Source organism: Bubalus kerabau, chromosome 1 (assembly GCF_029407905.1).
Source record: "Bubalus kerabau isolate K-KA32 ecotype Philippines breed swamp buffalo chromosome 1, PCC_UOA_SB_1v2, whole genome shotgun sequence".
Taxonomy (NCBI): Eukaryota; Metazoa; Chordata; class Mammalia; order Artiodactyla; family Bovidae; genus Bubalus; species Bubalus kerabau.
In genome coordinates this window covers 91,666,193-91,798,449 of record NC_073624.1, presented here as the reverse complement: position 1 = coordinate 91,798,449, position 132,257 = coordinate 91,666,193, and the positions used below count along the sequence as shown (strand labels likewise).

General features: G+C 51.2%; 7 protein-coding genes across 24 annotated transcripts; 6 read left to right on the top strand and 1 right to left on the bottom strand.

Annotated features, from left to right (window-relative positions):
• The first annotated feature begins 9,425 nt into the window (after positions 1–9,425).
• LMBR1L (limb development membrane protein 1 like) lies at positions 9,426–21,949 on the top strand. Of its 6 annotated transcripts, none has more exons than XM_055582682.1 (17): positions 9,426–9,746; positions 12,311–12,395; positions 13,404–13,434; positions 14,438–14,577; positions 14,765–14,868; positions 15,776–15,902; positions 16,390–16,458; positions 16,596–16,660; positions 17,006–17,078; positions 17,170–17,253; positions 17,351–17,427; positions 18,393–18,470; positions 18,630–18,703; positions 18,939–19,029; positions 19,157–19,223; positions 21,025–21,186; positions 21,350–21,949. In XM_055582682.1, exons 1-17 carry the CDS (start codon positions 9,675–9,677, stop codon positions 21,415–21,417), a joined length of 1,467 nt encoding a protein of 488 aa, XP_055438657.1. In that variant the 5' UTR covers positions 9,426–9,674; the 3' UTR covers positions 21,418–21,949. The 6 variants fall into 6 exon arrangements, with proteins under 6 accessions (XP_055438657.1, XP_055438650.1, XP_055438690.1 ...); XM_055582675.1 differs by having other exon boundaries at positions 9,427–9,746; positions 13,401–13,434; XM_055582715.1 differs by having other exon boundaries at positions 9,438–9,569; positions 13,401–13,434.
• Positions 21,950–24,021: 2,072 nt separating this feature from the next.
• DHH (desert hedgehog signaling molecule) lies at positions 24,022–32,011 on the top strand. Of its 2 annotated transcripts, XM_055582736.1 has the most exons (4): positions 24,022–24,616; positions 27,270–27,531; positions 27,797–28,376; positions 28,900–32,011. In XM_055582736.1, exons 1-4 carry the CDS (start codon positions 24,314–24,316, stop codon positions 28,955–28,957), a joined length of 1,203 nt encoding a protein of 400 aa, XP_055438711.1. In that variant the 5' UTR covers positions 24,022–24,313; the 3' UTR covers positions 28,958–32,011. The 2 variants fall into 2 exon arrangements, with proteins under 2 accessions (XP_055438711.1, XP_055438717.1); XM_055582742.1 differs by having other exon boundaries at positions 27,797–32,011.
• Positions 32,012–48,207: 16,196 nt separating this feature from the next.
• On the top strand, positions 48,208–51,461 carry RHEBL1 (RHEB like 1). The gene is made up of 8 exons (XM_055582760.1): positions 48,208–48,486; positions 49,096–49,167; positions 49,510–49,577; positions 49,854–49,936; positions 50,027–50,083; positions 50,284–50,331; positions 50,668–50,749; positions 50,926–51,461. The coding sequence occupies exons 1-8, from the start codon at positions 48,435–48,437 to the stop codon at positions 51,013–51,015; spliced, it is 552 nt and encodes a 183-aa protein (XP_055438735.1). The 5' UTR covers positions 48,208–48,434; the 3' UTR covers positions 51,016–51,461.
• A 4,098-nt stretch (positions 51,462–55,559) lies between these two features.
• Positions 55,560–94,700, top strand: KMT2D (lysine methyltransferase 2D). 11 transcript variants are annotated; one of them, XM_055582654.1, is made up of 56 exons: positions 55,560–55,694; positions 59,881–59,966; positions 60,216–60,342; positions 60,517–60,740; positions 60,856–60,965; positions 61,100–61,262; positions 61,832–61,997; positions 62,090–62,204; positions 62,355–62,512; positions 62,709–62,854; positions 62,993–64,534; positions 64,622–65,727; positions 66,499–66,612; positions 66,960–67,070; positions 67,611–67,715; positions 68,408–68,589; positions 68,741–68,905; positions 69,003–69,112; positions 69,206–69,253; positions 69,916–70,137; positions 70,645–70,764; positions 70,852–70,965; positions 71,180–71,310; positions 71,397–71,544; positions 71,728–71,793; positions 71,977–72,087; positions 72,247–72,384; positions 72,489–72,573; positions 72,807–73,048; positions 73,143–73,216; positions 73,428–73,478; positions 73,602–75,413; positions 75,501–75,680; positions 75,758–75,894; positions 76,114–77,972; positions 79,544–79,667; positions 79,799–79,883; positions 79,974–80,055; positions 80,147–80,379; positions 80,480–83,002; positions 83,192–83,329; positions 83,465–83,605; positions 83,730–83,897; positions 84,056–84,215; positions 84,848–84,923; positions 85,106–85,281; positions 85,395–85,525; positions 86,154–86,286; positions 86,365–86,492; positions 86,655–87,795; positions 88,772–88,908; positions 89,023–89,153; positions 90,846–91,131; positions 91,368–91,441; positions 91,569–91,677; positions 91,808–94,700. In XM_055582654.1, the coding sequence occupies exons 2-56, from the start codon at positions 59,918–59,920 to the stop codon at positions 91,898–91,900; spliced, it is 16,500 nt and encodes a 5,499-aa protein (XP_055438629.1). In that variant the 5' UTR covers positions 55,560–55,694; positions 59,881–59,917; the 3' UTR covers positions 91,901–94,700. The 11 variants fall into 11 exon arrangements, with proteins under 11 accessions (XP_055438629.1, XP_055438637.1, XP_055438623.1 ...); XM_055582662.1 differs by having other exon boundaries at positions 63,335–64,534; positions 80,480–83,329; XM_055582648.1 differs by having other exon boundaries at positions 66,499–66,609; positions 70,852–70,956; positions 79,989–80,055; positions 80,480–83,329.
• A 142-nt stretch (positions 94,701–94,842) lies between these two features.
• PRKAG1 (protein kinase AMP-activated non-catalytic subunit gamma 1) lies at positions 94,843–109,782 on the top strand. Of its 2 annotated transcripts, none has more exons than XM_055582747.1 (12): positions 94,843–94,957; positions 99,981–100,029; positions 106,783–106,892; positions 107,080–107,161; positions 107,256–107,314; positions 107,452–107,497; positions 107,600–107,654; positions 107,944–108,070; positions 108,180–108,345; positions 108,494–108,531; positions 108,800–108,946; positions 109,077–109,782. In XM_055582747.1, exons 1-12 carry the CDS (start codon positions 94,949–94,951, stop codon positions 109,179–109,181), a joined length of 993 nt encoding a protein of 330 aa, XP_055438722.1. In that variant the 5' UTR covers positions 94,843–94,948; the 3' UTR covers positions 109,182–109,782. The 2 variants fall into 2 exon arrangements, with proteins under 2 accessions (XP_055438722.1, XP_055438725.1); XM_055582750.1 differs by lacking the exon at positions 94,843–94,957 and adding an exon at positions 98,010–98,028.
• A 2,966-nt stretch (positions 109,783–112,748) lies between these two features.
• Positions 112,749–115,342, top strand: DDN (dendrin). Its single transcript, XM_055566330.1, has 2 exons — positions 112,749–112,957; positions 113,383–115,342. The coding sequence occupies exons 1-2, from the start codon at positions 112,749–112,751 to the stop codon at positions 115,187–115,189; spliced, it is 2,016 nt and encodes a 671-aa protein (XP_055422305.1). The 3' UTR covers positions 115,190–115,342.
• Positions 115,343–126,919: 11,577 nt separating this feature from the next.
• Positions 126,920–130,877, bottom strand: WNT1 (Wnt family member 1). Its single transcript, XM_055566329.1, has 4 exons — positions 130,774–130,877; positions 129,777–130,030; positions 128,856–129,121; positions 126,920–128,359 (listed from the first exon to the last, which is right to left on the bottom strand). The coding sequence occupies exons 1-4, from the start codon at positions 130,875–130,877 to the stop codon at positions 127,871–127,873; spliced, it is 1,113 nt and encodes a 370-aa protein (XP_055422304.1). The 3' UTR covers positions 126,920–127,870.
• Between the last annotated feature and the right edge of the window lie 1,380 nt (positions 130,878–132,257).

The window sequence follows — 132,257 nt, the reverse complement described above, 5'->3', positions numbered from 1 at the left end:
GCCATGGGTGTACATGTGTTCCCCATCCTGACCCTCCTTTCCACCTCCCTCCCCAGAATGCTTGATTTTAGCTGGAGGATTCACTTCCAAGGGGCTTCACTCACATGCCTGGCAAGCTAGTGCTGGTTGTTAACAGGTAGCCTTTGTTCTTCACCACAGGGACTTCTCCATAGGACTGCTTCAGTGTCCTAACAACATCCAGGACAAGGGTGTTGTCCAGGGTGATCCAGGACAAGGCAAGTCGAAAACTACAATAATTTGAAACATTCTCATTTCTACAATATCCTATTGGTTACACATGTCAGTCCTATTCCGTGTGGGAGGAAACTACACAATAGTAGGAGATGTGGGTTGTTGGGAGTTATATACAAAACCCAGAAGGATACTTGGAATATTTCATCTTTTAAAAGGGAGGAAACCTGTAGTTTAGAGAGGAGTTTTCCATTTTCTATAGTTCCAACTCGAATTTCATTGTCTTTGGTTGCCTTTTAAGCCATCCTTTGGTGGCTCAGATGGTAAAGAATCCTTCTGCAATGCAGGAGACCTGGGTTTGATCCCTGGGTTAGGAAGATTCCCTGAAGAAGGGCATGGCAACCCACTCCAGTATTGTTTCCTGGAGAATCCCCATGGACAAAGGAGCCTAGCAGGCTCGTAAGGTTGCAGAGTTGGACACAACTGAGCAATTAACACACTTGGTTGCCCTTATAAGCCACCTTCTATTTACATTCCTCCTAAACTACCCAATCCCCCTTATACGCTAGTTATTTGGTTGCTGCTCAAATTCAGTATTTCCTTCTGTCCTGTCTGTTCCCAATCATCATATAAATCAAGAAGATAACTAGTAGGTACTAGTAGTCAAAGTTTTTGGTACTGTGAGATACTAAGTGTGGGACATTGGAGTGGGAGGTGGGAAATGGCTATAGTGAAATGCTGAGGCAACCAGGAAATGCCATCAAGCATTCCTTTGTGTGTGAGGGGGTGGGGGTGAGGGGGTCGGTGGGGGGTGGAGGTTGGGGGCACGCTGTGGGTCTTATTATCTACATCTCTGTCCCAGCAGCAATCACAGTAATGTTTATGGCCCACACAGTGCTTTAATGGAAGTAAAAATAAATAATAATTCTTTATTTCCCTCTTAGGCCAGATTCTTTATTGGTTCTCTTTCATATAAACAGTAAATTCAGGTTTTGTAAAATGCATTCACTCTCTTTTCAGGCCAAGTCTCTTTTAGCACCTCTTGAGAAATTGTACCTCAGGGTAGAGAGGGCTTGGAAACTGACTGATTGAGATACTTCTTGTTCTGTTACTAGTCGGGGGCTCTGCATCTTCTGAGCCTATTTCCTTTTTGCAGCACAGAGTTGCAGCCTATCTTTCTCCAGGTGACTGTGGGGAGTTGAGTGTGGCAAACAGCGCACTCAAATCTGAAAGGACTTGTAAGTTTATAGTTGTATGTCCGAACTTGGGAAGTGAGGAACAGGCGAAGCAGCCCTCCTCAGGGCTTGACAGCCCTCCTCAGCAGGACACCAGAGCTACTGTCCAGGAAGACTGAGCCATTTATTTAGAAAAGAAATAGAAATAAATAAAGCACAAGAAGGGTTTACTTAGAGATGGTGAGGATGATAATACAGATAATCATGATTATTAACCTTAACCACACCTTCAATTTACACCAACTCACCTTTTTAAGAAAAAATTTTTTACACATCATTTTATTTTTAAAAATTATTTATTTTTGGCTGTGCTGGGTCTTAGTTGTGGCAAGCGGGGGCTACTCTTTGTTGTGGCATGTGGGCTTCTCATCGCAGCGGTTTCTCTTGTTGTGGAACACCAATTCCAGGGCACGTGGGCTCTAGAGCAAAGGTTCAGTTGAGGCACACAAAAGCAGCTGCCCCACTGTGCGAAATCTTCCCAGCCCAGGGATCGAACCCCCGTGTCCCCCCCATTGGCAGGTAACCATTGGACCACCAAGAAGCCCTATACCTATCCACCTTTAAAAGACTGTTAAACGTGAAGTGCCTTCACTACTTAGCATTCTTAACCTCATTGAGTTGAGGTTAAAATGGGAGGAGCCCACTTCTTTGTTTTTTACAGAGGACAGATTTAAGGGAAGTCATACCACAGCCCTGTGTCCTGCCTTGCAGGATCAGATGTCTTAAATATTGCCTGCCAAAGGGCCAGGAGAAATAGGAATCTTTTAGCCTTACGGAGGCCCAGGGCTATGATTTAGGGACATGCTCAGGTTAAGAGGTTTGAGAGAGGAAAGAGAGAGAGAGATGCCATTTCCCTCTCCCAATCCCATCAAATTCCTGGCAAATTCCTTAATGCCCTGCAGATGGCACCACTGACAAGGAGTTCTCTGCCCAGAAGAGTCAAGCTCAGATTTGTGAACTCTGCCCTCCCTGTCACCTTGAAGCTGAGCCTAAAAGATATACCACAAAGAGGAAGTGACTGACCTGGCATACCTGGCATTCATGGGCTTGTCATTTCTTGTTCTGTCCATTCCTGGAGACAGCTGAGCCTCCTTCTAGGCCACTGTGAATCAGTTAGCCACAGAAAACCCCACACTCCGAGTTCTTGACTTCATCTCCAGACTCGAGGGTACTTCCCAGTGTGGAATGAGTTCAAATATATGGCTTTGCGGTCAACCTGTAGTAACGGAGGAGGCATGCTGCCCGATCAATCTGAACTCAATACTGATACAAAGTTAATAACATGATGTGGGCATCATCATGTAGATACAGATATCATTGTGTTGCAAGGGCCATCTTCTTCCTCTCTGCCAAAATGAATACCCTACCCTATCCATCCATCCCTCAGCTGACCAGCTCATCTCCCAGCTGACAGCCTGCTGTATGTTACTGTGTCCAACAGTGATGGATTAGGCTCATCACCGCATTCCTACTTTTGGCCTTCAAACGCTCTTCTCTCAGCCTATAAGACCTTTTACAACCATAATTGATCCTACCACCTTTGCCCTGTTAACTCATTCTGTCTTCCTTTGATGATAAAAACCCAAGTGTCATCTATTCAAGGCCTTGAAGGCTAGGTCAGATGCAGTCAGATTCTCCATTAGATATTTTCATAGTCTGAGAATTAATCTTGAAGCAGAGATTCAGACTTTTAACTCTGAAAACTAGAGGTAACTGTCCCTCTACTGCTTTCCTCTTTTCCCCAGGCCCAAAGATCTAAAATGCTTCAGGAAGACACTCTAGGGTGGACAGTGACGTCAAATGGAGGTAGAAGGGAAAGCTGCTGTTCTGTTCTAAAGATTCTTCATAAATAAGATCTTTCAGCCTCTGTCTGGCCCAGCTCTGTCTCATGATACAGGCATGTAGGAACTTCTACTGGCTCATGTTGATCAAATGCATGCACATGTGCCATGAGTCAAGCTGTGACCCAGCTGCCATAACAGGCTGATGTCACCTTAGGCACTCCTTCTATACAACAGTGTGGAAAGCTAGGCAAGGGATCATTCCCACCAGCCTCTTCACTGATTGCCCTACTGTGCAAATTGCTACCCAGTTCTGGGCACCTCAAGAAGGATATGGACAGACCAGAGAGCTTCCTCCAAGGGGCAAGTAGAATGGGATGCGGTACTGGGTAAAGCAACTTGGAGAACTAAGGATGTTTAAATTACAAGAGAAACCCATGAAGTGCTACTGTCCAGAAATGTCAGGAACCCAGAGAGGACGGCAAAGAATGAAGAAAAACACTGCAGGGGTTTCTGGCAGTGTTCAGTGGCTAAGACTCCACAGGCCCAATGCCGGAGTCCCAGGTTCAATCCTTGGTCAGGGAACTAGATTCTACATGCCACAACTAAAGATCCCACATGCTGCAACTAAGTCCTGGCACAGCCAAATAAATATTTAAAAAAGCAAACAAAAACAACCACAAAATAAAAACATCACAGCTCACTTTGTAACAACAAAGTGAGGCCCATTGTTAGCTAGGACCAACAATGGACCATAGTGCCATCCATGTCATGAAGGACAAATAGGTAGAACTGAAGACTTCTAAGATTCTTCTCCATTCCCAGAGACTAGGATTTCACAAATTTTCCTGGTGTCTCAAGCCAATCTTTAATTATGACTATTCTCTCAAATATTTTTGGAGAGGGCAGAGATAGGTAGGGACAAAGGAACAGAATCTATCAAAACATGCTTTTTAAACCTTTTCCCTCACCCTTGCCAACAACAAAAAAAGTTTTCAGACCCAGAGAGGCCTTGCTTAATGGGAACCCCTGGTTTTCTGGCCTCCCTAGCACCCTAGACAAGAGGGCAATTCCAAAGTTGCTGATCTATTTCTAGGAACTGGTCCAAATTCCACCAGAGATAAGGAAGGAGGTTTATAGCCTGTCTTAATTCGGATTGGTCTAACAAAATACCACAGATCAGATAGTGTGATAGTGTAAACAATAAATATTTATTTCTCAAAGATTTGGAGACTGATAAATCCAAAACCAAGATGCTAGCAGATTCAGGGGCAAGAGAGAGCCTTCTTAACTGGTTTGCAGATGTCTGGCCATCTTCTTGCTGAGTCCTCTTGTGGAGAAGAGAAAAAACAACTATTCCCTTCCTCTTCTTAGAAAGATGATAAATCCTGGGACTTCCCTGGTGGTGCGGTAGTTAGGACTCCACACTACCAATGCAGGGGACATGGGTTCCAACCCTAGTGGGGGATCCTGCATAGGGCATGGAGCTACCAAAAAAAAAAAGATAATAATCCCATCAGGAGGGTTGTACTTCTTGACCTCATCTGAACCTAATTACCTCCCAAAGTTCCCACCTCCTAATACATCATGCTGAGGATGAGAGTTTTAACATGCATTTTAGGGGTACATATTCAGCCCATGGTAGTCAGAGTGAACAGGAATTTTTCTGTAAATACTGTGTTTTTTGTGGGGAAAATTAGGACTTGTAGATAAGCAATGAGAAAATGAAAATAACCTATAATCTGAATGAAAAGCTTTTGAGACTTTCATTTAAAGAAAAGAGCAACTTTTTCTCATGCCCCTCTCTGCCCTCTCTCTCCCCAGTCACCTCTGGGACTGGTGGCCCTGGGTGTTCTGTCTGCTCCTCTCAAAGTGCTATTCAGCAATAAGTCTTTATCATTTGGAAGCTCAAAGATAGCCCCACAAGAAGGAACAGAACAGTGAGCCCTTTATTTTATTTATCCATCTAAATACTTATTTCTGTATTTATTGTTAGTTATTTGGCTGTGTTGGGTCTTAGTTGTGGCGTTTGGGCTCTAGAGCAGGCAGCTTCTAGTTGTGACTTGAAGGCTAAGTTGCACTGTGGCATGTGGAATCTTAGTTCCCTGATCAGAGATTGAACCCATATCCCCTGCATTGGAAGGTGGATTCCTAATCACTGGATCACCAGGGAAGTCCCCAGTGAGCCCTTTAAATAAGCTGGAAGGTGCCAAGGTTCTTGAGGATACTAAAGTTCAAATTTTAGCAGTCTATTACCCTAAGTATCTAAGCAATATAGTAATGAAGGGAATGCAGAAGTAGGGGGAATGTATCTACTAAAAGACAACTGCAGAATATTGGGGGAAAAGGAGGCTTTGGAGTCAGAGAGGCCAAGTTATACCACTTACTATTGTAAGTCCTTGTACAAGTTACTTAATCTCTTTGAATTGATTCCTCATCTATAAATAAATAAATAAAGTCTATTTTGTAAGGTCCTTGTGACACCCAATTAACTAATCTTCGTAAAGTATCTGTTGATCTTTAGCATTTAGTGGAGGCTCAGTCTGGATTAGTTCCCTTCCCTGTGTTGCTCGAGGACACTGAAATTTACTCTCCACAGTCCAGGGGGCCCCTCCCCTACTAAGAATAGGTAACTAATCTCCTGGGCAGATCAGATCCACAAACATTGTCTAGTACTAGTAGCGTGTTTACTGTGAGAACTACACTGGGTTAAGAACTGGGGTTGAAATGAAAGGGGTGAATTAGAAGCCAAATACAGGTTTCCAACCCTCTAAGGAGAGAGGAAAGGAGAAAAGACACAAATGGAGGTAAAGTTAAACAATACAAAAGATTTAAATAACAGCTCAAGGTAATGAATGTTCCAAAACAGGGCATATATGTCTAATTGGTCACTGAACTAACTATGCAACTGGATGCTGCTTAGAGAAGGTGGAAATCCCTTCAAGAAAAGATGGAAGAAAAGATAGCTGGGTTGAGCCTTGGAAGATAGGATATGGACAAAGGGAGATTTGATAAGTTTAAGAAGAGAATGTGTAGCATCTTTTTGCATAGTGTTCTGAGTGATAAGTCAGTAAACAGAGATGCTTTTGCTAATTCTAAACATAGGCAATGGAAAGAAAGTTATTTTGCTTCCAACAAATTTGTAAACAAGGGCTCAAGGACCTGAAAGCAAATAAATTCGATTACTACTTTCTCAAAGGAAGTCTTCTAGATTATTTTTCTCAGTTCTAAGCTTAAACTATGCACTTTCCAGTTTATTGATATTTTGCCTTTTAAAAGTTTACTTCAGTTGTACATTCTGGATGATGATAAATCTCTAAGCAGAACCTATGTTAGCCAGTTGCTAAAGGAATCACATGTAACAGTTTGTGACTTGGGTGATGTCACTGCACTGTGTAAACTATAAAGGGCAGTGAACATTAGATTCATAAATTTTGAAGCAATCTTAAGGGTCTTCCAGTCTGGCAAGTGAGATCAAGTGTAACCCAGGATGACAATGCTAGAATCAGAACCCAGCTCTTCTGATAATCAGCAATGTCTGCCATCTTTCTCACGACATCTGCCAATATTTGAGTGCCTACATGAATTACACATGGGGATAAGAGTTTAAGAGTAACTGTATTCAAGACATATATGATTATTTCCCTTTAGGAACCTATATGGGGGAAACAAACAAATGCAAACAAATTAAATTATGGCAACTTGTGATAAATAAAGGGCTTCTCAGTGGTGCTAGTGGGTAAAGAACCCACCTCCCTATGCAGGAGACCTAAGAGACTCAGGTTTGATCCCTGGGTCGAGAAGATCCCCTGGAGGAGGGCATGGCAACCCACTCCAGTATTCTTGCCTGGAGAATCCCATGGACAGAGAAGCCTGGCAAGCTACAATCCATAGGGTAGGAAACAGACACAACTGAAGTGACTTAGCACGCATGTGATAAATAAAAGGACAAAATTAGATTGCTTTAGATAAGGTACTGGGGTAACATTTAAGTTCAAATCTGAAGGAGACCAGAGCCAAGCAAAAGTGAACTGGGAAGAAGGAGGGGAAGGGAGAACTCTTCCAGAGAGAAGAAACAGCAAGTATGGCTCTTTCCCGGGCAGGAAAGAGATGCGCAGGGTCCACCAGGAACTGAGGAAAGGTCAGGGTGAGGATGAGGCCAAGTTGAAGCAGCAGAGAAGTGCTTCCTTCCAGGTCACAAATTCAAATGCACAACTGGGCTGACAAGGCGCATCTGTTCAAATTTGCTGAAGATTCTGTAAGCCAAACAAAACACAGCATGTCTACTGCAGCCCAGAGGTTACCATTTCGTAACCCCTGAGGGCTTTTTTGTTTGTTCCTTTGTTGTTGTTGTTGTTGTTGTTTTGGCAGCCTCTAGCATCTTGTGGAATCTTAGTTCCTGGACTAGGGATTTAACCCAGGCCCTTGGTAGTGACTGATGTCATCACTGACTCAATGGACGTGAGTCTGAGTGAACTCCGGGAGTTGGTGATGGACAGAGACTGAACTGAACTTGGTAGTGAAAGTGCCATGTCCTAACGACTGGACCACCAGGAAATTCCCCGGGGCTTTGTATTCTTACTTTAAGGCAGGTGAATTTCTAAATGCAAGTAGACTGCTTTTGAGGGCTTTTGAGTAGGGGCAGATTTGTGTTTTAACAAGATCGTTAAAATACTTTGCTTGAGATAAGTGCCAGGGTCATTCAGCAGGCCCAACCCACTTCTCTGTGCTCTCTTCTCCTTCCATGCAACAAAGCCAAGGATCCAGCCAGCTGTATTTGCTTACTATCTCTGCCCACTCGCCCTATTGGATTCTGTTCACTCCAAGTTTGGTTACTATAAGGGAAATCAGCTCTTCAGGTCCATTCATTATCTTGCTACTATATATATACATACACATATGTATAGATATTATATATACACACAAACACTAATATATGTGTATTGTATGTATGTGCTCAGTTGTGTCTGACTCTTTGCGACCCGTGGACTGTAGCCCACCAGGCTCCTCTGTCCATGGGATTCTCCAGGCAAGAATACTGGAGAGTAGGTTGCCATTTCCTACTCCAAGGGACCTTCCCAACACAGGGATCAAACCTGTGTCTCTTGCCTCTTCTGCATTGGCAGGCAGATTCTTTACCACTGCACCACCTGGGAAGCCCTATGTGTGTATACACAAGTATATATTTCCAAGGTTCTACTGCAAATCACTGGGGAAACAGAAAAGAGATCAAAGTAACTTGCCCTGCAGAAATTTTAAGAGTAGAGAACTCAGTTGTACATTCTGGCCCCAACTCTTGCTCAGATAGTAACGGGACACGATCTAGGCCACTAGAATTGTGTTCTTATTCTTCAGCTGGGGGCTTTGCAAAACTCAGGCCTTCTTTTAAGTTTCCCTGTAATGCTCCCTCTATTTGAGAGGATCGGTTTGAGTCTATGAAGGTGGGACTTCCCAAACAGTACCCATTATCAAGGTCATAGGAAGGAAACTTGCATTCCTTAATTTTGTGACAACCTCTCACCGTTTTCTAAAATCTAAAATGCTAATCACGCCTTTCCCTGAAGGGTTGTTCAGGTAAAGATAAAATGAGATAAAATCTAGAAGGTGAGTGGCACATAGCAGGTGGTCAGTTAATGTTTGACTCAGCCCATGATCCCCTGTGGGCATTTCCTCACAAAGCTTAGGGTGGATACTTCTGTAGCTTTCTATTCCGTTTTCTTTGCTATTTGTTCCAGCACACATAGGGGCTCCCACAAAAGTGACTGAGTGAAAATTTCTTGGCGGCTGAGGGTTCCTCGCCCCAACAAAAACACTTTCAGAAAAAGCTACTATGAATCTTGGGTTACTGAGCAGAGCTACCTTTCAGAACCCCTATGGTACTCTCACATCCCACCTGGCTGGCCTGATTCAAATGGCTCATCTTGCCAAGGTCATACTGGTCGCTTATCAACTAAGGGAGGTGAAAAAGGCAGTTGCTTAGTTTCAGAAGGAGCACCGGTAGGCCCCAAAGATCCCGCCTCTTTCCACAGGGCAAGCCTATCAGCGTTCCTCTAGCGAAGAGCGGCAGCTCCCTCTCTAGAAGCCAATGAGTTCCGCTCCCTGGAATTATCCCGCCCATCCGTTGTGTCGTCACTCGGCCTCTAGTAAAATAGAACCAAGACTACGCTTCCCCTTAGCTTTCCTGTTGACGGGTGTTTGCGTTGAAACTATACTGAAAGCCTGACCTTAAAGGGGAGGGAGCAGAGGGGAATCGGGGCCCTTTAAAACGAGGCCAGCTGGTGCCTGCCCCTTTAAGGGCGGGGCGCTCAGACAACAGAATCTGAGCTCCAGATTACTCCGAGTTTCCGTCACAGGCTGCAAGGTAAGGCTCCTTCGCTGGGTCCGGGTGCTTGGCGGCGGCGGTTTCATCGCCGCTGGTCCTCCCCGGGCCCAGAGACACCCCAGCCCCAGTCATGCTGAGCAGAGTATGGAAGGAGCTGACTACGAAGTGCTATCCGTGCGAGAGCAGCTATTCCACGAGCGGGTCCGCGAGTGCATTGTGAGTCCGGGATCCGGGCTGGAAGGGTAGGACCAAGTTGGGGAGAAGCACGGGTGTCGCGGGAGAGGGAGACGTCCGGATCGGAGTGAGACCCCCTGGGCACAGCGCCGGCAGACCCTGTTTGGTCCAGGGGCGAGCGACCAAGAGCCCTGGTCCGACTAGTGCTCGGGCTGGCGAATCCCTAGATCGTCTCCAGCTGAGTAGCTGCGCGATAAACAAAGCCGATCGGTTTCCGTTCCTCCCCTCTATACGCCTCTCCCCGCCCCCCCCCCGCCCCGCCCTCCCTCCTGTCCGCCCCACCCCCCGCCCCCCGCGCGCCAGTGATCCGAGTGCGGGTCTTCCCGTGTCTGGGAATCTGGTGAGCCTGCCGATTTCAGTCAGATAGTCGGAGAGGGATGGGTTTAACTTGGGGAAGGCTTGTTTGCAACGACTTCTCAAACCCAAATGATGTTTGATGAAGGGGAGATGATCAGGGAACTTTGGTGGGTTTCTCACTTTGGAGGAAAGGACTCTTCCTGGGGTGGATTCTACCGTGTAGAAATGGAGAACAACTAAAGTGTCCCCTTCTTTTCCTCGCCCTTATTGGTGTTTTGTTAGAGACTCTGCAAGCCGAGTTTCCTAGCTTCGCAGCCATTCAGGGATTTCCTCTGAAGGGTCGCCCCCGGGGCGACGGAGGGCTTCTGGCTGCTTTCCTTACTTGCTCACTGCCACCTAGAGTAACAGCTGAAACTGTCACACAGCTAGGGACTCCTCACTTCTGGGCCAGGGGCACCCAGGGGAGCTTAGGGGATCGCATTTTTCTTGCACCTGCTCTAAACTCTCATATCTTTCCTTTCTCCTTTCCTTCCTCAGAGCTCCTCAGGGTAGCCCTCACTCCCAAATACTAAAGGGAAAGGGAAAGGTTTAGAAGAATAGAAGTTAGTGAGTGGAGGACCCGCTGTAGGGGTCGTCCTTCATTTTTCTCAGACTGGGCTCCAGTCTGCCCTGGGCAGCTTCAGATTGGAGGAGGGCTAAAGTGAGCCAAGGCATAACTAGGTCTGCCTTTATCTGTGAGGACTGAAAAGTAGGGAGTTTATCAGTCCATGCGTGGGAACTCCAGATCTGCTTTCAGAAAGCTTTCCTTGTACGTTTCTTAGTGGAGGGTTGCACATGGCAGGGTTGGGCATATCCTGGAGTCATACCCGGGCCTTGAGACAGTGGAGAGCCAGAGACCCACTTTCCTAAAGAACAGGGAGGGAAGAGATCTTGGAGAGAGAAGCAGCCTCCTGAATGTCGTCCCATCCTTTAGTCCCATTAGCTGAGGACGTCAGCGCTGGTCAAGGGCATCCTGAGGGCTTCTAGTACATCTCACACATGGCTCCAGTCCCCTGCTCTAGAGAATCACCTAGCCTCTGCTGGACCTGCATGGAACTCCAGCCTGACCTTTTGAGCCCTCCTGCCTTCCTGCTTATTACGCTCGCCCAGGGCAGAGCACTAGGCAGTAAAAATCTTGGAGCTGAAATCCAAGTGGCTCATTCTACTCTACTTCCCTATTGTTAAAAGCTACAATTTTGTCCTAGACCCATGTTTGTCCTGGGGTCTGTGTCTTCTCTCTTTGCTTAGATAGCTGTATGCAGATTCCCTGTAGGGTCAGCTTCTCTTGGGGACTGGAGCACCTATGAGACTGATCCTGCCTTCTTAGCCCACTTCAAACACAATAACATCTCAAGATTCTCTGACCCTGATTGTGAGCCAAGGTGACCAGTGGCTCCTCCCCTGAGCAATAGCAGCTTACTTGGGGTAGGGTGGGAATGTATGCATGTGTAGGATAACCTGGTCAAGTCCTGCCATAACTGTCCATTGGAGGACTAGTCATGAGGGGCATGGGACAGACCCTGAGAGACCTACCCTGGGAGCTGGAAATTACTTTAGGTAGGGACCATGGATTGATAGCTTTTAAAGGTTTTGATCCCAGCTCTAGAAGCTTTATAGATGTGGAACCCCAATTAAAGCCTACTATTATGGGCAGGGCATGAAAGAGACTCTGGTTTGGCCCAGAGCAGACCTGATCTTTTAGGGTCCCTGAATAAACAGAGTAGAAGTTCTGAGTTGGTCTAGGAACACAATTCCTTCTTCTTCTCTCCCGGAGCTTAGATCAAGGTGGGAGTGGAGGGAGAGGGAGTGGAGTGCCAGCACAATGAAGACATCCCTTTCTTCCCCTCAAATTTGCTTTTCCAATTATGTACTATGAAGAAATCCTCTCTGGTTCTGTGGCCTTTTTCAGATGTGTGGATATGTGCATCTCTAGGAGTCTTCTCTGCCCATGCACCAACCAGGGTTCAGCTGAAACTATTTTCTCCCGGGGAAAAAACCCTCATAGAGCTGGACATGGTGCTCTGTCCCCAAGTGCATGTGTCAGTCCCTGAGGCCTTGATTAGAAGGAAGTACTGGGGAGAAAGATGGAACCCCTGGATGTATGGAGTCTAGTTTGGGGAAATTGTCCCCATGGAATTAACAGAGAGGCCACTGGAGCTGTGAAATGTTTGGGGATTAGAGCTTTTCATCTTGCTCACTTTCTGCCGCAGATCTCAACACTGCTGTTTGCGACTCTCTACATCTTCTGCCACATCGCCCTGACCCGCTTCAAGAAGCCTGCTGAGTTTACCACAGGTACCTGTGACTTCCCTCCCTCCTGCCTGCCCTCTGCCAGTGTTCCTGTTGCTATGGCACCAGCCTCAGGGGAAGAGGGCTGTGTTGCTTGCTGGGAAAGTAGAGGTGTCTGTTCTTGAGCTTCTGCCTCCCTTCCTCCACAGGCAGGGACAAGGTGGTAGAGTGGAGAGTCTAGAAGGAGGGCCAGTCATGTAACTTTTATGACCTCAGTTTCATTCTCTACAAAATAAAATGAGCCTAACAATTTCTACCCAGTCCATTGTTATTGTGTGGACCAAATATGATGGCTAATGTGAAAACTCTCTGTGAACCTCAGCAGGGCAACTGCAGGGTGAATGTTGTCATGGGCACAAGCCCATCTCCTAGAGCTCCTACACCCAGGACCAGAGGCCTCCCTGACCACTGGGGTCCCACCCCAGTGGTGATGGTGACCTTTCTCTTTGCAGAGAATTCGTATTAAGGCTTTCAGTAGGCATTCTGTGATTGAGGGGGACGCACTTGTCCCAGTTCCTAACTCCAGATCGTCCGGTCCTGGCCGGAACCTTTCCTCTCCTCCAGATGGCTTCATGCACCCTCAGCCAAGGAGGCAGCTACTCCTCAGTGTGATTCCCCTGGGGACTTTCTCTGTGATTTCCAACCCCTCTCCCCATTTCCCTTCACTCTACCTTGCCACTGATGTAACCAAGCTCACAGACTGGTCATTTATTGTATTTTCAGCTTACAAAGAGGAACCTATGGTGGAGAAGATCTGGGGAAGGAGGGAAGTGGGGGAATTTCATGCTCTCACCCCCCGGGACCACTGATCTTTAAGCTGCCACCCCGGCAGAGTGGATTGTGGGGTTCATAGCGTGAGCTCTCCTGAGCCTCCTGTCCAGCTCTGCCTCAGTGAGCCCAGGCCCCTCTTCAGGGGACAGGGAGGGAGCAGGAGGGCGCTGTGTGACACAGATCATTCCCAGAGCTGCCCACTGATGACCTGCCTCTTCCCCATGCCTCTGTCTTTTGTAGTAGATGAAGAAGATGCCACGGTCAACAAGATTGCGTAAGTACTGCTGCCTCAACGCCGGCACTTGTAGCCTTTGGAAGCTGGGATCTAGTGAGGCCCTGGGAGCAGGGAGAGAGTGAAATGTCCGAAACAATTTCTGCTTCCGCCCCATTTCTGCTTTTTTCCGGCTTTACACCATCCTGGGGACTCTTGGAAAAGCTGCTCTTCCTGTCTGCCTGGTTTGGCTGGGAGCTTCAAGGAGCCTCTTGGCCAGGAACTGTCTGCTGGGGGCCTGAGTCACCAGAAGCAGCTCCAACTTGGCTCCACCTCCCAGCAGCCATTGGAGAAGGGGTGGGGTAGGGATGCAGACTGATGGAAATGCCAGGGGATAGGGAAGGTGGAACCCCCAAGGGTGGGGCTTGCTTGGTTCTGAGAGAATGGCCCTAACTGTAGGCTATTATTATCAACTAGCACCTATAGAGAAAAATATAGAGATGACTCCTGTGGTTCAACAGACAACAAATTAAAAGGCAACCCCCACTCTCATCCCTCATGGACCAACTAGATAAGTGTCCCTTCTTTTGAGCTGATGCAATCTAGGGCGCAGGTCTTGGCTGTGAAGCTGGGTTTCAACTCCCCTTGTCAATCCCTTTGCCTTAGTGCCCTTATGCATATGGGGTGACCCTACTCTCTCCAGGCTCAGAAATCCACATCCCTGAGGTGAGCAGAGAAGTCAGGCCCATTATCTTGGCATCATGCCTGGCACACCCTACAGACACTGCGGGAAGACCGCATTCCTGGGGACAGTCTGGGCAAGTGACATGGCTGGTGACCAGGTTCCCATGAATTCCTGAAATGTGCCCATCCCATGTGCCAAGGCTTCCCTGGAGGTGAAGGCTGGGGTACGAGGCAGCAGGTAGAGTGCCAGCTCTTTCCCTGGGTCTGTCATTGCTCCAGCTGGTTCTAGGAGTCACAGGTGCCCATGGGATGGATGGGGCTTCTTAGGCCCAGGGAAGTGAATGTCGGAGCTAAGCAGGGGCACTACCCCTTCTCTGCCCAGGCTCGAGCTGTGCACCTTCACCCTGGCAGTCGCCCTGGGCGCTGTCCTGCTCCTGCCCTTCTCTATCATCAGCAACGAAGTGCTGCTCTCACTGCCTCGGAACTACTACATCCAGTGGCTCAACGGCTCCCTCATCCACTGTGCGTTGATCCTGGTTGCAGCTGAGGGTGGGGACGGGGAGCAGATCGGGTCAGGCAGACACAGCCTGGGGCTAGTCAGTCATAGATCACCCTATCCCTTCCACTTTCCCTTGTCACATGGTCAGTCCTCAGTGGGTTGGGGCGTCCCCCTTAATGACCATCTCTGCTTTTCCTTTTTTTGCACTAGGCCTCTGGAACCTTGTTTTTCTCTTTTCCAACTTGTCCCTCATCTTCCTCATGCCCTTTGCATACTTCTTCACTGAGTCTGAGGGCTTTGCTGGCTCCAGAAAGGTGAGTCGGGGAATGTATCAATCAATCAATGCAGACCGGAAACAGTATTCCACTGAGATGGTTCAACTGAAGAGGTTTTAATGAAGAGACTATTTGCAGAGGAAGGAAATGGCAACCCACTCCAGTGTTCTTGCCTGGAGAATCCCAGGGACGGGGAAGCCTGGTGGGCTGCCGTCTATAGGGTTGCACAGAGTCGGACACGACTGAAGCGACTTAGCAGCAGCAGCAGTCAGCACTGAGGAGCTTGAGGCACTAGTGACAACAGGAAGTCATTACCATCCTCGACCTGAGGGAGCCAAAGGAAGAAATAATTTTTAGAACCCACTGGTAGTTGAAGCTGAAGAGGTGTGGCCACCCAAGAGAGGAGTTAGTGTCAGAGGTGCCAAAGGTGGGAGGAAACACAGAAAAAACACCCTGGCCTCTCTTTCTTCCTACCTTCCACTCTCCTGCCAGCCCTCTCCATTGGGCAAGATGAACAGAAAACCAGAGCTTGATTTTTTTTTTTTTAAGTGTCTTGTGGGAATTAGTTCCCAGTCCAGGAATTGAACCCATGCCCCTTGCAGTAGAAGCGCAGAGTCATAACATAACCACTGGACTGCCGGGAAAGTCCCAAGAGGGCAAAGAGCTTGTGTGATGCAGACCTCGGGGGTCAGCTTCCCAGGGCAAGACAAGGATGGAGAAGGGGTCTGGGAAGGGGGATTGCAAATGAAGAATATCCAGTAGAGGGAATGGCCCCAGATTGCGGGGTAGGAGGACAGAGTAACTAAGCAGAATAAGAAGGAAACACCCTCTGCTGCCTCCTGAATCCAGTCCTCTCTGGTTCCCAAGCCAGGCTGCCATCTCCCCTGTCTCCTTCCTTCCCCACACTGCCATCCCCACCCCCGAAACCTACTGCCTCCTCCCACAGGGCGTCCTGGCCCGGGTCTATGAGACGGTGGTGATGCTGATGCTCCTCACTCTGCTGGTCCTGGGCATGGTGTGGGTAGCCTCTGCCATTGTGGACAACAACAAGGCCAGCAGGGAGTCCCTCTATGGTGAGAAGACCAGCTTCCTCCCCACCCCTCAGCCGGCTCACGTTCCTCTGTCTAGAACCAATGTATCTCTCTAAGGCGGCAGAAGTTGGGACCTTCTCCCTTAGACTGAAGTTTCAAAACTGATGGGCTTCAGGCCACATCTAACCTGTGGAAGTGTTCCACTGGGCTCATGCAATGAGTTAAAAAACATATGAGTCTGTTGAAATTGGGAGATTTCACACTGATATCCAGGTTTCTGGTTGTGCTTAAGCAGGTTGAGGACCTGGCCACACTAGGCCCTGGTGACTTGGGCCAAACAGTGGCTGTGCCCTTTAGAGAGCGCTGAGGAGCTGCAGTTTGCTGTAGTCTCTGCCACTCCCTGTCTTGCCAGCCAGTCTTCCTCATCTTCATGACTTACCTTGCCCCTGCCTGGTCTCTGGGGCCTGTCAGCCCCGAGTAAGCAGGAGGAGAGAGCTGGGCTGACAGTCCTTTTTTTTTTCATCTTCAGACTTCTGGGAGTACTACCTCCCCTACCTCTACTCCTGCATCTCCTTCCTTGGGGTCCTGCTGCTCCTGGGTGAGTGTCCAGAGCCCAGGAGAGGGTGGGGAAGGTTCCGGGGCCAGAGCACCCCCGGTAGAGGGCGGAATGCAGGGGCGGACAGGGCAGGCGATGGAGAAAACGCTCTGGCGGATGACTGCCTCCTGTCTCCACAGTGTGTACCCCACTGGGCCTCGCCCGCATGTTCTCGGTCACTGGGAAGCTGCTGGTCAAGCCCCGGGTATGTAGTGCTTCTTGTCCTTGGACCCTGCCGGGGGAGCTTTCTGAAGAGCTGGAGCCCATCTATGAAGCCACTGTCCAGCTGTTCTGTGCACACCTTGCAGAGGACCACAGCCTTTGCTGGTTCCTGTATCCTTGACCCCCAACATCTGGAGCTGGTCACCAGACACACAAAGCAGAGCACAAGATAGTTGGGAGGGACTGGATAAGGTCACCAGTCACAGGGTGATGATGAGGGGAGGGGAAGGAAAAGGACAATGGATCCTTAAGGTGAGCAGGGAGCTCTTGGGCTCTTGTGATCGAGGAGCCTCTGACAGTCCATCCCTCCCTTTCCTGACGCCCACAGCTCCTGGAGGACCTGGAGGAGCAGCTGCACTGCTCAGCCTTTGAGGAAGCAGCTTTGACCCGCAGGATTTGTAGTGAGACACAGTCCTTCCCAGCTGGCATGATGGGCGTGGCTTGGGCAGGGGTGGCGGGACTAGGACACAGCACCATCATCTCTGCCCCCAGATCCCACCTCCTGCTGGCTGCCCTTGGACATGGAACTGCTGCACAGACAGGTCCTGGCTCTGCAGACACAGAGGGTCCTGCTGGGTATGTGGGTTGGTAGGCATTGGGATGCCTGGCTTTCCCCAAGGAGAGAAGCTCCTCCTTCCAGGCCCTTGCAAACTGCTTTCCCATTCCTGCACAGAGAAGCGGCGGAAGGCTTCAGCCTGGCAGCGGAACTTGGGCTACCCCCTGGCCATGCTGTGCTTGCTGATGCTGACGGTACGTACACCAGACTTGGTGGGTTGGGCAGTGGTAGCACCTTGAGTACTTTAGCCCTTCACAGGGAGGAGGAAGGAGGTGCAAGGACCTCCTTCAATAATAGTAGCTGCCTCTCAATGAGTACCTACTTTTGCGAAGCACATCAGTCCCCATTTTGTAGATGAAGAAACAAGTTTAAAAAGTTACCCAAAAAGAGGGAAAAAAAAGAATTTACCCAAGGTCACATAGGGCCTAAGCCATTATGCAGGTTTGCTCTGGGATGAAAATAAAGGTTAAAATCCAGTCCATCCCCTCAACTTGCTACATCATGGACTTGGAAATAAGTCTTATTGGTTTGAAGAAAGATGTATATTTTTCTCTTTTGCCTTTTGGAAACTTCCCTGGGAGCTTCCCAGGTGGCGCTAGTAGTAAAGAACCTGCCTGCCAATGCAGGAGACATAAGAGATGCAGGTTTGATCCTTGAGTTAGTAAGATCCCCAGAGGAGGGCATGACAATCCACTCCAGTATTTTTGCCTGGACAATCCCCGTGGACAGAGGAGCCTGGTGGGCTACAGTCCATAAGGTCACAAAGAGTCAGACACGACTAAAGTGACTTAGCACGCACACATGCACGGGACCTCCCTGGCAATCCAGTGGTTAAGACTCTGCACTTCCACTGAAGAGGGCATGGGTTCGATCCCTGGTCGGGGGAACTAATATCCCATGAGCTGTGTGGCACGTCCAAAAACACCCCAAACAAACAAACAAACAAAACTCTTTGGGCTTTTTGCATCTGTACCTGTAAGTCTGATATAAGGTACTCTCAAAGGTGCTCTGTTGCTAGCATTAACCTTTGGGAGGTCCCACACATCTAACTGAAAACCGAAAATGATGGACCAGAGAGTCTGCTCTTAACATTCTCAACTCATTGGATACATCTGTGGGCTCGGACAGGGGTGGGAGTCCATGACCTTGCCTCCCACAGGGCCTGTCTGTGCTCATTGTGGCCATCCACATCCTGGAGCTGCTCATTGACGAGGCTGCCATGCCCCGGGGCATGCAGGTACCGGGCTGCCCTCCTGCCCACCCACCACATCTTTTTGGGGAGGGCCTAAGCAAGGCTGGGTGAGGGGGCAGAAGGTGAGGCCAGAGGGGAGGCCGGGCGTTGGTGGTGGTGATGACTATGGGGAGTGCTGCACAGTGACACCTCTTTGTCCCTCAGGGTGCCTCTCTGGGCCAGGTCTCCTTCTCCAAGCTGGGCTCCTTTGGTGCCGTCATTCAGGTCGTCCTTATCTTGTATCCTTCTGGAAATCCACCATTGCTTTTCTTCTTCAAACCCATCTCCTCTGGGGCTCTGGGCAGAGCTACAGTGGGAGTGAGGGGGAAGCGGGCAAGACTTGGCCAGCCCGAGGTTCAGAAAGAAGAAAAACAGTTGATTCAAAAGGAGGGCTGGGGGAAGAGAGGGCCATCCCCTTTGAGACAAGGCATTGATCCTTGGGACTGGGCCAGTTCTTCCCTAACCCAGTGGCAGTTACCTGATGGTCTCCTCAGTCGTGGGCTTCTACAGCTCTCCACTTTTCCGGGGACTGCGGCCCAGATGGCATGACACGGCCATGACGCAGGTAGGCCATGATGCAGGTAGCTGGGAACCTGCCAGACGGGAGTGGAGGAAGCATCCTGGGGCTTACCTGGGCACTCACTGCTGGCAGCTTTGTGACCCTGACCTCCCCTTTCCTCACTCCCACCCAGATAATTGGGAACTGTGTCTGTCTCCTGGTTCTAAGCTCAGCACTTCCTGTCTTCTCTCGAACCCTGGGTAAGTAGCAAAAGGAGGTAAAGGAAGTGGCTTGTTTTGAGTAGCTACTGGTACTAGGCAGACCCCTTATATTCTTGCTCTCTCTGATTCCCACAACAAACCTATGAGGAGGTATTACTTCCATTATACAGATGGAATAACAGAGGCTCTATAAAGTGCTGTGCTGGGCTTCAGAGTAGTGTTGCTTCAAAGCTCATTATTTTTTTCCATTTGCTACATCCCATGGCCTCTCTTATTTACATCACTTTCCCCAAAATCTTTCTTTGGGGGATCATCTGATAAACATTTTTTTTTTTTCTTTTGTCTGCACCCATAGAGCATGTGGGATCTTAGTTCCCCAACCAGGGATTGAGCCAATGCCCCCTGCAGTGGAAGTATTGAGTCTTAACCACTGGACCACCAGGGAAGTCCCAACGTTCTGATTTTAGAGATGAGAAACAGGAGAGCTACTTGATTTACCCAGAGTTACACAGCTAGCTTGAGGCAAGGCCGAGTCAGGCCAGAACCTCTCTACCCTGAGCCCCCATCCAGTGCTTTTTCTGCACACTGGGCATCAAATGTTAAGCTCAATTCTCCTCCCATCTTTAGAGCTAGGATCTAGATGATGGTGGGGGAGAAGGGGAACCTATGCGACTCCCCTACTACTTCGGGGTAAACTAGTTACACTTTTGAGCATTACCTGGTAAAAGTGTTCACCCCAAGGTAGTCGGGGAGTTGCATAGGCTCCCCACCTCTCCCACCATTATCATCCATCTATTGTACATTATCAGTCGTGCTGGACTCTCTGCAACCCTATGGACTGTATCTTGCCAGGCTCCTCCGTCCATAGGATTCTCCAGGCAAGAATACTACAGTGTGTAGCCTTTTCCTTCTCCAGGGGATCTTCCTGACCCAGGAATCAAACACAGGTCTCCTACACTGCAGGCAGATTTCTTACTGTCTGAGCCACCAGGGAAGCCTTATTTAGTATTTAAATCAGTTCTATTTGGTTTTTAAGTTTATATTCTCTCTACTCTACCATTTCTACTTTATGCCTTGGGATTTAGGATACTTGGCCTGTGGGTCCAGCAGTTAGTTCCTTTTAGGTTGGAAGCTGGTAGGAATATTTTTTTAAGTAGGGGAGGGGCTCAAGAATTTTAATTTATGATAATTATATTATTATTGTTAGGGGCGCAATAAGTGTTGGAATAGCTCCTGGCACATATGGTTCCTCATGTGTGTTGTCTCATTTAATTCTCACAGTCCCATTATTTTGTCTACTTTTTTTTTTTTTTTAATTCCCTACTTTATAGTTGAAGAAACTGAGGCACAGACATTTAAGGAAGTTGCTTCAGATCACAGTTAGATGGGGTGGAGTTCAGATATGAACCAAAGCAGCCATAAGAGCCCAGTTTCTCAGCCTCCACACTGCTCTGTCTACTGAAAAAGAACACGTGGTGACCAGCTTGAGGTTTCTGGCCCAGGAACAAGTAGCAGGCCCAGGGAGCTCCTTGGGATACGTGGAGCCAGAGGGGATCCCCCCAACCCCAACACATGCAGACACATAGACACACACATACACACTCCAGGAGAGGATGCCAGACTCTGGAAGGGAAGTTGGAGCAAGCCTAGCAGCTGACACTTGCTTCAACTGCCCTGAACTGTCCCTGAGACAAGTTGGGACGTAGGAACAGCTCATGTATAGAAGCCAACCTATCCGTTGCAGTGTTGAGATGTGGCCACCAGGAGGCAGCAGAAAGCTCAGCTCTGAGCCAGGGAAGGGTTGGGGAGCCTACCTCCCATCCTGGCCTTTGTACTTCAGGGCTCACTCGCTTTGACCTGCTGGGTGACTTTGGACGCTTCAACTGGCTGGGCAACTTCTACATCGTGTTCCTCTACAATGCAGCCTTTGCGGGCCTCACCACTCTCTGTCTGGTGAAGACCTTCACGGCAGCTGTGCGGGCAGAGCTGATCCGGGCCTTTGGTGAGAGGGAGTCAGGGAGAGGTTGGTGGGGTGGTTGTAAGATGGAACTGTCTGGAACAGTGGTCATCCCAAGCAGGGGAGATGGCATACTCACCACTCATTCTGTGGCTTCTGAGGAGTGACCTAAACCCTGCTTCTGACTACCCCCCTGCCTCTTCCCCAGGGCTGGACAGACTACCGTTGCCTGTCTCTGGTTTCCCCCGGGTGTCTAAGAAGACCCAGCACCAGTGACCTCCAGCTGGGGGTGGGAGGGAGAAAACTGGACACTGCCATCTGCTGCCCAGGCCTGGAGAGGCGCCTAGGGGTGGGTGGCCCTCAGGACCTGGAATCTGAGAGGGTGGGTGGCAGAGGGGAGCTGAGCCTTCTGCACTGCTGCATAATCTGAGCCAGAGTTTGGGACCAGGCCCCCTTGCTTCTGCAGATTTAACTGTGGGCCCCAGCATGGGGTGGGGCTGAAGACTTGGTCTGGCTCCTGGTCTCAAATCTGTTTACACGTCAATCTGCCTCACTGCTGTTCAGGGCCATGCCCGTAGCCATGTTTACATGATTTGATGTGCAATAGGGTGGGGTGGGGGCAGGGGAGGGTCAGAGCCAGTGGCCAACTTGGGAGGCAGATTGTCTTCCCTTGCCTCTGGCCCAGCAGAGCCTAAGCACTGTGCTATCCTGGAGGGGCTGTGGACCGCTGGAGAGACGAGGGCATAGGGAGGAAGAGGCCACAACCATCAGCAATAAAGTTGATACCAGGGTTTTCTTTGGTTTTTTTTAAAGGTCCTGTCTCTGTGTCTGTTTGAACAGCTTTGCTCCCACCAGTCCTGAGTCTACAGAGGGAAATAGAGGGGTCCTTCCCACCATCCTTTCCCTCTCCTCTATCTGCATTCTGGGGACTTGGGTCTGGTGTTAGGCCATACAATCAGGCAGTGGGAAGCTCCTCCTCCCTTGGCCTTGCTAAAACCTGGCTGGTCACCTGACTTTTCCTTATACCCAAGCCTTATTTCTTGGGTGCCTTGGTTATTGGGGGTAAATGGGCATCAGCATAGGAAGAGGTAAAAGAAGGGGCTGCCTGACAAAGGTTTGTGATTCCTACCTCTGAGAAGAGCCTAACTCTATTTCCAGAGGCTATCGGTGACTTGAATATTCTGCAAGCCCTCTTGCTATATTGGGGGTAGGGACAATGTTTCTGCTCATGGTTATGCAGATTGTACATTGCACGGCTTCCAGGGCCACCATTCACCTCTTAGTCACTGTATGCATGGTTACTACAATTATTTTTTTGCAAATGGCAAGCCAATGACTTGAGGAAGGGCTGCTTTTTTCTAAGATACACAGGTTACTGTGAAGACTAGCCATGGAGCTGAGTGAGTATGGGATCCAAAAAAAGAATGTAGTTGCCACAGATATACAGATATAGTAGGCTGAACACCTACTATAGGCCAGGCACTCAGCTAAGTTTGTATTTAGGAATTGCTTTGTCTAGTAAGGGTGCGTGTTTATGTACATGCATGCTAAGTTGCTTCAGTCACTCTTTGCGACCGTATGGACTGTAGCCCACCTGGCTCCTCTATCCATGGGATTCTCCAGGCAAATATACTGGAGTGGGTGCCATTCCCTTCTCCAGGGGATCTTCTTGACCCAGGGATTGAACCCGCGTCTCTTAGGTCTCCTGCATTGGCAGGCAGGTTCTTTACCACTAGTGCCACCTGGGAAGCCCCCTGATAAGGGTGACATAATTTTAATACCATACTGCAATGAATGGTGGTTAATTTCTCATTCTCAGGGAAACAGAGGTCCAGTGTCAGTACATTAGGGAAGGCTTCTTAGAGAAAGACTTCTAAATGACAGTAGATTAATGGGTGAAGTGTTGCAACTTCAAAGCCTTTGACATGAGAGAGACCTGAGTGGCTAGAAGCAGAGCTCCAGAAGGTTTGGAGAAGGAAAAAGATAGAGATGCCGTGTGTGTGTGTGTGTGTGTGTGTGTGTGTGTGTTAGTCGCTCAGTCGTTTCTGACTCTTTGCAACCCCATGGACTATAGCCTGCCCAGCTCCTCTATCAGTGGAATTCTCCAGGCAAGAATACTAGAGTGGGTAGCCATTCCCTTCTCCAGGGAATCTTACCAACCCAGGAATTGAACCTGGGTCTCCTGCATTGCAGGCAGATTCTTTACCATCTGAGCCACTAGGGAAGCCCTAATAAGATGCTCTGATGGAAGGTAAAGGGAAGTGATCATCAGTCTGTTAGAGACTATGACTTTAAGTACCTGCTGAACAGGTCCTCCAGCAGTTTCCAATCCACAAACTGGGTATCCGGCAAGGATAAGAGAGGGGACAAAAGTTTGAAGTCCTGAACCAGACTATCACTATGAAGATCTGTTCGTGATTCTGAGGAAGCTCCTAGCAGAAGACTACAAAGCTACCAGGGAAAAGGGTTCTCTGGTACCCATCCCTTCCAGTCCTAGTTACTGCTAAGGAGGAGAGATGGAAGTGGGGGAGGACACAGAGAAAGGAGTTGTGTGCCCAAAGGGCTTTATTGGCCTTGGGCAGAAATTGGATCCCATACCTCCTAGACGGGACGCGATATCAGGGTAGGCTTGGGGAGAGCAAAGATCTAATTCAAGTATCAGGAGGATGGTTTGGTGCCACACATAAGCTTAGAGGTAGAAGGATGCTTATCCAGGCAGCCAAGGATTAAAGCTGCTAGAATTTCCGAGGCAGGTGCCTGCCTGGCTTCCGGGATGGAAATGAAGTGGACCAGTGGTGGCCGGCTAGAGCCCCCGCCCTGGTGGGAGGGGGCGGGACGGTCCTGGGAGAAGGGCGGGGGGCGGGGCCAGGGGCCACTTAAGGCGGAGCCGGCGTTCTGGCAGCGCCGGAGCCAGGCGGCAGAGCCAGCAGGGTTGGCACTTACCCACGACCCCCCCTTCCCTTCTATGATGGCCCGTCAGTAGCAGGTTCCAGACCCCCCAAGGGTATGTAGGCAGAGCTAGCAGCAGCCAGGTGCGCAGAGCCACAGAGCTCTAGGGCACTCTGGGGGCAGCTCTGCCTGCTGCGCTCTGTGGTGCCTGGGGAGATGCCCAAGTGACGGGCGAGCTGGTGAGAACAAGAACGTTCCCTTTTGGCCCGAGTCCGCTGCATCTATGGCGCTGCCGGCCAGTCTGGTGCCCCTGTGCTGCTTGGCACTTCTGGCGCTGCCGGCTCAGAGCTGCGGGCCGGGCCGGGGACCGGTCGGCCGGCGCCGCTACGTGCGCAAACAGCTCGTGCCGCTGCTCTACAAGCAATTTGTGCCCAGCGTGCCCGAGCGGACCCTGGGCGCCAGTGGGCCAGCTGAGGGGAGGGTGACAAGAGGTTCTGAGCGCTTCCGGGACCTGGTGCCTAACTACAACCCCGACATCATCTTCAAGGATGAGGAGAACAGTGGTGCAGACCGCCTGATGACCGAGGTAAGGAGGGCCTCTCCCCACCTGCTCGAGGGCACGTCAATTTCTCTGCTCTCCTCTGGCAGCTGAGGGGGAGGGGTGTTGAGCTGCGTTTAATCTATAGAGACCTTGATCTCAAGGACCTACCTCCACTTCTCACCCCCCCCCCCCAAAAAAAAAGAACACTTCTGCTGGCTGGATTTAGTGATCTAGAGGGATCCAGGGAGAGGCCGGGCTGGGGAGGGGGAGGAGGGACTAGTGAGAGTGAAGCTGGGAGAGACAGGGAGGGCGGGGAAAGGAGGATGGCGGCAGGCGAGACGGGAAATGGCTGAGGCGTGGACCGGGGGTCAGCTACCGAGCCAGGCAGGAAGGGCTGGGGTGAGCTGGGGGCCAGGAGCTGGCTAGGCAGCAGACAGAGCTCTACCCTTAGCCTGGCTCCTGACCTGGTAATGTTAAAGCTCAAGGGCCAAAGAGACCGAAGGGGCTGGGAAAGTGGTGACCAAGGGACAGATCATCAGGGACTCTACCTGAGGAGGGGCTGGGCAGGAATTGTCTTTGGTATGGGGGAGGCATCCCAGAACTGGGTAAAGCTATCTATCTAGAGTCTAAACCACTGTCCTGGAGCAAAAACCAATCTCCAATGGGAAGAATAGATGGACCCACCTGAGACCCAAAGGGTTCCTGTGTCCCTCAAACGCAGTTTAGCTCAAGGACTTTCCTTGGAATTAAAGGGTTAAAATGAATTCAACGACTATGTATTGAGCATCTGCTGCAGACCAGAACCTAACCAACAACCTAGGGTGTGAGGAGAGGACCACCTCTGGCCTGTGATCTCAACTGTCAGAGCTGGAAGGAAACTTGGAGGTCACATTCTTCCATCCTCCACCTCCCATTTTTACATCTCCGAGCTGGGCCCCAGGAGGAAAAGTGATTTAATCAAAGTCTTAAAACTAATTAGTGGCATGGCTGAGTCTAGAATTCAGGACTCCTGATTCTAAGTCCTATACACTTTCCATTACACCACCTAATTGTGTATGGAGTGGGAAGGTGGGGGGAGCGGGAGGGGGACGGATTTCCTCTGATTAACTGCCATAGTTTTCCAGGTTACTTTGTTAGGAAAACCTGTCCAGGGGAGAAAGAATTCCCTGAAGCCTTACCTACCCAGAGATTAGGAAGGGGAAACGCCTTCCCTCCTTGGTCATGGAGTATCCTGGCCCTTTCCTCTGGCTTCCACCTGCAGCAGAGGGGGCAGAACAAGGGACAGGACCAGGAGAATTTCTGACAGGCCCGGGAACCCCCTTCGTCCTGCTTATCTCCCACACCCTGGCTGCAAAAGGCCTTCATTGAGTTGGCTCTGCACTGGGCTGCTGCCCCCGCAGGTCAAGGCCTCAGGGCCTCCGTAGGGGACAAAACGACAAAAAGTTGGAAGGAGTTACCACTTTTCCTGTCTTCCCCCTCCCCTCCTCTCCAACCCTGCGGAGGTGTAGAAGACTCGGGAAAGAAGGGCAGGGGGGAAATGTCCCTCTGGCCAGTTAGGAAAAAACCAAGTCCGAGGAGAGACCGGAGCGGGGAGAAGAAAAGGAAGCGGTCCTCTGCGCCTCCTCCCGTGAGGTCCGTGCTGTGGTGCGCGCCAAGGTCTCCAGCTCCCAGACTGGAGCAGCCGAGATAACCGTGGTCTCCCTCCCCCGGTGCAGGCTTCCAGCCGCGGCTGCTTTTCCTCCTCTCCACTCCCACCCTGCAGGGGGCCCCCCAGATCCGCGCAAGGGCAGCTCGCGTTAGTCTCAGGTGCTACTCCCACGCCTTTCTGCGCGGCCTCCGGAACAAGAGACCGAGCGATGGGGGGTTCTCAAGGGCTGGCAGAGCCTGAGCTGGAACTGGGAGGGCTGGCCGCGCTGGGGGAGGGGACCCGGCGGGCCGGAGCTGGGATGGGGGGCGCGGCTTTCTGCCCTTTCCTCTCCCTGCGCCGGGGCGGCTGAAAAGCGCCTTTGTGGATGGAGCTGCTGAGTCCGCTTCTCCCGGCGCGTCCCCGGCCTCGGCCCGGGATTCTCGTTCGGTTAAGTCATCCCGGAGAATGGCCATTGTACTTCGCGCAGCCCCCGCCACCCCAGCCCTTTTTCCAGCAGCCTAGATCCCGCACGGCTCCGCCTGGGCACCTCTGTGGGGGGCACTCGCACCACGAAAGGGTTAATGCTAGGGGCTGAAAGGAGGAGGAGGAAGGAAGGAAGGAAGCGGTGCCCGGTGCCAGGGAAGGCAACGAAACAAAAGATGAATCAGGAGGAGGGAGGGGAGCCGGGGCTTGGGGCGGGGGCCAGGCTAAAACAGGGGCTCCTCTCGCGGAGCCAGGCTGCTCAGCCCTTCCTTGACCAAGCTCCCACCCGCTTTCTTGCCCTCTACCAGGTTGAGCTGAGGTTCCAGAACAAAGTTCCAGAACAACTAGGGATGAAGGGCAGAAAATAAAAGTAGGGGAAAGAAGTAGGTTTGGGTGCTCCCTTTCAACTTCAGGGTGACTCCGCAGGTCGCAAAGCCGCCCTGGAGGGCGTAGGTTAACGACGACACCCATTCAGATTCTCACTTCCCCAGGGCACTCAAAATCTAGGAGGGAGTTCGGGGTGGGTGGGGGGGGTGCCCCGGTGGTGGTGGTCGTGGTACTGAGCAGACTGACTTTATTCCCCGCCAGCGTTGTAAGGAGCGGGTGAACGCGCTGGCCATAGCCGTGATGAACATGTGGCCCGGAGTGCGCCTACGGGTGACCGAGGGCTGGGACGAGGACGGCCACCACGCGCAGGACTCACTTCATTACGAAGGACGTGCCTTGGATATCACCACATCCGACCGCGACCGCAACAAGTATGGGTTGCTGGCGCGCCTGGCCGTGGAAGCCGGCTTCGACTGGGTCTACTATGAGTCCCGCAACCACGTCCACGTGTCGGTCAAAGCCGGTACAGTAGGGGGTGGGTGGTGAGGTCCCTTCGGGAAACTGAGGGTGCACAACCCGGTTGCGACCCTAGGGGAGCCCAAAGAGGCGTTGGCGTTGTTAAACCAGCCTTCCATTTCTGCCCGGTTGGGACCCGATCGGGGGAACGTGCTTGTTGTTCCGGGACTGGTGAAGTCTGTCCTGAGCTTGACCCACGTCCTTCAGAATCTTTACTAACATTTTGGAATCGCTGGTCTTCAGTCCTCTCTCTCTCTGCTTGTTCCTTGCAGATAACTCTCTGGCGGTCAGGGCAGGCGGCTGCTTTCCGGGAAATGCCACCGTGCGCCTGCGGAGCGGCGAGCGGAAGGGGCTGCGGGAACTGCATCGCGGAGACTGGGTGCTGGCGGCAGACGCGGCCGGCCGGGTGGTGCCCACGCCCGTATTGCTCTTCCTGGACCGGGACTTGCAGCGCCGGGCCTCCTTCGTAGCTGTGGAGACCGAGCGGCCCCCGCGCAAGCTGTTGCTCACGCCCTGGCACTTGGTGTTCGCGGCTCGGGGGCCAGCGCCCGCGCCAGGCGACTTTGCACCGGTGTTCGCGCGCCGGTTGCGCGCGGGGGACTCGGTGCTGGCGCCGGGCGGGGACGCCCTTAGGCCGGCGCGCGTGGCCCGCGTGGCGCGGGAGGAAGCCGTGGGCGTTTTCGCACCGCTTACAGCGCACGGGACGCTGCTGGTCAACGATGTCCTGGCCTCATGCTACGCGGTTCTGGAAAGTCACCAGTGGGCGCACCGCGCCTTTGCTCCTTTGCGCCTGCTGCACGCCCTGGGGGCGCTGCTTCCGGGCGGGGCCGTTCAGCCGACTGGCATGCATTGGTACTCTCGGTTCCTCTATCGCTTGGCTGAGGAGCTGCTGGACTGAGCGTTCCAGGCATAGAAAACTCGTGGCACCCGCCTAAACGCGAGCGTGCGGGCTGAGATCCGGGGATATGCGCAGCAGACGATGCTGATGGCGGGGAGGGGTAGGGAGAAAATGGATGAGATGGTTTAGGGGCAACCTCTAATTAGGAGGTTGGGTCCTAGGTAGATAGAGTTGATGATGGATACTCCTTGACGAGGACTATTTCTCCTCTTATTCCCCAGTGCCTCAGCCCCACTCGATTATTTTATTTTATTTTCTATTTATAAATTGTAATATAATGATCTGCTTGCCCAGCCTGGCAAGATGAGGGGCTGAGGCATGGTCATAACATTTTCCTACAAGTGGGCTAATAAAAGAAAGGGTTCCAGGAGCTTATTGGGAAATATCTCTATTCAGATGGTGATTTGCCTCCAGATTGGGGGAGGGGTATGGAGAAAGGGGACCATACCTTACTTCCCATCCCCCCTTGTTTCCCAGCAGGTCGTCCTGCCTTGCTTCCTCCTCTCTGGAGGCCTCCCTGTCGACCAGCAACTGAGACCAGAAGAGTCTGCCCTTTTCTAGGCTGCTAGTTCTTTTTCCCACCAGAGAGGACTAGCATTCTGCCCACGTGTCTGCATACCCGACTGTTGAAGAGACCAGGGTTATCCAAAGAACAAGACAACTCAAACGCATTCTTTATCTGTTTATAGGGGCTCCAATGGAGGTTCAAGCCATTTTAGGTACTGATACTTAAAGAATTCTGGCTCCCATTTGTTAGCCTGCAGTCTCCCCTGCTCGAGAATCACCATAGCCTGCATTCTACTCTGGTGTGTGTGCAGTGGGGGGTGGGGGTGGGGTGTCTACATGGGACTCATTTTTTTTTCCCCTTGGGAGGAGACTGGACCAACTGACAACTCATGGCAATCCCTCAGCTCAGTTCAGTCGCTCAGTCATGTCCGACTCTTTGCAACCCCATGGACTGCAGCACACCAGCCTCCCTCTCCATCACCAACTCCCAGAGTTTATTCAAACTCATGTCCATTGAGTTGGTGACGCCATCCAACCGTCTCAGCCTCTGCCGTCCCCTTCTCCTCCCACCTTCAATCTTTCCCAGCACCAGGGTCTTTTCAAATGAGTCAGTTCTTTGCATCAAGTGGCCAAAGTATTAGAGTTTCAGTTTCAGCATCAGTCCTTCGAATGAATATTCAGGACTTATTTCCTTTAGGATGGACTGGTTGGATCTCCTTGCAGTCCAAGGGACTCTCAAGAGTCTTCTCCAACACCACAGTTCAAAAGCATCAATTCTTCGGTGGACAGCTTTCATTCCAACTCTTACATCCATACATGACTACTGGAAAAACCATAGCCAATTCCTAACTGGTAGTCTCCATACATTCTTGATCAAGAGAAAGAACCTGCACAGAGGGCTGGAACCTGTTCTTCCTGATGGGCTGAGCACAGAGAGCAACTTCAGCCCAGATGTATGGCAGCAGAGGGGACATAGGCTCTCCAAGCAAGGGAATGTAGGAATTAAAAACTGAGTCCCCTTTCTGATCAGCTGTCCTGGTTGTTGTTTCTACTGGCTTCCTCCCCCTTTCCCCTCTCCCCTCTCCCATTATTGCTAGCTCTGCTTCCCTGGAATCTAGGCAGGCAGGTGCCTCTGAGTTAGGAATGGAAGCTCCGAGGGAGTTGCAGTGCACTGGAAGGAGAGTGTCAGGGCCTGGAGGATGGTTAAGTGTTGGTACCACCAGGAGCCCACCCTTCCTGTGGCAGCTGTGCTCTTCCAGAGCAAGGTCCCTGCTATACACTGCCCTCTAGTGGCCTTCAGGATCGGTTCCCTTCTAGCCCCGAGGAAAGAGGAACTATATGCTGTACAGATGGTGGATGGATTTGTGCAAAAGAGCCTTCTCCCCGGAGGCAAGACGGAGTGGATGGGCCTGTTAAGCTGCCAGGCTGAGCCACAGGTGTCAGGGGCTGGTGAGGAGCCCACCTGCCTCTCATTTGGAAAGTGGCACTTTTGCATCCCTCTTTCTTGGTTTAGCTCTGTGGCTCCTGGAAGCTGGAGGTATATTGTAGCCTGTAGTAATCCAGACTTTGATGTGCATCCAAGTTAGCCTACTTATCTCCCTCACCCTGGGTCCCTTTGGGTTCAGTGTTTGGAGGTGAAAGCATATTTAGGGTTCCAGGTAGTGCTTGATAAAACCAACATTTGGAAACAGGCGAAATTTACCTTTGCTCAGTGGTAAAGAATCCACCTGCCAAGCAGGAGAAGCAAGTTCAACCCCTGGGTGGGGAAGATCTCTGGAGAAGGAAATAGCAACCCACTCCAGTATTCTGGCCTGGGAAATCCCATGACAGTGGAGCCTGGCAGGCTACAGCTCATGTTAGCGACTAAACGACAACTAAGTTTACCTTTATATCCTTCCACAGCCATTTCCCTCTGTCCTCACCAGGTGCCCATTACCACCACCCTTCCCCTTTCAGAGTGACTTCAGAAACACACTCCAAGCTGTGGACCTTTCCTACTTTCTAAACCTGCCCTTGTCTCATTCTGTCAGATCCTGATGCCCTCCTGTCATGTCACTCCAGGTGATGACTAAACTTACAAATTTCTATGTTGTTGATGGGCTCCTTGTTTTTACTACTCTTTTCACATGATGCATGTATTTTAAAGGCCTGCTGAAAATAAGGCCTTAAACCATAAAGCCATAATGGTGCTGATTCCTAGCACCTTAATGTGTTGGGCAGGAGATATTTGGGGACAAGAATTAATTGGTTTCCCTTAAACTACATCCTATAGACTACTTCCCAGGTCGAAGGCTCACCTCTCACCTCCCCCACTTGCACCCCCACTTTCATTCCTCATTATTCTTTTCCTCTGAGGCTCTCCTAGCTTCCTAAAATAAAATCCATTACCTCCCCTCAAGCAGCAAAGAACACCATCTCTATGAAGATGGCCAGGAGGCATATTCAACTGGGCCACAGGACATCTCTAAGTGCAACACCCCTTCTCATTAACAAAATAGGCAGTGAGGATTAGGGAAAGGGCATGACTTGGAAGTCAGGCAGAACTGGAGTTACTGATCCCTGCCTGACAAGATCGTTGACAATAGCAGTGTATGTGTCCAGTTGGAATGGAAACTACCAAGTGTTCTATGCTCTGCATCTATTTCTCGCTGCCTTTGCTGCTCTGCTGTCTGTAGACTGTCTGCTTCTCTCCATACCACTCTACCAGAATCAGCATTATCAGTGGTTCCCAGACTTTTGGGGGGTTGTGTTGCCCCTTTACTTGTTTGATTTCGTAACATTCCGTTCTTCAGAAAGTGCTATGTGACAGATGTGGGTTTGCTTTAGAACTGAAGTATAATTAAAAGTAATCTTGTTTTGAGAATTTACAGAGCATTTTGTTGATCATCCTGCCAAGACCTCTTGGCATTTTGGGAAACTGGAGTTGAGAAGCACTGTGTTGAGGTTCAGGTGAACTTTGGGGGCTTCCCAGGTGGCTCAGATGGTAAAGGTTTCCGTGACCTTTTTATTACCCAGAATTCAGATTTTTCTCCCCTTCCTTTCTTCATCAGGATTTGCTGAACATACACAGTGTAGCATCATATTAGACACGGAAGAAAATAAAAATTAAGAAATAGTTTCTCAAAAGTTTAAGATGGTTAACTACCTAAGCAACAGTGTTACTTTAGATGAGTTGAATGGGTGGTAAATGTCATATTTGTACCCAGAAGGCCTTGTGGAGAAAGTAGGGCCTGAATAGGATGTTGTAGCATGTGTAGGTGGAGGAGACTAGAAAGGCCATTCCAGATAGAAGTAACAACGTGAGCAAGGACTTGGAATCTGGAATTCAAATGCGCAGGCTGGTTAGAACAGGAGACTGGGGAGTGTAACTATAGCTAACGCTGCCTGAGAACGTACTACAGGCTAGGCCCTGTTTTAGCACTTTACCTGTGTCCTCATTTAGTCCTCACATAACCCAGTGAGATTGTATTACAGAAGAGGAAACTGGGGCAGGAATAACCATAAGACTGCCTTCATGGATGGGGCCACATCCTATGGGGTCTTAAGCTAGTGTTAACTCTTCCTCATTCCCTTCACTGAGTCACTAGTAAGTCTCACTTTCTGACAGTACTCTCTCATTTTCGTTGACTCTTCTTCCTGTCTGGAGGACTGGCTTCCTTACCTAGCCACTGCTTAAGGAAATATAGATGTAGGTGCAAGTTTCTGGCAGTAATCCATAGCAGGTGGGTACACCAACCCAGAAAGCAAGAGAAGACTCTCAGCTCTTTTTGAATTAGAGGAGAGGGAATATTGAGCTTTGTTATGGACTGAATGTATGTCACCCCCAAATTTATCTGTTGAAACTCTCCTGTCTGTGTGGCTATATTTGGAAATGGGGCCTCTAAGGAAGTAATTATGGTTAAATGAGGTCATTAGAGTGGGCCCTGACCTGACGGGATTAGTGTCGTTTCAAGAAGACACAGGAGAGTGCTTGGTTTCTCTCTCTTCACATGTTCAACTAAAGGCCGTAGTGAGAAGGCAGCCATCTACAGGCCACAAAGAGAGCTCTCACCAGAAATTGCATTGGCTGGAACCTTGATCTTGGATTTTTCTAGCTTCCAAAACTATGAGAAAATAAATGTTTGATGTCTAAGCCACCCAGTCTATGATATTTTGTTATGGGAGCTCTAGCAGAATAAAGCAAGCTTCTAGAAATGTTTGAAATAAGAAGAGGCCAGGAGTTCTCTGGTGGTTCAGTGGTTAAGAATCTACCTTGCAATGCAAGCAACATGGGTTTGATCCTTGGTCTGGGAAGATCCCGCCTGCCTCAGGGTAACTAAGCCTGTGCACTACAACTGCTGAGCCTGCACGCCCTAGAACTTGTGCTCTACAATGAGAAGCCACCACAAGGAGAAGTCTGCGCATTGCAACTAGAGAGCAGCCCTCGATCCCTTCAACTAGAGAAAGCCCACACACAGCAATGAAGATGCTATACAGCCAAAAAACATAAAAAGGACCCAGTGCTAAGATGGGGTCCTTAGTAAAAATAATGAACTCTGTTTGAAAAATTAGCATTTCTGACCTAGAGTCTTGAGATGTTTATCCCTGACTGCTTTTGTGGTTCCTGCTCTATTGGAGGAAGCTTTCTTCTCTGTCTGGGAGCCTGAAGCAGCTGTCTATGGGAAGCAGTCTATGGCTGGTTGGGGTATTTCCCTATGGGGGATTTTGTGGCCAGTTAGCACATTCAAGCCCACTTCTCTGTGTTATTGTCTCTATATGTGACCTGGTTGATGATGAACATCTCCCATGAGAAAGGGGTATCTCTAATCAGGGTTTGTTGAGTACCTGCTATGTGCCAAAATATGGTGTTGTGCCATGGGGATAGGACAGTAAAGTCAAGCACAGTTCTTACAAGTCCTCTGGGGAGATAGGCATAAGTGGTTAGAAGGTGGTTGAGTGTGGTGATGAGATGAGAAATGACGTTTAAGCTGAGACCTGAGAGATGGATAAGAGTTGTTCAAGCAAAGAGAACAGTATGTGCCAAGGATTGGAGTTGGGGAGTGATGATAAGATGAATCTGAGGAGCACTGACAGGTTCAGTACAGTGCAAGGGAGATGCGGTAACTTGAAGGATTTTCAATTCTGTCTGAAATTTGGAAAACAGTTGCAGGATTTGAAACAGGTGAAGAGGAAAATCAAATTTGCACTTAAAAAAAGAAACTGCTGGGACTTCTCTGGTGATCCAGTGGTTAAGAATCCACCTTCCAATGCAGGGGACATGGGACTGATCGCTGTTTGGGGAACTAAGATCCTACATGCCATGGGGCAAATAAGCCTGTCCGTTGCGACTACTGAACCTGAGTGCCACAACCATGACCCACTGCAGCCAAAAATAAATATTTGTTTAAAAAATAAATTCACAATTAGATGGGCTTTTGGGGTTATCTTTATCCCTAAGTACATTAGTCCTCATCAGAGCATGTGAGTGTCACTAATTCTGATCACAAGCAGGAAATGCATCCATTCCCATGGGGGACATGTTATGGAAACCCATGGTGGTGGGGGAAGTGTAGGGAAATTGAAGCAGGACAGGAGAGGAAAGGAGAATTGAAGGCAGTACCTCCAGTCCTTGCTTTGCTTCTCTCTGAAACCTAAACCCAAACTGTCTCTCAACTTCCCTCCTTGAGACCACATAACCTAAGAACACAGTTGTCTGATTTCAAACCACATGATGTCCAAACAAAAGTTCTCGGAACTGGGGCTTTCTGCTATTCTCTTTTGCTTTCCAGCGATTCTTTCTGCAGAGCCTTGACTTTGCTTGGAGCTGATGGCCTTAAGCTGATACAGAGCTGCCACCCTGAGAGCCGAGTCTGGGCTGAACATTGCAGCTGCCCAGGGAACAGCTGGTTAAGCCCTCAGCAGCTGCAGCAGCTGGGATTCCACCCAACATTTGAGCTGGGATTAATCCCATTTCCTCCACACACATCCTTTCCTTGTTCTAGTCCTGGCTAGTCTATAGGAGCTCGTAGAATCTCTGAGGCTAGAGAGCCTGAATCTCTCCCTGAGCTAAGCTGGGGCCCAAGTCACCCACCTTCCTCTTCTCTCAGAGGCAGCTGGTCAAGACACCTTAGCACCACCACAGGAAGGAGAACTGGTCTCTCTCTCTCTCTTATGGCCTGCTTGCCCTCATTCTATCCCTTGATAAACTGGCTAGGGTAGATTATTCTTTGAAATGTCTCATTTTCAACAACTGGTGGAATTGTCTAAAGATGAATGGGACTTCTTTGGGAGGGTAAGAAGGTGGATTTCCTTTATCTTTTGAAGACTCTATAGTCTGGAAGTCTTGAAGGCCTGGAAACTTGGTGGGAGTGTAGCAGGAAGGTCAAGCGTCCTACTGGTGGTTGTCGCTTTTGAACTGTGATTGCCTCTCACTTGACCGTGGTTCCCCAGTTAAGAACAATAGGGCTGTATATTCTATTTGGTGCTTAGTCACCAGTTGTGACCTTGAGGAAAATCACTTTGTAATGCTAGAGGCTACTATACTACAATGAGGTGCTTCCAAGGGGTTGGAAATAAGGAGGTGCTCTGAGATTTAAACAAGTCAGATTAACACACAAGAGACAAGGCAGTTCCTCTCAGGTCCAGAGACACCCTTCCTTCAACAAATATTTATTAAAGCTCCTGCAAATACTATTTCAAATCCTAAAAGATGATGCTGTGAAAGTGCTGCACTCAATATGCCAGCAAATTTGGAAAACTCAGCAGTGGCCACAGGACTGGAAAAGGTCAGTTTTCATTCCAAACCCAAAGAAAGGCAATGCCAAAGAATGCTCAAACTACCACACAATTGCACTCATCTCACACGCTAGTAAAGTAATGCTCAAAATTCTCCAAGCCAGGCTTCAACAGTACATAAATTGCAAACTTCCAGATGTTCAAGCTGGGTTTAGAAAAGGCAGAGGAACTAGAAATCAAATTGCCAACATCCACTGGATCATCTAAAAAGCAAGAAAGTTTCAGAAAAACATCTTTTTCTGTTGTATTGACTATGCCAAAGCTTTTGACTGTGTGGATCACAACAAACTGTGGAAAATTCTGAAAGATATGGGAAGACCAGACCACCAGACCTGTCTCTTGAGAAATCTGTATGCAGGTCAGGAAGCAACAGTTAGAACTGGACATGGAACAACCAACTGGTTTCAAATAAGGAAAGGAGTACATCAAGGCTGTAGATTGTCACCCTGCTTATTCAACTTATATGCAGAGTACATCATGAGAAACGCTGGGCTGGATGAAGCACAAGCTGGAATCAAGATTCCTGGGAGAAATATCAATAACCTCAGATATGCATATACCACCCTTATGGGAGAAAGTGAAGAAGAACTAAAGAGCCTCTTGATGAAAGTGAAAGAGGAGAGTGAAAAAGTTGGCTTAAAGCTCAACATTCAGAAAACGAAGATCATGGCATCCAGTCCCATCACTTCATGGTAAATAGGTGGGGAAACAGTGGAAACAATGACAGACTTTATTTTTTTGGGCTCCAAAATCACTGCAGATGGTGATTGCAGCCATGAAATTAAAAGACGCTTACTCCTTGAAAGGAAAATTATGACCAACCTGGAGAGCATATTAAAAAGCAGAGACATTACTTTGCCAACAAAAGTCCATCTAGTCAAAGGTATGGTTTTTCCAGTGGTCATGTATGGATGTGAGAGTTGGACTATAAAGAAAGCTGAGCGCCGAAGAATTGATGCTTTTGAACTGTGGTGTTGGAGAAGACTCTTAAGAGTCCCTTGGACTGCAAGGAGATCCAACTAGTTCATCCTAAAGAAAATCAGTCCTGAATATTCATTGGAAGGACTGATGCTAAAGCTGAAACTCCAATACTTTGGCCACCTGATGCGAAGAGCTGACTCATTTGAAAAGACCCTGATTCTGGGAAAGATTGAAGGTAGGAGGAGAAGGGGACAACAGAGGCTAAGATGGTTGGATGGTGTCACCAACTCAATGGAGATGAGTTCAAGTAAACTCTGGGAGTTGGTGATGGAGAGGGAGGCCTGGTGTGCTGCAGTCCATGGGGTTGCAAACATTCAGACGTGACTGAGCGACTGAACTGAACTTGCAAATACTCTTAGGCATCGTAGCAATACTATACTAAGGATTTTTGACATTTTTCTAGGAAATAAGCAATCATTTTATTTTTTAATATAAATTTATTTATTTTAATTGGAGGCTAATTACTTTACAATATTGTATTGGTTTTGCCATACATTGACATGAATCTGCTGGAAATAAGCAATTATTTTAATGGATTAAATTAATTAGGTTTTAGTTGAAAGGAGTGGCCTGATTAAATTTGGGTTTTGAAAAGGTCATTCTAGCTCCTAAGTGGAGAATGGATTAGAACGGAGTTAGTGGGCCCATGGAGGGGAGCAAGCAAAATGGATAATGAGATAATGAGTGATGGTATTGGTTGAGTTAAAGAGATGGCAGTAGAGATGGAAAGGACAGTTTCAGGAAACAGTTATATTTGTGGGATTGATAGGACTTGGTGGTTGATTGGATAAAGCAGGGAGTGAAGAGTAAGGCAGAAGGAGAAAAAGATTTCTCTCAACTTTCTCTGCTTTATGTTAATGTATCTGAAATGAAAGAAAGAAAAGTAAAACATCTGAATGCAGAGTTCCAAAAAACAGAAAGGAAAGATAAGAAAGACTTCCTAAGTGAAAAATGCAAAGAAATAGAGGAAAACAATAAAATGGGAAAGACTAGAGATCTCTTCAAGAAAATTAGAGATACCAAGGGAACACTTCATGCAAAGATGGGCACAATAAAGGACAGAAATGGTATGGACCTAACAGAAACAGAAGATATTAAGAAGAGGTGGCAAGAATACACAAAAGAACTATAAAAAAAATCTTTATGATTTGGATAACAATGATGGTGTGATCACTCACCTAGAGCCAGACATCCTGGAATGTAACGTCAAATGGGCCTTAAGAAGCATCACTACAAACAAAGCTAGGGGAGGTGATGGAATTTCAGCTGAGCTATTTCAAATGTTAAAAGATGATGCTTTTAAAGTGTGCACTCAATATGCCAGCAAATTTGGAAAACTCAGCAGCAGCCACAGGATTGGAAAAGATCAGTTTTCATTCCAATCCTAAAGAAGGGCAATGCCAAAGAATGTTCAAATTACTGCACAATTGCACTCATTTCACATGCTATCAAGGTCATGCTCAAAATCCTCCAAGCTAGGCTTCAATAGTACATGAATGGAGAACTTCCAGATGTTCAAGATGGATTTAGAAAAGGCAGAGGAACCAGAGATCAAATTGTGAACATCCGTTGGATCATCGAAAAAGCAAGAGAGTTCCAGAAAAATATCTACTTCTGCTTTATTGACTATGCTAAAACCTTCAACTGTGTGGGTCACAACAAACTGTGGAAAATTCTTCGAGAGATAGGAATACCAGACCCCCTTAACTTTTTCCTGAGAAACCTGTATGCAGGTCAAGAAGCAACAGTTAGAACTGAACATGGAACAACAGAGTGGTTCAAAATTGGGAAAGGAGTGTGTCAAGGCTGTATATTGTCACTCTGTTTATTTACCTTATATGCAGAGTACATCATGCAAAATGCCAGATGGATGAATCACAAACTGGAATCAAGATTACCAGGAGAAATATCAATAACCTCAGATATACAGATGACACCATCCTTATGGCAGAAAGCAGAAAGGAACTAAAGAACCTCTTGATGAATGTGAAAGAGGAGAGTGAAAAGCTGGCATCTGGTCCCATCACTTCACAAATAGATAGGGTAAATGTTAAAACTAAACATTAAAAAAAACTAAGGTCATGGCATCTGGTCCTATTACTTCATGGTAAGTAAATGGGGAAACAATGGAAATAGTGAGAGACTTTATTTCTTGGGCTCCAAAATCACTGCAGATGGTGATTGCAGCCATGAAATTAAAAGACCCTTGCTCCTTGAAAGAAAAGCTATGACAATCCTAGATGGTGCATTAAAAAGCAGAGATATTACTTTGGCAACAAAGGTCCATCTAGTCAAAGCTATGGTTTTTCCAGTAGTCATGTATGGATGTGAGAGCTGTACCATAAAGAAGGCTGAGTGCCGAAGAATTGATGCTTTTGAACTGTGATGTTGGAGAAGACTCTTGAGAGTCCTTGGACTGCAAGGAGATCAAACCAGTAAATCCTAAAGGAAATCAAGCTTTAATATTCATTAAAGACTGAATTCATTGGAATTCATTGGAAAGCTGAAGCTGAAGCTCCACTACTTTGGTCACCTGATTCAGAGTCGACTTATCGGAAAAGATCCTGATGCTAGGAAAGATAGAAGGCAGGAGCAGAAGAGAATGACAGATGACGAGATGGTTGGATGGCATCACCAACTCAATGGACATGAGTTTGAGTGAGCTCCAGGAGATGGTGGAGGACAGGGAATCCTGGCGTGCTGCAGACCATGGGGTTGTAAAGAGTTGGACACAACAGAGGGACTGAACAACAACAAAATGAAAGAAAGTGTCCTTGATCAACCAGTATCGATCTATTAATCCAAAATGGAATGTGGCAAATGGGCAACTCAGTCAATCAGTTTGTTACCATGTGCCTAGAATTATCTTTCATTTATGCATTAATTTATTATTTTGGGGGAGTTGTGCTGCGTCTTCATTGCTGCGCTCAGGATTTCTCTAGTTATGGCGCAGGTGGGGGCTGATGTCTAGTTGTGGTGCATGGGCTTCTCACTGCGGTGGCTTCTCTTGTTGAGAAGCATGGGCTCCAGAGCTTGTACGCTTCAGTAGTTGCGGTGCACAGGCCCAGTTGCCCTGTGGTGTGTGGACTCCTTCCAGACCAGGGATGGACCAAGGATTGAACCTGTGTCCCCTGAGTTGGCAGGCAGATTCTTAACCAATGGACCACCAGGGAAGTCCATGCCTAGAATTATCTTGAGGAGAGAGGTGCTGAATGTGGTCACTGGTGGGTCAGGGATGGTTCTTTGGGTCTCCATATGACCTGGTTGAAATACCTTCTTCTTTATCCTAATTTTCTGTTCATCGGGCAACAAACTGGTACCTCACTGGAAAAGGGAGTGCCCTAGATAGAGAAGCACAGACTTCCTTGGTAGTGGAAAGGGAAAGCATGGTGGGAACCCAGATCTGGTGTTCATGAATTAATTTGAGGCTTCCCTAGCGCATGACCATTTGGAGGTGTCCTGAGAAAGTCCAGTTCCCAAGCTGGCTAGACTGAGTGCTCCTCCCTGCATTGCCTTTCTCAGTGGTGTCCAGGGAGGGAGCCAGGCCATCTGCTTCTGTGAATACCTCTCTGGCCAAACTGCTCATTCATTTTCAAACTAATAATGATAGTTCTTTCGATGGCTTCAATTTAATGAGTACCAAATATTTTTCAATTGAGTGATAGGGATTATCTCATTTACTTCTCACAAGAGTTGTGCAAAAGCCAGTATTTGATGCCAGAAAGATTTTTTCAGGTCATAGGAGGGCTAAAGGTCTGGTTCCAAGGTTGTACAGCCAAAAACAATGCCTCAGATGACAGAACCAAGCCAGGGGCATTGTGGCAACTGCCATTAAACACTGGACAGTGCAGTGCGCGGGCTGATGCCCTGACTAGAGGCTGGAAGGCACCGCTGACACCGTGGCCACTACCTGGCAACTCAGGCTTTCTGTGGCAGCTGGAAAGAATGACAAATGTTTACTACCTGGTTATTCTGACCATTTCACAGAAGAGAAACTGAGGCTCAGAGGAGTCAAGTACCTGCCTGAGATCACAAAGTGAGTCAGTTAGGATCTGAAACCAGGTCTGGTTGACTGCAAAGTCCATATTCTTTCCATGATATTTCACTGGTATAATGCACTTTACTTCTCCAGGCTGCATTTTCTCAGTCTGTAGTTTGGAGTAGTTGTGCTCCATCAGTGGTTCTCAAAGTGTGGTCTCTAGACCAGCAACCTCAGAATTGCCTGGAAACTTGTTCAAAAGACACATTTTTGGTTCCTACCCAGACCTATTGAATCAAAAACTCTGGTGTAGGGTTCAACAATCTGTGCATTAACAAACTCTCTGAGTGACTCGAACATGTCCTCACTCTTCAGAATAACTGTACCAGATGATCGCCAAAGTCCTCCAGCTCTCATATGTTATAATTCAGTTATTTTGGAAGTTGCTGATTGTGGTCCTTGGATCAAGCAAGGTCCCTTTAGAGGAGCTAAGTAGTGCTAATTTTTCTGAAATGAGTTGGTGTTTATCAAACTCCATGATAGCAAAATTTAAGAAGAGGGATAAGGATGAGGAAAGTACAGATGTATGAACATGCAGGGGAGATACCTTCACGTGCATCCTGGTTATTTTTTCTGGTGAGTGCCTAGAGATACATGTCCTTAACTGGCTCATTAATATGTGAACAGCTGAAAGTTGTCTCAAAATCCAGAGGTCATAAATAAGTACATTAGGGACTTCCTTGGTGGTCCAGTGGTTAAGATTCCGCACTTCCACTGCAGGAGGCATGGGTTTTATCCCTGGTTGAAGTACAAAAATCCCAAATGCCGTGTGATGTGGCAAAAACAAAAAATCCACAAACAAACAAAACAACTATGTAAAAAATCAGTGCATTGATTCAATACTCTCCCCATTCCCCCACTAAGCAATTCCTGTTCTCCCCATGTCCTCCACATCTATAAATGGAATTTGGCCTCTTTTAATCAAGTCATCATCTTTTCAAGTTCTGTCTGGAGCACCCTTTGTATGAGTCCTCGGCATCCTCTCTGTTGCTGTTGTGGTCCAGGCCCTCATCTTTCTCCTCCTGGATATCAGCTTCCTAATTGTGCTGCTGCCTCCAGCCTCAGTCTCTCCTGGTACATCCTTCTCCACAGGGTCACCAGCGAGATCCTTACAAAGAACAGCTGTCTTCATGGTACTGTCCTCCCCACAACACTTCCACCTGGGAAATAGCAAAGGTCCCACTGCTCATTGCAGAGCTTCCCAAACCTCTTACTATTTTGATGACTATGTCTATAGTCCCATTCCACCCATATAATTATTTAGTATTTTACTGTCTTTTCTTTCTATCAGTTTCAGCCTCATCTAAGCAAGAATATTTGTGAAGTCATCGTTTTGGCATTAAGGCTCTTATTTTTCCTACCACACATTAAAAATTACATAACAAAAAAAATTTGTTATGTTATTTTTAAGTTTGTGTATTAACTAAGTCATCTTACATACTGCTAGTGGTATATTTTGAAAGCCCTTGGGATACTGAATAAAGATCAAATTTTTAAATCTGGCATTCAGAACCCTCCTTGATCTGATCCCAATCAAATCTCCAGCCTTAATTTCCACACATAGCCCACACACATAGAATGCTGCAAGTACAGGATCCACTCTGTATTTCCAAATACACTGTGCTTTTGCTCTTCTCTTAGCATTTTGCCTTAAAACTTTTTTTTTTTAATGGAATGAGAGTTCCTTGGACAGCAAGGAGAGCAAACTGGTTGATCTTAAAGGAAATCAACCCTGAATATTCATTGGAAGGACTGATGCTGAAGCTGAAGCCCCAATACTTTGGCCACCTGATGTGAAGAGCTGACTTATTGGAAAAGACCCTGATTCTAGAAAAGATAGAAGGCAGGAGGAGAAGGGGACGACAGAGGACGAGATGGTTGGATGGGATCACTGACTCAATGGACATGAGTTTGAGCAAACTCTGTGAGTTGGTGAAGGGCAGGGAAGCCTGGTGTGCTGCAGTCCATGGGGTCACAAAGAATTGGAGACGACTGAGGGACTGAACAACAGCAACATATTTGATTTACAATGTTGTGTTAGTTTCAGCATAGTGATTCACAGCAAAGTGATTCAATTATATATATTCCAGATTCTTTTCCATTTTAGGTTATTACAAGATATTGAGCGTAGTTCCATGTGCCATACAGTAGGTCCTTGTTGGTTATCCATTTTATTTATATTTTTAGGCCCAGTTGTGTGGCATGCAGGATGTTAGTTCCCCAGCCAGGGATGAAATCCGTACCCGCTATGTTGGGAGTATGGAGTCATAACCACTGGACCATCAGGGAAGTACCTCCATTTTAAAAAATAATAATTTGACCCGGTGCCTAAAAAAAAAAAAAAATAATAATAATTTGATTTATTTTTGACTGTGATGGATCTTCACTGCTGCATGGGGGCTTCTCTTCTTTGCTGTATGCAGGCTTCTCACTGCGGGGGCTTCTCATTGCAGAGCACAGACTCTAGGCGAGGAGCTTCAGTAGTTGCGGTACTCAGTACTTGTGGTTCCCGGGCTCTAGAGCACAGGCTCAATAGTTGTGGTACATGGGCTTAGATGCCCCATGGCATTTGGAATCTTTCTGGAAAGGGATCAAACCCATGTCTCCCTCACTGGCAGGTGGAATCTTTACCACTGAGCCAACAGGGAAGCCCCGTCCATTTTACATACATATATACATAGTATACATATGTTAATCCTAAACTCCTAATTTATCCCTCTCCATCCCAGCATTTTGCTTTTTTGCTCAGGGCATTCTTGAGCTTTAAGTTTCAGCTCATTTATCAGTTATCATGTGAAATCTCTTTGATCTTTCCAGACAGAATCAATCACCTTTTCATTCTTCCTTCCTCCCTTTTTTCTTTCCTTCCTCTTTTTCTTTTTTTTTCTTGAAGAAAAATTTCTTCTATGGTTCTAGCTAGTTTTACTGTAATGTGAAACCTGCTATAATTTTGTTTGATAATTTTTCCTACTATGACGTTCGGAAGTGTATCATTCAGAATCCTCGCAGGAAACAGATTGCATACTCGAATGGGGAATTGAGGAGCATAGAATGAAGGGAATGTTCATAAAAGTGTGGACAGGATAATGGAGTATCTACAAGTGTTTTGAAGTATTCAGAGTCTGTCTTCAGTGGGGAGTCACCAGAGGTGCTAACCCCTAGACCTGAAGGGCGAGGGAAGAAAGGGTCGCAAGAATCCAAGAGAGGTGTAACTGTACCTAGTTGAAGGAGAGGACCTTCCAACAGGGTCTGTGGCTTCTGTTAGCCCCATGAGTGAGTCCAGGAGAGCCAACAGAAGAACTGCCAATTCAATCCATGAAATCATCAGAAACAATACATTGGTGTTGTTTTAAACCACCAAGTTTTGATATAGTTTGTTATGCAACAATAGATAACTGATATATTAGCGGGGAGGTGAAGCCATAACTATTCCTCCACCAAAACTGTGAGAAACCAAGAAGATCTGTGAAATGGGACCCATCATTTCAATGCAAACCTTTATTAATAGTAAAAACATTTTTATTTTCTTCAAGATTTTTGTTTGATGTGGGCCATTTTTTAAAAGTCTTTATTGAATTTGTTACAATGTTTCTGTTTTATGTTTTGGTTTTTGGCCTCAAGGCATGTAGGATCTTAGCTCCCCAACCAGGGATCAAACCAGGACCTCCTGAAATGGAAGGCAAAGTCTTAACCAGTAGAGTGCAGGGAAGTCCCTTCATTTTTCATAGAGATACTTAAAACAGTTTTCTGGCAGCAATTCATCTTCATTTTATCTCAGCTGTTTGAAATAGAGCAATGTATGATGCTGTCTCTAGAAATTTTATGCTAAGCTTATTTATCAAACATTAGGGTAGTTTGCTTCCCTCATTTTATCCTTTATTGGTGATCTTTGCATATCTGTGATCTTTATGAAGTAACCATTTATGCCTTCCCTTTATGGTGATTGATATTTAACAAATATCTTGGTCTCAAGATACGCAGGTCTATTAGAATGGCTCACTAAACATTTGTTCCTATTCTCTTTTGCTTTCCTTTGCAAAGAGTGGAAAACAAAATGCTAAACAAAATTTCCTGGCTCTCTTGTAAGTAGAGATGACCATATGATACAGTTCTGTTCAAGATGTAGGAGAAAATTTTCCATGAGATCTTGTATCTGCATTAAAACAAAAAAAAACACCTCACAATAGAAAGTCCTTTGTTTTAGTCCTTTTGCCTTCTTCTTGACTGAAAACAAGAGAGTTCGAGGATGTTTTAATAAATAGACTATTTACAAAGGTGCGGGCAGGGTGTAGGAAAACAAAGGGGATAGAGCAGCACCCCAGGTGAGTATCAGAGAAGCTCTTAACTACTGCGGGCCTGAAGGGTGAGGGAGGCAATTACTGGAAATAGAACATGAGAGCTGCCTGTGTTGGGGTAAGAGGAGTGCTTTGAGAGGTGCTGTGACCTTCATGGTGGGAACAGACCATCTCTTCCTTCTGTTCTGTGAGTACTCCTCTTTGGCTGAACCCCCCTGGGATCCAAGGATCAAGGTCTACCTCTTAGACACAAATCTAGGTGGAAAAGTGTAGAAAGTTAACCTGGAAAGACAAGCAATAAAAAAGGCATCTATTACTTACCTTTATATACCTACTGTGCAAGATATGGTAAGAGTGCCTGATACAAAGGAAGAGATGAATAAAAGTTTATTGAATTGAATCCAGTTCTTTATTTTATTCTACAGTGTTTAAAACCTAATCTGGGATTACTGCCAACCTCATTCAGGCCCAATAATCCAACATAAAATTGCTGCTCTACAAGGAACTTCGTTTACCCAACAGTAAAGGTCCTTTCCTGAGACCAGATTAAAAAGTGGCTCTTTGAAATAACTTTTGAGGATATGGATATTTTTAAGCACGAGATGGTTCTTTAGTTTTATAAAGCCTGTCCTCTAATACAATCTAACTCCTACACACTCGCCTCATCAGGGTCTTCCAGAAGAAATAACTTTTGTATGCTACCTATATGACAAAGTCTCAGTTTCTACATCTGTAAGAGAACAGTAATAACAGCTACCCATTACTCAAGTTTTTCTGGTGGCTCAGTGGTAAAGAATCCACCTGCCAATGCAGGAAATGCAGGTTTGATCCCTGGGTCAGGAAGATCCCGTAGAAAAGGAAATGGCAACCCACTCCAGTATTTTTATCTGGGAAATCTCATGTACAGAAGAATCAGGCTGGCTGCAGTCCATGAGGTCTCAAAAAACTTGGACATGACTTAGTAACTAAACAACAGCAACAACTCAAGTCACGGACACAAATGTTACCTCCTCAGGCTTTCTAGGATATATAAAAAGAGAGTATGGGGCTTACCTGGTGGCTCAGTGGTAAAGAATCTGCCTGCCAAGGCAGGAGACTCAGGTTCTATCCCTTGTCTGGGTAGATCCTACATGTCACAGAGCAACTAAGCCTGTGAATCACAATTATTGAGCCTCGCTCTAGAGCCTGGGAACCACAACTACTGAGCCCACATGCCTAGAGCCTGTGCTCCAAAACAAGAGAAGCCACTGCGATGAGAAGCCCAAACAATGCAACTAGGGAGCAGCCCCTGCTCTCTGCAAAGAGAGATATGCCCAATCAGCAACAATGACCCAGCACAGCCAAAAAAATGAATAAATACATAAAATTATTTTAAAAAGAGAGGAATAACACCCCAATTACTTTCTAGCCCACTAATGTCTTATTTATTTTTTCTCATTGCAGTTATTACTTTTTAAATTGTAGCTTATTTACTGTTTGCTTGTAGATTGTTGGTCTTCTCCCAAAAGAATACTTGATCCTTGTAAGCAGAGACCTTGTCTGTATTGTTCACCGCTGTATTCTAAGCACCTGGAAGGGTGACTGGGACATGGTGGTTGTTTGATAAATATTTGTTGATGAATGCGTGAACAATGCCAATTAACAACCTCAGGCTGTGGTGAATATTAAATAAGATGACAGTGCAATGCTCCTGGCATAAAGTAAAAGTCTCTCTAAATCTAGGTGTTTTCTTTCCTCTTTTTCCTCCCTCACCTTCTGTATCCACACCTTCAGCAAGCAAGTGAACTTAACCTCAGCCTCAAAACATACCCCAAATTCTCTGAATGAAATTCATTCATCACTATCACTCTAGTCAAGCCACTCTCACTCCTTACCTGGTCTACAAATAACAGTCTCCTGGCTGATCTCCCTGTTTGTTCCACTTGCTCCTGTTTCTCTCAAACCCCAGTCCATTCTCCACAGTCAGAAAGATCTTTTAGAAACACAATTCAGATCATGTCATGCCCCAATTTACTTAATGACACCATCAACAGCCATCACCAGCAGCTTTCTAGGTATTTAGAATTAGCCCAAACTACTTTACAGGGGCTAGCACCTGCGATCCTCTTAGACTTCATCTACTTTAGGCTAACTGGCTTTCTCTCTCTTTTCTGGATTTTAACAAACTTATTTCCATTCTAGTGCTGGTGGATTCTTCTGTCTGAATCTTTACCTAGCTGGCTCCTTAGTGTCATTTGAACTTCAGCTTAAATGGGGCTTGTTTTGAAATGAAAAGTCACTAATTTGTGTCACTAATGACTAATCCAGTCATTTCTTATCACAGTTTCCCGCCCCCCCCCCCCCCTTTATTTTTATTTATTTGGCTGCGCAGGGTCTTAATTGCAGCATATGGGATCTTAGTATCCTGACCAGGGGTTGAATCCCCGCCCTCTGCATTGGGAACGAAGAGTACTCTGCATTAGACCACCCAGAAGTCCCTTGTAACACTGCTTTTTTGGTTGCACTTAATATTATCTAACATTTACTTGTTTATGTTTGTTTCTTCCCAACTGAATTTTAAGCTTGTGAACTCAGAGACCTTATCTATTGTGTTCATCACTCTATCTTCAAAGATAGAGTAATAACTAAAACATATCAGATCAGATCAGATCAGATATATGCTTAAATATTTGTTGAATAAATAAATGCTTTGATTGTGATAACGGTAACAGCTAAACCTCAGAGGACTTGGCCACAAATTCTAACAATTTTTCAAGGAATAAGAATCGCAGTTCCGAAGTTAGATCCTGGAAGACTACAGAAACCTGACAAAATATCTGGGGCTAAAGTTTGGAGGGGGATATATTACAACTTTGGCCTTTTTCCCCTACCCAAGGACTCCGGAGATCTTGCAAAAGGGAGACCTAGAGTCTTTTGACCATAAATTCTAGCCCAGCCACAACGCTTTTCCATCCACGATTCTTTGCAGCCACTATTACTCGATTGCAAACGCGCAAACACCTCTAGGACCCCGGGTTCCTTTCTGTTTCTTTATGAATGAACCGGGTCTAGTGTGCGCATGCGCAACTCCTTTTTCTCCCGCTCCACGTGAGGCCCGCCCTTCCCTCCTGCTAACGGCTCCGCCCCTATCCTTTCTAATGGACCAATGGCGAGCGGCCTGGGGGGCGGAGCCCTGAGCGGCGCGGCAGTGTAGTTCCCCGGTCGCCCGGCTCCCTCGCCTTAGTCTTGCTGTGTTGTGATCACGTGGCCAGCTCCGGGCGCGGCGCTTGTTTTGGTTTCCCTCTAGCTTGCCCCTGGCAGCTTCAGAGTGAGCGACTTTCCCGTGCCGCTTGCCACACCTGACTGCACTGCGACTTTCTCTTCTTGGGGCTCTCTCAGCTCCAAGTTCTACAAGCCCCTCGGGGCCGGCTCCTGCCATGCCGTTAGTTCGCTACAGGAAGGTGGTCATCCTCGGATACCGTTCTGTAGGTGAGTCTCCGTCTAGGGCAGAGCACCAATGCACCGCGGCTTTGTGGCCAGAGGAGGCGCACTGCCGCGGGAAGGCGACCCAGGGAGAAATGGTGGCATCCTTAGAACCAGCTTGTAGAGCGAGGACTGAAAGGTTGGAGTGGGAAAGGCTGGGGTGGTGGTAGTGTTCAAGGCGGCAGGAAGCTGGAGCATGGAAGAGTTAACATGGGCTTACTGCTTGAACACCACAGTGGTCCTCAGCGTTCGTTACTCTGGGGGGTGGAGGTGGGGGCAGGATTTGATGGCGGGGGCGCGGTCTGGGTGGGGCAAGTCTCAGGTGTCGGATGCAAGGCTGACTGAATCCTGGGGAATCCGGATCTTCCCAGGAGTTGGGTGGGGAAAGACAGCAGGAAAGGCTTCCTGCGTCGCTACTGTATGCATCCGGTGGCCAAGGTGCAGAGACCTGGGGCGAAAAGAGGGTGAAGGAGTCTAAGGGAAAGCATTGCATGGGGCATTCACAGGCTAGGATGCTAATTCGGGGTTTCCTTTAGTCCAGGGCCTCAGCCCGAAAGGACAGAGGAAATGAATGTGGATGGGTGATTTGGCTACAATTACCTCTGCTTCCCACAGGGAAGACATCTTTAGCACATCAATTTGTGGAGGGCGAGTTCCTGGAAGACTATGATCCTACTGTGGAGAATAGTGAGTAAATTTCTCCCCTTGGGGTGGGGTAGGGAGGGCTTGGGTGCCCCCCCCCCCCCCAAGGCCACACTTTGGGATTTTTCCGGGTGCCAAAGGGATGATTTAATTAGATATTAAATCTAATCTCTTCTCTATCAATCCTGTTCTGTGAGTGGAGCTCAAGTGTGCATTTTCCAAGATACTGAGTCCAGGATAGTGCATGTGTAGATAATAAGAAGCCTAACATTGTATCTTAAGTTTCCTGGAGAGCTCCTTGAACCTGGCCCATCTGTGTTAATATATAGGGGCACAGATTGCTCACCCTACAAGGCACCTCACAGTCAAGTTTTCTTTTCTTTTCAGCTTACAGCAAGATAGTGACTGTTGGCAAAGATGAGTTTCACCTACACCTGGTGGACACAGCAGGGCAGGTACCAGTTTGGGGTAGGGTGTCTAAATGTGGCAGTTCAGTCCTGGGAGATGAAGTCTGGTAGCCTCTGAGGCTCATCTGTAAAGTAGTATTAAAAGAAAAGCATTTTAGCAGTATTTCAGTGTGCAGTGCTGTTTGGAGCTACTCTATAAGTACTTGTTGGATAGAAGTGACTGGAGCAGGGAGTGCCACAGGGAGGGTCCCCAGGATGCAGCCCAGCAAACTTGGCCATCTGAGTCTTGTGAATCAAGGTATTGATGTTTCTATTTCTTGTCAGGATGAGTACAGCATTCTGCCCTATTCATTCATCATTGGGGTCCATGGTTATGTGCTTGTGTATTCTGTCACCTCTCTGCATAGGTAAGTGACCAAGGTTGAGAGTGGGGGACTTGGGAGGACCTGAGGGCTGTCCCAGAATAAAATTGTAAGATTCTTTTCTTGTGTTTAAAGCTTCCAAGTCATTGAGAGTCTGTACCAAAAGCTACATGAAGGCCACGGGAAAACCCGGTACGTGGCACAGGGGATAAAGACATAGTGTGGACACCAGGGAAGAGGGAAGGCAGAGGGGAGTATTGATCCAAATTAAGGAGGAAGCCGGGACATAGATCCTATCTGATTTGATGGGGAGTTGTCCAGCTATGATGTGAAGAAGGTTGGGGTCCATGGGGAACAGAGGGGATTCTGTTGTAACTGCTGTTTCCTCCCAGGCTGCCGGTGGTGCTGGTGGGAAACAAGGCCGATCTCTCTCCAGACAGGTATGGAAATCTCTGTAGCTTAAGGCAAAGGAAAGTGTGTAGGAATGAGTCAGGCTCTTGTCCTGGCTCTGCCACTGATTTGAACCAGTCGTTTTACCTCTTCGTTTCTAACTTGAAGGTTAAGACAAAATGATCCTTCTATCTCAAAAGCTGTAATTTCATATTTCAAGCCTCAGTCCTAGGCTCCTTTGTTTTCTTGTATTTTCTTCTTTCCCAAACCTTCTCCCAAACCTTGGAATGAGATGAGTCAGAGGAAGTCTAGTTTCTGTAAAGATTTTTCAGAGAACATGGGGCCTATTGCTATTCTTCATTTTCATGTCCTGAATTTGCTTCTAGGGAGGTCCAGGCTGTTGAGGGGAAGAAGCTGGCAGCCTCCTGGGGTGCAACATTTATGGAGTCATCTGCTCGAAATAATCAGGTACTGGGCCTGAAGAGTAGGAAGGTGGTGGGGGTAGCAGTGTTTTTCTTTTTATGCCACTGCTTGGTGGTGGGGATGGTGGGGGAGTGGGGCATTCACCTGAGAGTTGGGTGGTATTGGCAGTGAACTCAACCAATTTTTTTTTTTTTTTTGCCCTGAATCCTTATCCCTTGCAGCTGACTCAAGGCATCTTCACCAAAGTCATCCAGGAGATTGCCCGGGTAGAGAATTCATATGGACAAGAGCGCCGCTGCCATCTCATGTGAGCCCAGAGATGAGCTCTTGAGGAAGGCGCAGCTGCCTTGATTCTGCCCTGGTATTTTCCAAGCTCCAGTGGGGGCGTGTGGGGGCGCCCTCAGGACTTCACGGGTTTGTTTGGTTGCCAGCTGTGTCCCTGGCCCTCTAGGCACACAGTGAGGTACCCTCATGTTTGCACACTTACCCAGGCTCCCGTGGCCTGGTTGTCCATGTTTACAAAGAGGCAAGGATGTCTCATGGGCACTGTCCTCTAGCTCTGTTTTTGCTAAATATATGAACTGTGATAATCTATGGGGTTGGGATATGAGTCCTGGGCATTGTTTATTCAGGACCCAGTCTCCTCTGTAGGTTTTGGGTGTTGGCTGGGTGAGGGGAGCTGGGGACTCCTGAAGCGAAGCTGGCTCCCAGGAGTGACAATGTAAATATGCAAATAAACTGAGAAATCTTTTTGTAATTGACTTCTCTGTGTCTGGGGAGCACTCAGGGCCAGTATCTTCTTTTCCAAGAAGTGATGACTGTGGCCTTTGGTAGAGAATCAAGGTTTTTACTCCTCCAACCTTGTTCCTATTCCTTACCCCTCATTCATTCAGGACCATCACCCTAAGACTTACTACTTATTTTTCCCAACTTTCTTTTCTACCCTGTTCTCCCATACAGGTAACCAACTGACTGCCACTCCCTCCCATCCAAATTTGTAGGCTCTCACAACCCCCTTAACTACAGAAACACTGCCCTCTAGTGGCCAGCTGCCACATGCTGCCCTAGCTTCCCTCCTGGGGCCTTGGGATTTGTTGGATCTCAGAGAGGATACGTTTGGGTTGGAAGAAAGACCCTTGTTCCTAATGATGTAACAACTGTGAAGTAGTGTGAAGGCAGGGACTAAAGTGTTGCGAAGATTTTAACTTTTTAAGAGAATTGAATAAAGGAAGGAATAATGCCCCGATCAACCCTCACTCCCTGCCCCTCATCTCTCCAAGTGCCTTTCATTAAAATAGACGTTCTTTGCTTTTTTCATACCTTTCACACTTTTGAAGCTGTGTTACCTTTTCCAGGTGTCAAAGGCTATTGCTTCTGTTCTTATTGACCCACCACTTCAGTAGGAGGATGGGTTCAGCTAGGAAAGTTTGGTCCTAACTGCCTTTACCCCCACCCCTTCCCCAGCAGCCCTAGGTCCTAAGTGGCCTAATACCTCCTGCAACGACTTATAAGGGTGACCTGAATGGTATCCTTCACAGGAAAGGCATAGAGTTCTGCCAACTGGGAGAGCCTGAGGTACTCTGTCAATGCACTTAATTGGGAAAAATGAACAAAATCCGGGTGTGATTTTTAGCTATGACCTTGTTATGGCCTGGCTCCCAGCTAGTTGGGCTTATAATTGGGGGTGACGGTCTGTCATGCTTGTTTTTAAAAGTCCTGCTGGCAGCTTCTGCATCTCTGATATTGAATCTAAAAAGAAATAAGGGCTGCAGAAAAAAGCATATTCCGGGGAGGGGAGGGGGGTGGGAAAAAAAAAGAAAAAAAGAAAAAAGCATATTCCAAAGAGCAATCTCTTAGGGGCTCAGGAATCTCTTTAGGGTTCTCATCACTCTCCTTACACTAATATTAGGTTTTTTGCACATCAGACCTGGAATTCTCATTACAGGTATCTATACTATTGTTATGTCCATGAGGTTTGAAATGGGATAACAAATATCAGGTTTTTGAGAGGCATATCAAACAATCTCAAAGCCTGATAGTAGTAAAGAATAGTGGTTAACGGCTGGGTTAAAAAGAGTTCCTCTTCCACTTAACTGTGTGATGCTAGGAAGACACTTAAACTCTATGAACCTCTGAACCTCTCTTAGTTTCTCATTTACTATGTGTAGTTAAACCTTCCTCATAGGATTGAGGTAAGAATAAAACTAAGGTGATATATGAAATGCTTAGCATAGGTCCTCATACATAATAAACCCTTAAAAGATGGCTATTGTGTATTATTTGAGGTTTTTCTGGTGAGGGTCTGCCTCCCGGCCTCTGGGTGCAGAAAGTAGGGAGAGGCCTTCCATTTACAGGTGAGGAGTTACTGCTGGACTTCTTTTTGCTGAATTAGACCTGAATGGTCAGTGCAGAGCATATGTCAGTATTTGGCTAGCCAAGACATACCTAGTCCTGATCCCGCCTATGACTCTGGCCATTTAGGTCTTCTGCACTGTCCCATATAAAAGCTACAAGTCATATATTGCTATTTAGTTTTAAAATTTTATAAAATTAAAAGTTCCTCAGTTGCACCACTTACTTTTCAAAATACCCAATAGCTACATGTGACTAAGCCACATGAGTGTATAGGGCATTTTTATCATTGCAGAAAGTTCTATTGGACAGCACTGTAAACCCTTCCCACAAAACCAGCCCTGCACCTGGTTTGTCTGTGTCTTTCTCCACATATTAAAATAAAAATTTTAAAAATATTTATATACACATACACACATCCTAGGACAAACATGGCCATTGGCTTGCATTACGGCAAGGCTCAACTTCTCACTAGATGTGGTTTGTTGAACAATTTTATGTATTTTAGTGTCAATCTCTTCATCTGTAATATGGACATAATTCCACATTAATTCATAACGAGGGTGAGGAATAACTAAGAATATATTAAGTATCCAGCGCATTTGTTAATTTGTCTCCTCCTGTCTATCCCGTGGGTAGAGTTAATGCAGAGAAATCATTCCAACCCTTTCTCATCCAGACTAATTGGTGGCGGGGGGTAGGGGGAAGGGGGGCGGGGGGGGGGGACGAGGGGGTGTCCCTGCAAGCTGTTTTGGGATCTTGCGTAGAATAACAGTACTCTAGCCAGGTAGCAAAGCTACAAGTTACATGCCCTCTGTTTACTGAAAAGGCGGGGGTGGGGGGGGGGGGGCTGGGGAGCACAGGCCCTGAAGATTCGGAAAGAAGGGCTGGGGCTGGGAGCACCAGGGAAAGGAGGGGGAAACTCTGCATTTCTGTTTTGACAGGGGAGGTGATTGTGGAGGCACTAACAGTCCTCTTTCCTCTCGAGGAGGGGTGAGAGCCAGCAGGAACGACTAGGGACTCGTTCCGCTTTCCTTTAGGCCCCCGAACGTGGCAGGAACCCACCCTTTGCAGCGCCAGGCGCCGTGCCTCACTTTCTCCATTTGCGGACTCCAGTTCCCAGGATGCAGAGCAGCGGCCAATCTCCAGGCTCTTCTTCCATCCCCCTCCCGGGAAAGATTGCTCTTGGCCAAGGCAAGGGGCAGCTAAGAGTTTCAGGGACCGATAACTCCAGCGAAACGGAATTAGAAAGTGCCCAGAGTCCTAGTTTTACTAGCCCGGTGGTAAAGGAGGCAGTTCCAGGTCTGGGGCGAAGAGGAGGGGGTCTTCATTCCCACGTGTCTGCACAGCCGCCGGCCCGGCGCAGTCGGGGTTAACCTATGGCGGAGGGATCCCGCTGCGTGTGCGTAGAACTGCAGAGTCACAGCCTTTCCTCCGAGAGGACCGAATCCCTCCGCCGCTCCGCTCCAACACAAAATAGGGCCGCGTCTTCTCCTTTCTCCCCTTCTGGAGTGGGGTTCCCCGGGCAAAAGGGCCACCCGGATCTCGCGCCGGAGGCTTCCTGAATCTTCACGACCGCTGCCGAGATCTCGGGCCAGGAAATAGCCCCTTCGCAGGAACCACCCTACCGGCCGAACAGGAGGCGGAGGGGGGGGGAGGCGGAGCGGCGCCGCGCTGCACTACTTTCCTCTCCGGTTGCAAATGGCTGCCTCGTTCCCCACTTTCCGCTCAGTTTCCTGACCCCCCGGCGCCGGGAGCCGGGGTTGGGCCATGCACCTCTAGGCCCCCCGCGATCACAGCCAGCCGGGGGTCGAGGGGGTGCCGCCGATCTGAGCCGGCCAGGCCGGGGGCGGGGCAGCTCCCGAGGCCAGAGGGGAAGGGAGGCGAGCGCAGGGCCTGGAGCGGCCGGAGGGGAGCGGGCAGAGGGCTCGCACCGCCCGCCCCTTCCTCTTCCTCGCCCACCTACCCTCCTCCCTTCCCCAGGGGGGAGCAGAAGGTGGGGGGCTCGAAGCCGCCGAGGGAGAGTGCTCGGGGTCGAGGAGCCCAGCACTGGGTGTGTGTCAGGTTCAGCCCCGCGGCCCCGCCGGCTCCGTGTCGCCGTAGCTCGCGCGGCCCCGGGGCGCCGGCCCGAGGGGGAGAGGGGCTCGGCGCTCCTGCGAGGGTCTCACGTTCCATCCGGGCCCGGCGCGGCGGCGCGGCATTCCTTCCGGGCTGCTGGGGAGGCGCCTCGACGTTCCATCTGGAGAGCCTCGACGTTCCGCCCGAGCCCGGCGCGGGCGACCGGGGCGCTGGCCCGGCCCTAGGACTGAGAGGCCGCCCGGCGACGCGGATGCGGAGCCTGCTCGCCCAAGATCAAAGCCACCGGTGCTCTCTTTGTGTCCGCTCGGGATTCGCCGCCCTGGGGCTGTCCATGGAAACCTAAACTGCTGGAACCCGAGGCAGAGAACCCTTCTTCGGCTTCTTGCTTTTTTTGAGGGGGGGGAGGGTGGTCACTCCGACCTGGATTTACCGTTCTTGGCCCCCTTAAGCCCCCCCGTGCGGGGGGCGGCTGTGATCGCTCTGGCGGTTGGAGGTCGGGGAGCGGCCCGGGCTCTGGCCATGTTCTCGGATGAGGATTTCTGGATCGCCCTGTGAAGAGGTGAGTGAAGTCCGCCCGGCCAGGGCCCAGAAAGGGTTGGACTGGGGGCATAGCCAGATGGACTATCTTGGCCCGAGCTGGCCTGTAGGTTGGAGAAGGGGGTGCCAGAGCTGAGGAGGGTTCCTTTGGCAGGGTCTGTCAAGGGAACCTGAGCCAGTCGCCAGAGGAGAACCGAGGCCTGGTGTCCTGGGGTGTGCCTCTTTAAAGACTGGGGGGTTCAGGGAACCACGGGAGTTTGGGAACCTGGCCAGAAAGTCTCTCTGCCTGTTTATTTTTGTGTTGGGGGGAGCTCTACTAAACTAGGACCCAAGCCCTGATGCCAGCACCAATCCCAGTCAGCTGCTTCTCCTTCAGGGTTCCTTGTGGGCCTTGGGAATAGAACAACTTGGGAGCGGGGGTAGGGTGCCACTGCCAGGTCAGACTTAGTGCCAGGTTGGACTTTAAGGTTGTTCTTGCTCATCCGGGCACCGAGAGCAGTCTCTGGGAGACTTAAGGAATCCTGATTCCTGCACTAGGCCTTATTTCACTGTGCATGGGGCAGAGTGTGTGGAAACTGACTATTGTGATGAAGGAGGTGGCAGGGGCAAGAAGGAGGCGGGGCTGGGGGCAGCTCTGGCCTTGCTGGTCAACTTTAAACTACCCCTGCCTGGCAAAGTGACCCCAACGAGGCCTAGTGCTGTCTTAGCCTGCTTTGCCTTCCCTCCTCTTGGGATGGACATAATCTCTAGGGGATTATAGAGGAGGCCGTTGAGATTTGCTCCCTGTGAATGTGGGCTGCAAAAAATGGCTTTTGTCTCCCGCTTTCTCCGGGCCTGGTCGCCCATAAGTCTCTGGCCAGTCCTGCAGGGCCCCTCCCAGACCTCGCCAACCTTTTTCAGTCAGGGAATGTTAACTAGTCCTGTGATCCTGTCCCAGCCCTGCAGAATAGGGTGGTCGGTACCTCTTTGGAGGAGAAATGACCTGATAGGAGCATGTCTCTGACGCCAGTGTTTTCAGCCCTAGCAGGAGGTGTTGGGGAGAAGGGGTGTGTGTGTGATTGCATGAAGGGTGCAGCGTGAGCCTCTGGACCCTGGGCTGGGACAGCCCCTCTCACAGCTGTCATGCGGCCCAGCCAGGATTTGGCTGCTGTATTTTGCTCCCTCACTTTGTCCCCTCCAACATACAGAGGCTCGACCACTTTGAGCCTGGTCTTGGAAAAGACAGAATAGGGGTTTGCCCTTGAAAGATTTTTGGGTGGTAATCCTGAGGTGAGAGGTGGCATAGGGGTGCTGATATGAGGCTAGCTGTCACCCATGCTGTCTGCCCCTGCCTCCTGTGGAGGGCCTCTCCGGCTGTCTGTCCCTAAAGAACTTCCTTAAGAGACACCACTCCTTTTTGGCTGTAGCTGACCCTAGGATGACCCAGGGATAGTTCAGAGGGTCTCCAGAGCCCCTGTTGCCATTTGGGTTCTTCCCTGGAGGGCCAGCCCAAAATGGGGGTGGGGAGAGGTGTGGTTTGATTCTCAGGCTGGGAACCAGGAAGTCCTGAAGTCCTACAGAAGAGCTGTTCACTCAAGGGCCTCCTTCAGCCTTTCACCTCTCCAAGCCTCCATTTACCCTTTGGCTGGCATAATGGAGCTAAAGCTTTTGGTCTGGGATGGAGGCAGGGAGGAGAGTGGGTTGAGATGAATCTCTGCCTTCTTCCTTGCTGTCCTGGGCCTCTTCAAGCCTGGTATCAAATGGACCCACCATGGTTTCACTCCCTAGATCTGTGTTTCTCTAGGATCCCTAGTTCTCTTGAGGAAGCCTGGCCAGGCCTTAGCCCAGTTTAGATCCGGGGAAAAACCCTTGGTGTATATGTGTGTTTCTGGCTTTGAATGCTGAGACAGGGGAACCTGTGGTTTTTATTTGTTTAGATCTGTTCAGGGGCCTGACAACTCGGACTCAGCATTGGTGGGGCAGGTGCTGGACTGTCCATAGGGAAATGGGACCCCTTAGAAGAGCCTCTGGATTCTCTGGTCCAGCTTGGAGGACACTCAACCCTTGGCTTATCTCTCATCTTCCATGATCCCATAAATGAGGCTGCAGCTTTGGAGGATGTTGGTACTGTTTCCCAAAGCTAGAGGCAGGTGGTTTCTGCACCTTCCCAGGCAGTGCCAGCGTTACCAGCTTGAGAGGGCTGCGCTTGGGGGGAGGGCGGAGGAATTCGTCCCTCTGGCCTTGTGTGAGGCAGTCCTCCCACCCACTGCACTATCACTGTTGCTTTTGATTTCTTGCTGTTTGTGACTCCTTTAGCCTCAACTTTGAGAGCACAACAGTTGGAAGCTCTTGGGGACATTTAGTGGTAAGGTACCACAAAAGTTGCACATGTTTAAGAAACTTGGAAGCCTTCTGGGTGTGGTCAGGCCTTGAATGGCTGAATAGGAAGAGGAGCCTAGCTGGTGCCCTGACCTCCAACCCCTACTTCACATAGGTGGCTTCTGGGGGGCCCTTGAAGTGCCAGAGCATCTTTTCTCTGGGCTGGCTAGATGGCCACCCTGCTTTCCTTTTAGGTGTGATTATGTGAGTGACAGTTTTGGGAAAGAGATGATCTGGAAGTAAAGGTAGCAGGTATCAGGTGATACTTCACTTTCCCAGTCTAGTAGAATCTAATAGTGTAAAGGGAAAGGAGTAAAAATTGCCCTTCCTGTGGCATGTCCCATGAGGCCCATTGCCAGTCTTTGGAAATGGAGTATTAACTCAGGGAAAGAGCACTGATAGTGTGGTTCTTAGGTAATTGATTTATGGATCCTGGGCACCTTTGAGGATTCCCCCAGCCTCATCTGCCCCATGCACTCAACCCCAAGTGGCTGACTGGGGTATTTGGTGTGGGGAGAGAGGCTTGTCTTTACAAAGGTTGGTGTGGTCCTTCTGGTTAAATAAGAGGAGTGGAAAAGGGGAGACAGAAAATTCTCAAACTTTCATTTAGAGTTCTGTAACCTGCTCCACCTGCTATGGGAAAATTATACTTTATATAGTTTCTCTGCTTAAGCCCCTACCCTTCCCACTAAGAGCGGTTGGCACCTCTCCCTTTCTTCCTTCTTCTATAGGACCCCTTTCCTCTTCCTCAGCTCTGTAATTCTTTACTTCTCTCTTTTTTGTACTGTGTTTATTAGTTTCCTCTGAGATTTAGGAAAATATGCCCAAAGGTGTGGATCTTGACCTTCTTAGGTATAACTTCAGTGTGTTTCATTAGGCTCTGGGATAGGCAGGCATATCTTAGAAGAGGGGACCGTTACCCCCCACCCCCATAGTGTGTGTGGAAACCCTGCCTGACGGAAGAGGAAGGAAGCTGCTTTGCTGTGTCCTGCCCCCGTTTAGAACAGCTCCAAGTGGCTGTGCTTCCTGAGACTACAACTCCCAGCATGCCTAGCGTCAGGCCTGGCTACACATGCTCAGTAACTCTTAAGGCCCCTTCTGTTAACTTCTAGGGACATCTAGGGAGGAAGGGCAGTTGGCGTTGCTAAGGGCAACGACCTGAGGCCTTCAGGCTGGATGAGAACTTGAGCTCAGTCATGGCAGGGGCCAGGGGGTGGGCCTGAGCTAGATTTAGATGGGCAGTGGGTGGGAAATTGGGAGTTTCTTCTGTTATAATTGGAATATTCTGGTTGAAACCAGTGGAGGTGGGGGAGATCCATCCATAGCTGGGATTTCGTTCCAGTAACATGTTCTACATCTTGCAAGACCCCAAATTTGGTCTCCAGTAGAGGAATTTCAGCTGAACTCAGACTTCTTGGTTTGTGACTACTCCTGGGTTAGCGCTGAAAGACCTCTAGGATGGTAGCTGACTTGAGAACTGAGAGAAAAGTCCAAGGGATAGGGCCTGCCAGAAGCCAAGAACTCAGATGTGAGGCAAAGAGGGGTACTAGATGTAGCTTGTGGGTGCTTCTGGTTGTCCTGGGAACTCTTAGGCAGGAGATGGGAAGTGGATCCCCCCGGGAATTCAGAGTGGAAGAAGAGGATATGTGTTTATTGGAGGGGAAGTAGATGGTGGGACAAGGGTTGGGGAGAAGGATTTTCCTTGTCGTTAGTACAGGAGTTTGTAGGTGTGATTTTGCTCTGATTTCTATAGGTTCTAGATAACATTAGCTGCCTTCTCCTCAGGATTTGGAGGAAAGTGTTTAGTGGGAAGATTTCGTAGACAAATAGATATCTCTTGGCTCTGACAGGTCTCCCCGAGAGGGCTCTGCCCAGTCGGAGAGAGGGATGGACAGCCCGAAGCCGCCTGGTGAGGATAAAGATTCGGAACCAGCAGGTGGGTAGGACAAACAGTGGGTTTCTGTTCTTCCCAGGAAATCTTAGATTTCTGGTCCTAGCACAGGGACAGAAGCTAAGTCTGTCTGATAGACAGGTAATAATTGAAGGACTTTGTTCTTTGGGACAGAAGTTGAAATGCCATCACTGTTATCCACCAAGGGTTTTGGGTAATCTCCTGGGTCTGATGAGTGGACTGGTATTAAACAGAGGATAATGGCTGATACATGTTTCTTCTCTGTTCATTCAGCTGATGGACCTGCAGCCTCCGAGGAGTCAGGTGCCACTGAGCCAGACCTTCCCAAACCACATGTTGGGGAGGTCTCTGTGCCCAGTTCTGGGGGTCCCCGGCTTCAGGAGCCTCCCCAGGACTGCAGGTAACTAGTTTGGGGAAATGAGGATATAAGGATGTATGAAGACTTGATTTGAGCATCTGGGGCTTTCAAAGTGGAAGATTTAGGAAATGAGTGTTCAGGAAACATAGGTGTGCTAAGTCGTGGGGTTGTTGAGGGTGCAGGACTGGCGTGGTGCTGATGCTTGTGTGTTCACAGCGGGGGTCCGGTGCGGCGTTGTGCTCTCTGTAACTGCGGAGAGTCCAGTCTACATGGGCAGCGGGAGCTACGGCGCTTTGAGTTGCCATTTGACTGGCCCCGGTGTCCCGTGGTGTCCCCTGGGGGGAACCCAGGGCCCAGTGAGGGAGCGCTGCCCAGTGAGGACCTATCACAGATTGGTTTCCCTGAGGGCCTGACACCTGCCCACCTGGGAGAACCTGGAGGTAAGGGAAGGGAAGTGGGGTAGCTGACTTGGGAAGGAAATGGGATAAGGGCTAGGTGGTCCTGAACCAGGGGTCACGTTCTTGTTAACTGTTTTCCCTCTTTCCACCTATAAAGGGTCCTGCTGGGCTCACCACTGGTGCGCTGCATGGTCGGCAGGCGTATGGGGGCAGGAGGGCCCAGAACTATGTGGTGTGGACAAGGCCATCTTCTCAGGGATCTCACAGGTGGGGCGGGGGCCAGGGAATGGCACAGGCAAAGGGCAGGGTGGGCAGAGGGCATGCTGGGGTAGAACTGGTGCCTGGCCTGTGGCTCTGGAGAGAGCTGGCCAGTCCTGAGGCTTTGTTTCCCACTCTGGCAGCGCTGCTCCCACTGCACCAGACTTGGTGCCTCCATCCCTTGCCGCTCGCCTGGATGTTCACGTCTTTACCACTTCCCCTGTGCAACTGCCAGCGGTTCCTTCTTATCCATGAAAACACTGCAGCTGCTATGCCCAGAGCACAGTGAGGGGGCCGCATACCTGGGTGAGGAGTCCCGCCCCTTGGACAGGGGACACGTGAGGGTCCACGGCTCCTGGGGTTTTTATGCTCTGCAGAGTGCTCCGAAATCTGTAATTACGTGCTGTCAGTCTGCCCCATGAAAATAGGCTTGGACTCTGAGTGCAGTGGCTCTGCCTGTCTCATTTATTGTGGTCTCTGCAGTACCTGGGTTTTCCAGGTGGCACTAGTGGTAAAGAACCTGCCTGTTAGTGCAGGAGAAGTTAGAGACGTGGGTTCGATCCCTAGTTGGAAAGATCCCCTGGAGAAGGGCATGGCAACCCACTCCAGTATCCTTGCCTGGAGAATCCCATGGACAGAGAAGCTTTGTGGGCTACAGTTCATGGGGTCTCAAAGAGTCAGGCACGACTGAAACGACTGAGCATACATACGCGATGCAGTGCAGTGCCTAGAGCAGTGCTTGGCATATGTTAGGCAGACACTTAGAAACTTTGTTCATTCTGTGTCTGTGGAATGCCGGTTATGTAGACAGCACTGTGCTGAGTCCTGTAAGGACTCCATAGCTGACCTGTGTCATCCTTCCCTTCCTACTGCAGAGGAGGCTCGCTGTGCAGTATGTGAGGGGCCAGGGGAATTGTGTGACCTGTTCTTCTGTACCAGCTGTGGGCATCACTATCACGGGGCCTGTCTGGACACTGCTCTGACTGCCCGCAAGCGTGCTGGCTGGCAGTGCCCTGAATGCAAAGTGTGCCAAGCTTGCAGGTAAAAGTGGGAGGGCAGAAGGGAACCTTAGGTGAAGCACAGGTCAGGGTTGAAAAGGAGGGCAGGGAGAACCCTGTTATGTGCCCCCGCAGGAAACCTGGGAATGACTCTAAGATGTTGGTCTGTGAGACGTGTGACAAAGGATACCATACCTTCTGCCTGAAACCACCAATGGAGGAACTGCCTGCTCACTCTTGGAAGTGCAAGGTGAGTGTGCCCCAGTGCTGCCTTACTCTCCCTAATTCCACCTCCTGCAGCACCCCAGGTTTCCCCTTTGGGACATGCCCTGTGCTCTTCTCCCGTCTCTGCGTCTCTGTTGTCTGACCGGTGGCCATTTAGCTTGTTCCCTTCCGCTAGGCATGCCGGGTGTGCCGGGCCTGTGGGGCAGGCTCAGCTGAGCTGAATCCCAACTCTGAGTGGTTTGAGAACTATTCGCTCTGTCACCGCTGTCACAAAGCCCCGGGAGGACAGCCTGTCAGTTCTCTTGCTGAGCAGCACCCCCCGGTCTGTAGCAGGTAAGTGGTGTGGATTGGCAGAGGTTGGGAGGGGGCCTGGGAGGTACTGAGATGGGCAGGGGCTGTGTTCAAGCAAACAGCCTTTGAGAGGAGGGCCCTCGGGTGAGCAGTACCTTCTAGAGCATCCATGCCTCACCCCTGTGTGCTCTAGAGGGGTCGGTAGGTGATGCGAGTCTGCTTCCCGTGCCCTCTGCAGATTCTCACCCCCAGAGCCTGGCACTACCCCCACTGATGAGCCCAATAGTCTGTATGTTGCGTGCCAAGGGCAGCCAAAGGGTGGACACGTGACCTCTATGCAACCCAAGGAACCGGGGCCCCTGCAATGTGAAGCCAAACCACTAGGTGAGTAGGGTTTGAGGGTTCCTGAAAGTAATCCCCTTCTATCCTGCGGCAAGGGCCAATCTCTGCTTTGCCCCGATCCTGTACTTGCTGTGGGGGTGCAGCTGAGCTAGGTAGGAGCAGAGTGTGTTATGTCTGCAGGGAGAGAAGGGGCCCAACTTGAGCCCCAGTTGGAGGCCCCCCTAAATGAGGAGATGCCACTGCTGCCCCCACCTGAGGAGTCGCCCCTGTCCCCACCACCTGAGGACTCACCCACGTCCCCGCCGCCTGAGGCATCGCGCCTGTCCCCACCGCCTGAGGACTCACCCCTCTCTCCACCGCCTGAGGAGTCTCCTCTGTCTCCCCCACCTGAGTCACCATCCTTCTCTTCCCCAGAGGACTCCCCCCCACATCCCCCACTTGATACACCCTTACCCCCACCACCTGAAGCATCACCCCTGTCCCCACCACTGGAGGAGTCTCCTCTGTCCCCTCCCCCTGAAGAATTGCCTACTTCCCCACCACCGGAAGCATCTCGCCTGTCTCCACCACCGGAAGAGTCACCCATGTCTCCGCCACCTGAAGAGTCACCTATGTCTCCGCCACCTGAGGCCTCTCGTCTGTTCCCACCATTTGAGGAGTCGCCCCTGTCCCCTCCACCCGAGGAGTCTCCTCTCTCCCCGCCACCTGAGGCGTCACGCCTATCCCCACCGCCTGAGGACTCACCCATGTCCCCACCACCTGAAGACTTGCCTATGTCGCCCCCGCCTGAGGTGTCACGCCTGTCCCCCCCACCTGAGGAGTCTCCCCTGTCACCGCCACCTGAGGAGTCTCCCACATCCCCTCCACCTGAGGCTTCACGCCTGTCCCCTCCACCTGAGGACTCCCCTACATCTCCGCCACCTGAAGACCCGCCTGCTTCCCCACCTCCGGAGGACTTGCTCGTGTCCCTGCCGCTGGAGGAGTCACCGCTGTTGCCACTGCCTGAGGAACTACGACTCTGCCCCCGGCCTGAGGAGCCACACCTGTCCCCTCAACCTGAGAAACCACGCCTGTCTCCTGCACCCCAGGAGCCGCGTCTGTCCCCCGCATCCCAGGAGCTGCGTCTGTCCCCTGCACCCCAGGAGCCGTGCCTGTCCCCCACACCTGAGGAGCCACGCCTGTCCCCCGCACCCCAGCAGCCGCACCTGTCCCCTGCGCCTGAGGAGCCACGCCTGTCCCCTGCGTCCAAGGAGCTGCGCCTGTCCCCTGCACCCCAGGAGCCCTGCCTGTCCCCCGCGCCTCAGGAGCTGCACCTGTCCCCCGTGCCTGAGGAGCCACATCTGTCCCTTGCATCCGAGGAACCACACCTGTCTCCCCAGCCTGAGGAACCGCGCCTGTCCCCCCGGCCTGAGGAACCGCGCCTGTCCCCCCGGCCTGAGGAACCGCACCTGTCCCCCCGGCCTGAGGAACCGCGCCTGTCCCCCCGGCCTGAGGAACCGCGCCTGTCCCCTCGACCTGAAGAGCCCATTGAGGAGCCAAGCCTGTGTCTTGCATCTGAGGAATTGCCCTTATTCCTCCCACCCAGGGAGCCACCCTTATCCCCTGTGCTTGGAGAGCCGGCCCTGTCTGAGCCTGGGGAACCACCTCTGTCCCCTCTGCCTGAGGAGCTGCCATTGTCCCCATCTGGGGAGCCATCTTTGTCACCTCAGCTGATGCCACCAGGTAAGGTGCTCTTAGTACCCTGTTACTCTGGGATGGTCTTTAACTCTTGATGGCACATCTAATCTAAGAGCCTCTCTTTTCCTCCAGATCCTCTTCCTCCTCCACTTTCACCCATCATCACAACTGTGGCCCCACCAGCCCTGTCTCCGTTGGGAGAGTTAGAGTACCCCTTTGATGCCAAAGGGGACAGTGACCCTGAGTCGCCACTGGCTGCCCCCATCCTGGAGACACCTATCAGCCCTCCACCAGAAGCTAACTGCACTGACCCTGAGCCTGTACCCCCTATGATCCTTCCCCCATCCCCAGGCTCCCCCATGGGACCGGCCTCTCCCATCCTGATGGAGCCCCTCCCCCATCGTTGTTCTCCACTCCTCCAGCATTCCCTGCCTCCCTCAAACTCACCTCCTTCCCAGTGCTCTCCTGCCCTGCCACTGTTGGTTCCTTCCCCGCTGAGTCCCATGGACAAGGCAGTGGAGGTCTCAGAAGAGGCTGAGCCACAGAAGATGGAGACTGAGAAAGCCCCAGAACCTGAGTGCCCAGCCTTGGAACCCAGCCCTACTAGTCCTCTTCCATCTCCTCTGGGGAACCTTTCCTGCCCTGCACCCAGCCCTGCCCCAGCCCTGGATGACTTCTGTGGCCTGGGGGAAGATACAGCCCCTCTGGATGGGACTGACACTCCTGGTTCACAGCCAGAGGCTGGACAGACCCCTGGCAGTTCGGCTAGTGAACTTAAGGGTTCTCCTGTGCTCCTGGACTCTGAGGAGCTGGCCCCTGTGACCCCTATGGAGGTCTATGGCCCAGAATGCAAGCAGACAGGGCAGAGCTCACCCTGTGAAGAGCAAGAGGAGCCACGTGCATCAGTGGCCCCGACCCCACCTATTCTCATCAAATCCGACATCGTTAATGAGATCTCCAATCTGAGCCAGGGTGATGCCAGTGCCAGTTTTCCTGGCTCAGAGCCCCTGCTAGGCTCTCCAGATCCCGAGGGGGGTGGCTCCCTGTCCATGGAGTTGGGGGTATCTACAGACGTTAGTCCAGCCCGAGATGAGGGCTCCCTGCGGCTCTGTACCGACTCGCTGCCAGAGACTGATGACTCGCTATTGTGTGATGCTGGGACAGCTATTGGAGGAGGCAAAGCTGAGGGGGACAAGGGGAGGCGGCGCAGCTCCCCAGCTCGTTCCCGTATCAAACAGGTGAGGGGCTATCCAGCCGCTGGATGTGTTTGATGTCCCGTCACTGTCAGAGGTACGGTTCTGTTACTCACTGATACCTTCCCACCTGACTTATTGAATCCTAGGTTCTCAGAGGGAGAAAGCAATGGCAACCCACTCCAGTACTCTTGCCTGGAAAATCCCATGGACGGAGGAGCCTGGTGGGCTGCAGTCCATGGCGTCGCTAAGAGTCGGACACGACTGAGCGACTTCCCTTTCACTTTCATGCATTGGAGAAGGAAATGGCAACCCACTCCAGTGTTCTTGCCTGGAGAATCCCAGGGACGGAGGAGCCTGGTGGGCTGCCGTCTATGGGGTCGCACAGAGTCAGACACGACTGAAGCGACTTAGCAGCAGCAGCAGCAGCAGCAGGTTCTCAGAGATTCTTGAGTTCATCTTATTATTTTATTAAAGAGAACACCAGTAACAGAGGAGAAAATAACTTGCCCAGGTTCTTGGTTACTCAGTCAATAGAATCGGTACTAGAAACTCAGATCTCTCAAGCTACTCTTTTTTATTACTGGACAGTACTATGTTGGCCACTCTTTCTTGGAAGATCAGGAGTGGTTTGGACCAGAGCTACCTACCTGTTGCTACCCTAGAGTTTGGGCTTCCTCTCTGGCCCTGACTGGGAAGCTTGGTCTTTGTTACCTGCCATGCTCTGTCCCTTTGTCTCTTCTCTTGCCTCTAAGCCTATGGACCCCACCTGTTAGCCCTCTACTTCTTCTGTAATCACCCGTTTCCCTCACTCAGGGTCGCAGCAGTAGTTTCCCAGGGAGACGCCGGCCACGTGGAGGAGCACATGGAGGACGTGGGAGAGGACGGGCCCGGCTAAAATCAACTACTTCTTCCATTGAGACTCTGGTAGTAAGGAGAGGCCTCCCATCCCCCAAACATGCTTCAGCTGGCCCCTTCAAGATTAAACACCCTTTAAATCCTGCCAGTCCCCTGCACGCTCTGCCTGCCTGCTAGCCTAGGGCCTGTCCAGCTATGTCTGTGCTCCTTCTGTCCTCTTGGCCCCCAGGCTTCTCTGAAATGTGATGTTGGGCTGAGGCCCAGTTTGGGAGCTGGGGTGTTCTTCTGCTTCTTAGTCCTGGCTCCTGGCCTTCATCTTAGCCGGGGGTTTATGCCGCCTTCCCCCAACACCAAAGAGGAAAGCAGCTTAGTCGGGGCAGATTTAGCTGCCTCACTTTGCACAACTCTCTGCCTATAAGGTTGCTGATATCGATAGCTCTCCCAGCAAGGAGGAAGAAGACGATGATGATGATACCATGCAAAATACTGTGGTTCTCTTCTCCAACACAGACAAATTTGTGCTAATGCAGGTACTGTACTTGACTCAAGTAGTCCCATCTTCAGCAGTAAGACCTGGCAGACTGAATGCCAGCATGGCATTGGGATATATGTGTTTTGGTGGGAGGGTAAATGAGGAAAACCAAAGACCTACTTCTTAGAATACTAGAAAATGAGCTTGACACTGAACTGGGAGCAGGGAATGTAGCAGTGAAAAAGGCAGAAACGATTTCTGCTCTATTGAAGCTCCTAGTCTAGGAACATGAGTAATCTTGAAGCTACAGAATTTGTCATGTATGTTACTGTGATCCTGATTAGTCTTCACCCACCTTGTCTTTCTCTTCTTGTTACCTCTATCCACAGTAGGCTGTATCATTTCAGATTACCTGATCAGACGAGCAGGCAGGCTAGGAAGGAGCAGGGTCCCGTGATGGCTTGCTGTGTCCTAATGCAGGGATAGGCTTTTGGTTCTCTGACTCTCTCCTGTCAGATTAGTGTCGTAGTCAGTCACAGGGACTGAGTGGTGCTGAGGATGTGAGGCAGGACACTTGGGTTTCTGTGTGTTTCCCCAGGACATGTGTGTGGTGTGTGGCAGCTTTGGCCGGGGGGCAGAGGGCCACCTCCTTGCCTGTTCCCAGTGCTCTCAGTGCTATCACCCTTACTGTGTCAACAGCAAGGTGAGTTCAGAACCCCAGAGATCTGGTCTGGGGAATGGGGTCAGTTATTGCTTATCCTAGGTCTCTTTCCTGGCCACTTTACTTAAAGTGGTCACTGGTCATGGAACTTGTTCCTCAGTTTCCAGTGGCTGTCAAATTCATCTTGGGAAAAATGTTTTGGAAAACATAGTGGTCTTATAAGTTTCTTTGTTATAGATCATGACTTACTCATATAATTGAGTACATTGTATAAATTGTGAGAACTTTTCTAGTAGAAAACATGGTCTGGATATAAAATATAAAATCAGAACCAAACACATGTCCACAAAGAGAAAGCAGTTTTTGACTCAAGCATGATCAGTCATTTTGGAGTTTTCATTAACATTTAGAATTTGTCCACTGCTAACATTCACTGACTTGCAGCAGTATGTTCAAGAAAAGCTGGGGGAAATACAACCTGGGTAGTGAAAGACCTTAACAAGGCAGTGGCTGGGTGAGGCTGTTCTTTGATCAGCGGAGATCCCTGGAAGCCTAAGTTTAAGAGCCACTATTTTAGGGGTGAGGGTGCTCCGTGTATCTTCCCTGTGCTCAAATGAAGGTCTGGCCTGGGTACGGGGGTCCTCCAGCCCCACCTGTGTAAGTCCCAGCACCCCTGGAGAGGTCTGCCCTGCCCTCTGCATCACCCCCTGAGGAATTGCCGTCTCCTGCACCAGATCACCAAGGTGATGCTGCTGAAGGGCTGGCGTTGTGTGGAGTGCATCGTGTGCGAGGTGTGTGGCCAGGCCTCAGACCCCTCCCGCCTCCTGCTCTGTGATGACTGTGACGTTAGCTACCACACGTACTGCCTGGACCCCCCACTGCTCACCGTGCCCAAGGGTGGCTGGAAGTGCAAGTGGTAAGGAGACTGGCAACGTCAGATGGGCCTGACATGTTTAAGAGTGGGTATGATGTTGAATACATGGCTGAGGCTGGGTTTAGAAGGCCAGGCTGGTTTGGGTGCTCTGGGTAGGTCAAGTGTTGAGGGTCTGTCTTTCTGCCCCCACCAGGTGTGTGTCTTGTATGCAGTGTGGGGCCGCCTCCCCTGGCTTCCACTGTGAATGGCAGAATAGTTACACACACTGCGGGCCCTGTGCCAGCCTGGTGACCTGCCCTATCTGTCATGCCCCCTACGTGGAGGAGGACCTGCTGATCCAGTGTCGCCACTGTGAACGGTGAGGGTGCCCGTCTCCCCCGGATAGGCGCCCCCCCCCCCGCTGTTTTCAGCCTTGCGTTGTTTCTGTTCACCTCCTCCTGTCTCCTTTCAACCAGGTGGATGCATGCTGGCTGTGAGAGCCTCTTCACAGAGGATGATGTGGAGCAGGCAGCTGATGAGGGCTTCGACTGTGTCTCCTGCCAGCCTTACGTGGTCAAGCCTGCTGGTGAGTCCCGGGTGCTAGGGAGAGGGGAGGAGGGGTCAGCGCAGGGGTGCTGTGCTCTGGGCCAGGGCCTCCAGCTGTTTGTCCTCTCCACAGCGCCTGTTGCGCCTCCAGAGTTGGTACCTATGAAGGTGAAAGAGCCTGGTGAGTCACAGTAATTCTGCATGCCAGTGCCAGAGAAGACCCTTAGACATTTAGTCCAGCTCCAGTCCCCCAATTTTATCTTATTTTTCACAGAAAAAAAGCTAAGACCCAGGGATGTTGAGTGACCTGCCCAAGGTCACCCCGTAGGTCAGTGGTGAAGTTGTGGTGACACTCAAGGCCTCTGGGTTCCAGGCAGAATGCCATTCACCAGCCAGCATGGCCTTTGTACAGCCAGATTCTCATCTTCAGCGAGCACAGAACTCTTTCTGAACCCTGCTCTTTTTCCTTAATGAAGGAGCTCTCCCACCTCCATCCATCATGATGTGGGCACTGCTCCTGGCATCTGGGGCACGATGAGCTGGCATTCGGCAAGGAGGGGCGGTCCATATAGCCAGAGAATACATTTGGTGACCTGAGGGTTCATTAGGAGCAGAGTCCAGCTTCAGCAGCCGCTGTCTCTCAGACCCCCTCGGGTCACTGAGAGAACACTCAGGTCTCAGCTGGTGCCCATCAGTGGTCTCTCTGTAGCCCTCAGACCCCCAGTCTGGACTTCAGTCTCTTGTCTCTCATTGCTCTTGTCCCAGCTAGGGACTTAGGCCGAAACTCAGAGTCCCAGTTTCCCTGGGGCTCCATGGAGTCACGTGCTTTCCCCCTTTGTGCAGAGCCCCAGTACTTTCGCTTCGAGGGCGTGTGGCTGACAGAAACGGGCATGGCGGTGCTGCGTAACCTGACCATGTCGCCTCTGCACAAGCGGCGTCAGAGGCGTGGACGGCCCGGCCTCCCAGGCGAGGCGGGGCTGGAGGGGGCCGAGCCTTCAGAGGTCCTGGGCCCTGATGACAAGAAGGATGGTGACCTGGACACGGACGAGCTGCTCAAGGCTGAAGGTCAGCCTAGGGGATCTCGGGGAGCACCAGAGTTCTGGGATCATGCCTGTGAGAGTTGAGTGTTGGGTCAGGGCAGCATTGTCACTCCCAGTCACCCTTGGGCCACTGTGGGTCTTGTCTGATGGCTCTGTGACGGGGAACTCAACTGTTCTTTTTTTTTATTGCCCGTGTTGTCTTTGTTGCTGCACATGAACTTTCTCTAGTTGCTGTGAGTGGGGGCTACTCTATAGTTGCAGTAGACAGGCTTCTCATTGTGGTGGCTTTTCTTGTTGCAGAGCATGGGCCCTAGGGTGTGCGGGTTTTAGTAGTTGTGGCTTAGTTGCCCCTTGGTGTGTGGGATCTTCCTGGACCAGGGATCAAACCCATGTCCCCTGCATTGGCAGGCAGATTCTTAACCACTGGACCATCTGGGGAGTCCCCAGTTCTCTGTTCTTAACTGACAGGATGACAGGGTTCAAAGGGTCCAAGCTTCTGACCTGTCTCTATCTCTTCTGTCTCCATACACAGGTAGTGTGGAGCACATGGAGTGTGAAATTAAACTGGAGGGTCCTGTCAGCCCTGATGTAGAGCCTGGCAAAGAGGAGACTGAGGAAAGCAAAAAACGCAAACGCAAACCCTATCGGCCTGGTGAGGCCCTGGGATGTGGGTGGGGTGGTGAGGGGCAGCTTACCAGGTCCCCAGCGGCTTCTTAGCCTCAGTTCTGCCTCCTTACAGGCATTGGTGGTTTCATGGTGCGACAGCGGAAATCCCACACACGTGTGAAAAAAGGGCCTGCTGCACAGGCGGAGGTGTTGAGTGGGGATGGGCAGCCCGACGAGGGTGAGACGGGTGAGGGCTCCATTGGGGCCTGGGAGAAGGTGGGGCTCGCAGGACCCGTGGGACGCTGCCAGGGAGGCCGGGGGCAGGGGTGCTCTCAAAGGGCCAAGGAGGTAGTGGGCCCAATTGGTGTCGGGGGAGAATAGGCAAAAAGTGTCCCCAGGCCAACCTGGGAGCAGCGTGCTCACAGTCCCCAGAGAGGCTGACCCTCCTGTTGGGTCCTCAGTGTTGCCTGCCGACCTGCCTGCTGAGGGCTCTGTGGACCAGGGCTTAGCCGATGGGGATGAGAAGAAGAAGCAGCAGCGGCGAGGGCGCAAGAAGAACAAATTGGAGGACATGTTCCCTGCTTACCTGCAGGTGGGTCTTAGGCTCTGAGGGCTGCTGGCCAGGCTCCTGGCCTGTAGGGCCTGAGAAAGCCTATTTCTTTCTGCCTCCTCCCACAGGAAGCCTTCTTTGGGAAGGAGCTGCTGGACCTGAGCCGGAAGGCCCTGTTTGCAGTTGGCATGGGCCGGCCAAGCTTTGGATTGGGAACCCCCAAAGCCAAGGGCGATGGAGGCTCAGAGAGGAAGGAGCTCCCGACCTCACAGAAAGGTCAGTCATGTAGGGTAAGGTAGTCTGAAGGGGTCCAACTTCACTTTGTACTTGGAAGCTGGTAAGAGATTTTGGTGGGAAATGGGCTGGTCTCTAGGAGTTGAGGATTGGCCAAGGGCCCTGGCCTTGGTGCTGGGGTCCTGTTCTGGGCATCTTTGATTGAAGTGGGGCTGTTGCTCATAGGAGATGATGGTCCGGATGTTGCAGATGAAGAATCCCATGGCCCCGAGGGCAAGGCTGATACACCAGGTGAGGGCTGCTGGGAGGACTGGGTGCCATCTTGGTTTTGCTTCTGTCAACCTCTTCTGCCCCTGAGCACCATCAAGGTTGGAGGCTGGAAAGTGTTTCAGGCCTTCTGTGGTCCTTGCCAGAGTGGCCATTGTGGTGCCTCCACACCGACCTTAGCTGATGGGCTTTTCTTGGCAATTGCAGGACCTGAGGATGGTGGCATAAAGGCATCCCCGGTGCCCAGTGACCCCGAGAAGCCAGGCACCCCAGGTGAAGGGATGCTTAGCTCTGACTTAGACAGGATTCCCACAGAAGGTGAGGCTGGGACCCACACTCTTCATGTATAAGGGTCCTCTCCTCTGCCTGAGGGACTCGTTTATATAGCTCCTCTGGTGGGGAGTCATGGGCACCTTCCCTGGTAGCCCCTGAGCCCCCTAGTCTTACTCAGCAGCATGTTTCCTTGATCCCTCACAGAACTGCCTAAGATGGAATCCAAGGACCTACAGCAGCTTTTCAAGGATGTTCTGGGTTCCGAACGAGAGCAGCATCTGGGTTGCGGAACCCCTGGCCTGGACGGCAGCCGGACACCGCTGCAGAGGCCCTTTCTTCAAGGTGAGCCAATGGGGGTGGTTTGAAGACTGGGTGGGCAGGTACCATCAAGCCTGCCTCCAGACTGGGCCGCTTGCTGCCTCTCTCTGATCCTATGCCTCTTGTAGGTGGACTCCCTTTGGGCAATCTCCCCTCCAACAGCCCAATGGACTCTTACCCGGGCCTCTGCCAGTCCCCATTCCTGGATTCTAGGTTGGTATTTGTGCTTAACCTCTGTGGGCAGTCCCTTCCCTCCAGTGGGGCCACGCTGGGGGAGGGAATGTTGGACTCTTGGGTGCTGCTGTGGCAGCCCCTCCCTCCCTCTGCTGCCTTGCTAGTGACTGTCCTCTGTTGGGGCAGGGCAGTAGCCTGGGGACTCTGGGCAGTTTGTCTGGGGTGGGGCTTGGCATCCCTGCCCTCTGTGACTCTCTGCCCCTGCGCCCCAGGGAGCGCGGGGGCTTCTTTAGCCCGGAACCCGGTGAGCCAGACAGCCCCTGGACAGGCTCGGGGGGCACCACGCCCTCCACCCCCACCACCCCCACCACGGAGGGTGAGGGCGACGGGCTCTCCTATAATCAGCGGAGTCTTCAGCGCTGGGAGAAGGACGAGGAGTTGGGCCAGCTCTCCACCATCTCACCTGTGCTGTACGCCAATATTAACTTCCCCAGTCTCAAGCAGGATTATCCAGGTACCTGTGGGACAGAGCAAGGGAGACAGCCTGTGACATGACCAGCGCAGGGGTCACCTGCCAGTTCTTCTCTCACACGTCCTCTGTCCTCCAGATTGGTCAAGCCGCTGCAAACAAATCATGAAGCTGTGGAGAAAAGTTCCAGCTGCTGATAAAGCCCCCTACCTGGTGAGACAGAAGGAGCCTGGAGTGGCGTGGGAAATGAGTCATGGGCAGCGTATCTTTGGGAAAGTCACCTTCATTCCTTCTACTTCCCACTTTCATAGCAGCTGGGCCAGCAGGGGTTGGCTTCTGGGTGGGGAGTGTGAGGGCATGGTGAGGGAGTGGGACTGGGCTTGAGACTGAGTCCCAGCCTCAGGCTGTGTCCTCTGTTCCTCAGCAAAAGGCCAAAGATAACCGGGCAGCTCACCGCATCAACAAGGTGCAGAAGGTGAGCGGGCTCAGGGTGCACGGGGGCATCCAAGTCTGGTTGTGGGGCAGCCTCCCTGAGGGTGGGGGTCAGAGGGCCTGCCTACAGCAGCCTAACTGTTCTGTACCTGGTCTCCTCCTGTAGCAGGCTGAGAGCCAGATCAACAAGCAGACCAAGGTGGGCGACATGGCCCGCAAGACTGACCGACCGGCCCTACATCTCCGCATTCCCCCCCAGCCAGGGGCCCTGGGCAGTCCGCCTCCTGCTGCTGCCCCCACCATTTTCATTGGCAGCCCCACTCCCCCCGCCGGCTTGTCTACCTCTGCGGACGGGTTCCTGAAGCCGCCGGCGGGCACGGTGCCCGGCCCAGACTCGCCTGGTGAGCTCTTCCTCAAGCTCCCGCCCCAGGTGCCCGCCCAAGTGCCTTCGCAGGACCCCTTTGGACTGGCCTCTGCCTATGCTCTGGAGCCCCGCTTCCCCACAGCACCACCCACCTACCCTCCCTATCCTAGTCCGACTGGGGCCCCTGCACCGCCCCCAACGCTGGGCGCCTCATCTCGTCCTGGGACTGGCCAGCCAGGGGAGTTCCACACTACTCCACCTGGCACCCCCCGACACCAGCCCTCCACGCCTGACCCCTTCCTCAAACCCCGCTGCCCCTCCCTGGACAACCTGGCTGTGCCTGAGAGCCCAGGAGGAGGGGGAAGCAAGGCTGCTGAGCCTCTGCTGTCGCCCCTGCCTTTCGGGGAGTCTCGGAAGGCCCTGGAGGTGAAGAAGGAAGAGCTTGGGGGATCCTCTCCGAGCTATGGGCCCCCAAACCTGGGCTTTGTTGACTCTCCCTCCTCAGGCCCCCACCTGGGTGGCCTGGAGTTAAAGGCACCTGATGTCTTCAAAGCCCCCCTGACCCCTCGGGCATCTCAGGTAGAGCCCCAGAGCCCGGGCTTGGGCCTAAGGCCCCAGGAGCCACCCCCTGCCCAGGCTTTGGCCCCTTCTCCTCCCAGCCACTCAGACATCTTTCGCCCTGGTCCCTACCCTGACCCCTACGCCCAACCCCCGCTGACGCCTCGGCCCCAACCCCCACCACCTGAGAGCTGCTGTGCCCTGCCTCCCCGTTCACTGCCCTCTGACCCTTTCTCCCGAGTGCCCGCCAGTCCCCAGTCCCAGTCCAGCTCCCAGTCCCCATTGACACCCCGTCCTCTGTCTGCTGAGGCTTTCTGCCCATCCCCTGTTACCCCTCGCTTCCAATCCCCTGACCCTTATTCCCGTCCACCCTCGCGCCCTCAGTCCCGGGATCCATTTGCCCCATTGCATAAGCCCCCCCGCCCCCAGCCCTCTGAAGTTGCCTTCAAGGCTGGGCCTCTAGCCCACACTCCGCTGGGGGCTGGGGGTTTCCCAGCAGCCCTGCCCTCAGGGCCAGCAGGTGAGCTCCATGCCAAGGTCCCAAGTGTGCAACCCCCCAATTTTGCCCGGTCCCCTGGGACCAGTGCATTTGTGGGCGCCCCTTCTCCCATGCGTTTCACTTTCCCTCAGGCGGTCGGGGAGCCTCCCCTAAAGCCGCCTGTCCCTCAGCCTGGTCTCCCTCCACCCCATGGGATCAACAGCCATTTTGGGCCTGGCCCTACTATGGGCAAGCCTCAAAGCACAAACTACACAGTAGCCGCAGGGAACTTCCGCCCATCAGGCAGCCCCCTGGGGCCCAGCAGCGGGCCCGCAGGAGAGGGCTACGGGCCGTCCCCACTGCGCCCCCCATCAGTCCTGCCCCAACCCGCACCCGATGGGCCCCTCCCCTGCCTGCCCCACGGGGCCACACAGCGGGCGGGCATCACCTCTCCCGTTGAGAAGCGAGAAGACCCAGGGGCTGGCACGGGCAACTCTTTGGCGGCACCTGAGCTTTCAGGTACCCAGGACCCAGGCATGTCTGGCCTCAGTCAGACAGAACTAGAGAAGCAGCGACAGGTGGGTCGACATCTCTGTTTGTGGGCCAGCCCTTTGGGCTTTGGTGCTCGTCCAATGGACTTACCGTCTTGTCTGTACTCTGCACAGCGCCAGCGACTACGGGAGCTATTGATTCGGCAGCAGATGCAGCGCAACACCCTTCGGCAGGAGAAGGAGACTGCGGCAGCTGCCGGAGCGGTGGGACCCCCAGGCAACTGGGGTGCTGAGCCTAGTAGCCCCGCATTTGAGCAGCTGGGTCGAGGCCAGACCCCCTTTGCTGGGACCCAGGTAGGTAGAGTGGCAAGGGGTGGTGGATCCAAGATGCTGAAGGTGGTCCCACTTTCATCTACCCTTATCTTTCCTAGGACAAGAGCAGCCTTGTGGGGCTGCCCCCAAGCAAGCTGGGTGGCCCCATCCTGGGGCCAGGGGCTTTCCCCAGTGATGACCGACTCTCCCGGCCGCCTCCACCAGCCACCCCTTCCTCTATGGATGTTAACAGCCGGTGAGGCTCCTGGGCTTCCCTCGGGGAAAAATCAAGGGAGTATATTGTATCCAGTGTGCACTGCCCCTGATTTTCCTGTCTCTCTAATCCTCAGCATCACTTTTCTTTTCTTCCCCATTTCTTCCCCCTCACTGCATTAATTCTTTCCTTCTTTAGGGAAGCCCATGTTCTAGCTCTTTTTTCATTCTGATTTTATCTTCCTACTGCGTATACTTCCAGGCAATTGGTGGGGGGCTCCCAAGCCTTCTATCAGCGAGCACCGTATCCTGGGTCCCTGCCCTTACAGCAGCAGCAGCAGCAGCAACTGTGGCAGCAGCAGCAACAGGCAACAGCAGCAGCTTCCATGCGACTTACCATGTCTGCGCGCTTTCCATCAACTCCTGGGCCTGAACTTGGCCGCCAAACCCTAGGTTCCCCTTTGGCGGGAATTTCCAACCGCCTGCCTGGCCCTGGTGAACCAGTGCCTGGCCCAGCTGGTCCTGCCCAGTTCATTGAGTTGCGGCACAATGTACAGAAAGGACTCGGACCGGGGGGGCCTCCATTTCCCGGTCAGGGCCCTCCACAGAGACCCCGTTTTTACCCTGTAACTGAGGATTCCCACCGACTGGCCCCTGAAGGGCTTCGTGGCCTAGCAGTCTCAGGCCTTCCTCCACAGAAACCTTCAGCCCCACCAGCTCCTGAACTGAACAACAGCCTCCATCCAACGCCCCACACCAAGGGTCCCAACCTGCCCACTGGCTTGGAGCTAGTCAGCCGGCCCCCCTCCAGCACTGAGCTTGGCCGCCCCCCTCCTCTGACCCTGGAAGCTGGAAAACTACCTTGTGAGGACCCTGAGCTGGATGATGACTTTGACGCCCACAAGGCCTTGGAGGACGACGAGGAGCTGGCTCACCTGGGCCTGGGCGTGGATGTGGCCAAGGGAGATGACGAGCTGGGCACTCTGGAGAACCTGGAGACCAATGATCCCCACCTCGATGACCTGCTCAATGGGGATGAGTTTGACCTGCTGGCCTATACTGACCCTGAGCTGGACACGGGGGACAAGAAGGACATCTTCAATGAGCATCTGAGGCTGGTGGAGTCGGCCAATGAAAAGGCTGAACGAGAGGCTCTGTTGCGAGGGGTGGAGCCAGGACCCTTGGGCCCCGAGGAGCGCCCTCCCCCGGCCGCTGATGCCTCTGAGCCCCGTCTGGCGTCAGGGCTTCCTGAGGTGAAGCCCAAGGTGGAGGAGGGTGTTCGCCACCCTTCCCCTTGCCAGTTTACCATTACCACCCCCAAGGCAGAGCCGGCACCTGTCACCACTTCCCTAGGCCTGGGGGTGAAGCCAGGTCAGAGTGTGACAGGCAGCCGGGACACTCGAATGGGCACAGGACCTTTTTCTAGCAGTGGGCACACAGCTGAGAAGGTCCCCTTTGGGACCACAGGAGGACCACCAGCTCACCTGCTGACGCCCAGCCCACTAAGTGGCCCGGGAGGGTCCTCCCTACTGGAAAAGTTTGAGCTAGAGAGTGGGGCCCTGACTTTGCCTGGTGGACATGCATCTGGGGATGAGCTGGACAAGATGGAGAGCTCACTGGTAGCCAGTGAGTTACCCCTGCTCATTGAGGACCTGTTGGAACATGAGAAGAAAGAGCTGCAAAAGAAGCAGCAGCTTTCAGCGCAACTGCAGCCTGTGCAGCAGCAGCCCCAGCAGCATTCCCTGCTGTCCACCCCAGGCCCTGGCCAGGCTGTGTCTTTGCCCCATGAGGGCTCTTCTCCCAGTTTGGCTGGCCCTCAACAGCAGCTTGCCCTGGGACTTGGAGGCTCCCGACAGCCAGGCTTGGCCCAACCGTTGATGCCCACCCAGCCACCAGCTCATGCCCTCCAGCAGCGCCTGGCCCCATCCATGGCCATGGTATCCAACCAAGGGCATATGCTAAGTGGGCAGCACGGGGGACAGGCAGGCTTGGTGCCCCAGCAGAACCCACAGCCGGTGCTGGCACAGAAGCCAATGGGTACCATGCCACCATCCATGTGCATGAAACCACAGCAGCTGGCAATGCAGCAGCAGTTGGCTAACAGCTTTTTCCCTGATACAGGTAATCTCAGCTTGGGGGAGAGACTGGCTTAGTAACTCAGGAGTGATCACGGTTACCACTAACTGAATTCTTTCTGAGGCTGCAGACCCAAGACACTCCCTAGTTAAAGGAGACCGGACACAGAGAGTGGTGTAGGCAGAAACACTGTACCTTTTAAGGGAGAATAGTGCCTGGCATCTAGCAGGTGTTACAGATGTTTGAGTGAATGAATGGAATGGACACCTGAAGTCTGATTAGCAGAGTCCTTGTAGCTATGGTGAGACCCAGAGCTTAGGACTTGGAGCAGAGTGGTGCAAGAAGTAGTTGGCCTGGTAAAAGACTTAATGAGACTTAGTGGCAGGAAGGTCAGGTGTATTTGGAGACCATGAGTGGACTGCTTAGGCTGGGGTAGGCTTTGTGGAAGGAAGCGAGTGGGCACTGCCCTAACTTTGGAGAGGTAAGGTGGGGGCCCAGATTGAAGAAGACCTCAAATTATAATAGTGTCTATTGAATAATGACTGCTAAACACTGCTGAGGACTTTGCATTTATTGTGTAATATAATCATCACAACAAAAACATTAAATAGGTACCATTTTTTTTTTTTTTTAACTTTTAATTTTGTATCGGGGTATAGTTGGTTAACCATGTGAGAGCATCAGGTGAACAGCTAAGGGACTCAGGCATACATATACATCCATTCTCCCCCAAAGTCCCCTCCCATCTTGGCCACCACATAACATTGAGCAGAGTTGTGTGTGCTGTGCAGTAGGTCCTTGTTGGTTATCCATTTTAAATACAGCAGTGTGTACATGTAATAGGTACTATTGTTATCTTAGATTATAGAAAAGAAAACTGAGGCAGAAAGATTAACTTGCTCAATATCATACAACTAACAGCTGGAATTTGAAGCCTGGCCCTCATATCCTTTTAACTGTTTTACCACCTCAGAATAACCAGGAGAAGGTGTTTGGTTAATCTTCTTAAAAGTAGGGAGTCAGTTAAGCTTTCTGAGTAGTGGAGAAATATGCAGTGTATAAGATTTTAGGATGATTTGGTATCTGCTTGTTTCTCTTTTTCTGCCCAGTGTCCTGAACAGGTAGAAGAGTGGTTTGTAGGTGGTGTGTGTTGTGGCCAAAGCAACTCTGGCATTGGGCTTTGGCACCCTGCCTACATCTTGGGTTCTTGGGCTGCACTTAGTTGTCCTAAGAACATGACTTTTGAAGAATGCTTTGTAGGTCATAAAGTAAACTCATATTCTGGTCATATTTGATCTTCTCAGTAGCTCCGTGAGATAAGCAGAATAAGGAATCATGATTTCTGTCAAATAGAAGAGTAAACTGAGGCTCATAGGGGTGAAGTGACTTTAATGCATTGGTTCAGTAAATATTTACTGAGTACCTTTTCCTAACACCATGCAAGTAAAAACAGCTATGTGTCCTGTGAATAACAGAATTGAGTCACCTATGCCAACTGGCTTCTAGTCCAGTGGTCTTCCCACCATGCCATGCCATTGTTCTGCTTGGCTTGGTGGAAGTCAAAGAGTTGCAACATTGACCTCAATGCCAGGCTCACTTGGCTCTTCTGTCTCTAGACCTGGACAAATTCGCTGCAGAAGATATCATTGATCCAATTGCAAAGGCCAAGATGGTGGCTTTGAAAGGCATCAAGAAGGTGATGGCTCAGGGCAGCATTGGAGTGGCACCTGGTATGAACAGGTAAGATGTATGAGGTGGGAGCATTGGCTTTTTCCTTTTCCAGTCCTTCCCCTATTCTTCATGATCCTCCTTCCTACTTGTCCCACCTCTCCGCATCACTAACTCATCCTCTTTGCTTTGGCGGACTTCAGGCAGCAAGTGTCCCTGCTAGCTCAGAGGCTCTCAGGGGGGCCCGGCAGTGATCTGCAGAACCATGTGGCAGCTGGGAGTGGCCAGGTAAATGGTCTGGTGGGAGCAGGAACTTGGGTCCTATGCCTTCGGGCCACCCTTCTTAGGGCCTGTTACAGAACAATGACCCTTCAGCAGTCTTTCTCATCCCAGGAGCGGGGTGCCGGTGACTCCTCCCAGCCTCGTCCCAATCCACCCACTTTTGCCCAGGGAGTGATCAGTGAGTATGGTGATAGGGAGGAATGTGCAAGGAAGTGGCTTGGGGAAAAAGGGGTTTGGATCCCCTAACACCGATCCACTTCCTTTCCCAGATGAGGCTGACCAGCGGCAGTATGAGGAGTGGCTGTTCCATACCCAGCAGCTCCTACAAATGCAACTGAAGGTGCTAGAGGAGCAGATAGGGGTGCACCGCAAGTCCCGGAAGGCCCTGTGTGCCAAGCAGCGCACTGCCAAGAAGGCTGGCCGGGAGTTCCCCGAGGCTGATGCTGAGAAGCTGAAGCTGGTTACAGAACAACAGAGCAAGATCCAGAAACAGCTGGATCAGGTAGGGAAGGCAGACTTCAGCCTAGCAACCAGGAACCTGGGAAGAGGGGTGGCACAGGTGGGTGGCCTCCCTGCTGACCTCCCTGACCCTCCCGTGTTAGGTCCGGAAGCAGCAGAAGGAGCACACTAACCTAATGGCAGAATATCGGAATAAGCAGCAGCAGCAGCAACAACAGCAGCAGCAGCAACAGCAGCAGCATTCAGCCGTACTTGCCCTTAGCCCTTCCCAGAGTCCCCGGCTACTCACCAAGCTTCCTGGTCAGCTGCTCCCAGGCCATGGGCTGCAGCCACCTCAAGGACCCCCCGGGGGCCAAGCTGCAGGTCTTCGCCTGACCCCCGGGGGCATGGCCCTACCTGGACAGCCTGGTGGCCCCTTCCTCAACACCACCCTGGCCCAACAGCAGCAACAGCAACATTCTGGAGGAGCTGGGGCCCTGGCTGGCCCCTCAGGGGGCTTTTTCCCTGGCAACCTTGCTCTTCGAGGCCTGGGACCTGACTCGAGGCTTTTACAGGAAAGGCAGCTGCAGCTCCAACAGCAGCGCATGCAGCTGGCTCAGAAACTGCAACAGCAGCAGCAGCAGCATCTCCTAGGACAGGTGGCAATCCAGCAGCAACAGCAGCAGGGCCCGGGAGTACAGGCGAACCAGGCTCTGGGTCCCAAGCCCCAGGGCCTTCTGCCTCCCAGCAGCCACCAGGGCCTCTTGGTCCAGCAGCTGTCCCCGCAACCACCCCAGGGACCCCAGGGCATGCTGGGCCCTGCCCAGGTCGCAGTGTTGCAGCAGCAGCAACCACACCCTGGAGCTTTGGGCCCCCAGGGCCCTCACAGACAGGTGCTCCTGACCCAGCCACGGGTGCTGAGTTCCCCCCAGATGGCACAGCAGGGTCAGGGCCTTATGGGACACCGGCTGGTCACATCCCAGCAGCAGCAGCAGCAACAGCACCAACAACAAGGATCCATGGCTGGGCTTTCCCATCTTCAGCAGGGTCTGATTCCACACAGTGGGCAGCCCAAACTGGGCGCTCAGCCCATGGCCGCCTTGCAGCAGCAGCAGTTGCAACAGCAGCAGCAGCAGCAACAGTTGCAACAGCAGCAGCAGCAGCAGCAACTTCAACAACACCAACAGCTTCAACAACAGCAGCAACAACTTCAACAGCAGCAGCAACAGCAGCTTCAACAGCAGCAGCAGCAGCAGCAACAGCAGCTTCAACAGCAGCAGCAGCAGCAGCAGCTTCAACAGCAGCAGCAGCAGCAGCAGCTTCAACAGCAGCAGCAGCAGCAGCAGCTTCAACAGCAGCAGCAGCAGCTTCAACAGCAGCAGCAGCAACAGCAGCAGCAGATGGGCCTCTTGAGCCAGAGTCGAGCTTTACTGTCTCCTCAACAGCAACAGCAGCAGCAACAGATGACACTTGGCCCTGGCATGCCAGCCAAGCCTCTGCAACACTTTTCTAGCCCCGGAGCCCTAGGCCCAACCCTTATCCTAACGGGCAAGGAACAAAGCATTGTAGAGACGGCTCTTCCTTCAGAGGCCAGTGAGGGGTCCTCCACACATCAGGGAGGGCCCTTACCAATGGGGACTGTACCCGAGTCCGTGGCCCCTGAACCAGGAGAGGTGAAGCCCTCACTGTCTGGGGACTCACAACTCCTTCTTGTCCAGCCCCAGGCCCAGCCTCAGCCCAACTCTCTGCAGCTGCAGCCACCTCTGAGGCTCCCAGGACAACAGCAGCCGCCGGTTAACTTGCTCCACACAGCAGGTGCAGGAAGCCATGGGCAACCAGGCAGTGGATCATCTGAGGCCTCGTCTGTGCCCCACCTACTGGCCCAATCCTCTGTTTCCTTAGGGGAACAGCCTGGATCCGTGACCCAGAACCTTCTGAGCTCCCAACAGCCCCTTGGACTAGAGCGGCCCATGCAAAATAACATAGGGCCACAACCTGCCAAGCTGGGATCTGTCCCGCAGTCTGGGCAGAGCCTGCCAGGGGCTGGGGTCATGCCTACAGTGGGTCAGCTTCGGGCACAGCTCCAAGGAGTCCTGGCCAAAAACCCACAGCTGCGGCATTTGAGTCCTCAGCAGCAGCAGCAGCTCCATGCACTTCTCATGCAGCGGCAGCTACAGCAGAGTCAGGCAGCACGCCAGGCCCCACCCTACCAGGAGCCTGGGACCCAGCCCTCTCCCCTCCAAGGCCTCCTGGGCCGCCAGCCCCAACTTGGGGGCTTCCCTGGATCCCAGACAGGCCCTCTTCAGGAGCTAGGGGCCGGGCTTCGACCTCAGGGCCCACCCCGACTCCCCGCCCCACAAGGAGCCTTATCCACAGGACCAGTTCTTGGCCCTGTCCATCCCACACCTCCACCATCCAGCCCCCAAGAGCCAAAGAGACCTTCCTCCCAATTACCTTCCCCTAGCTCCCAGCTCCCCTCAGAGGCCCAGCTCCCTACCACCCAGCCAGGAACCCCCAAGCCCCAGGGGCCACCCTTGGAGCTTCCTCCTGGGAGGGTCTCACCTGCTGCTGCCCAGCTTGCGGATACCTTCTTTGGCAAGGGACTGGGACCTTGGGACCCCCCAGACCACCTAGCGGAAGCCCAGAAGCTGGAGCAAAGCAGCCTGGTACCTGGGCATCTGGACCAGGTGAATGGGCAGGTGGTACCTGAGCCACCGCATCTCAACATCAAGCAGGAGCCTCGGGAAGAGCCGTGTGCCCTGGGGTCCCAGGCGGTGAAGAGGGAGGCCAACGGGGAGCCTGTAGGGGCCCCAGGTACCAGCAACCACCTCCTGCTGGCAGGGCCCCGCTCAGAAGCTGGGCATCTGCTCTTGCAGAAGCTTCTACGAGCAAAGAATGTGCAACTCAGCACTGGGCGGGGGCCCGAGGGGCTGCGAGCTGAGATCAACGGGCACATTGACAGCAAGCTTGCTGGGCTGGAGCAGAAACTGCAGGGTACCCCCAGCACCAAGGAGGTGAGTACTCCAGTTAGAGGGGAGCAGACATTGTGGGGGCTGGAGCCCAGGGGCAGAGCAAGCAGGTCTGGGTGAAACCAGAGGTGAGGGCTCTGAGGGGCACGGTGGCCTTCACTGTGGGTTTTTCCGACTTAGGATACAGCAGCAAGGAAGCCTTTGACACCGAAGCCCAAGCGGGTACAGAAGGCAAGCGACAGGTTGGTGAGCTCCCGAAAGAAGCTGCGGAAGGAGGACGGGGTCAGGGCCAGCGAGGCCTTGCTGAAACAGCTGAAACAGGTGACCCCCAGGAGCCAGTCCCCTGGTCCCATCCCAGGATAAGGGGGCAGCCTGGCCCCCAGCTGTGCAGTAGCAGAGAGGTACATGCTGTGGGATTCCAGCCTTGTCGTCTTTCCCCTTCTAGGAGCTGTCCCTGTTGCCCCTCACGGAGCCTACCATCACCGCCAATTTTAGCCTCTTTGCTCCCTTTGGCAGTGGCTGCCCGATCAGTGGGCAGTGCCAGCTGAGGGGGGCCTTTGGAAGTGGGGTGCTGCCCACGGGCCCTGACTACTATTCCCAGCTGCTTACCAAGGTCAGAAAAATGGCAGTACCTTTTGGGGATGATGAGGTTCTTGGGGAGGTGGAGTTGGGGGTGGCAGACTTGAGCAAAGGGCTGATAGAGTGTGGGGCCAGGAGATTATGTCAGTCTCCCTATGCCATCTTGCACACAACACCCCACCCCGCCCCCAGAATAACCTGAGTAACCCGCCGACACCACCCTCGTCGCTGCCCCCCACCCCACCCCCATCGGTGCAGCAGAAGATGGTTAATGGCGTCACTCCATCTGAAGAGCTGGGGGAGCACCCCAAGGATGCCGCCTGTGCTCGGGATACTGAAGGGGTGCTGAGGGGTAAGTCAGGGGCAGAGTGGGCTGCCTCTCGGCCCCGTCTTGGTGGCTAGGGTCCTGTGGTAGGGTTTGGGGTAGGAGTGGGTTGTGTGTTGCTGTGTGTGCATACACAACAGATGGTACTTGAGATAGGAAGGGCCTCTTCGGGACTGATTTGTTGGAGCCAAGGAGGGGCTTCTGGAGTCCAGAGCAAAGGCAGCAGGGCAGGGAGAATATTAATGAAGCTTTTGTTTTTGAGGAATGACCCAAGTTTCCTTACCCACAGGGTATGAACTCCAGTCAGATCTGGATTTGAACTCTGGCTCCTGCATTCATTTAGCTGTGCTACTGCAGCCAAGTAACTTGATTGACTTGTGTGAGCCTCAATTTTCTCACTCTAAAATAAAAATAGTACTCATTTAATGGAGTTGTTGAAAGACTATAACCAATGAGCGTACACTGCAGAGTACACTCTTTAGAAAGGTTCAATAAATTTATAGCTCATGTACCCCAAACTGGCAGATGGGTGGATGAGTAGATAGTGGTCATAGAACTGAGCTAGATCTTGTACCCGTTAGGCCTGAAACATGTGGGAGAAGCACCAGCAGCTCTGGCCTGACCTCAGCCTGACTTTTCTTCTCCTCTCTACCCTGCAGATGCTTCAGAAGTGAAAAGTCTAGACCTGCTGGCCGCTTTGCCTACACCCCCTCACAATCAGACTGAGGATGTCAGGTGTGGAAGGGGCAGAGATGGGGATGAGGAATTGGGGTGGGGTACCAGTTGCTCATTTTTCCTTGTTTTTTTCTTTTGACCAATGGCAGATTTCAAATAGGGCTGTAACATCCACAAATCTTTAGATTTGGGAGGGGGCACCTGCTGGGCTGTAGCAGTGAGTGTCTACTTTTGGCCCACAGGATGGAGAGTGATGAGGACAGCGATTCTCCTGACAGCATCGTGCCAGCTTCATCCCCTGAGAGCATCCTGGGGGAGGAGGCTCCCCGTTTCCCTCAGCTGGGCTCAGGCCGGTGGGAGCAGGATGACCGGGCTCTCTCCCCCGTCATCCCCATCATTCCTCGGGCCAGCATTCCAGGTAGAGGTGACTCTGGGCCTGGACCCGGCCTGGCCTGGCCTGGCCCGGCTGCATTGTCAGAGGTCAGGGAGTGAGGCAGCTGGAGCTTACACAGGTCTTTCTTTGTCATTCAGTCTTCCCAGAGAGCAAACCTTATGGAGTCTTGGATCTGGAGACCACCAGGAAGCTGCCTGCTCCAACTTGGGAAAAGGGCAAAGGAAACGAGGTGTCAGTCATGCTGACGGTTTCTGCTGCTGCCGCCAAGGTATGTCCTGGGGATGCCTCTGGGCCAGGAGGGGATGCCGGTCAGAGGGCAGTCCAGCTTCTCTGGATAAATCCAGTCATTTAAACCTGTGTATTGAGGACCTCCTGTGAATGAAAGCCTGAGCTGGAGTGTGGGATTAGAAAAAATGTAGCACAAGGGGCTGCCCTGCCCTCAAGGAGCTCATAGTTCAGGGGCAAAGTGTTACCAAACATGTCCCCCCAGTCGCATTGCATGGAATTCTGTTTTTTTTGAAAATGTTATCAGGATCTTGTGATCAAAGGAAATTGGAAATCTCAGTTAAAATAGCAAAACAGGTTTCTTTGTTACAAGACTCTGCAGATCCTTTACTTTGCTAATGTGTACTGGGACTTTCCAAGGGGTGGATGCAGTGTATCATTTCCTAAGCCCAGTTACCGCAGGTCTCTTTCTGTGAGCTCCTGTTAATGCCCACAGCGATTTGAGAAAGGCTGCCTTTAAAAGAGGTGCATGAGAAGAAGCCAGATGGCACAGGGGCAGGACTGACGGGCCGCTTAGGGAGCTGCGTTCTGGGTGTTGTGGTCCCCACCAAGCTGGTGATAGTTCTCACTCTGCCGACATGGCTGTCATATCCCCTTTCCTGCCCTGGCAGAACCTGAATGGCATGATGGTGGCAGTGGCAGAGCTGCTGAGCATGAAGATCCCCAATTCCTATGAGGTGCTGTTCCCAGAGAGCCCTGCCCGGGCTGGCATCGAGCCTAAGAAGGGGGAGGCTGAGGGCCCTGGTGAGTATGGCAGAAAAACTCCTTGGGGCCCACGGGGAGTGATTGTGGTGGGAATCTCTGACCCCTTCCTTCCTGCAGGTGGGAAAGAAAAGAGTCTGGGAGGCAAGAGCCCAGAGGCTGGCCCTGATTGGCTGAAGCAGTTTGATGCTGTGTTGCCTGGCTATACACTCAAGAGTCAGTTAGACATCTTGAGTCTCCTCAAACAGGTGGGTCTGTTGTAAAAAGACAGGGTGGGTATCTGGCTAGGACAGAGAAGGCAGAGAAGGCAGAGGGCTTTGGGGTGAGTGGAATCTGGGTGGGAAGAGAGAGGTGACTAGTTAATTGAGGAGCCAGCACTAACGGTACAGGGCTCTCCTATCTTCCCATAGGAGAGCCCTGCCCCAGAGCCCCCCACCCAGCACAGCTACACCTACAACGTCTCCAACCTGGATGTGCGACAGCTCTCGGCCCCACCTCCTGAAGAACCCTCCCCACCTCCTTCCCCTCTGGCACCCTCTCCTGCCAGCCCCCCTGCTGAACCCTTGGTTGAACTTCCAGCTGAACCCTCAGCTGAGCCACCAATCCCCTCGCCTCTGCCACTGGCCTCGTCCCCTGAATCTACCCGGCCCAAGCCCCGAGCCCGGCCTCCTGAAGAAGGTGAAGATTCCCGGCCCCCTCGCCTCAAGAAGTGGAAGGGGGTGCGCTGGAAGCGGCTCCGGCTGCTGCTGACTATCCAGAAGGGTGGTGTGCGGCAGGAGGATGAGCGGGAAGTGGCTGAGTTCATGGAACAGCTCGGCACAGCCTTGCGACCTGACAAGGTGCCTCGAGACATGCGGCGCTGCTGCTTCTGTCATGAGGAGGGGGATGGGGCCACGGATGGGCCTGCCCGCCTGCTGAACCTGGACTTGGACTTGTGGGTGCACCTCAACTGTGCCCTGTGGTCCACAGAGGTATATGAGACCCAGGGCGGGGCGCTGATGAACGTGGAGGTTGCCCTGCACCGAGGCCTGCTCACCAAGTGCTCCCTGTGCCAGCGCACTGGTGCCACCAGCAGCTGCAATCGAATGCGTTGCCCCAACGTCTACCATTTTGCCTGCGCCATCCGCGCGAAGTGCATGTTCTTCAAGGACAAGACCATGCTATGTCCAATGCATAAGATCAAGGGGCCCTGTGAGCAGGAGCTGAGCTCTTTTGCTGTCTTCCGGAGGGTCTACATTGAGCGGGATGAGGTGAAGCAGATTGCCAGCATCATCCAGCGGGGAGAGCGGCTGCACATGTTCCGGGTGGGGGGCCTTGTGTTCCACGCCATTGGACAGCTGCTGCCCCACCAGATGGCCGACTTCCACAGTGCCACTGCCCTCTATCCAGTGGGCTACGAGGCCACGCGCATCTACTGGAGCCTCCGCACTAACAACCGCCGCTGCTGCTACCGCTGCTCCATCGGTGAGAACAATGGGCGGCCGGAGTTCGTGATCAAAGTCATGGAGCAGGGCCTGGAGGACATGGTCTTCACGGACGCCTCTCCGCAGGGTGAGCACGGGACCCTTGCAGCCGTAGTATAGCATTGGGCGAGTTTCTCCCAGAGTCACCTTTCCAATGTTGAGACGAAACCTTCAGGCTCCTTATTGAGTGATCTTGTTCCCCCACTTCCGGCAGGTAGAGGTCTCTTGAAGTTCTCCAGAGAAAGTGTTTTGGCCTTTCTCAGCCACTTTGAATTCTCTATGTAATTGAAGATACTTTGCTTCTCTGACTATACATATTCCAGCTCCTTTTCTTAATCTCAGTGGATCTAAAGGATACGGGTCTGAGACCCTGTCGCCCAGTTTACCCAATCTCATCCTAGGCTTGAGTTCCTTATGGTTGCTTTCCCCTGGATAAAATCTTTTGATCTTGGTTTCGGTATTAATGGTAAAAGTAACAGAATTAACGTTGTAGTGAACATGTATTATGTGCCACAAACTGAGCTGAGTGGTTTATGTAGGTTATTTTGTTCATGCAACTCTTCAAGGTAAGTACTATTATTATGCCAAGTTTATACATAAACTGAGTAGTGGAGAGATTTAAGTAGTGGGTTAGCCAAAAAAATATTCGTTCAGGTTTTAGAAAAAACCCGAACAAACTTTTTCACCAACGTAATATTTGCCTTAAGGGCCCCATGGCCAGCATTAGAATCTGAACCTAAGTCTTCTCACTCCAGAACATGCCTGGAGCTTGAGCTGCTCTGGCTCTCATGTAAGATCCATGGACTGTGTTGGGTATCCTGGGCCCTGGGTTCATGTTTCTGTGTCACAAGGCTCTCTGATGCCCCTCCAGGGTGGCAAACCTCCTGGCTTGTTGAGGGAGACTGAGACTGGGAGGCCAAGAGAGGTTCCTGAAGAACCACACAGCCTCTTGATAGCAAGGTGGGCAGGCTACAGAAAACCAGCCTAGCATCAGATGGAGGTTAGGGCTGAGGTCAGTAAGCAGAAGTTGCCTCTGAGGGCTGCTGTCTTTCCTTGTCTCTTAGCCGTTTGGAATCGCATTATTGAGCCTGTGGCAGCCATGAGGAAAGAGGCCGACATGCTGCGTCTCTTCCCCGAGTACCTGAAAGGCGAGGAGCTCTTTGGGCTGACAGTGCATGCCGTGCTGCGCATAGCTGAATCAGTAAGGAAAGGGCTGGGGGCTGGCGGCTGGTGGCTGGGGACTGGGAGGGCCCTGGAAATGTTGGTCTTGCCCCAGAAGTGCTCAGGCTGAAGTGAGTGTGACCTGTGCCCACAGCTGCCTGGAGTGGAAAGCTGTCAAAATTATTTATTCCGCTATGGACGCCACCCCCTGATGGAGCTACCGCTCATGATCAACCCCACTGGCTGTGCTCGGTCAGAGCCTAAAATCCTCACACACTACAAACGGTGAGCTTGTGGGGCTGGACCAAGGGTTGTGGGTATGCGGTTGGTAGGACCCTCTGGCTAATTATGAGTGTTTGGGGTTACAGATCAGAGTTCCCTTGGAAAGACTGGGGGTTCACTCTAGCCTCCTGACTTGAGGGTATACAGGTACCACTAGGGTATCCTTTTCCTCCCCCAGCCTCTCAGGTGCTTGGGGTTGACCTGCATCTAGGGACACTTCTCTTGGGTGTCCTGGGAATGGCCCTTGGGGAGGTTCTGGGAAGACGGTGGTGAGATCTTATGTGTAAAGGACCCAGATGCCACCTCCTCTCCTGTGTTGCTTCCAGGGGGCCTGTGATTCTCCCCAACCTTAGACAGATGCCCCACGAGTGCTAGATTCACCTTCCTATCCCCAGGCTGAGTTGGTGTCAAAAATAAATAATTAGGAATATAATAGAAAAAAATAATAAAACCTTACATTTGTATAGCACTTAATACTTTTTTTTTCAAAGCGTTTTCACATCCATTATCTCATTTGATCCTCACAACAACCTTATGAGGTAGGTAGGGCAGGTGGTATTATCCCCATTTACAGCTGAGAAAACTGAGACCCAGAAAGGTTAAGTGACTAGACAAAGGTCACAGCTGGGACCAGAGCCTTACCTCTTGATTTGTGGTTCACTGTTCTTGCTGTGTACCACAGTAGCCTGACCTTGGTCCCTGGGTAGAGGGAGGCAGAATCCATGAGAGGAGGGCTTTCTTGAAGGTCTTCGGTTGCTCTTTGGGCTGTTGTAGAGCGTCAAACTCTACCCCCGCCAGCCCTGGTCCCTGATGCTCTACACCAGTGGTTTTCAAACTGTGTTTCAGAAAGCCCTGGAACACATAAACTGAGTGGGCAGAACTTGGCCCTCTCCATGCATAACTTCCCCCTTCCCCATATTGGATTCAACCAGAAGAGTTCCGTTTCCATCTAGTTTGTGTATTGGCATTCCTGTAATGTTTTGTTAAAGAAAAAAACAAGATTTCTGCTGTATGAAAAAGAGTCAGTTTGAAAACCACTGCTCTGGGATGGGCAAGAACTTGGCTGGGGCCCTAGGGTGGTGAAAAGGCATCCTGCTAGGCAGCAGTCATTCCCCTGCACTGAGCCATCTGCACAGAGCCCAATGTTATGGCAGAGAAAGGGAACAGTCTAAAGAAAGGAAAGGATACCACCATTTGGCTGTGAATTCAGGGCCAGTTTTAATTCAAATCCAGCCCAGTGTGGTAGACATGGCCCCCGTTTGCAGAGCTTCCAGCACAAGCAGGAGATAGGACTCAGAGATTTGAACAAATCCGTGAGCCTGAATTCCAGGCCTGGGCTGCTTGGGGAAGACCTCCCAGAGGTCGTGAGCGTGGCCTTGAGTCTGGTTTGGCAGGAGGGTGGTAGAAGGCAGGGAGATGGGAGAGCAGGCTCAGTGTAGGGGAATCAGTGCCCCTCCCCTCCCTTCACACCCCACCCCGCCATCCTGGGCTCTCTCTGCCACACAGGGTGTTGGAAGGGTCCCCGTAGCTAGTTGCTGCCTCACCACAGCCAAGACTCAGATGCCTCTACTCCACTCCCAAGGCAGCACGCGCCCTCATTGGAGTGTTACACATCCCAGGGAGGAAGCGGGTGGTGTGTGCCCGGTCTGGGCTAGAGCTGTCTTGTCATGGACTATGGACTGTATCACCTCCCAGGCCCCACACTCTGAACAGCACCAGCATGTCCAAGGCATATCAGAGCACCTTCACAGGCGAGACCAACACCCCGTACAGCAAGCAGTTTGTGCACTCCAAGTCATCTCAGTACCGGCGGCTGCGCACTGAGTGGAAGAACAATGTCTATCTGGCTCGCTCCCGTATCCAGGGCCTGGGTCTCTATGCAGCCAAGGACCTAGAAAAGCACACAATGGTCATTGAGTACATTGGCACCATCATTCGCAATGAGGTGGCCAACCGGCGGGAGAAAATCTATGAGGAGCAGGTATGGGCTGGCAGAGGGGCCATCATGGTGCACTTAGCCAAGGGGCAGGGGCAGGATTGGGGCCAGAGGAGCAGGTGGAAAGCTGCTGTGGGAAGAGGAGGGGAGAGGCAGGAGAAAGGAAGAGTAAGAAATGAAGATGAGCTCACTGCCCAAGCCCACCACCTGACCCCACCACCACCAACCACTGCTGCCCTTCTCTGATACTCTTGCCCCTTCTGCAACCTCTGCCTTTCTAGAATCGAGGCATCTACATGTTTCGAATAAACAACGAACATGTCATTGATGCTACGTTGACCGGAGGCCCCGCCAGGTGAGAGAGGGATGAGCAAGAAGGGATTTAGGAGTCCCTCAGGGTGGCACTCTGGGGGTGGGCCAACAAGGAACCAGCATCATCCAACCCAGTAGCTTGGTATTTCTGCCTTTGTCCCACTGCCTAGGTATATTAACCATTCTTGTGCCCCTAACTGTGTGGCGGAAGTTGTGACATTTGACAAGGAGGACAAAATCATCATCATCTCCAGCCGGCGAATCCCCAAAGGAGAGGAGGTAAGAGGAAGCGTCTCTTAGTGAGTGACAGCAGCTCCCTCTTCTCTGCCCGAAGTCCAATCCCAAGGCCACCACCCTCCCCCACTTCCTCTGGCGGACTGGCCTTGATTGTGCCCTCTTCTCTTTCCAGCTGACATATGACTATCAGTTTGATTTTGAGGACGATCAGCACAAGATCCCCTGCCACTGTGGAGCCTGGAATTGTCGGAAATGGATGAACTAAGAAGCTTTGAGGCTACCAGGCAGGGGAGTCCCCCCACCCCCAACCTCTTCCCTGAAAGGGATGAGGGGGAAGAGAGGTAGCAGCCAGAGCCAGGACCCAGGGCTGGGGCTGCCGGCTGACCGGAGCCCCTGGAGCAGGAGGCTGGGGCAGAGGGCCCTAGGCCAAGCCCACCCTGGGCACCAGGGATGACCCTCTTCCCCGCCACCGGCCCCCAGGCTGGCATCTCTGCCCCCAGCTCCAGGAGGGGCCAGACAGAAGCAGCCATTGGGCATCTCAGGTTTGAGGGGGATATGGGCCGGGAACTACCCAGAAGCATCTGGGAGGCAGCAGGGAGGGGGGAGGAGGATGTGTGGCCGGGCCTCACAGCCCTGCTGCTCCCACCGACCTCTCTGGCCCAACTCAAGGCTGCAAAGAGACTTGACTAAGCTTGACAATCCCAAAGGCCGGGTCCCACACCTGGCCCTGCCTGCCGGGTCCTGCCCCCACCCTCACCCCCATCCCCTTCCCTCTCGATCTGTCTCTGTCTCCCTCTTCTCCTCTGTGTTTCTGTCTCTCTATGGGTTGTGTTTCCTTGTTTTCCACTCTGACAAATGCAACAGGAATGGGAAAGAGGCGCCCAGCTGCCCAGGAGGGCAAGCCAGGCAAGCCGGGCAAGGAGACCCCGCACCCACACCTACCTCATTTAAGTGTTGGATTTTTTGCTGTTTTGAAATGTGAGACCCTCTCCAAGCCCCCTACTGCCCCAACCCTCTCCCCCACCTCACTGCCCTCTTCTGAGTGGGTGGAAGGGGGGTAGGAGGAAGAAGAAAAAACAACAACAAAAAATCCATCTTTGTTTTTAATTACGGGCATGGGATGGTGGTTGAGGCTAATGATGAAGATTGGGGATGACTGGCCCCTAGTTGCTCTAGGACTTCCTTCTCCATCTGGACATGGGGGCAGGAGGGGTGTGCTCAACTTAGGACCAGAGTATCTCCCTCCTGTTTTCCCAACCCCATCATGAGCCCATTTGCCCTCCAGCCCCTGGATGGGGTGGGTGGGTGGTCGGGTGAGGGCTATCCCTGAGTGGCATGCCCATACCCAGTGAGGCAGGGTGTGGCCCGGAGCTCCCACTTTCCCTCAGTCACCAAACTGCTGCTGGTCTGGTGAGAAGGGGTGGTGATGTGGGGGTGGGGGAGCTTAGTGTCAGCGCGGGGAGGGTGGGGGGTATTTATCTATTTATACATGGGATTGTACATAGTCTTGTGGGGCATGGGGGAGCCGGCTGGAGGTGAGAACCCTCCCCTCTCCCCCCACCCCCGGGGAGAGCAAATGTAAAACTACTAATTTTTGTGCTTTATATATTCTATATAAATATATCTATTTTCTTTTTACAAAACCAGTTTATAAATGGTAGGGGGGTGTGGGGCGGATACATGGAGCTCCCCTTGTGGGGGAGCCCCCTCCATTACCCAACCTACCGCCCTTTTCCTCACCCCCTCCTCCCCACCCCCTGGCTATGACTGCTGTAAGGTGGGGGTATAGAGGCTGGGCGATTTCCACCCCCTTTTGTATAGTTGGACTATGTTATAACGCACAAAAGTGAGCTGGCCCCAGGGGGAGCCAGAGGGTAATGGGTTCCCCTGCCTCCCTTTCCTTCCCCTTTCTGCCCAAGCTTGTGCTGCAGTTGAACCTCTTCCTGGGGGTAGGGGTAGGTCAGGGGGTGGGTGAGGCCCCAGACCCCTCTCTGGTAGGGAGCCATGGGGATGAAGATGAAGCTTATATGCAGTTCTCTCCTAGGGGCTGTGGGCAAAGGGCATTTTGTAATTAATATTTTCAAGAATCAAATGTCTGGAGTGTGGGGGTGGGCTTGGTGGTGGTGTATGGGTGGGCCTGCTGGAGGGGGAGCACGGTCGCTGTTGTGATTTTAGGTTTGTTTTTGTTTGTTTTTGAATTTGGGGGGTTGCAGATTGATGGGGGTAGGGAATTTTTTTTTATTTTTAAGCTGCTTCCTCAACTGTTTCAAGCTGCAAATGTTTAAGAGAATAACATCCCCCACCCCCACAGAAACCACTGTAATGAAATCACAGTGGGGAGACTGGGCTTCTGCCCCCAAAGCCATTGGATGTTCCTTTTCCAAGAGCAAAAGGTCTAGGTTACAGGGAAGGGGAGATTGGCTCCTGCCAGTCAGGCTCTGATTGGGGCTTGGGCCCTGGGATTGGGAAAAGGGGATGGGGCAGACTTTGTAAGCATATGCTAGGTATCTGATAGTCCTGTAGAATTTAGTGAAGAAACCTTATACAGTTTTTAATTTTTATATAAACTAACTCAGACCCAAGCTACAAGGTTGGAATTTTGGTTGTTGGTTTTTTTTTTTAAGTACCCCGCCTGTATAATTGCATCAGAATTCCCTCCCTCCCCCTCGCCCCCCCCCCATGTTTGTACTTTGGGTTGGTTTACACTTGCACATATTCAATTTTCAGTTTTTTCCCATTTATGGTCTTCTCCTCTCACCTCCAGGACCCTCCCCCTTTTTAAAAAATAAATCTCTGACAAGTGTGAATCCCGTGAAGACTTTATTTTGTGTTGTGTGTATCCTGTACAGCAAGGTTGGTCCTTCGTAACAACGGATGAAATGATTCCCTTTTTTAAAGCGCCCTCTCTCCTTCCACCCCCAGCGCCCCTGTCCTTGGCATGTTTTGTTATCAGCGATCATTCTGAAGTGTACATAATTTATGTTGCAAGAGGCAAAGGGCAAGTTTTGGATTTTGCTTCTTCCAAGTTTGTTTTTAAACGACAAATAAAAAAAAGAACATTTTAAATACAAGCGACTCCGTCCCGTCACCCTCGCCGTCGGTGGGATCAGTGAGGTCTGAGGACCCGGGGAGGGCGGTTTCTGAGGCCAGGACACACCGGAAGGGTGAGCTCCCCGCTTTCCACCCTTGGCTTGCGTAGGTTCTGACGTAGGCGGAAGTGCGTCGTGGTACCGGACGTGGGGCGGGGCCTTCTCCGCCCCCTTGCCCCGGGCCAGCTTCCTAAAGCGAAAGAACCCAGCCGGCGTCTCTCGCGATGGAGGCGGTGAGGAGCGCGGGAATGTGGCGGGGGGCGGGGGTGCGCTGTGGAGCCCGAGACCCCAGTCAGAGGACTGGGGAACCGGGACCGGCGCTGGTGCCCAGTCAACGAGAAGCAGGGTGTCTGTCCTAGACCGTGACCCTGCTCCTCCGCTCTTTGAGCACATTTCAGCGACTGGGCCGCGCCGGTGCCTACCTTCGGTCCACGATACTTTAAGCCCGAGCGGGCAATGACTCCTGCCTCCCTCCTTGAAACCCACGCACTCTCTGGCGATCTCGGACCTCCTCCTCATTTAGCACCTCAAGCCCTTCAGAGGTTTGCCTGAGAGAGAAGGGTCGTGAGCCAGCTTCCCTAGGTGAAGCAGGGGGTTCCGAGGGACCCCCGCTTGCAGGTAGCACCTGGCCCCCAGTTGTCCGAGTGTGATCCATAGAATCTTTGGCAGGAGGGACGTCTGAAAGACTTAAACTACTTTGAGGTGTTCAGCGAGATAACGTAGCCTTAATAAGACTGAAAAGTGGGGTTTCCCTGAAGGAGGGAATCTTCCAGTGTTAGAGGCTACTGTGTCCCTGATCTAGTTTAGGTCATGCCCTGCTCTGCGATTCTGAGCAGGTGTGTTGGCCTAGCTCCTTCTTGGGTAGCAGGCATTGACAGATTGTGGCAGGACCCTGTCATCCTCCCTAAGTTGCTGCAGGTCCCCTACTATCTGTTTGTACCTCCCCTCACTCTCAGGAGCCTTGGTCTGGCACTCTGGAACCCTTCCCATTCTCTTCCTTCCTTCCATGTATTCTTTGTCAAACAGAGTAGCTCTTCCTCTCCTGGTTTTTTATCATCTCCTACTGTAGTTGTATGACGGCTGCAGGTTCACCTTTCTCTCCATCGGTTACATGCCCAGAGTAATTCCCTTATTGTGCTCTTTTTCTGCCTGCAGAGAGGTCATGTCCCTCAGGTTATAAAGAAGAAATCAAATCAAAGTAAAATGATTTGCAGCTGGTCACCCAGGCAAGGGAGTAAGTCCTTATAGATTAGGAGAATTTTGAGCAAAAATAAAAGGTCTTATTCCATTAAATTCAAAATGACATTATTTTTTACTTATTATATGGATTTTCTAATTTAGCCATCATATTTTATGTACTAGATTAGAAGTTTCTTGGAATAGAAATTGTTCTAAAAAAAAAAAAAAAAAAAGGGAGTACACTGGCAGTCCAGTGGTTAGGACTCGACCTTTTCACTGCTAGATTCCGGGTTTGATTGCTGGTGGGGGAATTAAGATACCATGGGCCATGTGGTGCAGCTGATAAATAAATAAAATGAAGAAAAAAGAAAACCCCACTTTGAAAATGCTTAGCCTAACTGCAGTGGAGGCAAGGGCAAGTCAGTGACAGCTGTTATTTAGGGTAGATTGTAGTGAATGCTATCATTAAGATGCAAAAAAAGGACTGTGGCACCATAGGGGAGGGAGAAATTACTGTCAGCCCACTAGAGGGCATTGCGGGTTGAGAGAACTGTGAGCAAGGGCATAGAAACTGGGGTGTGTAGCGATTAATTGGGGGTCAGCCAGTGGCTGACCAGCTAGTTATGTCCAACCTAGATAGCATATTCAAAAACAGAGACATTACTTTGCCAACAAAGGTCCGGCTAGTCAAGGCTATGGTTTTTCCTGTGGTCATGTATGGATGTGAGAGTTGGACTGTGAAGAAGGCTGAGCGCCGAAGAACTGATGCTTTTGAACTGTGGTGTTGCAGAAGACTCTTGAGAGTCCCTTGGACTGCAAGGAGATCCAACCAGTCCATTCTAAAGGAGACCAGTCCTGGGTGTTCATTGGAAGGACTGATGCTGAAGCTGAAACTCCAGTACTTTGGCCACCTCATGCAAAGAGTTGACTCATTGGAAAAGACTCTGATGCTGGGAGGGATTGGGGGCAGGAGGAGAAGGGGACGACAGAGGATGAGATAGATGGCTGGATGGCATCGCTGACTTGATGGACATGAGTCTGAGTGAACTCCGGGAGCTGGTGATGGACAGGGAGGCCTGGCGTGCTGCGATTCATGGGGTCGCAAAGAGTCGGACACGACTGAGCGACTGAACTGACTGAACTGAACAGTGGCTGATGTTGCTGGAACTTTGGATTTTGATCATAGTTGGAGAAAAGACTGGGAAAGTAGGTTGAAGATATTGCATATCACATTAAGTTTGAACTTTGTTTTGTAATAAGGGGACCCATGGAAGATTTGGGGCTTCCCAGGTGGTGTGAGTGGTAAAGAACTTGCCTGCCAATGCAGAGACACAAGAGACACAAGTTCAGTCCTTGGTCAGGAAGATCCCCTGGAATAGTAATGACAACCACACCAGTACTCTTGCCTGGAAAATTCCATGGACAGAGGAGCCTAGTGGGCTACAGTCCATGGGGTTGCAAAGAGTTGGACATGACAGTGCACGCACATACACACACACACACACAGATATATGAGCAAGGTAGTGAGTGTACTTTAAGAATATTCCTAATGACTTTCTGTAAACGGAGGAGCTACTTCAGAAAGTAGTGAGTTCTTGGTTCCTGGAGTTGAAAGTCCCTTCCAAACCTGAGATGCCTGGGGAGAGAACTTAGTGACAGCATGAAAGACAAATTGAAGAGGAAATAGATTTCCTCTTCTCTTAAACTGTCAGGGATAACAGTTTAGAGAATGTTGCAGAAATGTGATGTAAGAGGTTATGTTAATGCTGTGAAAGTGGAAAGGAGCGAGATGGATTTGAGGCATTTATTTCTAACATAGCAGCTTAGTTGATAGACATTAAGGACAAGTTTAGGTCACACCCTGCTCTATCATTCTAAGCAGGCATGTTGGGATAGCTCATTCTTGGAGAAATCAAGACCACAGTTCAGGCACCTGGGAAGAGAGCAATGCAAAAGCAGAGGTGGGAACCACAGTTAAGAATAATAGGATTAAAAAAAAAAGAATAATAGGATTGGAGGGACAGATGCTGTTCTGTCTTGTATTGAAGCATTTGAGGAGTCTCTGTGACATCTGTGGTGGTCCAGCAAACAACTGGAAAGGTGGATCAGGAGTTTGGAAGAAATTGTGAGTCTTGTAGCAGATATAGGGTGTGTCTCTGTGAATAATATTTTGCACTTATGTAGTACAGTAGTCTCAAGTCCCCTCTGTTATTAAATGTAGAGAGAGTAGACATAATTGCCCCATTCCTGTGTGGAGAAACAGGCAGAAAGAGTCATATTCAGTTGTGTCTGAACTCTTATGTAGGTATCTATGTCTCTGTTTAGCTGTATGTCTTTTCTCTCTCTGTAATGTAGTCTTAGATCTCTCTGTCCATATCAGTGTGAATCATTACCAGTTTGTTGAGAAGCAAAACATTTGAGAATTATATGCAAACCCACATGCTAGGTGATATGAGAGAAAGATACAAAGAAGTGTAAGATAGTTTCAGGCTTCCAGGAATTTACAGCCTGTTCAGATAGATAATGAACAAAATAACTGTAGCACAGTGAAGTAATTAAGTATCAATCATATGGTCAGTACAATAATTTCTACAGAAGTCACTGTTTCTGCTGCTTTGTATAGGTCTTTGTGAGACTGCTTTACTGCTAAACAGGCCTCTCTCCCACTTATAAATGATGAGGCTGTTGTTCCGATAGCTATGCCAAAATGCCAGGCCATGATGAAAGTCTTATGCAGCCTAGAGAGAAGAGAGGGAGATTACCCCCCTGCCCCCACCCTGGCCTATTAGAGGAGGGAAATTTAGAGCTATCCAACCAACTTGACCCTGTTTACCAGCCAACCTCCCAGGTTCAAGCCAAGGCCTTTAAATTCATGTTACTACTGCAGCTGTGGAGGTGAAGTGTGACTTGAAGTTACTTTGGGAATATTACCCAAAAAGAGCAAATAGAGTCAAAACTAGATTCCGGCAGACAAAAATGATCATGATCTCTCCTGGGTTTCTAGATAACAATGAAATTTCCAAATGTTCCCACTTGAGGGAGCACTGAGATGCTCTGAAGGTTTCTCTGTATTCAGAGCAGTTTCTAATCTCAGACTGTCATAAACAAGGAAACTTGGAAAACCAGTCCCCTCTGGGCTATAGCAGGCTTTGACTCACAAGGGTGCTGAGAGGACTCAGTTCCCTAGTTTCAGAACATTTATCCTTCTCATCTACCCCTCAGTCATTCAAACTTTGATCCTTGGTGACAGTCAGCTGCTGGGATCCTCCCCATATGCGGCCCTCTCATGGTAAAGTGTATGTCAGTGACTCAGGAGCCTACACCTACACTTAGTGACTATTTGAAGGAAAGCAGTGTTGTCTCTCCAGCTTCCATATTTTTATAAATAAGTCTGTGAAAGTCTTGTGGAACCAACTTTAAGCTCATATTTTCTAGTGTCAGCTTTTAAGTCCTAATGTTTCATTAGGCAATGTAGTATATAAGACCATGAGCTTTGGAACCACACAAACCTGTATTCAGATCCCCATTTCACCTCTTGCCAGCCATGGGCAGTTTGCTTAATATTTCTTGAACCTCAGTTTCCTAATCTGTGAAAATAAGGCTGATAATAGTATTCACCTAAGGGTTATATGGAGAAGGCAATGGCATCCCACTCCAGTACTCTCGCCTGGAAAATCCCATGGACAGAGGAGCCTGGTAGACTGCGTCCACGGGGTCACTAGGAGACGGACACGACTGTGTAACTTTCAAGTAGACAGCCTGAGCGACTTCAATTTCACTTTTCACTTTCATGCATTGGAGAAGGAAATGGCAAGCCACTCCAGTGTTCTTGCCTGGAGAATCCCAGGGACGGGGGAGCCTGGTGGGCTGCCGTCTCTGGGGTCGCACAGAGTCAGACATGACTGAAGCAACTTAGCAGTAGCAAGGGTTATAAAGATTAAATGAGATAATATTTCTGAAGGACCTTGTAGTGCTTTAAAGGAAGTCATTAGTTCACCAGCCCTTCCCCTAATGTTGCCAGGCTCAAATGGATGGAGCGTAAGACAGGCTGAATCTTTGTTTCTCTTGTCTTTCCAGGTCCCTTCTTCAGATAGCTACCCAGCTGTGGAAAATGAGCATCTTCAAGGTAAGTTTACTGAGGAAAGGAAACTGGTATGAAAACGATAACCCGATCCTAATTCGTATTCAGCAGTGCTTTTGAATTTTTCCCAGAGTCTTCCCTGGGAAAATCAAGGCTGGGCCAGATAATGTGCCAAACCACATAAATCAGAAACAAGTGATTTTGCGAGATCACCTAAGAATAAATCTTGGGTAGGGTGAGGATGATTAATATCTTCAGTCATCAAACCACTTGAGAGAAACTTTTGAGGTACAGGGAGAACTTCCATAGGCAATTCTGGGATGGCTAACCATGTTTTAGAAGTCCCTGATATGTTTTGAGTAGCCCAGACAATGCCACTAGGATTTTATCATCCAGCAATCTCACTAAAGCCACTGAGTATACACAAGAAATTATAGAAGGGACTTGAAAACCCTTAGAACTAATCCAGAAATAGAGGCACTAAACCCTAAAATTCAGGGCACAGGAGAAGGGAATTCTAGCATCTGCCCAAATACCTGGTTAGAGCAGGCTGGTCCAACCCGGTCATCTGGAAAGAAGCAAAATTATAGGCATCTCTGGTAAAGGGTTTTGCCCAGGAACACTCTTAGTCTTTCTTGGACATGTTTATGGCATTAGGAATACATACTTTCTCAGAGGATTAAAATATGGGATGAGATTCTGGGATATATTATTAAAGGTCTGTGAGTTCTCCACAAGAATTTTTAAATGTTCTATTTTCATGTCGTTAGTATCCAAAAATGAATATAGTCATATTTTGAATTACCTGGATGATTCTTTATAATTGATGACTGCAACATGATGTCAGTGCTTATTTTGTGTTTCTAAGTGCATTTGCGTTAGCATCAACTGAGGCAGGCGTAAGAAACTCAAATTGTCTACATGGATCAAGTAGTGACGTGGGTTGCATATGATTACAATAACCTGTGGTTCTCGTTGCATCTAAAAGGAGGCAGCAACTAGCCTAGTCTGGTTAATTGCTGCTGTTCAGGAATTCAAGACCTATTTTTGTCAGATCTTCTGATTATGAAAAGAAAGTTAGAATTTGGATTCTTATATATCTCCAGAATTTTTTAATTGGGCACTAATTTAAATTATTTAAATTAATTATTTAAATACCATGAAAACCAAACCAAATATGTTTGCAGGCCTGTAGCCTGTAATATTGGAGAAGGCAGTGGCAACCCACTCCAATACTCTTGCCTGGAAAATCCCATGGACGGAGAAGCCTGGTAGGCTGCAGTCCATGGGGTCGCTAAGAGTCAGACAAGACTCAGCGACTTCACTTTCACTTTTCACTTTCATGCATTGGAGAGGGAAATGGCAACCCACTCCAGTATTCTTGCCTGGAGAATCCCAGGGACAGAGGACCCTGGTGGGCTGCCGTCTGTGGGGTCACACAGAGTCGGACATGACTGAAGTGACTTAGCAGCAGTAGCAGCAGCAGCAGCCTGTAATATTATTTAACTATCATTGTAGCATGTCTTGAACTGGTGTCAAAAGACAGATTCTTGGGAGTCTGTGAATTTTCAAATTCGAAGAACAATGGTGGCCTTCCAGTTAGAGATGGTGGGTTTAATACATGTATCTACTTTTGTTCCTTCACAAAAAGCCACTATGGAGAAGGAAATGGCAACCCACTCCAGTACTCTTACCTGGAAAATCTCATGGACTGAGAAGCCTGGTAGGCTACAGTCCATGGGGTCGCAAAGAGTCGGACACGACTGAGCGACTTCACTTTCAATAGAATGCTGATTATCCCCATAAAAGCACTAATTTGCTGAATTCTAAAATATTTCTAAAATAGTTTCAGAGTTGCTTTTCTCAAACCATTTTAAAAACAAACCTACAAAAAAAAAAAAAAAGCCACTAAAGCCACCATGAAGGAATTATTCTTGAAGGTACAAAAACTATCAAAATAGGGAGAACAAGCAAGGAGACAATGGCAATGAATTTTTGGAAGCTGGAAAGCAGACAGAAGGGTGGTAAATGACTTAGCATACCTGAGAAAACTCAACTGTAACTAGCAGAGGGGAAAGCCCAGAAGCGCTGAAGGTCTAAGGAGGAGTCACATCCTAAGACTTCCTACCCCACTAAGTGCAACTGGAAAACTGCCCATCCTAACTTTGGCACAGACTGGAGGTACAGAAAGGGGCTGAGGTACTGTGCTGAAAACACGAACATGAGGTGAACTAGATGCTGAGACCCTAGTCCTTTTCCCACACTCAGTTTTCAGAATGCTGACAGAAAAGACTTCATCCTCAAGCACAAAGTCAAATGAATAATCCTTTTCTTCAGAATCCCACTGAAGGAAAAACCTAAAAATATAAGTACTGACTGTTCCCCATCTAAATGGTTCACAGTTAACAAGGCTCATCTACACACATAGAGCTTCTAATCAGCTTTAAAGACTCCATTCTTAAAATATGGTTTGAATCCTCCTTTAAACCAAGGATTACCAGACATCTAAAGAAAGCCTCTAATGTGAAAAGAGTGATCTAAATTGTCCCCCCAAATGAAGAAGAAAAAAGAAAAAGATAAACAGGAAAAAAGCAACAGTGGGAAAAGTCAATGCATAAAGAAGAAAACATTAAAAACTAACATTAATACTTACTCAAAGAACATATTTCCACCATGAAGCAAGTATAGGATGCAATTTTTTAAAGAAAAGGAATGTTCAGAAAAGAAAAAAGGAGCTCTTAGAAATTAAAAATATAACAGCAAAAGCGTTAAACTAAGTAGGAGGTTTGGAAAATCAAGTTGAAGAAATCTCTCATAAAGTAAGAATTAAAAATCAAAGTGAACTCAGACATAGAAAATAAACTTACGGTTACCAAAGGAGAAAGAAGGGGGATATATTAGGAGTATAAGATTAGCAGATACAAACTACTATATATATAAAAGAAACAACAAGGTCTTACTGTATAGCTGTATATATACTGTATAGGAACTGTATTTAGTATCTTGTAATAAACTATAATGAAAAAAGTGAAAAAAGAGGAAAGAAAAAAGAAACGGTGGTTAGTACCTCCTTATCCTTGGGGATACATTACAAGATTGCCAGTGGATGCCTGAAACCACAGATAGTATTAAACTGTATATATAATGTTTTTTCCTATATATCCTGACTTATATACATACATACCTATGAGTGTATGCATGCTAAGTTGCTTCAGTCGTGTCTGACTCTGTGTGACCATATGGACTATGTAGCCTGCCATACTTCTCTGTCCAAGGGATTCTCCAATTCCCATGCACTCCTCTGGGGGCTCTTCCCTACCCAGGGATCGAACCCACATCTTTTGTGTCTCCTTCATTGACAGGCGAGTTATTTACCATTAGCACCACCTGGGAAGCCCCGTGCATACCTATGATAAAGTTTAATTTACAAATTAGGCACAGTAAGAGATTAACAACAACAATAATAAAATAGAACAATGATAAGAGTATACTAAGAGTTATGTGAATGTAGTTGGTCAGTCTATAAGAGTAAGGTGTATGTGTGCTCATTCGTGTCTGACTCTTTGTGACCCCACGGACTATAGCCTGCCAGGCTCCTCTGTCCAAGGAATTTTCTAGGCAAGAATACTGGAGCGGGTTGCCATTTCCTACTCCCGGGGATCTTCCCAACCCAGGGATCAAACCTGCATCTCTCAGTCTGTCTGCCTCTAAATATCTTATTGTACAAACATAATACCTTTCACATCTTGACTAAGCACTTTTCACACACTGACCCTATAACTTTTGCAATTGAATTGCAACAGCAAAACTAGCATGATTTCCTGTTTCTTCTCAGTTTCACAGATAGAAGATTCATTTTTATCATAGATCTTAGCAACCTCAGCATATGATTGTTTTTCTTTCCCTTATTAAGTTGAGAACTTTCACCTTTTCACTTATAGGAAGCATTCTAGGTTTTAGGACTTCCCTGGTGGCTCAGTAGTAAAGAATCCGCCTGCTGTCCAGGAAATAGGTTCAATCCCTGGGTTGAACACTCAAAGAGTTGGACACCACTGAGCAACTAATCACACACACACAGCATTAGGGCTTCAATTTTACATATGCTTTATGGCCAATTAGTAAATAAAATAAGGGTTTGTTATTGTTGTTTAGTCGCTAAAGTAGTGTCAGACTTTGCAACCCCATAGACTGTAGCCTGCCAGGCTCCTCTGTCCATGAGATTTCCCAGGCAAGAATACTAGAATGGGTTACCATTTTCCTTCTCCAAGAAACTCGGAGTCTTAACCACTAGGCCATCAGAGATGTTCTCCAAAAAAAGGGTTACTTGCACACAAGCACAGTGATAACATCCATGACAGTCTGATCACTGAGAGAGCTACTAATAAGTAGTGGATGGGATATGGTGGACAAAGGGATGATTGCCTCCCAGGGCTGGAACTGAGCTGAATAGCAAGAGATTTCATCATGCTGCTTAGGATGCCACACAATTGAAAACTTATGAATTGCTTGTTTCTGGAATTTTCTATTTAATATTCAGACAAGGTTTGATTGTGGGTAACTGAAACAGTGGAAAGTAAAACCCTGGATTAGGTGAGCGGGGCAGGGGGAACTCCTGTGTTTTAAAAACAACAAAAACAAACGTTAAGGGTTAGTTTTGGAAGTCCAAATAGTAGGAGTTACAGAAGGAGAAAAATGACAACACAGAGGGAAGGAAACAATCAAGGAAGTAATTCAAGAACATTTCCTAGAACTGAAGAACATTAGTTTTCTCGTTGAATATTCAGCACAACGGGTGAAATTCTCCCACCCAAAGCACAATCATCATAAAATTTCAGAACACCAAACAAAGAGAAGATCCTGAGTTTCCAGAGAGAAAATAACAAGACATATACAAGGAATCAGAAGGGCCTAGGACCCCAAACTCTCAATAACACCAGAAGCTTGGAAGGCAATGAAGCAGTGCCCTCAATATTCTGCAGGAAAATAAAGTTCAACCTAGAATTCTGTAGCCAGACAAATTTAAATCAAAGATGAGGGTAACATAGAGATGTCTGCAGAGTCTATGTCTGCAAGGTCTCAAAAAATTTACCTCCCATGCACCCTTTCTCAGGAAGCTACTGGAAAATGTGCTTCACCAAAACAAGGGAATAATCAAAAAAGAGGAAATCATGGGATACAGGACACAAGAGTGCTAATACAGGAGAGACGTGAAAGGGGTCCCAGGATGGAAATGAAGGAAGATCTCAAGATGTCAGAAGTGCATGGCAGGCAAACCAGCCCAGATTTGAGCAGGTCAGAAGGCTCCAGAGAGACTTCTTTGGGTAGTTAAATTGATAGACTATCCCATGCTTCTGAACTTCTTGAAAGGAGACTTAAACAATTGGTAAAGAGTTTGGGGATTGAATTAGTTATAAGTACTAAATACTTAGCAAACAGACTAGAACTAAGCAAACAGACAATTATTAACTCCAAGGAAAACAAAGTTGTGAAGGAAAAAAGAAAATCAGACTTTACTACTTGACGTAGCTCAGAATAATGAATATTCAGTCAAATTACTTAAATACTGATGCAATTTAACTTCTGGGAGAATGGAGAATTAGGAGGTACAGGTTTATAATGGGGTCCTGGTAGGAAATAGAATTGAAAATTTTCATCTTCCTCATATGATAATAGAGAGTGCCTGTCATCTTCCTTGCATGATAATAGTTAATGCTTAAAAGTGAAAAAAAAAAGGTAGCAATATAAGCATATTATTTATAGACATAGAAATAAGTACCAAAATAATCAGCTAAAAGAGGTTTCCTCTCTGGGGAGGGGTGAAGTGAAGTGGGTGCTAGGAACTGCAGTTTTTCTTAACAAAATTATAGAACTATTTGACTCTCTAAACTGTGTACCTATATAACTTTGGTAAAAAAATTAAAAATGAAAAACAACTGATTAGGATTTAAGAGCATGAACTTTGGAATCACGTAGATCTATGTTTGAGCCTTTCTTGTTAACTAATGATACGACGTTGAGTAGTTTTTGTTTTATGGCTTTCTGTCTGTTTTCTCAGCTGAAAAATGACAATATTTGCCTTACAGATTAAATGACATAATATTTTTAGATATACAAGCATACCATGTAGCACATTTGGGCTGTTCTTTTGGGGGTTGCTGCTCGAGTAGAGCAAGCAGTTAAAATCAGAGGAATGGAAAGCCATTTGTCTAGAGTAGGTGGGGTGACTTCTGATTCACACGGTCATCCCAAGATGGACTCTCAGGTTGTTTGGGGCCAGGTCAATTGAGCACTGGGCTCTAACTTAGTGCTGTTCTAAAATGGCCCACCTTGGGCCATGACTTCCTCATCTGTGAATCTAACAAGAATTTTAAGAAGTTTACTTCTTGGATTTTAAGAAGCTTAATTACATTTTAATTGAGAAAAAGAACAAGTGAAAATGTGCTAAATATATGAGAAGGAAAATGAGTTAAAGGTGAGGAAAAAAAAACTTTTAGACTAGAACAGGTTAATGAAAGTTTAATAGATTTTCGTTTTAGTCAGCCATCTTTTGCCTAAGGAGCCAATAGATACAGTTCTGCCTGGGGGTGAAGTTGGATGAAATGGTTTCTAAGGAGTTTATCCAGGTTTTGTGGGAACAATAGCAACAAAACAGAATATCTATTCCTGTTGTCCTTTATAAGGGGGCCTTATAAATCATGCTGTAAATACCTGAGCAACTACAACACTTTTATTTGCTGCCTCTTTTGATTGCTGAGTTGTTGCATGGGAGGAAGCTACTAACTATCTCACCCCATGCAGAGACTCCGGAATCTAACAATAGCGTGTATACTTCCTTCATGAAGTCTCATCGCTGCTATGACCTGATTCCCACAAGCTCAAAACTGGTTGTATTTGATACTTCCCTTCAGGTGGGTGAAATCCTCTTTTCCCTTCCCCCTTCCTCGGAGCCGCTGGTTCAGTACCTCATCCCAAGGGTGATGAGCTTGACTTTCTATGTGGTTAGGCTCCCATTTTCCCCAGCATATCCAACCCCTATTCTTTTCCAGCCCTGCCTCCTGTGAATTTTCCTTTGTCGTTATTACTCTTTCACTACAGGTGAAGAAAGCTTTCTTTGCTTTGGTGACTAATGGTGTCCGGGCGGCCCCTTTGTGGGATAGTAAGAAGCAGAGTTTTGTGGGTAAGCAGTTTTTGGAACACTGTTATTGGCATCTTGTACTGGGCATGGAGAGAAGCTTTTGAGCTGTGCTGAGGGCTGTTATCTTGGCCTCTAGGCATGCTGACCATCACTGATTTCATCAATATCCTGCACCGCTACTATAAATCAGCCTTGGTAAGGCTCCTGAGCCCATGACCGAAACCACTTTCCTGCCCAGAGTCCCTCACTCTCATACCCTTTCTTCCAAGCAACTACAAGGGGTTAATAAAGCAGAGAGATTGAGTCTCAAGTTCTGTTGCCTCTGCTTTCAGGTGCAGATCTATGAGCTGGAAGAACACAAGATAGAAACTTGGAGAGGTATGTGGAGAGCTGAGGGTTGTAAAAGGATAAAGGGATGGAGAGTTTCCTGGGAAACAGTTTTTCATGGTAATATTTTGTGAACCTCCCTTTTCCCTTCAGAGGTGTATCTACAGGACTCCTTTAAACCACTTGTCTGCATTTCTCCTAATGCCAGGTGAGTTCCACCTACCTATTTGTCCGGAAGGGGAAAGAGCCTTGCCATCAGCATAGCTGAGGCCCTAGATACCCAAAGAGCCGGGAACAGAAGAGAAAAAAGACACTCCTCCCACATACACACACATGCATACACACGCATGCACATTCTTTAGGTCTGGTCTGAACCCCCTGCTCCTCTCCTTAACCACCTGTTTTCCCTGTTTGTAAGCACACTCTAAATTAGAGCTACTTCAGCACCCTCAGGCCTACCACTGTGGGACTTACCGTTAATCCCTGCCTTCCCACAGCTTGTTTGATGCTGTCTCTTCATTAATTCGAAACAAGATCCACAGGCTGCCAGTTATTGACCCGGAATCAGGCAACACCTTGTACATCCTCACCCACAAGCGTATCCTCAAGTTCCTCAAGTTATTTGTAAGTGCTCCTCAGCCCAGTTTTTACTTCTTAGATACTGGTTGGAGGAGTATCCAAGGGTAGTTTGAGGGGCCTTGAAAAAAAATCAAGGTGATGGTTATTTCCTCAGATCACCGAGTTCCCCAAGCCAGAGTTCATGTCTAAGTCTCTGGAAGAGCTACAGATTGGCACCTATGCCAACATTGCTATGGTCCGCACCACCACCCCTGTGTACGTGGCTCTGGGCATCTTTGTACAGCACCGAGTCTCAGCCCTGCCAGTGGTGGATGAGAAAGGTGAGGGATCGGGCACAGGGAGAGGAGGGCTCCAGGGAGGCTGTGGGAAAATCTGCTGTCCCCTCAGCTCAACCTGGAAGGTGGTTCTGTAGGCAGGGGGAGCCTTGGATGCCAGATCCTCCTTGCTGAGCTGCCTCTGTCCCCCTAGGGCGTGTGGTGGACATCTACTCCAAGTTTGATGTTATCGTGAGTGATTGTGGGGGGCGGGTTGGGAGGTAGGGAAAGGGGTGGGGTGTTGAATGTGGAGAGGGAGAAGAAGAGTCTCTTCTGGGACCTAAGGGTTTTAGAAGCTTCCAAGCTTTCAAATTCTGTTTGAAAAGGAATTGAATGAGCTGGGCGAGGCTTGTGGGCATGGCCGACACCTACTTTAAATCACTCTGTGAGGTGGGGTGGGCTCAGGGTTTGGCGGCTGGCTCCCTTGCTTCCCTGCATGAATCTTCCTCTCTCTCCCCAGAACCTGGCAGCAGAAAAGACCTACAACAACCTAGATGTGTCAGTGACCAAAGCCCTGCAACATCGATCACATTACTTTGAGGGTGTTCTCAAGTGCTACCTGCATGAGACTCTGGAAACCATCATCAATAGGCTGGTAGAAGCAGAGGTAGGAGGGCCAGCAACCCAGAAGAAGCTGGGGGAGCAGCTCTGGTCTGGCATGGAGGGTGGGGACTGACGGGCTCACCTTCACTGAGGCTGGCACTAAACATCCCTTTCTCCCTCGTGGCTCTGTGCAGGTTCACCGACTTGTAGTGGTGGATGAGAATGATGTGGTCAAGGGGATTGTATCCCTATCTGACATCTTGCAGGCGCTGGTGCTCACAGGCGGAGAGAAGCCCTGAGCCAGGGGAAGGGGTCATGCAGCACCAGGGCATATGCCCCACTCACTGCCTGCCCAAAGCTCTGGGAACCACAGATGATACTTTTAGAGAATTGTGACTGTTCCCTGCCCAGGAGCCCCCTACCCTTCTACATGGGAGGAGGGAACGTGTGGGGGAGGAAGGAAAATGGATTTTTAGCTCTCCTTATCCTCACCCAGCCCATCTTAGCCCCTTTCTTTTTAGGCATAGCCCCCTATCTGAGTGACCTATGGACTCTGTGCTCCTCAGGCAAATCCTGATCTCTAAGAGATCCCCAGACCTCACCCAGCCTTTGCCTCTGTCCCTGACTCCACCCTAAGAAAATAGGCACAACAGAACTCTGCATAAAGATGTTTTTATTCATCATGTTTCATGCTGTATGGAGGAGGCTGAGTCCATGTAGTGGCATTTCTTCCTCTAATGCGAGTGGGGAGGATCATGGGGAGGAGGGCCCTTGGCTTCCTGTGCTGTATGCATATGAAAGGAGATGAGAGTTGCAGGGAGGGGGAGGGCAGAGTGGTTAGCTGAGGTTATTGCTTTTCCTGGCAAACCTAATTAAAATGACAGGAGCCTCTTCATGGTATTTCGGTGTTTGATTTTTGTATTTGCTCCAATGTTTCTACTTCATAAGGCTTCTTCAACTCATCATTAAGATCAACAATAATAGCACACACACACATACATTAAACTGTGTGCCAGCCACCATTCTCAGTGCTTTACATATATTATTTCAATTAATCCTCAGAACAATAGTAGATACTATTTCAGTTTTACAGATTTTTTTTTAACTGAGGTACAAAAAGGCCAAGTAACTAGCCTACGGCCACATAGTTAATAAAAAGTAGAGCTAGGATTTGAGCTGAAACAGTCTTTCTTTAGAACTTATGCACTTTACCACTACACTAGATTCACTGTCTTCCTAATTCTCCGTTCATAAATGTTTCCCACCCTATTCCCTGCAGTCTCCTTATCACCTCGCTTTCTCCTCTGCCTGGACCATAGCTGGCACCCAAAGAAAATCCCATAACAGTGCTAGGTCTCTGTCTCCATAGAGTAGAAAGACTGAGGGTAGAACTGAGTAGAAAAAGAGAAAGAAAGTCTCTCTACTAGGCAGAGAGACCTGCCACTACCATCCACTTAGGGAAGTTGGACTCTGGATTTTGCTGAGCCAACACTGTCTTTGAACTCATAAATCCCTTTCTTCCAAGGTAAATAAGAGCTGGAGAGTGAGGGGTGGGGAGCAGCAGGATTATGGTCACCCTGTCAGACCTCTCCCTGTGCTGAAACTACATGGACCAAAGCAGTAGTCCAAGCAACAGGCACCATAAGGGCTGCTAGATGGTTGGGTATGAACCACATTCTGGGGACTGTCTCACCACTGCCTTAGAGATATGGTACCATTTCCTATCCCAGATTTGAAGAAGTTTCTGAGTGCTTCCTTGCCCCCACCCAGACCGTGCCTGATAACTCATGACCCTGGCTATTCTGTACTGGTTCCTCCAAACCAGGCTTCTCCATGGAACACAGGGAAAAGCACTGGGCACTCATACAAGCTCTGCTCTTGGTGCTGCGTTGTGGGGCTTCTCCAAAGCCCCTGCTTCTGCATTCACCCCTTCAAAGCTCTCACAGCACATTCCCACACTTGAGGGAGGGAGGCTTATAAGTTATTAGAATTAGGGTATGTTTATGTGAGTGTGGGTGTGTGCATGATGGAAAGGACAGATGTCGCATTATGTCACATTCCATCGTGTCTAGGGAGGAGGCAAGGACTTTTTAAAGCCTTGGGGCTCTGGTGGGACCTGGGTGGAAGGAAGCATCTTCAAGCAAGAGCCACCCCACCGGTATAGCTGGTAGGTGTAAAGCGGGCTGAGCGGATGGGATAGAGGATGTTTGGGTTCTCTTTCAAGGTCCATGTCAGGGAGCAGGAGGCCTGGGTTTTGTTTCCGTGGTTCCCAGTAAGTCAGTGCCCGTCCTAAAACAATCCTCCTGGCTCATCACCTTAAAAGGAAGGGTCTGTGTCCAAGGGCTGTGTATACTTTAGTGGAAAACAAATTGGGATCTGCTTCTCCTGTCCCCCCAAAAAACCCAACCAGGCAGTCTCAGGGTATGAGGACGGAGCAGAAGGAGAAACAAGGGATAAAGTCTGGGAGCCTCATAGCCTTCTAACCTATTCCTCAGGAGAGGTGCATTATCCGTTCTTCAGCACTGTTGCCATACACACTCTTCTCTCCCACCTCCCCGCACCCCTCCTCTCCACTGGAGCTGCTGCCATGGTTGCCAGGCATGGTTGCTAAGTCTCTGCATGGAAGGGTTGGCGTGGGCTGCACTGCCACTAACATTACCATGGTGAATCAGGGGACACCTGCTATAGGCTTGGGGGGAGGGATCATGCAGACAACCACCCCCACCCGGGACAGAATGAGCCTAAAAGGGGGGCACCTTGAGCACCACTCCAGGTGGGGGTTGAACGAGCTAGGCAGTGTGGTAGTGGTGACAGAGAGTGCTACACTGGAAAATGGGGGCCAGTTGTATCATTTCAGTTGCTAGGGGATTAGTTTAGCCAAGGAAGCACACCATTCCGCCTCTATACCCTCTGAAAGGGTGCAAGTGCGTAAGCACTCTTTCCTCCACAAGTATGAGCAGAGTTCAGGCTGAGAACAGTAGGACCCCCAAATCCTGGCTTCTGGATTGGGGGTTGGGAGAGCCTGCTTCAGAGAGAGGGCTCCAGGGGTGCCCAAGGACAAACATCTAAGGATGAAAGTGTGGGCCGCTTCAATGGCTAAGACAGACTCCTGTCCTGCTGTGGCATCAGCCCTGGGCACAACACTGAGAGGGTAAGGAGTTAAGGGTGTGGGGGTGACCCTTTTTGAGCTTGGAGGCAGCTCTCCCCCAGGGTTGCACAAAGGCTGCGGGCAAGCCACCACCTCCTCCCTCCACCGCATGGAAGCTGGTTACTCATCTCCTCTCTGCACCCGAACGCCACTGCCGCTAAAAATAAACCCCCCAGCCGTGGGCCAGCCCTTCCTGCACCCCAACCCCCTGGAAACCAGCAGAGAGTGGCAGGCGGAGACCTTGAGTTCCGTTCCCATCACCTCCCTGATGAAGAAATAAAAGTCTGGGGCAGGATGTCAGGGACAGAACGCTGCTGGTCAGGCACCCTGAGAAACAGGAGAATGAAGGGTTAAAACGGCGGGAAGGTTGAAGAGACGGGGGCGGGGGTGGGGGCACTGTCATCTTGGCAAGAATAAGAAATCCCCTGCCCACTCGTGCGGGTCCCATCAGGCTTGCGGGACAAGAGCAGTGGGAAGGGGCGCCCAATCCCGGGCCCCAGGGGGCGGTCGTGCACGTGGGGGAGGTAGCAGCGCGGAGCCGTCCGCGCCGTGTCACATGCGCGCGCACACACACACAGACAGGCACACACGTGTGCCTGGGTATATATAGTCCCCAGTCGCTGGGCCTGCCGCTCTGCAGTGGGCGCCGGCTCCCCGGGCTGGGAGGGGGCTTTCGGGGCGGGTGGGAGGGTGGGGGGCCGGGGTGGGGTGGGGCAGGATGCTGGATGGCCAGCTCTTCTCCGAGGGGCCCGATAGCCCCCGGGAGCTCCAGGATGAGGAGTCTGGCAGCTGCCTCTGGGTGCAGAAATCCAAGCTGCTGGTGATCGAAGTGAAGACTATTTCCTGTCATTATAGTCGCCGCGCCCCTCCTCGACAGCTCATGGACTTCCAGGCCAGCCACTGGCTCCGCGGGCCCCAGAGCCGCACGTGAGTGAAGGACGGGTAAGGGGAAGAGAGAGGTGGGGCAGGGATTGGGGTCTGGACCTTCCCGTGGGCACCAGCCAGCGCTGCTGTTCCCCCTTCTCTTCCCCACTCCTCCCCCAACCCCATCCCGAAGGCTGAGGCCTGACTCATCCCGCTTGTTTGGGGGCACAGGAGTGGGCGTGAGAAAGGGCAGGTGAGATGGGGCAGATACTGTTAAAGTGTGCATGGAGAGATGGTGAGGAGTCCCGCTTCGACTTCAACCCTAACATATACGCACGTGCACACACGCACACACTCACACACGCGCACACACTCACACACACCCCTCCACCCGGCGGCCCCAAGTGGCCTCCAGCGCTCCCAGCTCCCCGGACCTCGGCTCCCTTCCCCCACAAACTGCTCACCTGGGTTCCTGCTCATTGTCCCAGGTGTGGGCCGCGCCCGGGATCCCCTGAGCCGCCGCCCCGCCGGCCCTGGGCCTCCAGGGTGCTGCAGGAGGCGACCAACTGGCGGGCGGGGCCCCCGGCCGAGGCCCGAGCCCGGGAGCAAGAGAAAAGGAAAGCGGCGTCGCAGGAGCGGGAGGCCAAGGAGACCGAGCGAAAAAGGCGCAAGGCTGGTGGGGCCCGAAGGAGTCCCCCTGGTCGGCCCCGCCCGGAGCCTCGGAACGCCCTTCGGGTGGCCCACTCTGCAGGGCTCCCAGCTCCCTCAAGGTCCGAGCGCCTGGGGTCGGTGGGGCGACCGCCCCGTCCATCCGCGCAGCCGCAGAGCAATCCTGGGGCGGCGTGGGCGGGGCCCTGGGGCGGTCGGCGGCCAGGGCCCCCCAGCTACGAGGCTCACCTGCTGCTGAGAGGCGCTGCCGGGATGGCCCCGCGACGCCGCTGGGACCGGCCGCCACCCTACGTGGCTCCACCTTCTTACGAGGGCCCCCACAGGACCCTGGGGACTAAGCGAGGCCCCGAGCCCTCGCAGGCGCGCGCCTCTTCAACCTGTGCGCCGACTAGGACAGAGGGAGGGTGCGCAAAGAAGAGGCTAGATCCTCGGATCTACCGGGACGTCCTAGGGGCCTGGGGTCTCCGTCAGGGGCGGGGTCTCTTGGGGGGATCCCCAGGCTGTGGAACAGACAGGCCAAGGCTGGAGTCCGGTAAGGGGCCCGCGGAGAAAAGTCTGAGGCTGGCTGCTGCTGGCCTAAAGAGTGGTAGCGACGGCCATCCCCAAGCTAAAGCCGCTGGGAGCCCAGGCACAGTTCCTGCGGGGTCTGCCACTGCCACCCCTAGCCCCCCGCGTCCCACTCCCAGGTCCAGACCCCATCCCAAAGGCTCCGGGGAAGGGAGGGAAGGTAGAGACCAGACCTGGCTCCCCAAATGCTGGGTTCCCTCCATTAAAAAGCAGCCGCCCCGGCATAGCCAGACCCTCCCCAGACCCTGGGCTCCAGGAGGCACGGGATGGTTAGAGTCCCTGGGTCATAGAGGAGAGTCAGGACCCGAGACCTTGGAGGGTTGGAAGGCGACCCGACGCCCCCACACCCTGCCCCGAAGTTCCCGTGGCCCCACTCGTGGGGAAGGCGTCTTTGTCATTGATGCCACTTGCGTGGTGATACGCTCCCAGTACGTCCCGACCCCTCGAACCCAGCATGTTCAGCTTTTGCCCGCCGGGGTGCCGCGCCTTGTGGGGAATGCCCCCAGCCAACCGAAACCCAATAAAGAGGAGGGAGAGGGGGCCGCTTTCCTTCCCTCCCCTTACCGAAAGCTGCCATTGAGCAGTCGTCCTTCTCTCCAACCCAGTGAGGGACGCGGGCTCGAAGCTGAGCGCGGGAAGCCCGCGGACTCCTCACTGGAGGAGCGCGCCTCCCGCATCTTGGGGCTCCCGGTTGGCGAAGTAAACCTACAGGATCCCCCCACGCAGCCAGGTAGCCCAGAGCACTCAGCCTTAGGCCCAGCGGCTTCGCGGGGAGCGCGCGGTGCCGAGGGATCGGAGAAAGTGGCGTCCGGCACGCGGTGCGCAGGCCGGGGCTGGGCGCGAGCCCCTGGACCCTATGCCGGGGCCCTGCGGGAAGCTGTGTCCCGCATCCGCCGCCACACCGCCCCGGACTCCGACTCAGACGAAGCTGCGGAGCTCAGCGTCCATAGCAGCTCTTCTGATGCGAGCGACACAGAAGTCTCGGGCGCCTCCTGGCGGAAAGAGCGGACCGGGCCCCCCGAAGGCGGAAAGACAGCCGAGCTGAGCGGCAATGCCTGAGAGATTGTAGGTGCCATCAGCAAAACCGAGGAGGTCCTCTTCGGGGCGAGGGACATTAAGGGGACTCCACAGGGAAATAGGGAGCAACAGTGAGAGGCCCTTTATTGTATTTGTGTCCCCTTTCTTCCTCACAGACTTCCTTGTACCCCTTACCTATACCCACCCATTCCCGTACTCAGCATAGAAGGCACACAGATGAGAGGGAGCACATGTCAATTCATGATTTTTTTTTTCCAGGAGAGTTGAGGGTGTGCACTAGATTTGAATGCCTGTTCCACTCAGTGCCTGTGGGTAAGGTCTTCAGCAGGGCCCAGTGCACTAACATGGAGCTGAGCAGAGAGGCCTAGGTGGGATTAGGCGGGAGGGCAGGGGTGGGATAGTCAGGGCAACTGCAGGGCAGGACCTCTGGGCCGGAGGAAGAAGGTGATGGAGAGGCCTCAGACTGAGGATCAGGTGACAGGCCCTTGGCAGAAGCCACCAGCAAAGCAGAAGAGGAGTCACTTTGGTTTCACAGATCTTGGGTTCCAACCCCAACTCTGACACTGATTTGCTGGGTGACCTTAAACAAGTCATTTCCCCTCTCCAGTTCCCATAATATGTAAAATGAGGGAGTTCTGAGGTCCATTCCTGATGTTTTGGAGTCCTAGGAGAGGCTCTTATCTCAATCCTCCCCTCCGCAAGACAGTTAGGAATAAGTGAACAGTGTCTGAGGGTCCCTGGGTGGCTTCATGGACACCTGCATTCACTCTCAATTCAAGAGACTGCAGGGTTTGCAGAAGAGCCAAGTAAGTGAGCAAGGGCTCCTATTCCAGTCTCTCAGGTTTAGGTTTAGGATCCCCGAGGCAGAGCAGGATGGTGGCCTTGTCACTGTCCCTAGTTTGTGGTGGTCTGAGCTGGGGAGGGAAGGCACCCAATGAAGCAGCTTGGGACCTTTAGGCCTTCCCCTGTTCCTCCTCCCAAGTGTCCCTTGGTGATGCTCTAAATAGTTACCACGATTTCCCACCCAGGTGGAATTACCCATCTGAGAGAATCCTGAGAATGTCTTACATGTTTCTGCCTCTTCCAGAAACCAACAAGGGAAGGAAGAGGCTAGTCCTCAAAAGCCTGTAGGTGTGGGGTGTGATACTCGCTGTAGCCACTACGGGGCGCGCGCAGGTCGCGGATTTCCCTCGTAGCTAGTCCCCGAGTCTTGCCAACCCCCGGCACTACCAGTTAATCAATTGCTCCCTAGTTCCTGCGCGCGGGTCCCCTGCCCTGCCGTCTCCAGCCATGCGAGATCGCGAGTAGGCCTCTGGCCTTGCAGACCTCTGGAGCGCGCGGAGCCCCTCTCTGTACTCGTCCACACCAAACAGCTCGGGATTCAGACACTGAAGTATTTTTTTCTCTTCGATCTCGGACACCTCCTCTGTCTCTATTTACTAGCCATGTGAACTCGGCCAAATCACTTCACCTCCCTGAGCCTCAGTCTCCTCATCCGTCAAATGGGGGTTTATAAACACCTACCTCGCAGGGTTGTTGTGAGGACTTAATGCGATAATGTATGTAAAGCGCCTTGCACAGTACCTGGTACACAGCAGGCGCTCAATAAATCTAACCTTCCCTTTGTCCAGCCTTGGCATCTTTTTCCTCTCACCGACCCATTCCCCACAGCATCTTTCCCACCAGGGCTCCTGCGCTCCTTCCTGCTCGGTGGGCGGTGGAGGAGACCCCTTTCTCTGATGGAAACTCCGGTGGTCCACCCCTGTCTCCCCCAGTGCGAACTCTCCCTTCCTTGCCCCCCACCCCACCCCCGCTGACTCTTCCCATTGCTTCGATGCACTCCCCCCACCCCCCATTCCGGGCAAGGGCTGAGTCAGTCTGGGTAAATTTAGCCGCCGACTAGGCAGGCGCGGGGGCTTCGCTCAGACTCAGTCGCCGAGTCCTGGCCCGGCCCTCGGCCCCGCCTCTGCCCCCCACCCCCACCGAGTCCTGCCAACAGCAACTCCGGCTCAGCGTTCCGATCCCCAGCCCCGCTCTCAAACTACTTAGACTTTTGGTCTCCAATTATCTCAGTGTCGCTCCCCACTCGCACCCGGAGAGACTGGGCAGGACTGGGAGTGGGGCAGGGTAGGGAGGCCTCTGGATTGGACCCTAAACTAGGCGTCTGACCTTGGTTCAGTGAAAGGGGTTGGGCGACGGGGTGGGGGGAGGGGGGGGGAGGGCGCTTTGGGGGCTTTGAATCTAAATGGATAACATTGGTCAGAGTCACCCAGGAAGGTCCGTCCATCTCAGAACCTGCCTGGAAACCATACTGCCAGGTTTCAAGTTAGCTCTTGCTGGAGGAAGTGAAGTAAGTGCGGGTTCACCTTGGGCAGAGATCAAAGGTTTCTGAGTTCTGTCTTCCTTCCACCTACAGTTCTAACTTCTGCTGATTCTAACTCCTAAACATTTACTGAGCACCTGAGAAGGACTGGGCACTAAGCTAAACTCCAAGAAAGAGATGAGGAAGACCTGCCTGATGGGGTGAAGGGAAAACATGCAAATAATGATAGATTGAGCAGTTGGTGTTAAGTATTATAAAGAATCAAACAAGGCAGATTGTACAGATTCTAGGAGATCATGAAAGGCTCCATAAAGGAGGTAGGCATCTGAGATAGCATTTGGGGAAAGGGTTTCCAAGCAGAGGGGACAGCAAAAATAGAGGCCTGAATGTAAGGGAAACGGTTTGTTTAGGAAATTGTCAAATGGTCTGGTTTGACTGGAGTTGAGGATACATTCAGAGAAGATATGGAAGATAAAGGCAGGCGTGAAAACAGAGGCCAAGCTAGGGTGAGCCTGGTCCAGCTCAGGGGTGTGTGCCTTTGACCTCTGGGCCTAAGAATAGGATGGACTTCAGGCTAGGAGGAAGACTGAGGAAGACCAGGGCAGTAGTGAGAGCATCTGTCCGGATTTTGCTGTAGCCCTGGGGCTCCCAGGCTCTGGGAGTGGCAGGAGAGGTGAGATGCATGGAAAGTAGAGGGGTTAGCCCTGGGGAGGGGGTTCCACAATGCTGCCTAGGTTTCTTTGAGGCTGAACACACAGGAGGCTAGTTTTAAGAGCTTATGCAGACTGCTGTCATTGTTAGAGAACTATGGTAGTGTTGTATCCAGAACATGGACTCTGGGACCTGGCAGCCTGGGTTTAAATCTTGCATCTACTTCATATTCGATCTTCCCTTGTAGTTCAGTTGGTAAAGAATCCACTTGCAATGCAGGAGACCCAGGTTCCATTCCTGGGTCAGGAAGATTCCCCTGGAGAAAGAAATGGCAACCTCTTCCAGTATACTTGCCTGGGCATGGACAGAGAAGCCTAGTGGACTATAATCCACGGGGTCGCAAGAGTCAGACACGACTGAGCGACTAAACCACCACCACCACCACCACCTCAAACTAGCTGTGTGACTTTGGGCAAGTTACTCGACCTCTCTGTGCCTTAGCAGCCTCAGTTACAAAATGAAGTTATTAATAGTGTGTTTTTCATAAGCTTGTTGGGAGGATTAATGATTCAATATGTAAAGCACTTAGAACATCACACAGTAAGTGATATATGTATTGAACTCTGTTATTTCTCTTTAGGGCTATTTCTTTAGTGTTGGGAGTATTAGGTTGGGAGATGGGAAGAGAGAAGTAGAGGTAGAGGAATAGGAGGAAGAGGCAGCAGAGGCTGAGAGGAGAGGGGATTCCTGGGGTGGAGACAAGCAGCCCCTTGACTGGGTGAATGGTGTACTGAGAGCACATGGGTGGTTGGGATGTCAAGTGCAATACCCCCTCCCCCAGGACTTCCTCCATCTTTGCCTAAGGATGAAATCAGCACCAGCTGCTAAAGATCTGGGAGAAAGGGTAGGAGAGGAGAAGGGGAGGAGCTAGTACAGACCTGGGGGGCCAGCCCTGGGTGAGCCATATCTCAGACTGGCCCTGCAGGGCCCTGTGGGTGGGAGGCTGGAGGCTCCCTGCTGCGAAAATGACTTCTAAATCTGGCTGCGTCTGCCAGCCAGCCAGCCTCAAGACAGAGGCCACAACTACACCGCACCCCCCACCCCATGTTGGGACAGCCTTGTAGGGACGGCAATGCTGGAGAGTGTGCTCAGGTGGGGGCAGCAGCCCTCAGGTTACCACAGGATGCTCCTACCCTTCCACCAGCCAAGTTCTTCCCAGGGAAGCCCCTTTCTGAAGGCAGCTAAGAGCCCCCTCCCCCTTCAGACTCTCAGGAGAGCCCTGGGACTTCCCGAGATAGATCACAAATGGGTAAATGAAACAAAGAATCAGGCCATAACTCTGGGACTTTTCGTCAGGAGTGTGTGTGTGTGTGTGTGTGTGTGTGTGTGTGTGTGTGTGTGAATGAGGAGGAGAGGACAAGGAGAGATGACTGAACATGAATATGTAGATATTGTGCATTCACTCAGTTATTCATTTGTTCACTCACCCATTGAACATGGATGCCAGGCCCTAGGGACACACAAAAGACTCAGACCTGTTACCTATCTTCAGGGAGTTCACACATCTAGGCTGTATGAGAAACAGGGGAAGGGATTTGGAAGAGGAAACCCACAGAGTCATCACAGTGCAGGCAGTACAATGTAATATATGTTGATAAAGGCATTCCCACAGGGTCTAGGGGAGCACAAAGGCAAGAATGGCTCCCAAACTGCAACTGCTGAGCAGTCAGAATATACCCAAGCTTTTGAGAGACCAGTCACTGAGGGTATACATGTTAGTGAAGGAGGCTCAGCCTGGATCCATTATCTCCTCTGCATGTCCTGGTGTAGGGGCTCCCTCCTTTGAAGCCCCTGGTACTACTTAGCCTCTTTTAAAAGTTTTATTTAACATGGACCATTTTAAAAGTCTTCATTGGTGTGTCATTTTTGCTTCTGTTTTATATTTTGTTTTTTTTCACTGCAAGTCATGTGGGATCTTAGCTTCCTGACCAGGGATCGAACCAAACACCCCCTGCATTGAAAGGGGAAGTCTTAAACATGGGACTGCCAGGCAAGTCCCTTACATAAGCTTTTGTGAATCTTTTTAGAGAAGAGTTACTTCATCCATCCATCTATCTATGCATGCATGCATCCATCCTTTTGTTTATTCATCTGTGTATCCATACATCCCACCCATCCATTTATCCATCCATTCACCAACTCATCTGTCATCCTTCCATCAATTTATCCATCTATGCATTCATTCCTTCCTTCAACCATCCATCCATCTATCTTAATGAGGGCATGTGATGCGCCTAGCTCAGTGTTGCAAGAGATGCCAAGATGAACAAAACATAGAGTCCATGCCCTCAGAAAGCTAGAAGCCAATAAAAATATGAATAACATACACAGATGTTCCACCCATGGAGCAGCCAGTATGTGCTGTTAGTGAAAGCCCCGCCAAGAAGGTGTGTCAGGAGGCAAGGCCACTTCGCCAAGGGAAATTAGAAGAGCCTCATGAGGAAGGCCGGAGAAGGCAATGGCACCCACTCCAGTACTCTTGCCTGGAAAATCCCATGGACAGAGGAGCCTGGTAGGCTGTAGTCCATGGGTCGCTAGGAGTCGGACACGACTGAGCGACTTCACTTTCACTTTTCACTTTCATGCATTGGAGAAGGAAATGGCAACCCACTTCAGTGTTCTTGCCTGGAGAATCCCAGGGACGGGGGAGCCTGGTGGGCTGCCGTCTATGGGGTCGCACAGAGTTGGACACGACTGAAACGACTTAGCAGCAGCAGCAGCATGAGGAAGGCAGCTTTGAGATGAATTTCAGCCAGGGGAGATGGGGAAAAGGTTCATTCCAGGGTGTGGGTGAAGGTAGAGAGGTGGGAGAGCACACAGCTTTCACAGGCACTGGGGAAGGCAGAGTTGCAAAGGGATGGGATCCTGGAATGATGTATGGGAACCACATCATGAAGTATCCCAGGAAAGCAGGGATAAAACATTTGAGGACTTCCCTAGTGGTCCAGTGGCTAAAACCCCATGGTCCCAGTGCAGGGAGCCTGAGTCGATTCCTGGTCAGGGAGCTAGATCCCACATGCTGCAACTAAGAGCTTGTGTGCTGAAACTAAAAGATCTTGCATGCCACAACTAAGACCCAGCTCAGCCAGATAAATAAATATTAAACAAACAAACATTTGAGCTTTAGTGAGAGGAACTGAGGGAGAGATGAGGGGCAGAGAGGTTTTGTGTGATTCTCTACTGGACCATGAGCTACTCAAGGGTAGTGCCTTTGATTTAGTTCTGCATCGCCTATAAGCTTGGCCTGGAGCAGGCTCTCAGCAGATGCTGGCAGAAAGAAGGAACAAATGATAAAACTGTGCCACAGGAACATTGCCACAGCAATTCAGGGTCCATATATAAGGGAGGGGTTGCTGCTGCCTGGTGTGACCGTCCTTCCTCTATGCCGCCCACCTGCCAGGGATGACCCTGCTTCCTTTGCTGGGGTCCCTCCAGTAGTTCTCCCAAGAGGCACCACAAGGTGGCGATGTTCCGAGCGTAGCACTGAGTTCTGCCAAGATCCTTGACACCAGTAGCTGGTGAGGTGCCATTCAAGAACTGTCCACAGATGGTCAGAACTTCCTTTCAGCAAGCTTGAGGCAGAATGAAGAGTTTGTGTGCGGCTGTGGCAGAGGAGTCGACAGATCGTAACCCCAACGATCATACAGGCCTCACCTACACTATACACTCATTTATCCTCACCTATCCTATACGCTCACTTGATAGGATCTACTATGTGCCACGCACAGTGCAGGCTCTTAGAAAAACAACAGTGATCAAGACACAGCTCCTACCCTCAAGGTAGGGGCTTACCCTCTAGTCCTTTCCAAAACTTCCTTTGCTATCTTTCTCTCTCTCTTTCTTTTACACCCCCCCCCTCCACCCACACATAAACACACACACCTCTTCCCCAGGGCCAATCCCCTTGACCTGGGAAGCCATCCCCATGTGAAATCTGCTCTTTGGCCCTGCTCCCCTCTTCACATCCAAGTTTCTCCCTAAGGCTATTGCATGGCCACAGTAGCATGAGCCCTCGGTGCTCCTTCCGGTGACGGCTCCTCTTGCTCTTCCCCTGAGCCCAAGCCTATTCTTTTTCCCCACCTCCCCCACCCACACTACTCTGCCAGCCCTGAAACTTTAGGGCCCTCCGTAAATTATACCTGGTATGGGATAGGGCCTCCTAATACCCTAGAACTCTGGAGGCTACAGGAACATGAAGGTGGGTTCACAGAAGGACCCTGGGAGACGCTGGCACCACCAACACAGAGATGAGGGTCCAGAAAACCAAAGACCCCAGAGGCATGCCCTTTTGTGGCTCGGGGTCTCTGCCAGCCACACTTGTCCCCAGACAGGCTGCCTTCTTTCCTCACCTGCTTTAGAGGGACCTCTCTCCTAGTTCACACCGGTTTGGAGGTGAAGCATTATGGGACATTGTCCACTTTCCCATCATGCTCCGGGGCTCCAGTTAGCCCTTGGCGGGTTTGGGAGAGGAGAGGAGGGAGGGCTGGTGCTGAGAGTGGGAGCCAGGCCCGTCGAGGTCCCGAGAGTGAATGCCGCATTGTTGGCCAGGCCAGAGTCACAGATAATTACCTCAATTAGTGACAATGGGAGAGTAATAAATACAGGCTTAGTGTCTCCTACCCCACCAGGGCTCCGAAGATTAATCCAGGCTGACGGGCGGGCCCTGAAAGGCGTGATGGACAATTCATTAAACTCCCCAAATGCCGCACAACCTGGGCGTGAAGGCTGAGTTAGCCCCCTGGGGGCTGCGCCTTTGTCCCGATTGTGTGTCTCCGCCACCGCAGAGCCGAGCAGCCCCCAGAGAGCGGGGAGGTGAGCGGGGCTCTCCCAGTCGGGCCAGGCGGCGGGGGGATTAGGCCTCGGTCCGGCCCTGGTTGCCCTGGCACACCAGCCCGGCCGGGCTGGAATGTCCGTGGCGGGGAGCGGGCCGAGCGGAGGGGCGGGGCCGACAAGGTGGGGTAAGGGGGGCACATAAAACCAGGGGCAGGAGGAGTTAATTAGACGCCAGCCGAGGAGGGCGAGGGGCCACAATAGGGCCGAGGGGCCGCCAGGGACGGCCCCTTCACTTCCGAGGATTAATAGGGAGGAGAGAGAAGGGAGGGGTTCGGCTCTGGGGGAGGAGAGCTGGAGCTTCCCAGGGTGGCACTGCCCGCTCTTGCCCGGCTTGGTACTTACTTGGCAAGTGGTTGGGAGGCAGGGGGCCCTGGCAGCCGGGGCAGGTACCCCCTAGCATCCCACAGAGTGGCTCTTTCTTCCTTGGGTGGTACCTCCATTGGTAGGATGGTTGGGCAGGGAGGAGAGAAGGGACCCTCTCATTTCTTAGGGAGGTAGTAAAAGCAGGAATATTTAGGGGCCCTGTTCTCAATGCCCCACCTCCTCAAACCTACTCTGAGGTGGAACCGGGAGCCTGAAGCTTTACCCTTCCTGATGAGGCTGGTAAAACCAAGTCCGAGGAGGGGCTGGAGCTGGTGTGCATGCATGGGTGTAGGGGCTGCTGTGTGCCTGCACACACACATGCACACACTTGTATGTGCAGACATGCTTGCACACAGGGCCTGGCATTCAACAGGTCCTCTGTTAATATCTGTTGAGTGAATGAGTGAACTTTGGTGTTGGGTGTGAGGAGAAGCGGCACTGGGCCCCACCGTGACATGGAGTGAATGGACTTGGGCCCTTTCATTCTGAGCTCCCAGTTATGGCCCAGGGAGGATGAGGGCTCCACCTCTGAGCAGATGAGCAAACGTCCAGGAAAAATGAAGTGGCAGTGGCTCTTTCCCTTTGAAAAGGGAGGAAAAATGCAGTAGCCTCTTGGAAGCCCCACTTCCTCCTGGGCCCCAGGGAACAGGGCAGCCCTGGCTCCTCCCTAGGAGCCACCCCACCCTATACCCTCCCAGGGGATGACAAGGGAGCGAGTTGGCGGCAGTTCCCCGGGCATATTTATAACCTGCTGCTCGCTCACCAGCGTCTGCTTTTAGCCCAGACGGGGGAGGGGGTAGGGGGGTGGTCTGTCTCATGCTGGGCGCCCTGGCTGGGTGTGGAAAGAGTGAGTAAGGGTGAGTGGTGGGCAGCTCTGCATGGATATTCCTGCTCACACCACAGCCAAACAGCTTATTTTCTCCTCATTTTGTTATTTTTCTCCCTCTGGCCTGGAGAGGAGGACTGAGCCAGCCTGAGGTGGGGGGTGGGGGGTGCTAGACCCTGGGGTATTTGCAGCCCCACTGACAGGGTTTTTCCAGGGTGCGTGTGGCAGGGTGTGTGTGGTGCCGGCTTGCTGACCCCCTGGGGACTGTGCAGCCTCAGTCCTCTCAGCTTTTCCGCTCCCCCCAGGATATTTCAGGACCAGTGCCTCCCTCACTCACTGAGCCAAGCCTGTGTCCGGGGTCCCTGCCAGTCTCGGATCCCAGCTGAAAATCAGAGGTGGGCGGGAGAATAGTGACCCCCGCCCGGGCCTGCTCTGGGCACTGCTGCTTTCCTCCCCAGGATTTACCTGCTCCGTGTGAGGGTGGCACATGTGATCCTAATCAATAATTAGCTCCTAGGTAGTGCTTTGCAGATCTAGCCCTTTTGCTTTAAAAAAATTTTTTTTTCCTTTTGCTTACTTTTTTTTTTTTTTTGCTTTATTATCACATGTCCCTTTGAGGACCCAGCCCCATTCTGCACTTCCCTACCCCCTCCCTTGAAGTTCCTATGGCTGGAAGTAAAGGACTTTCATGCTGAGGACATGAGTATGGGAGTCTGTCTTTAAACTTCATGCTTGTGCAGAGGGCTTTACACTTCATTGAGCCTTCACAGCACTGCTCCCATTATCCTGACAATATCTTGATGTGCCTGATTCCCTGGCCAGGCTGTAAACTTCTAGCAGGCTCCATGGCTCATACATCACTGTATCCCCAGCATTTGGCATATCCCTGGCACAGAAGACATGTCAGCAAGTGTTCAAATGACCCTGTATTTCACGTCCATATACATGATCTTGTCTGAACCTCATCACCTTCCTGAAGAAGACTAAGTGCCAGTAATCATCCCTGTTGAGTAGACAAAGCAGCTGAAGCCCAGAAAGCTACGGAGTTTTTGAAAGTCTAGTTAGGACCAGAACAGGATTCACTTCTTCCTTGCCCTTCTTCCAGCTCCTATGTGTCGGCGCAGCTCAGAGCCCTCCCAGCTTCCAGGCATGAAAGCGATACTCGTTCTAGTTTGTAGTGTCAGGAGTTAGGTGAGAGTGGTTGGGGACAGCTGCCAACCCTTTGACTCCTCACCCTGTTGCTTCTCCCTGAATCTGGGTATTGTCTGACAGGGGCCCACACCTCCTCTCCTGCCTCTGGGGGGATCTAATAGCTCTTTGGATTATAGACTGGACATTATTGCAGGGGGTTCTTTACTGGACACCCAGCCCTGTCAGGTACCTTCTGCCCAGGATCAGTAAGATTTCTATTCCTCCTCGTCAACTGCCCATCAAAGCTGAACTGGTGCTAGCTTGGTGGATGGAGAGAAAGGAAAAGGGATATATCACTACTGGATTGAGCAGCTCCTGGCTCCACTTCCCTACCCCCACACATATCCCAAAGGCCAACATGGGTCAGAGTTCACACATCCAGGGAGGTGGGAGGCAGCAACAACAGCAAAGAGTCCTGGGGAGAGGGGGAAATTCTCCAGTAGGCTGGGATCAGTCTTTGCCCTTAGGGGGTGGGGTGCTTCATAGCTCCCCCTGTCCTTCAAGCCCTCCCCTGGGGCGGGGGAAGTGTTAAGATTAGAGACTGGCATTAGAGCTTAGCAAGCAGTTAGGGTTTGCCTGAAGTTAGGTTAAGGCTAAGGTTAGACCTAATCCTAGGGAGAGGGAGTGGATTAGAGTTAGAGAGAGGTTTTCGGGCTGTAGGAGAAATTAGTTCTCCCCTCCGATCTGGTGAAATGCACACAGAGGTATCATGTTGGTGGTGTTAGTAACAGAATTCTCATTTGGGCTTTCTGTGGGAATGGCTAACCTCATGGTTTGGTTATGGACCACAGTTGGGTTTCCTTTCAGTTACACTGGTTAAAGTCTAGCCTCTATTTGGATTCTAATCCTGCTGTTCCTTTCTTCTCCCCCATTATCCTCTCTCAGCTTTTCACCTGTTCTTTGTAGCCCACGGTTTGGAAGTTGATGTCCTAATATGGCATTTCCCTGTCCTGGGAAGGAGAGTGGCTTCCCCGTTGCCCAACACCCTGACCACAGCTGGCCCAGAGAGGCTATGGGGACCAAAACCTCTACACCCATGAGCCACAGTATCCTTTCTGTTTGGGTTTCTCTTTCTTCTTTGGTTTCTTTTCAGAACACCATCATAGCTATCACTCAGTTGTAGCGATTTTCACAACAGCTCTTCTACATAGGAAAGGCAGGGTCTCCAAGTTTGTTTAATCCCCACTCAGCAAGGCAAGAAACTGAAGAAGTTATGGACTTTCACAGTATCATACAGCCAATTGGTGTTCAAATAGGAAGAAGGACCCTGTAGCATCTTTTGGCTCCTGACTGGGTTCATCTGGAGACCTGGATCCCCAGTGGCCTCATCAGGGTTATCCAAGGGACAGAATGTCAGAGTCCTCTTCCAGAGTCAGGAAAACAGTCCCTCAACAATGTATCCTATTTGTTTAAAGGAGGTACGCAATAGTGTGTTCTGGATTCAAGGAAAAGCCACCAAGTCATTGATAAAAATAGAGATTTTATTCTGCAGAGGAAGATACTACATTGGTGGGGGGCGAGGAGCCACTAATAGCTACAGTGGAAGGAAATACTGATTCCGGAATGCAAAGGCATCTTGGAGAAACTAGGAGAGGCAAAGAGGGGTCAGAAAAGGCTGGAGAGCAAAAGGAGAGAAGAATGGAGAAGAATTAGGTTGGGGTGGGAAGTGGTCTCTGCAAACCAGGCTGGAACCCAGCACAATAAATAGTTTTTATTTACAACAACCAAACTCGTGGCTTTGTATCCACGTTTCAGTGCAAATTATTTACACACTGATGAGGAGGCAGGACAGGAAGAGGGTAGGAGGTGGCTGAGGGAGGCATGGTTCGCAGCTGTTCAATGGCTCCATGACAGAGGCTGGGAGAATGGCGGTATTTCTCGCGGGCCCCCAACCTCATTTTCCACATCACCACAGCTGCCCTCTCACCCCAGAACCTCCCACTTCAGCTGTAGGTGGGGAGGAGAAAGGCCCTGATGCCCAGGTGTGTGTTCAGGGTGTGCACCCTTGACAGGAGAAGGGGAAGGGCATGTGGGGACCTGGAGAAAACGGAGGTTAAAAGAGAAGGAAGGAGAAAGGCAGGCAGGTCGCTGCGCGCGGTGGAGGAGGCAGAGCTTCGCGTCGGGAGCTGACCCTGATTGGGGAGGGGACCAATCCTTCTCTCACCTCCCGGCCAAGCAGGGGGCAGTGCAACAAGGGGGTCTCCCGCGGAGAGGGAGGGAGGTAGGTCCGGGGGCGGGTCAATCAGGATGGCCAGAGGGTTCATTCCGCCCCAGGCAAGTGGTTTCAGGAGTCCCCAGGTCTGAGGAGGTGGGAGAAATGATGGGATAGGTAGTAGGAATCCCGGAGTGTGGCTGGAGGGACGGGGTGGGCGCAGATCCGGGTCTGAGGTGCCAGTGGTGAATCTGGGGGTGGGCTTGAAGAGAGTGCTCCCAGGGGCCGAGTCCGCGCAGCGCCTCACAGGCACTCGTGCAGTACGCGCGTGTGCGTGCAGTTGCGGCAGCTGACGTGGCAGCACCAGTGGAAGGTGCAGTTGCAGCGCTCGGTGACGCGCTGCGTGCGCGTGCGGTGGCCCCGGCCACAGCAGAGCAGCTCGCAGCCATCCAACGCGGGCGACGAGCTATTGCAGGCGCGACCCGCCGTGCCCGCGGTACCCAGGCGTCCGCTGTACGTGCAGAAGTTAGGCGATTTCTCGAAGTAGACGAGGTCGTGGGGCGAGGGAGGCTTGTGAGCCGGGTCCTCCGGCTCCAGGCGCAGCAGTTCCGCCCGCGATGCACGGTTGTTGCCGCGGTTGCCGTAGAGGACGCGCGAGGCACCGTCGAAGCGGTCCCGCAGCACGTCGCCCACTGCGCGCAGAGTGGGCAGCCGCATCCAGCACGTGCGCACCGTGCATGAGCCCGACATCCCGTGGCACTTGCACTCCTGGCGCATCTCGGAGAACACGGTCTAGGGGGGCGGGGGGTGGGGAAGAAGAAGAAAGGACGGCCCGGGACGCCGTCAGAGCCAGAGCCACCTTCCCGGATACCGCCCCCTCCTGGTCGTCGCCGGGATCTCAGCAAAGGCCCAGGCCTAGCCGAGCTCAAAGGCAGGGAGTCACGAAATGTCCCGCAGAGATTTGGACGCCAAACCCAACTCTGCTCCACCCGGAGAATCTGTCTTTGCCTCTCAGTCTTATTTTTTGAACCTAAACAGTGGCGGGCGTAGGCAACACAGTCCATGTGTTACATGACTTCTAACCTCTCCGTTGTCAGACTATCCCTTTCATTCAGTGAATCCCTCCAAGCCCTCGCGCGCGCCCTCCGGACGCCCTCGCCTGGTTCCTTAGCCTAACCTCTAGCCTTAACACCGACCGTTACTTCCCAAGTTCGAGCTTAGCCTAAGACAGGGACTCCGAGATCCTCGCCATTCCGTTTCGGGCGCGGACACCCTCAAGCAGGCTCACCGTGCGCCCCGCCTCATTGTTGTGAAGGTTCATGAGGAAGCGAAGGTCCCGCCCCTTCTCTCCGGAGTCCACAAACTCCCGGCCGAAGAGGCGGCCGAAGTCGATGTTGTCGCTGCAGCCTCCCCAGTGCCAATCGGGGCCCCCAGGACCGCGCCGCCGATAGTCGCACGTGCAGGATTCGATGGAGCCCTCTGAGCAGGAGCGCGCCACCGAGTGGGTGACCCCGGCCGAGGTGATGGCGAAGATAAATGCTGTTTCCCGACAGCCTATTGGGGATGGGAGAGGGGATCAGCGAGGGGGCACGCGGGGTGCAGCCTGCACCTTCAGGGGAGGCCTTGGGACCTTTGAGTCCTACGCCCTTAGAGTCCTGGAAGCCTGGCGACCGGCTGTGTTGGGAAGTTGGTCTCCGCGCAAAAGCACGTGTGTGGGCACGCTACCTCCTCCACACTTGTAATCACGCTTTACTGAGACTCCGGGCTCATTTTGACTTCTTGGTGCAAGTGGGGCAGCCCCGGAGGGAAAAGAGAATAGAGGGGAACGGAAGAATTCTGCACCGCCAAGAACTCTCCAGCTCACATCAGCGATGCAAGCCTTGCTGGGCTGGAGGCAAGAGAGCAGCCTCCCAGGCTTCTTTGAGAGGGACTGCGGAAAAGTGGTGGCCAGCGAGTGTCCACCACTCAGCACTCCCTTTCGCTGGGGCGGTGGCTCAGAAAAGCTAAGCTGCTTGCCCGAGGCGCATGGGTTGAAACCTCCTGGTGGAACGAGTCTGGCCCAGAGCTAGTGCTGGCATGAAGCTCTTGGCAGGCTGATTCTGTGACCCTGCAGATGCCCCGGACATCTTCCCTGCACTTGCCCGCCCGTGCCCTGAGGTGACCCCGCGCTCCCCTGGTCCCCGGAAGCATCACCTTCCGGGGTACCCACCTCGGTTGACGATCTTGCCGAAGAGGTGGGGCCCCGAGGCCGTGGGACAGTTCCAGCGGCGGTTCCGGAACTGCCACTTGCACTCTCGCACAGCGCTCTGCAGCCCCCCGCTCACACTGTGCAGGATCCCCGGGTTCTGGCGGATCAGCCGCCGCTGTTTGCGGCTCAGCAGCTGCAGACTGGGCTCGAGTACCAGCTGCAGACTCTTGGAGTCGGTCAGCAGGTTCGTGGAGGAGGCTACGTTCACGATGCCCCTGGTGAGATGCATGAGAGGAGTTCAAGCTCTGGAAGGGGACCTGCACCCTAACCCTAACCAGAAAGGTCATGCTCGCTCTGTCCTCTTCCTGGAGCTATTTGCCACAAGAGCGGGAAGAAATCAATAATAAGGTAACAGTTCTGCGCTTAGGCACTCACTAGTTTGAAAGGACTTGGCTTTCAGACTTTTGTGTTCCCGGGAATCTTAGGGCTGCTCGGGGACTGCGGGCTGCGCCCGGAGCTGGACAGCGGAGGGATGGAGAGCCCAGGGACTAGATATTCACCTTGGCTCTCAGAGCCTGTTTCCGGACAGTCTGGCTCGCAAATCCTGCCCTGCGGTCCATGCCCACCCAAGGAGTGAAATGCTTGGGAGTTCCACCCGCTTATTGGCTTCTTTCGGAGTGCACGCCTGGCCTTTCTCTCCAGAGGCTGGGAAGCCCTGTAGTGTGACTACCACCGTGAAGCTCGTTTGGGGGTTCTTGGAAGAAGGGCAGTGCTAGATGAGAGAGGGCTCCCCTCCTGGAGTATCGTGGGCCGCCGGGCGGACCATTCACCCCCACTTCAGCAGAGCTGGAATTTCTGGACCAGCTCCGCTCCAGAGCGCCCCTCGGTGTCTCAACGGGAAGTCAGAGCGCTGGAGGAAGTCTGTCTGCGGACGGATCCCAGAGCGTGGGAGCTGGATGGGGCTGGCCCCTGGCTCTGTGCCCCGAGACAAGTGGCGACCCCGCACCAGCTCACTTACCACCATCGGCCACTGCTGTTGGCGGCCAGGGCTGCAGGCAGAGCGGCCAGCGCCAGCAACAACGCAGCAGAAACCCAGCAAGGCAGCAGCGCCCAGTGCCCCATGGCCTGCCTGGCCTTGCCCGCTCTATGCTGCAGTTGGGGCGGCTTTGGCTGCTGCCCGCGGCGGTGGGACGGGACGCGGCGGTGGCGGCAAGTGGCGAGAGTTCGCAGTCTGGCTCTAACAGCCCTGGGGGCGGGCGACCGGCTGCATGGCTCGCGGTCCCAGCTGGTGGGCTGAGGCAGCCACGGCGGGCGGCACCGCCTCTTATAGTTGCGGCGCTGGCTGAAGTGACGATAGGAGGCTGCCCCACCGGGCCGCACTGTGGCACCAGGGCGCACCGGTCAGGGGCGCAGACAATGGGCAGCGAGCGGGGCCGTGGCTCCCGCCCGTCTGAGGCGAGAGCTGACGGGCTGGCCGTCGGGGCTCACCCCCGCCCCCTGCCCGGTGGCTCCCGCCTCCGGACCTGCACTGGCCGCCGACCCCTCCCCTTGGGACGCCCTCCCACGCGCGCCCGCCTCAGTCCTCTCCGCGTCCGGAGCCCGTCGGGGACCAGCGTCCGCCAGGGGGCGCAGCGACCAGTGTGCTGCGGGGACAAACTGCTAGGAGCTCAGCCACTTCGCTGCCCGCTGTGGGGCTGTCCCTTCGACGTCACCCCGGTCCCCCATCCTGAGTGGAAGAAGGAAAGCTGTGGTTCTGGGCAGCAACTCTGGGGAGACGCCTCCCCGCCCATGAACCCCCGACGGCTGAACAGGGAAGGAGAAGTGGGAGACGGGTGGGGTTGGGGCTGTGGTCAGGGAAATCCCAGGGATGGGTTGGGGTTGGGGGATGAGCTGAGCACACAGAGCCCGACCATGGAGAGAAACCTGAGGCAGCAGAGGTTTGTACTTGTGGGAAGAAAGAAGTGCACAAATGCCTGCCAGTGTGTGCATTAAGTGGGAGAGTTGTAAATGAGACTGCATGTGAGAATGTGCATACACCCATGAGTGTGTGTCCTCCGTACGGAAACTCCATGTTCTGAGGAGGGATTTTAGGAGCCTTTCTCAAGAATCTTGGAATTTAGCTCAGGTCAGAAGGCATCATCGAGTCATCTTGTCACAGCCACAACCTGGGACAGTGCATCATCGCCTATGTGTCGGGAAGGGGGTGGGCAGGAGAGACCCAGAAGGTTGACCGAGGAACAGTGTCTGGAGCTGTGTGTGGAGGTGGGTGGATGAGTAGGAGATTAAATATGCATATATGTGTCACTCTCACCCTGTGTACCTTGTGTCATCCTATAGTGTGTCACCCCATGGCATGTGTCAACCTGTGCATGTCACTGGGGGCGGGGGACAAAACCTGTAACCAAGGTGGCATCATAACGGATGAGGCCTGGAGCAGCGGTGACTCTGAGACTGGGCTCAGAAAAGACAGGCATTAGACTAGATGTCAGGTGTGTGTGTGGA

What these genes read in the sequence shown, in the direction of transcription:
- LMBR1L (XM_055582675.1), top strand. Translation starts at nt 9,675, where the DNA reads ATGGAAGGAGCTGACTACGAAGTGCTATCCGTGCGAGAGCAGCTATTC. An exon ending in TTTGACCCGCAGGATTTGTA is followed by an intron (nt 17,079 to 17,169) that starts GTGAGACACAGT and finishes CTCTGCCCCCAG; the next exon opens with ATCCCACCTCCTGCTGGCTG. An exon ending in AGAGCTGATCCGGGCCTTTG is followed by an intron (nt 21,187 to 21,349) that starts GTGAGAGGGAGT and finishes CCTCTTCCCCAG; the next exon opens with GGCTGGACAGACTACCGTTG.
- DHH (XM_055582736.1), top strand. Translation starts at nt 24,314, where the DNA reads ATGGCGCTGCCGGCCAGTCTGGTGCCCCTGTGCTGCTTGGCACTTCTG. An exon ending in CCACGTGTCGGTCAAAGCCG is followed by an intron (nt 27,532 to 27,796) that starts GTACAGTAGGGG and finishes TGTTCCTTGCAG; the next exon opens with ATAACTCTCTGGCGGTCAGG. An exon ending in CAGCCGACTGGCATGCATTG is followed by an intron (nt 28,377 to 28,899) that starts GTACTCTCGGTT and finishes CTTGTTTCCCAG; the next exon opens with CAGGTCGTCCTGCCTTGCTT.
- RHEBL1 (XM_055582760.1), top strand. Translation starts at nt 48,435, where the DNA reads ATGCCGTTAGTTCGCTACAGGAAGGTGGTCATCCTCGGATACCGTTCT. An exon ending in TCTGTCACCTCTCTGCATAG is followed by an intron (nt 49,937 to 50,026) that starts GTAAGTGACCAA and finishes TTGTGTTTAAAG; the next exon opens with CTTCCAAGTCATTGAGAGTC. An exon ending in GCCGATCTCTCTCCAGACAG is followed by an intron (nt 50,332 to 50,667) that starts GTATGGAAATCT and finishes ATTTGCTTCTAG; the next exon opens with GGAGGTCCAGGCTGTTGAGG.
- KMT2D (XM_055582589.1), top strand. Translation starts at nt 59,918, where the DNA reads ATGGACAGCCCGAAGCCGCCTGGTGAGGATAAAGATTCGGAACCAGCA. An exon ending in ACGCAAACCCTATCGGCCTG is followed by an intron (nt 70,765 to 70,851) that starts GTGAGGCCCTGG and finishes GCCTCCTTACAG; the next exon opens with GCATTGGTGGTTTCATGGTG. An exon ending in AATCAGACTGAGGATGTCAG is followed by an intron (nt 84,924 to 85,105) that starts GTGTGGAAGGGG and finishes TTTGGCCCACAG; the next exon opens with GATGGAGAGTGATGAGGACA.
- PRKAG1 (XM_055582747.1), top strand. An exon ending in TCAAGTTCCTCAAGTTATTT is followed by an intron (nt 108,071 to 108,179) that starts GTAAGTGCTCCT and finishes TTATTTCCTCAG; the next exon opens with ATCACCGAGTTCCCCAAGCC. An exon ending in GCCAGTGGTGGATGAGAAAG is followed by an intron (nt 108,346 to 108,493) that starts GTGAGGGATCGG and finishes CTGTCCCCCTAG; the next exon opens with GGCGTGTGGTGGACATCTAC.
- DDN (XM_055566330.1), top strand. Translation starts at nt 112,749, where the DNA reads ATGCTGGATGGCCAGCTCTTCTCCGAGGGGCCCGATAGCCCCCGGGAG. An exon ending in CGCGGGCCCCAGAGCCGCAC is followed by an intron (nt 112,958 to 113,382) that starts GTGAGTGAAGGA and finishes TCATTGTCCCAG; the next exon opens with GTGTGGGCCGCGCCCGGGAT.
- WNT1 (XM_055566329.1), bottom strand. Translation starts at nt 130,877, where the DNA reads ATGGGGCACTGGGCGCTGCTGCCTTGCTGGGTTTCTGCTGCGTTGTTG. An exon ending in CGGCAAGATCGTCAACCGAG is followed by an intron (nt 129,122 to 129,776) that starts GTGGGTACCCCG and finishes CATCCCCAATAG; the next exon opens with GCTGTCGGGAAACAGCATTT. An exon ending in ACAATGAGGCGGGGCGCACG is followed by an intron (nt 128,360 to 128,855) that starts GTGAGCCTGCTT and finishes CCGCCCCCCTAG; the next exon opens with ACCGTGTTCTCCGAGATGCG.